The following is a 144179-nucleotide window of genomic DNA, read 5'->3' as shown; positions in this document are numbered from 1 at the left end:
TTTAAAATTATGTAACTTTTTATACGCACAATTCCTTGAATTTTGTATCAGGTTCTTTCACTGACTTAGCTTTAATCCCACTATTGGTGGGATTGTACACTGGGACAGCCACTACTACCCCAAACAGTATGGAGGACCTTCAAAAACTTAAAAATAGAACCACTTTATGAGCCAGCAATTCCACTTCTGGGAATACGTCCAAAGAAAACAAAAACACTAACTTAGAAAGATATCTGCAACCCCACCTTCATAGCAGCATCATTAACAATAGCCAAGACATGGAAACAACCTCAATGTCCACTGATAGATGAATGGATGTTTTACATATATACACTATGGAATATTATCCAGCCATAAGGGTGGGGGTCGGGGGTAATTGTCCAATTTGTGACAAAATGGATGGACCATGAAGGTGTTATACTAAGTAAAATAAGTCAGACAAAGACAAATACTGTACAATCTTCCTTATATGTGGTATCTTCAAAAAACAAATAAAAGCCCAAACTCCTAGAAAAAGAGATCAGACTTTAATAACCTAGGTGGAGGTGAATGGGGAAGGGAAATTGGAAGAAGGTGGTCAAAATGTACAAACTTCCTGTTACAAATAAGTACTAAGTGTGTCATATATTATACAACAGGATGATTTTAGCTAACATTGCTGTCCAATATATGACAGTTGTTTAGATAGTAAATCCTAAGAGTTCTCATCACAAGCAGACTTTTTTTCCTTTTTTCTTTTCTTCTTTCTTTCCTTGTTATTGATTCTGTACGAGAAGATGATTCACTGAACCTATTGTGGTAATTATTTTACAATATATGTAGATTAAACCATCATGCTGTATGCCTTAAACTTACACACTGATGTATGTCAATAATTTTTTCAATAATTTGGGGGAAAGAAACATTACAACATCAACTTTATTACACTAGATGGCAGCAAATAATTAGAAGGGCCAAATAAAAAACATTTGAGTGTCACACAAACACTAAAGCACCGGAATGAGTGGAGACATAATGGTAATATTTGAGAAAGAAAAACAAAACCTGGCTGACTCATAAACATTTTTCAAGATTCATCATTTACTTATTCCTTCATTCAAAAAACATTAACAAATTATTAAACAAATACTTATGCTATAACAAAATACTGTGGGAGGACTTCCTCTCTGCTGATTTTATAATTCTTAGAAACCAAAGAGAATTTACTTTGTTGCTCTTGCACAAAGAGCTATGTTTTTGGTGTTTGAAGACTCCCTGTGTACTACAACTTTGATACATAGTATGTTCTCAGATTTTACTTCAGTTACTTGCTAGTTTCCAATCACAACATGCCCTCTCTTATGGCTGTAGTCTTTCATATGTTGTTCTCTACATCTGGAATTATGCCCAACTCCCCACCACACATATACACACACACCCCTTTGAAATGTTTTCTCTTTTCCTAAACTTCAGTGACCATAATACACATATCAGAGTTCACTCTTCTAAGTCCCCCGGCATTCTGAGAATGTCTATAATAGTGGGGAGTTCTGTGGTATACTTGACTGTCTTCACCACTAGACTGAGCAGTGTGTCAGTTTTATACAGTCTCTCACTGTCCAGCACAAACTTCTCTCAGACTTCTGTAAAATTTTGTTGAGTGATTTAGCTGTGTTACAGGGAATCAAACTTCTATGTTAGAGGTCTGCTTATGACTTACAAATGTAGATGCCAATATCTTATAATTCAGTGTGGTAGCATATGGATGGAGAAGGCGATGGCACCCTACTCCAGTACTCTTGCCTGGAAAATCTCTGGTAGGCTGCAGTCCATGGAGTCGCAAAGAGTCGGACACAACTGAGCAACTTCACTTTCGATTTTCACTTTCATACATTGGAGAAGGAAATGGCAACCCACTCCAGTGTTCTTGCCTGGAGAATCCCAGGGACTGGGGAGCCTGGTGGGCTGCCGTCTATGGGGTCACACAGACAGCAGCATATGGATAAGACTTTGTAAAAGTGGTCTATACACCAGAATTCTCTCCAAAATAGATTCAAGGTTCATGATGATATGTTGTTATATAATCCTAATACAAGCACATGTCTGAGATATCGTGGCTTCAGTTCTAGACCAGTGCAATAAAGCAAGTATCACAATAAAATGAGTCACCTGAAATTTTTAGTTTTCCAGCACATGTGAAATTTAGTTTACACATAATGCAATATTATGAGGGCAATAGCATTATGCCTAAAAAAGCAATATGCATATCTTGGGACTTCCATGGCGGTCTAGCGGCTAAGACTCCACACTCTCAGTGGAGGGGGCCCAGGTTCAATCCCTGGTCAGGGAACTAGATCACATATGCTGCAATTAAGAGTTCGCATGTCACAACTAAGGGTTCCACATAAAGATTCCACATGCTGCAATAAAAATATCCCTCGTGTTGCAACTAAAGATCTTGCATGCCTCACCAAAGATAGAAGATCCCACAATTAATACTCGGTGCAGCCAAATATATAAGAAAATATTTAAGTAATATTCATAACTTAATTTTAAAATTATTTATTCCTAAAAATTGCTAACCATCATCTGATCCTTCAATGGGTGGTAATCTTTTTTGCTGGTGGAGGGGCTTGCCCTGATTTTTTTTTTTTAATTTATGGCTGTGCTGCGTCTTCATTGCTGTGCACGGGCTTTCTCTAGTTGCGGCGTGCGGGGCTACTCTCTAGTTACAGTGCAAGCCTTCTTGTAGCAGTGGCTTCTCTTGTTTCGAAGCACAGGCTCTAGGGCACTTGGGCTTCAGTATTTGTGGTCCGTGGGCTCAGTAGTGGCATTTTCCACTATTAGTCTCTAGAGCATAGGCTCAATATTTGTGGTGCAGGGGCTTAGTTGCTCTGCGGCATGTGGGAGCTTCTCAGACAGGGGATCGAACCTGTGTCTCTGACACTGGCAGGGGGATTCTTTACCACTGAGCCACCAGGGAAGCCCCTTGTCCTGATGTTTTGATGGCTGCTGACTGATCAGGGTGGTGATAGCTGAAAGTTTCTATGGTTGTGGCAGTTTCTTAAAATAAGACAATAATGAAGTTTGCCACATCTATTGACTCTTCCTTTCACAAATAATTTCTCCGCACCAGACAATGCTATTTGACAGCATTTTTCCCACAGTAGAACTTCTTTAAAAATTGGACAATCCTTTCAAACCCTGCCAGTGCTTTATCAACTTAAGTTATGCAATACCCTAAATCTCTTGTTGTTATTTCTACAATCTTCATAGCATTTTCACCAGGGAGTAGACTCCATCTCAAGAAGACACTTTCTTTGCTTATCCATAAAAGGCAGCTCCTCATCCTTTAAGTTTTATCATGACATTGTAGCAATGCAGTCACATGCTTAGGCTCTACCTCCAATTCAGTTCTCTTGCTATTTTCATCACATCTGTAATTAATTCCTCCTCTGAGGTCCAGGGTTCCTCCTGGACCCCTCAAAGTCATCCATAAGAGTTGGAATCAACTTTTTCCAAACTCCTATTAATGTTGATATTTTGATCTCTTCTGATGAATCACAAATGTTCTTAATGGCATCTAGAATGATGAATCTTTCCCAGAAGATTTTCCATTTATTTTGTTCAGATCCATCAGAGGAATCACTATCTATGGCAGCTATAGCCTTTAAAAAATATATTTTTAAAATAATAGGATTTGAAAGCTGAAATTACTCCTTGATCCAAGAGCTGCAGAACAGATGTTGTATTAACAGGCATGGAAACACTACTCTGTTGTACATCTCCACTGGAGTGCTTGGGTGATCAGGTGCGTTGCCAATGAGCAGCAATATTTTGAAAGAATTTTTTTTTTCTGAACAGCATGTCTAAGAAGTAGGTTTAAAATATTCAGCAAACCATGTCATAAACAGAGCTGCAGTCATGCAGGCTTTCTTGTTCTACTTATAGAGCTCAGGCAAAGTAGATTTAGCATAATTTTTAAGGGCCCTAGGATTTTGGGAATGGTAAATGAGCATTAGCTTCAATTTAAAGTTATCAACTACATAGTCCCTAACAAGAGAGTCACCCTGTCATTTGATGTTTTGAAGCCTGGCACTGACTTCTCCTCTTATGCCTTGAAAGTCCTAGCTGGCATCATCTTTCAATATAAGACTGTGTTATCTATGAACCAACGTCTTTTAGCTTCAGATTTTTCTTCTGCAGCTTCCTCACCTCTCTCAGCCTTCATGGAATTGAAAAGAGTTAGGGCCTTGCTCTGGATTAACCTTTGGCTTAAGGGAATGTTGTGGCTGTTTTGATCTTCTGTCCATACTGCTCAAACTCTCCCCATATCAGCAGTAAGACTGTTTTCCTTTCTAATTATTCATGTGTTCACTGGAGTAGCACTTTTAATTTCCTTCAAGAACCTTTTTGCAACTTGGCTAACTGGCCCAGGAGGCCTAGCTTTTGACCTATCTTGGCTGTCAACATGCCTCTCTCACTGAGCTTAATCATTTCTAGCTTTTGACTTAGCATGAGAGATGTGCAACTCTTTCTTTCATTTGAACACTTAGAGACCTTGGTAGGGTTATTAATTGGCTTACTTTCAATATTATTGTGTCTCAGAGAATAGAGATGCCTAAGGAGAGAGAGAGTGGCTAGGAAATGGTCAGTGCATAGAACAGTGCATAGAACTTAATGGATAAATACACACAATATTTATCCATTAAGTCTGCCATCTTATACAGGCATTTTGGTTTGTGGCCCTCCAAAGCAATTACAATAACATCAAAGATCACAGATTACAGATCACTGCAACAAATATAATAATAATAAAAATAAAATTTCAAATATTGTAAAGATTACCAAAATAACACAGAGACACAGAGTGGACCACTGTCGTTGGAAAAACAAAAATGCTAAGAGACTTGCTCAACACAGGGTGTCACAAACCTTCAATTTGTAAAACAAATATAATGTCTGAAAAGTGCAATACAATGAGATATGCCTGTAATAAAGAGAAATATAAAGTGGAAAAGGAGAAGCAGAGAAGGAAAAAAAAAGGGGGGAGAATAAAGAGGAGAAGTGGGGGAAGCAGATGAAGAAGAAGAGGATGAAAGACAGGGAGGAACTTCCCTTGGTGGTCCAGTGGTTAAGACTGCACTTCCAATGCAAAGCAGGCAGGTTTAATCCCTGGTCTGGGAGCTAAAATCCCGCATGCCTTGTGGCATGACCCACCCACCCCCAAAAAGGGAACACAGTGCCAGGCATTATTCTAAGCAATTTATCTCATTAAATCTTTATAACAACCCCAAGTGGAAAGTTGTAGTCACACAGTCATGTCCAACTCTTTGTGACCCCATGGACTGAAGCCCACCAGGTTCCTCTGTCCATGGGATTCTCCAAGCAAGAATACTGCAGTGGGTTGCCATGCTCTTCTCCAACAACCCCAAGGTAGGGTCTATTGCATGCGTGTGTGCATGCTCAGTCACTCATTCATGCCCAACTCCTTGTGACCCTATGGACTGCTATGATCCTCTGTCCATGGAATTTTCCTGGCAAGAATACTGGAGTGGGTTTCCATTTCCTCTTCCAGGGGATCTTCCTGACCCAGGGATTGAAACTGTGTCTCTTACATTCCCTGAATTGTCAGGGAGATTCCTTAGCACAGGCATCATTTGGAAAGGCCAGAATCTATTATTATTCCCATTTTACAAAAGAGCCTCTTACCATTTGAAAAGCATACTCAAAATGACAAACAGTATACAAGCCGATGCGGTCTACAATGATTCCATTGACCTTTAGCTTTGTCTGAAAACTACCATCAGATAGAAGTTACACATATCTACTAGTTACACAAGCAACATGAAGGTGTCCTTAACACAGCTGTATAACACCCTGGTTTGTGGAAATGGCAACCCACTCCAGTGTTCTTGCCTGGAAAATCCCATGGACAGAGGAGCTTGGTAGGCTACAGTCCATGGGGCCTCAAAGAGTTGGACACGACTGAGCGACTTCACTTTCACTTTGTCTATCATGCAGCTTTAGGAACAGAAGAATTCAATTCAAGTGAAATAGTATAGAGGCACCACTGAGTACTTCTAACATACTATATTAGAAATCTTTGTGAAAGATGGTGTGGATTAAGGAACTTGAGTACTAATGATAATTGATAATATGATGAGCAAAACAAACTTCTCTAAAATAGATTCATACATCTTGTTCTCTTATAGGCTATTTAGTTTTTTTCCTTTTCCTTTATTTTTGATTCCTACAGCAGACACTGTGATGGTGGTTTAGTCACTAAGTCATTTCTGACTCTTGTGACCCCATAGACTGTAGCCTGCCAGGCTCCTCTGTCCATGGGATTCTCCAGGCAAGAATACTGAAGTGGGGTGCCATTTCCTTCTCCAGGGGATCCACCCAACCCAGAAATCAAACCCGGATCTCCTGCATTGCATGTAGATTCTTTTACCGACTGAGATACAAGAACATTAGCCACTTGTTTACCTCTTCTCCCCTGACCTCATGTCCAGAATCTGTATCTTCCTCATTCTTTTTGGCACTTTGTCACCTATGCTGAATCCAGAAAATAACATTCAAAGGCATTAGAGACAATGAGGGACTTCCCAGGCGGCACTAATGATAAAGAACCTGCCTGCCAATACAGGAGACACAAGACATGCCGGTTCGATCCCTGGGTCCAGAAGACCCCCTGGAGAAGGTCATGGCAACCCATTCCAGTATTCTAACCTGGAGAATCCCTATGGACTGAGGAGCCTGGCGGGCTACCGTCCATGGGGCCACAAAGAGTTGGACACCACTGAAGTGACTGAGCATGCAGGCAGAGACAATGAAGTGAGGGGGAAAAAAAGCAAATAAAATTTAATAAGGTCCTGTGAAATTGCAGGAGATAAGGCATCTGAAACAAGAATAGGATGCAATAAAAAGGAACATTCAGAAGCAAGATATGTTAGTTATCTATTGCTGCATGGACTGTAGCCCACCAGGCTCCTCCATCCATGGGATTTTCCAGGCAAGAATACTGGAGTGGGTTGCCATTTCCTTCTCCAGGGGATCTTCCCTACCCAGGGATCAAACCCAGGTCTCCCGCATTGCAGGCAGACATTTTACCATCTGAGCCACCAGGGAAGCCCACATGACAAATTACCCACAAGCTAAGCAACTTACAAGAAACCTTTACTATCTTACACAATTTCTGTGGGTCTTGGAGCAAATTAGCTGCATGGTTCTAATACCAAGCGGGGCTGTGGGGCTTCTGGGCACAAAGCCTTTCTGTACCCCTCTATTTCTTTGATCATATGAAACAGCCTTCATTCAGCCTCCATGACTTCCCTGACTTCCAGTGGGCAGATTCAAGCACTTGTTAATTAAGGGAGCGGATACCAGACGAGGGAGAAACAATCAAGAGCAGCCCTGCGGGGAGGACCTGTTTCCCCATCAACAGATACACACAACAATGTCTTTGAGCTGTTTTGCAGATACTGAAACCCCTTGCAGGTGGGAGAAGTTGAAATGGTGTGCCCATAAGCATGTAGACCCCAGACCATTTGGAACAGAAGGTTGATGATGTTGACTCTCACTTACCTCACCACTAACCCATCAGAAGAATGTCCATGAGCTGATCACACCTTCTTTGAACATTTACTATAAAACTCACAATCTTCTCCAAGTTGGGACACACAGTTTTGAAGGCATTAGCCTGCTGTGGCCCCCTTTGCCTGGCAAAGTAATAAAGCTATCCTTTTCTACTTCACCCAAAACTCTGTCCCAAGATTCAATGTGGCACTGGTACACAGAGAAGCTGAGCTTTTGGCATCAGTTCTGGCTCAGAGTCTCTCATGAGATTGTAGTCTATCAGCTAGGGTTGCAGTTTTCTGAAGATTTGACTGGGGCTAGAGGATCCTCTTTCACATGATTTGTTACATAGCTGTTGGCAGGAGCCTTTAGTTTCTCAGTCCATAGAATTCTCCATAACACTATTGTGTGTTCTCACAAATGGCAACTGGCTTTCCCTAGAGCAAGTAATCCAAAAAAAGAGCAATAAGAAAGCTACACTGCCCTTTATGAACTGGCATCCAAAAGTCATACATTTTCACCTGCATCTTTTTTCTTATTCATTAGAAGCATGTCACAAAGTCCCGCACACACTCAAAGGGAGGATTCTTACACATTACTTTTAGATGGCTGCATCAAGGAATTTGTGGAAATACTTTAGCCCACCACAAAAGAAGAAAAATAACTCTAGGAAATTATAAACATGATCAAAGCATGACCATCAGAAAAAAAATTTAATATCCAAGTTAAAAGGTTAAGTTGAGAATAGTTGACAAAAAGTCAGGGATGGTTACTTTCAAAAAAAAAAAAAAAAGGAAAAAAACATAATAAAGCTTTAATCCAGATGCTCAAATTCCCAACTAAGTGGAATTTCAGGAAGAGAAAACATAAAAAAGTAAAACGGGAGATAATTAAAATTTTTCCTAGAATTGAAGGACACACATCTCTAACTTTATGAAAGGTAAGAGTGGAAAGTTATGTCCACTGCTTAGCACAAAGCATGAAAAATGACCAAACCAAAACATGATAACACTAGAAATAAAGAGAAGATTCTAAAAGCTCCCACAGTGGATTTTTTTTTTTAGTTACAAGTTTCCAAACACCACCCATGTGGTAATCAAATTTCAGTTTTTATTATTTGCATAGGACCAAAAGTCTTTGTATCTATTTAGCTCCCCAAGTGTTTTTTAAATATTAGTCAAATTTAGGGCTTCCCTGGTGGATCAGGGGTGAAGAATCCACCTGCCAATGCATGAGACATGGGTTCAATCCTTCATCATGGAGGATTCCACAGGCTTCAGAGCAACTAAACCCATGCGCCACAACAGTTGAGCTTGTGCTCTAGAGCCTGGGAAGCACCACTACTGAAGCCTGCATGCCCTAGAGTCTGTGCTCAGCAACAAGAGAAGACACTGCAGTGAGAAGCCTGCACACCACAAGAGAGTAGCCTTCCCACCCTGCTCTCTGCAACTAGAGAAAAGCCCCCACAGCAACGAAGACTCTGCAGAGCCAAAAAAATTAATAATAATAAGTAAATTATTTTTTAAAATTAGTCAAGTTTGGAAATCATTGGTTTAAAGCGTTTTGAGGAGAGTGAGATAAATATTTTCATATTGAAGTATTATTTTTCTCTAAAGTAGTTGGATATATTTTCCCATTGTTCTTCTATAAATGAATCCAGTTTTTTGTGGGTGGTAGAATTATCCTCATTTTATAGTATCATGGTGGAAAGAGGGGGAAAAAATTTTCTAAAGCACACCTACAACTAAATTTTAGTTCCATGTAAACTTTTTAGATTTACACACTAGAAATGGAAAACTCTTTTCTAACAGCATTAAAAAAGAATAAAAGGAAATGACTTAAACTAAACTACAGCAAAATAGCCTTTAGAGTAAAGAAGTTTCCTGACATTTGGAGATTTGTCAAACACTAACATGGGTTTCTAGGGATGTTATGAAATACTCACTTTGGAGAGTTTTTAGAAAATGCTTCTCATCTGTCTGAGTTTGGAGGATAAACCTGAAGAGAAGAAGACAGCCAAGAAGACTAAATAAATTTGTTTACTCAATAAGTTCTTATTGAACTACCACTAAGTGTCTGGTACTATGCTAAATGTGGGGGGTATTTTTAAGACAGCATTTTTCAAATCTATTTGATCATAGAATACACCAACGAAAATGTGCAAACAGATCTCCACCAAGAGGAATTTCTAATATATAATGCTTATTTGTATAAAAAGAAAACAAAAAAAGAGTCTTACAGATTAATTGGTACAAGAAAATAAAAAATAATATTTATTCACAAAATTAATCAAGCTTAAAACAGTTTTCATTTCATATTCTTATTATAAAATGATACACATTTATAAATTACATTTACATAAAATTACCAACTATACTCTTTCAGAACTTGCAATTCATCAATGTGATCAGTATAAGACAAATATACAAATCTGTTCTTTTCTATAAACAGTTAGAAATATGTCTTGTACTGATCACTTTGATAAATGGAGAATGGAAGTTCCAGTATTGTAAAATATCAGTTCCTCTCAATTTAACCTATAAATTCAAAGCAATTTTATTGCATATGGATGAGTAGGTGACTTTGTACAGTATGGAAAACTGACTATAAGTTCATCAAGAAGACTAAATGAATCAAAATAGACACAAATGGATGACACATTGATCATAGAAGTTAAAGTTCTCTTCTTCCAAAGTCCCACCTAAAAATGACATTACATGAATTCTTAAAAAAGATTATAAATAAAATTCCAGGGAAAAGGAGGGCAATAGGGAAAAGGAGAGTGGCAAATGATACCAGCAAATTATTGGAAGATGGAAAACAACAGAGACGATAACAGAGAAGAGGATACCACAAGTTAAGATGCCTCTCAAAGAGAAGCGTGTCAATTTACCTTACTGAATTCCTGACAGGCTCAAAATATGGATGAATCAGACACTGGTTATGGGGATGAAAGTCAGGGATGAAAACAGAGAAACTGGTCAAATATTTGTACGCAGAATAACTAGAATAGTAGGTTCTCTACGTCTGTGTCTCTACTTCTGCTTTGTAAATAGGATTCTCTATACCAATTTTTTGGATTTCACATATATGCATTAATATACAGGATTTGTTTTTTTCCCATTCTGATTCGCTTCACCCAGTATGACAGTCTCAAGTTCCATCCACACCTTTACAAATGACCCAGTTTCGCTCCTTTTCTGGCTGGTAATATTCCATTGTATACATGTACCAAATCTTTTCTATCCATTTCTCTGCTGATGGACATTTAGGTTATTTCCATGTCCTGGCTATTGTAAATTGTTCTGCAATGAACACTGGTATGTGTGTGTCATTTGAATTATGGTTTTCTCTGGGTATATGCCCAGTAGTTGGACTGTTGAGTCATATAGTAGTTCTAGTTTTAGTTTTTTAAGAAACTTCCATACTCTTTTTCATAGTGGTTGCACAAATTTATATTCCCTCCAACAGTGCAAGAGGGTTCCCTTTTCTCCACAACCTCTCCAGCATTTATTATTTGTAGATTTCAGGAGCAAGAGAAGTATGGGATGAATTGGGAGATTGGGATTGACATATATATGCTAATGATACTATGCATAAAATAGATAACTAATGAGAACCCACTGTATAGGACAGAGAACTCAATGTTTTGCAATGACCTAAATGGGAAGAAAATTCAAAATAAAAAAAGAGGGGATGTATGTATATGTATAGCTGATTCACTTTGCTGTACAGCAAAAACTAATACAACATTGTAAAACAACTATACTCAATAAAATTTTTTTTTAAAAAAAGGTTATTTCCTCACTTTAGAACAGACAAATCACTATCGTCTCAGAAGAAATTGAAATCAGAAAGTCCTATGCTTAGACAAAGCAAGTACAGTGCAGTTGTAAAAACCTCAATTCTGAGTAGTAAGGAGCCAGGATCTTTCCTTCATCGTAGGAATTCCAAGAATCAGACACATATCTCACAAGCAGAAGATTAGAGGATCCTTTTTTTTTTTTTTTAAGAAACTGACTAACTCTGGGGACAATTACTTACTAATACTAATACTAATATCTAGGAATTCTAATAGCTGAATCACCCTACTCTGAAGCCTGCCACTCAGCTTTTTTAGCATCTCATTCTAAAATATAAATTTTATATACTTATATATAAATATATGAGAGAACTCCCCTGATGGTCCAGTGGTTGGGACTTCACCTCCTGGGTGTGTGGGGTATGGGTTCAGGCCCTGGTCAGGCAGCTAAGATCCCACATGCCTTATAGCCAGGGAATCAAGGCATAGAGCAGAAGCAGTATTGTGGCAGTTTCAATAAAGACTTTAAAAATAGTCCACAACAAAAAAATTAAACATAAAGACTTCCCTGGTAGTACAGAGGTTAAGAATCTGCCTTGCAGTGCAAGGGACATGGATTCAATCCCTGGCCAGGAAACTACGGTCCCATATGCTACCGAGCAACTAAGTCTGCATGCTGCAACTACTGACCCCATGAGCCACAATTAGAGAGGCCATAGGCGCAACAAAAGAGCCTGCAGGATGCCACAAAGATCCCGAGTGCTGCAACGAAGACTCAACATAGCCAAATAAATAAATAAATAAAGTTTTAATTAAAATATAAATGGATACTCTAGGTCACTGAACATTTGAGGACACTTTTTCAGTTCAGTTCAGTTCAGTCACTCAGTCATGTCCAACTCTTTGCGACCCCATGAACCGCAGCACGCCAGGCCTCCCTGTCCATCACCAACTCCCGGAGTTCACCCAAACATGTCTATTGAGTCAGTGATGCCATCCAACCATCTCATCCTCTGTCGTCCCCTTCTCCTCCTGCACTCAATCTTTCCCAGCATCAGGGTCTTTTCAAATGAGTTAGCTCTTCGCATCAGGTGGTCAAAGTATTGGAGTTTCAGCTTCAACATCAGTCCTTTCAATGAACAGCCAGGACTGATCTCCTTTAGGATAGACTGGTTGGATCTCCTTTCAGTCCAAGGGACTCTCAAGAGGATACTTTCTAACAGGTAATAAATACTGAAATGAACAATACATAGAGGTGGGGAGTGAGTGTAAGGGGAAGGAACCCCAATTTAGATGCAAGAAAACATTCAGGCAATTTGTTGTGATCATTGATGGGTAAAGGGACAACATTGTGTGTGTGTGTGTGTGTGTGTGTATGATTTAAAAAAAAACTTTCTTATTGGAGTAAGTTGATTTACAATTTTGTGTTAATTTCATGTGTACAGCAAAGTGAATTAGTTATGCATATACATATATCCACTCTTTTTTAGATTCTTTTCCCATATACGCCATTAGAGTATTGAGTAGAGTTGCCTGTGCTATATAGTAGGTCCTTATTAGTTATCTATTTTATATATAGTAATGTGTATATGTCAATCCCAATCGTCCAATTTATCCCTTCCTCCTCCCCACTTACTCCCTGATAATCAGAAGTTTATGAACAGGGTTTTTTGGGTTTTTTTTTTTAGTAACAATCAGAGGACAAGAAATAACTCTGTGGAATTTTAAACATAATCATAAAAACTAAAAATTCAATAGAGGGATCAGATTGATACATTCCAAATGGTGCAGGAAGGCAAAGATTAAAGAGTCAGACTATAGTACAGATAATATTAAAAATATAGATAATATTAACAAAAATCAGAGACATTACTTTACCAACAAAAGTCTGTATTGTCAAAACTATATTTTTTCCAGTAGTCATGTACGGATGTGATGAGAGTTGGATGTAAAGAAAGCTGAGCACTGAAGAACTGATGCTTTTGAACTGTGGTATTGGAGAAGGCTCTTGAGAGTCCCTTGGACAGCAAGATCAATCCAGTCAATCCTAAAGGAAATCAGTCCTGAATATTCACTGGGAGGACTGATGCTGAAGCTGAAGCTCCAATAGTTTGGCCGCTTGATGCAAAGAGATGACTCATTGGAAAAGACCCTGATGTAGGGAAATATAGAAGGCAGGAGGAGAAGGGGGCAACAGAGCACAAGATGGTTGGATGGCATCATCAATTCAATGGGCAAGAGTTTAAGCAAGCTCTGGGAAAGGGTGAAGGACAGGGAAGCCTGGCATGCTGGAGTCCATGGGGTCACAAAGAGTTGGACATGACTGACTGAACAATAAGAAATATTAACAAAACCAAAACAGTAGAATGATACAGGAGGTATAAATATCTGACTGAAAAAGAATCCCAAAGGAAGAAAATTGAAAAAAGAAAATAATCAAAATAAGTTTTTCCAATGGACAAGAATTCTCAGATTAAAAGAAGCTACTGAGTACCCAGGAGTATGAATAAAGGAAGATAACCCCAGTATCATTGAACTCTAGCACAAAAAACCATAAATTATGGTACATTTAGAATAGTGAGTTTAAAGGATCTCAGGGAGAAAAAAAGATCACTTAAACAAAAATGAAACTATTAATTTAGATCACATTTTAAAATGGTGACAATTGAGTCAGGCAAGAATTGACAAAAATTCTAAAGCTAGTAGGTGAAGTAATTTGAGAACAGAATAATTATATAGTCAAAATTTTTCACATATATTGTTTATGATTATAAAAGGAAAAATAGTAAGTTTTAGTGGAGAGATTTGGAAGATACCATTTTAACCAAGCAACCAAAGTTAATATTACATGGTAGTTGCCAAGCAGGAGGGGATTGGGAAAAGGATGGAGTGGGAGGTTGGGGTTAGCAGATGTAAGCTTTTATATAGAGACTGGACAAACAACAAGGTACTTCTGTATAGCACAGAGAACTACCTTCAATATCCTATGGTAAACCATAATGGGAAAGGATATTTTTAAGTGTGTGTGTATATATATATTTATACATATATATATGCCAGAGGTGCCTCAGTGGTAAAGAATCCTCCTGCAGTGCAGGAGACTCAGGTTCAATCCCTGGGTCAGGAAGATCCCCTGGAGAAAGAAATGGCAACTCACTCCGGTATTCTTGCCTGAGAAATCCCATGGACAGAGGAACCTGGTGGGCTACAGTCCATGGGGTCACAAGAATCAGACATGACTTAGCAACTAAACCACCATCACTGTGTGTGTGTGTGTAACTGAATCACATTGTTGTACAGCAGTAATTAACACAACATTGTAAACCAACTATACTTCAATTTTAAAATGTTAATATCACAAATAATAGGGCAAATTGACAACATGTACCTCCTGATGAAATGTATTAAAAAGAACATTTATGTATTAGGTTGGTACAAAAGTAATTGTGGTTTTGCACTGTTGAAATTTGCTGTTTGATATTGGAATACATTCTTAAAAGTGGCTGTCATACATCATTTTAATGAACATTTTCCACTCTACATTTTTTTTTTGTTAATGACTTATTACTTGCTGTTTATTTTATATTTATCTGAGACTATGGAAATGATCTTAGACAAAATGCAAATTCAAGCAATTTTCTTATCTGAGTTCAAAATGGGTCATAAAACAGCAGAGACAAGTTGCAACATCATCATTGCATTTGGCCCAGTAACTGCTAACCTACATACAGTTTAGTGGTTCAAGAAGTTTTGCAAAGGAGACAAGAACCTTGAAAATGAAGAGTCTAGTTGCCAGCCATTTGAAGTTGACAATGACCAACTGAGATGATCATTGAAGCTGATTCTCTTACAACTAAATGAAAACTTGTTGAAGAACTCAATGTTGATGATTCTATGGTCATTCAGCATTTGAAGCAAATTGGAAAGGTGAAAAAGATCAATAAGTAGGTGCCTCATGAGCTGACCACAAATCAAAAAAAGTCATTTTGAAATGTCATCTCTTATTGTATGCAACAACAATGAACTATTTCACAATTGGATTGTGATGTGCAATGAAAAGCGGATTTCATACAACAACCATGATAACCAGCTCAGTGGTTGGACAGAGAAGAAGCTCCAAAGCACTTCCCAAAGGCAAACTTGCTCCAAAAAAAGATCATGGTCACTGTTTGGGGGTCTGCTGTGGTTAGTCACTGGTGGTCAGTCTAATCCAGTATAGTTTTCTGAATCTCGGTGAAACCATTACATCTGAGAAGTATGCTCAGCAAATCGATGAGATACACCGAAAACTGCAACACCTGCAGCCGGCCTTGATCAACAGAATTCTTCTCCACAACAACATCCAATTGCAAATTGCACAACCAACACTTCAAAAGTTGAATGAATTGGACCGCTAAGTTTTGCCTCTTCTGCCATATTTACCTAACCTCTTGCCAACACACTACCACTTCTTAAAGCATCTCAAAAACTGTTTGCAGGGAAAATGCTTCCACAACCAGCAGGAGCCAGAAAATGCCTTCCAAGAGTTCACTGAAACCCAAAGCATGGATTTTTATGCTACAGGAATAAATAAACTTATTTCTCATTAGCAAAAATGTGTTGATTAAAACAGTTGCTATTTTGATTAATATAGTTGTGTTTGAGCCTAGTTATAAGGATTTAAAATTCATGGTCAGAAACCACAATTATGTTTGCATCAAACTAACAGTATTCCTGCCAAAAATGTATAACCTGAATCAAAGTATGATGAAACGTCAGACAACCCCAAATTGAGGGACATTCTACAAAACAACTGACCTGTTGTTTAAAAAAATGTCATAAAATACAATGTCAGTTTCAATGTCGTAAAATAAAAAGAAATGCTAAGGAACTGTTCATTATTAAAGAGACATTAAAAACTTGGAAATCAAATGCAATGTGTAACCCTGGGTTGGATCCTGGTCACTTTTTAAAATGTTACAAAGGACATTAATAGGAATAATTGGTGAAATTTTAATAAAACCTGTAGATAAAAGTATTGTGACAAAGTGAAATTTCTAGATTTTCATAACTTCACTGCTGCTATTTAAGTGAATGTCTTTGTTTTTATGACACACACACTTCAGTATTTAATGGTAAAGGGATGTATTCTGTGAAATATACTCACACATGACTCCAAAAGAACGGAGATTAGAATGGTATCTAATTTCATGACAGCAATGTAGTTAGAAACAAATGGAGCATCCTCCTAAAATTCACAGGGAACGTGATTTCCCTCCCAGAATACTGTACGCAGCTATATCATCAGTTTTCTATTGCTGCAGAGCAAATTGCCATAATCTCAGTCACCCATTTATTATCTCATTGTTTATGTAGGTGAAAAGCCTGAGCACAGAGTAGTTGGGTTTCTTGTTCAGGGTCTTACAAAGCTGTAATGAAAGAGTCAGCTGAAGCTCTGCTGTCCCCTGAAATTTAAAAGTCCTTTTTCGATCTCATTTGAGCAATAGGCAGAAGTCAGTTCCTTGACATTATAGGACCAAAGTCCTTGTTTTGTTACCAGCTGTCAGCCTGGGACTGCTCTTAGCTCCTAATAGCTTTCCCCCATGTCATGCTATATATATGGCTCCCTCCTCTCGCAGTATAACAATTTGCTTCATCTTCAAGGCCAGTAGGAGAACATCTCTTAAAGGACTCACCTAATTAGGTAAGACTCAGTCAGGATAATCCCTCTTTTTATTCACTCAAAGTCAATTTATGAGTAAGTTATTCATGGGAATACTACCCCATCATATGTACTAGTACCATCCACACTCAACAGAAGGGTATTATGCATCAGGGGAGGGAAATCTCGAGGACCATCTTAGAATTCAGCCTGCCACATCCACCTAAACCTTCATTTGGAGTTTAAGGGTTTTCAACCCTAGCATCACAATAGAATCTCCTGGGGAAATAATTCAATCTTAGTATCAGAATTCTCATTTAGTTGGTCTGAGGCACAATCTGAAAAGATGCTGCTTTTGTTTTTTAAGGCTCTCCCATGTAATTCCAATATGCAACCAGGGATGAAAATCACTATGGTAGAATGAAAACCTTTTCAGATATCCGAGATCTCAAAGAATTTACTTCCCATTTGCCTTTTCTCAAGAAGCTCTGAAATAAGGCTGTAATCAAGGAAAGCACGGGATCCAGGAAACAAGGACTCTAAAACAGGAAATTACAGAGGGAAGTCCGCAGATGACAGACTGCAGGAGCCTAGGAAGTAACCAGTGTGAACTGGAAAAGGAGGATGAAGGACTCCAGGATGAGGTCTCAGAAAAAAACAAGTGGAGTTAGTAGATTATCCAGATTTTTTTTTTAAAGACTTTAAAAATGTGGACCATTTGTTTAAAAGCTTTACTGCATTTGTTACAGTATTACCTGTGTTTTATGTTTTGGTTTTTTGGCCTTGGGTCATGTAGGATCTTAGTTCCCCAAACAGGGATTGAACCTCCATCCTCTGCCTTGGAAGGCGAAGCCCTAACCACTGGACAACCAGGGAAGTCCCAGTCATCAGATGTTTCTGATCACTAGATGAAGAGAACTAGTATTAGGTATATGACAGAACTGATATATAATTGGAAAAAATTGTAAAAATAGGTGCAAAGAAAATTTATACATTTGATAAATGATGTAATTATTTTCTTCAAGAAAAATTATAAGCTTTTCAAGACAGAAAAGTATGTACTACTTGGCAATGCAGTTAACAATGTTAATGTGGCCAGCAATGGCAATCCACTCCAGTACTCTTGCCTGGAAAATCCCATGGACGGAGGAGCCTGGTAGGCTGCAGTCCATGGGGTCACAAAGTTGGACACGACTGAGCGACTTCACTTTCACTTTTCACTTTCATGCATTGGAGAAGGAAATGGCAACCCCCTCCAGTGTTCTTGCCTGGAGAATCCCAGGGACAGAGGAGCTTGGTGGGCTGCCGTCGATGGGGTCACACAGAGTTGGACACAACTAAAGTGACTTAGCAGCAGCAGCAATGTAAATATTGATCCTTAAGTTAAAATTATAATTACCTCGAGTGTACAAAAAGAGGGGAAGAAAGGGTGTATGTATATCTATGTAAAAGAGCTAAGTCAATAAATTGCAAAATAAAAAAAAAAGAAATTTCAAAGTAGATCTATAATACTAATCACAAGGTAGAAGGCATGGGGAACTACTGTTTTATATATAATCTTTTCAATATTACATTTTTTAAACTATGTGCATGTTTAAATTGCTAAATGTTTTTAAAAAAATAGGAGCAAAAGAAAGCTCATGAATAACAATGTAAAAGAAAATAAATTGATTTTTTTATTCAATTTTTTACTCAGTTTTTACTAAATAGATTAGCAAAAGTTAAAACTTCTTACATGAAAAAACTTATGTGAAAAATTGTTACAAAAGGTAAAGGGTAATTTGCAACTGGTAGGATTGGAGAAGACTCTTGAGAGTCCTTTGGACTGCAAGGAGATCCAACCAGTCCATTCTAAAGGAGATCAGCCCTGGGTGTTCTTTGGAAGGAATGATGCTGAAGCTGAAACTCCAGTACTTTGGCCACCTCATGCAAAGAGTTGACTCTGATGCTGGGAGGGATTGGGGGCAGGAGGAGAAGGGGATGACAGAGGAGGAGATATCTGGATGGCATCACTGACTCGATGGATGTGAGTCTTAGTGGACTCCGGGAGTTGGTGATGGACAGGGAGGCCTGGAGTGCTGTGATTCATGGGGTCGCAAAGAGTCAGACACGACTGAGCGACTGAACTGAGCTGAGGATGGTAGATTGGTATAGCAACTGGGGAAAGCAATTTAGCAGTTCAGCAAAATTGAAAACATAGGCACACTACTACCTAGAAATTTACATTCATGTATGAGCCTTAGAAGGATATCCAAAGCAGTATTTCTTATAATTTGGAAAAATTGAAAAGAATTTGAACATTTATTGACATATCACTAAAATTCATTGGTTCATTCAGCACATGCTTTATGAAGTGGCTACTATATGCCAAGCACTGTTCTTAAAACTAGAAACATAACAGTAATGGATACAGACTAAAATAGTTTACATTCTAGTAGAAGGAGGCATATAATAAACAAAAAAGTACATAATTTGTTGGATGGCAATAAGAGTTATGGAAAAAAACAAAGCTTGGAAGGGTAACAGAAGTCCCGGGAAGGAGTGTGTGTTTAACTTTTAAAAAGGTGTTCAAGGAAATAAATTTTTGAATAAAGACTTGAAAGTGATCAAGCAAGTCAAATGAATACAGGAGTTGGGAGTGTGGCAGGCCTTTAAAATAAATAAACTAGGTTGCTATATACCAAGACAGACAGACAGATCTCAAAACGATAAAGTTGAGTAAAAATGGCTATAAATGTACCAAAACACTATTGTTCAAAATAATTTTAAGATAATAATACTATTCCATGTTCCCAGATATAGGTAAGTAAAGTATAAAAATATAGAATTTTAGAATAAAACTAAGAAGAAAAAAATACCAATTTAAAAATAGCAGTTGGCAGAAAAACAAACAACCCAATCAAAAAGTGGGCAGAAAACCTAAACAGACATTTCTCCAAAGAAGACATACAGATGGCTAATAAACACACGAAAAGATGCTCAACATCACTCCATATTAGAGAAATGCAAATCAAAACTACAATGAGGTATCACATCACACCAGTAAGAATGGCCATCAACAAAAAAATCTACAAACAATAAATGCTGGAGAGAATGTGGAGAAAAGAGAATCCTCCTTGCACTGTTGGTGGGAATTCAAAATGATACAGCTACCATGGAGAACAGTATGGAAAGTGAAAGTCACTCAGTAGTGTCCAACTCTGCGAACCCATGGTCTATACAGTCCATGGAATTCTCCAGGCCAGAATACTGGAGTGGGTAGCCTTTTCCTTCTCCAGGGGATCTTCCCAACCCAGGGATCAAGCCCAGGTCTCCCACATTACAGGGGGATTCTTTAACAACTGAGCTATCAGAGAACAGTATGGAGATTCCTTTAAAAGGTAGGAATAAAACTACCATATGACCCAACAATCCCACTACTGGGCATATATCCTATGGAAACCATAATTGAAAAAGATACATGTACCCCAGTGTTTGAGGTTTCCCAGGTGGCACTAGTGGTAAATAATCCACCTGCCAATGCAACAGACATAAGAGACATGGGTTCAATCCTGGGTTAGGAAGATCCCCTGCAGGAGGCCATGGCAACCCAGTCCAGTATTCTTAAGTGGAGGATCTCATGGACAGAGGAACCTATCAGGCTACAGTCCATAGGGTCACAAAAAGTCAGACACAACTGAAGCAACTTAGCACAGATGCACTCCAGTGTTTATTACAGCATTATTTGCAATGCTGCTGAACCTAGAGCCTATTATACAGAGTGAAGTAAGTCAGAAAGAAAAAAACAAATATCATATATTAACGCATATGTAGAATTTAGAAAGATGATACTAATGAACATATCTGCAGGACAGCAATGGAGACACAGACAGAGAACAGACTTGTGGACACAGGTGGGGAAGGAGAGGTGGGATGAATTGAGAGAGCAGCACTGAAACATATATTTGTTGTTGTTCAGTAACTAAGTCATGTCCAACTCTTTGCGACTCCATAGCCTGCAGCATGCCAGGCTTCCCTGTCCATCACCAACTCCCAGAGCTTGCTCAAACTCATGTCCATCAAGTCCGTGATGCCATCCAACCATCTCATCCTCTGTCACCCTTTTGCCTCTTGCCACATCTCATACCCCTGCCTTCAATCTTTCCCAGCATCAGGGTCTTTTCTAAGGAGTCAGTTCTTCACATCAGGTGGCCAAAGTATTGGAGCTGCAGTTTTGGAATCAGTCCTTCCCATGAATATTCAGGTTGATTTCCTTCAGGATTGACTGGATTGATCTTTTTGCAGCCCAAGGGACTCTCAAGAGTCTTCTCCAGCACCACAATTTGAAAGCATCAGTTCTTTGGTACTCAGCCTTCTTTATGGTCCAACTCTCACATCTGTACATGACTATTGGAAAACCATAGCTTTGACCAAACAGATCTTTGTCAGCAATGTGTTTCATGCCTTCATGGACCACAGCCTTGTTGTGGTGAAGGAACTTGAGTAACTCAGTGAAGCTATGAGCCATGCTGTGCAGGGCCACCCAAGGCAGATGGATCATTATGGAGACTTCTGATAAAATGTGATCCACTGGACAAGGGAATGGCAAACCACACCAGCATTCTTGCCTCGAGAACCCCATGAACAGTATTGAAACATATACATTTCCATATGTAATATTAGACAGCTGGTAGAAATTTGTTGTATGACACAGAAAGCTCAAATCTGGTGCTGTGTGACAACCTAGAGGGTGGGTTGGGGTGGGAGGTGGAAGGGAGGTTCAAGAGGGAGGAAATACATGTCTACCCATGAGTGATTCATGTTGATATATGGTAGAAACCAACACAATATTGTAAAGCAATTATCTTCCAATTAAAAATAAATTTAAATTAAAAAAGAATGGCTTTCCAGTAATTATATGGCCTTTCCCATTGTTTATTTAAAATATTCTGAAATATGTAATTATTTTCCAGTTTTAAAAAATAAAATAAAAATAGTGGCTGGTTCTAGGGATGAAAGAATTAAGCTTGGATAGAGGATCAATAATACTTATCTTTATTGTAGTATTTTATTTATTAGATGTGAAACAATAAATTTCACTCAGATAAAACAGACTGTTAAATAATTGTTAATTCTGGGTAGAAGGAAAATGGGTGTTGTATAATTTTTTTTGTACTTTTCTGAATTTAAAATTTCTCAAAAAGATTAGCCAGTACATTTTTGGAGAGAATAATGAGAGCAAAATTGATCTTTCAGATAACAAAGTGAATAATAAAGCTATCATGATTCAAATACTTCCATGCTAGCATAGACAGAGAGATTAATGGAACAGAGTAAAGTTCAGAAATAGATTCAGAGGTATATAGGAATTTTTTATATGATAAATACAGCATTTCAAATAAGTGAAGAGACTAGAAAAATGACCAAGAGGTAGAATAAGTCATTTACCAAAGAACATGAACCTCAATCTTCATTCAAGTTGTGTGTATCAGCAGTTTGTTCCTTTTTATTGTTGATTCATATTACATGTCATGGGTGTACCAGTTTCTTTAACCATGCATTTATTGAAGGACATCTATGGTATTCTGATTTTTGACTATTTATTCTATACAAATTTTAAAACAAGTTTTGTGTATAAATATATCATGAAAAAAAAAAAGACTAAAAGACAAAATGCTGGGAGGTATACCAAAGTAAAAATGACCTTTTTTAATCTTTTAGGGAGACTCAATTTTTTTCCTTTACACATTTCTTTATTATCATTTTTTGTTGTTTGTTTTTGGCCATGTCACATGGCAGGCATGTGGAATTTTAGTTCTCCCACCAGGGGTTGATCCATGCACGGCCCCCTGCAGTAGAAACATGGAGTCTTAACCACTGGACTGCCAGGGAAGTCCTATTTTTATGTATTATTTTTAAAGAGTAAAAATAATATTTGAGTGAAACAGTATTTCAAAAATTACAATTGCCAACATTTAAGTGAGAACAGTAATTTTTGCCTTATTATCATATAGCACCTATGTACTATCAGGAATGATGTCGTTTAAATGGATGCTTTTACAGCAAAATTGAATCTATTCCTATAATTTGTTTTTATTGTGGCACGATATAAAAATCTTGTTTCACATGAGAATGGCACACCAAAGTGAAAAAGAAAATGAACTGCATGTCTTTCAACATTCAGTATTCCTGAGTTAGGGTGCACTGAAAATCACTTAGCTATATTAAAAGATTTGTCTTACTCAATATTTTAATGTCCCTTGTATTAGAACCTCATGATACTACCCTTCTAATACAACTGCTTTAACTAATATAAGGGATTCCCAATACAAACATTCCTGTTGTTTCTTAGGTAGAAACATTTAAACAAAGTAGTGTTCAAATAGTAGATTCTACAATCTGGTCCCATCACCTCATGGGAAATAGATGGGGAAACAGTGGAAACAGTGTCAGACTTTATTTTTTGGGGCTCCAAAATCACTGCAGATGGTGATTGCAGCCATGAAATTAAAAGACGCTTACTCCTTGGAAGTAACAGAGACATTACTTTGCCAACAAAGGTCCATCTAGTCAAGGCTATGGTTTTTCCGGTGGTCATGTATGGATGTGAGAGTTGGACTGTGAAGAACGCTGAGTGCTGAAGAACTGATGCTTTTGAACTGTGGTGTTGGAGAAGACTCATGAGAGTCCCTTGGACTGCAAGGAGATCCAACTAGTCCATCCTAAAGGAGATCAGTCCTCAGTGTTCATTGGAAGGACTGATGCTGAAGCTGAAACTCCAATACTTTGGCCACCTCATGCGAAGAGTTGACTCATTGGAAAAGACCCTGATGTTGGGAGGGATTGGGGTTAGGAGGAGAAAGGGACGACAGAGGATGAGATGGCTGGATGGCATCACTGACTCAATGGACATGAGTTTGGGTAAACTCCGGGAGATGGTGATGGACAGGGAGGCCAGGCGTGCTGCGATTCATGGGGTCGCAAAGAGTCGGACACAACTGAGCGACTGAACTGAACTGAACAATGGCACTGAAAGTATCTTTGCAGCTGCAGAATTAATTTTAATCATAGCTATTAAGTATAAGAAAATTGTTATTCTTTGTGGTCTACATGCAAAATTTGTCTTTCTAACAATGTTTAATTTTTTAATACTGTAAAACTGAGTATTTTTCCCTGAAGAGCTGTTTCTCACCATTGAACCTCATAAAAATACCTGTAAGGCATATTAGTAACTATGCTCTTTAAGCTAAAGACAAAAATTTGAAATGAATGAGAAAATACAGGTTCTTAGCAGAGAAGGCAATGGCACCCCACTCCAGTACTCTTGCCTGGAAAATCCCATGGACGGAGGAGCCTGGTGGGCTGCAGTCCATGGGGTCGCTAAAAATCAGACAAGACTCAGTGACTTCACTTTCACTTTTCACTTTCATGCATTGGAGAAAGGAATGGCAACCCACTCCAGTGTTCTTGCCTGGAGAATCCCAAGGACGGGGGAGCCTTGTGGGCTGCCATCTCTGGGGTCGCACAGAGTCGAACACTACTGAAGTGACTTAGCAGGAGCAGCAGCAGCAGAGAAAGAGAAACCATAAAAAAGAGCCAATTAGAAAACTAAAAATTGAAAAATATAATATCAGAAATTTTAAAATTTCCTAGATGGGCTCAAAAGCAGAAATGAATATAAAAGAGATAAAAGTAAGTGAACTGAAAGACAGGTCAATAGAAATTATCCTGTATGGACAAGAGAGAGAAAAAAGATCAAAACAAGGAACAGAGTCTTAGAGAGATGGAGGACAACTTCAAAATGTCTAACATTCTCATCACTGGATTCCCAGAAAAGGAGAAGCAAATTGGCAGGAAAATACATGAAGAAATAACTGCTGAAAACATCCCAAATTTAGTGAATTACATAAATTTTCAAACTCAAGATCTCAGCAAACCCAAATAGAATAAACTCAAACAAAAACAAAACAAACAAGAAAACCCTTCAGTACATCATAATCAAACCGTTGGACTCAAAAAATGTAAAATCTTGAAATAATCTAGAGAAAATTTTCTAGACAAATTACATATAAGGGGGAAACAATGGATATCTGAATGACCACAGTCATAAGGGGAAAAATGCTGTTAAATCAGAATTCTATAACCAATGAGTATATTCCTCAGGAATAAAAACAAAATAAAAATATTCTCTAGTGAAGGAAAACTAAGAGAGTGTGTCAAATGGCAGGCCTGCTGTAAAAGAAACACTAAAGTAAATTCTTCAGGCTAAAAGTAAAAATTCCAATCCCAAAGAAAGGCAATGCCAAAGAATGCTCAAACTACCAAACAATTGCATTTATTTCATACGCTAGCAGAGTAATGCTCAAAATTCTCCAACCCAGGCTTCAACAGTACGTGAACCGTGAAATTCCAGATGTTCAAGCTGGATTTAGAAAAGGCAGAGGAACCAGGGATCAAATTGCCAACATCCATTGGATCATATAAAAAGCCAAAGAGTTCCAGAAAAACATCTACTTCTGCTTTGTTGACTATGACAAAGCCTTTGACTGTGTGGACCATGACAAACTATGGAAAATTCTGAAAGAGATGGGAATACCAGACCCCCTGACCTGCCTCTTGAGAAACCTGTATGCAGGTCAGGAAGCAACAGTTAGAACTGGACATGGAACAACAGACTGGTTCCAAATTGGGAAAGGAGTATGTCAAGGCTGTATATTGTCACCCTGCTTATTTAACTTATATGCATAGTACATCATGAGAAACACTGGGCTGGATGAAGCACAAGCTGGAATCAAGATTGCTGGGAGAAATATCAATAACCTCAGATCTGCAGATGAGACCACCCTTATGGCAGAAAGTGAAGAACTAAAGAGCCTCTTGATGAAAGCGAAAAAGGAAAGTGAAAAAGTTGGCTTAAAGCTCAACATTCAGAAAACGAAGATCATGGCATCCGGTCCCATCACTTCATGGGAAATAGATGGGAAGCAGTGGCAACAGTGTCAGACGTTATTTTTTTGGGCTCCAAAATCACTGCAGATGGTGATTGCAGCCATGAAATTAAAAGATGCTTACTCCTTGGAAGGAAAGTTATGACCAACCTAGACAGCATATTAAAAAGTAGAGACATTACTTTGCAAAAAAAGGTCCGTCTCTAGTCAAAGCTATGGTTTTTCCAGTAGTTATGTATGGATGTGAGGGTTGGACGATAAAGAAAGTTGAGTGCCGAAGAACTGATGCTTTTGAACTGTGGTGTTGGAAAAGACTCTTGAGAATTCCTTGGACTGCAAGGAGATCAAACCAGTTAATCCTAAAGGAAATCAGTCCTGAATATTCTTTGGAAGGACTGATGCTGAAGCTGAAACTCCAATACTATGGCCACCTGATGTGAAGAACTGACTCATTTGAAAAGACCCTGGTGCTGGGAAAGACTGCAGGCAGGAGGAGAAGGGGACAACAGAGGACGCAATGGTTGGATGGCATCACCGACTCAATGGACATTAGTTTGAGTAAACTCTGGGAGTTGGTGATGGACAGGTAGGCCTGGCGTGCTGCAGTCCATGGGGTCAGAAAGAGTCGGATACAACTGAGTGACTGAACTGACTGAAAAGTGAATAATACCAGAAGGAAACCTGGGTTTTCAGGAACGAAAGAAGAGAAATGGAAATGGATGGGTAAGTCAAAAAGATTATTTTTTTTCCACATAGGCTCTCTAAAATATGTACAGGAATGTCTTAGAGATATTTTAGGTTCAGTTCTAAACCACCTCAATAAAGCAAATATCACGATAAAGCAAGTCAAATCAATTTTTTGGTTTCCAACTGCATATTAAAGTTCTGTTTACATGAAATATTATAGTTTATTAAATGTGCAATAGCATATCAAAAATGTACTACTGCATAGCTTAATTTTAAAATACTTTATTACTAAAATATGCTAACCATAATCTAAGCCTTCCATGAGAGCAGTAACAACAAAGATCACAGAACACAGATCACAATATAATAATACTGAAAAAATTTGAAATATCATGAGAATTACCAAAATGTGACACAGAGACATGGAGTAAGCAAATGCTATTGTAAAAATGGCACCAATATACTTGTTAACTCATGGTTATCACAAACCTTCTATTTGTAAAAAAAAAAAAGAAAGGATATATTTGCAAAGTACAATAAAATGAAACATGATAAAATACAGTATGCCTGGCTAACTATTGAAAGCAAAACTTATAAAATTATCTAAGGGGGTTTCCGCATATATAAATTTATACATATACCAATTATACCTTAAAGATCAGTGAGTGAAGCAAAGAGGGACCTCTGTGACTGCAAGGAGTCTTTCCACATTTTACTTGAAGTGATGTAATACACTCAGTGGACTGTGAAAGCTTATGTATATATATTGTAAGACAGAGCAACTATTTAAAAAAATACAAAGAGATATTTGTATCCAAAAAGGCAATATACCAACTAATTAAAATGTACTAATAAAAATATTCAAATAATCCATAAAAAGGTAGGAAAGTAGAAATAGAAAAATATATAGAACAAACAGAAAATAAACAATAAAATAGTAGGCCTAAATACAATCTTATCAACAATTATATTAATATTAAATTACAGAAATTTCAGAGATTGTCAGACTGGATTAAAAAGAGAGTCTTATGTGTTGTCTACAAGTAATTCATTTTAAATATAACAATATAGATAAATAAAAGATAGGAAATACATATATCATGCAAATGCTAACCAAAGAAGGTGGAGTGACTACATTAATATTAGAAAAAATAGATTTCAGGTCAAGGATATTACAAGGGATTAAGATAGCACATAATGATAAAGAGTCAATTCATCAAAAACACATAAGTCTAAATGTATATACAGCTAACAAGAGAGCTTTAAGATATGTAAAGCAAAAACACACAGAAGTGAAAGGAGAGATAGACAAAGCCACAATTATAGCTGGAGACATCAATGCTCTTCTCTCAGAAACTGATAGAACTACTGCAGAAATCCAGTAAGGATATAGAAGACCTAACATTATCAACTAACTTGCCATGATTGACATAGAACATTGCACCCAATAACACACATAAAATGTTCTGTTATAGGGGTACAAACTTGTGTGCAGATCAAGAAACAACAGTTAGAACCAGATACGAAATAACTGACTGGTACAAAATTGGGAAAGGAGTTTGTCAAGACTGTATATTGTCACCCTCCTCATTTAACTTAGATGCAGAGTACATCATGTGAAATGCCAGGCTGGACGAATCACAAGCAAGAATCGAGATTGCCAGGAGAAATATCAGCAACCTCATATATGCACATGACACCACCATAATGGCAGAAAGAGAAGAATTAAAGAGCCTCTTGATGAAACTGAAAGAGGAAAGCAAAAAAGCTGGCTTAAAAACATTCAAAAAAACCAAGATCATGGCATCTGGTCCCATCACTTCATGGCAAATAGATGGGGAAAAATGGAAACAGTGGCAGATTTTATTTTCTTGGGCTCTAATATCACTGTGGATGGTGCCTGCAGCCATGAAATTAAAAGATACTTACTTCTTGGATGAAAAGCTATGACAAACCTAGCAGCAGCTAGCTAAGTCACTTCAGTTGTGTCCGACTGTGCGACCCCGTAGACGGCAGCCCACCAGGCTCCTGCATCCGTGGGATTCTCCAGGCAAGAGTACTGGAGTGGGTTGCCATTGCCTTCTCCAATGCATTAAAGTGAAAAGTGAAAGTGAAGTCGCTCAGCCGTGTCCAACTCTTAGCGACCCCACGGACTGCACCCTACCAGGCTCCTGTGTCCATGGGATTCTCCAGGCAAGAGTACTGGAGTGGATTGCCACAAACCTAGACATCATATTAAAAAACAGAGCTATCACTTTGCCAATAAAGTCCATATAGTCAAAACTATGGTTTTTCCAGTAGTCATGTACAGATATGAGAATTGTAGCATAAAGAAGGTTGAGGGCTGAAGAACTGATGCTTCTGAACTGCAGTGCTGGAGAAGACTCTCAGGAATCCCTTGGACAGCAAGGAGATCAAACCCTTAATATTCATTGGAAGGACAGATGCTGAAGCTGAAGCTCCAATACTTTGGCAATCTGATGCAAAGAACTGCCTCATTGGAAAAGACCCTGATGCTGGGAAAGATTGCGGGCAGGAGGAGAAGGGGGCAATGGAGGATGAGACAGCTGGATAGTATCACCGACTCAATGGACATGAATTTGAGCAAATTCCCAGACAGTTAAAAGACAGAAGCCTGACGTGCTGCAGTCCAAGGAATTGCAAAGAGTCAGACACGACTTAGCGAGTAAGCAACAAAAGGACATTTACCAAGATACTCAAGCAAAATAAACCTTAACAAATAGAAAAGAACTGAAATCTTAAAAAGTATGTTTTCTGATCATAACCAAACTAGTAAGTGCTACATGGTAGTTCATTTTTGTTTTCCTTTGGTGTGTTTTTATTGTTTGACTTGTCAATTTTATAAATCCAGAGTATATTGCTTCATAATCAAGTTGACTCTTGTTTCCAAATGACTTCAAAGCGTAGCTGTAATTTCAGTGTTTGTTACAGAGTATGTTTCAGTGCACAATACACATTTGAGTATCAGTTATCTTTATTTTCAATGGAAAAAAACCAAAAGGCAAGTAACTATTATTAAATACCTCCAATGTGTTAGAATGGAACAACAGTGTCACCTTGGACATTCTACCTCTTTACTTTAGAAAACAGCTCTTTAATTCTAAAGTATTCCATTTTTTTTTTTGTCTTACAGTCTGAGAATCACAATTTCAATTATTCCTGTAAAACATTCTTCTTTCAGTCTCAAGACCTTAAGCAACACATTTCATCATATAGAGGCCTAACATAAACGCTGAAGAACAGTGCAGACACCTTCAGAAGCAAGATAAAGCAGACAACATATCAATGGTCACCATATAAACCAAATACAGCAATTGTGACTTCAGCAGTAAACGTTAATCCTGTACCATTGAGTAAGCATACAAGTACCAGGTATAACATTTTCTGTTGTGAACTGCTTGCGTTCTAAGTTGCTTTAGTTGTGTCCGACTCTTTGCGACACCATGGACTGCAGTCCACCAGGCTCCTCTGTCCATGTGATTCTTCAGGCAAGAATACTGGACTGGATTGCCATACCTTCCTCCAGGGGATCTCCCCAACCCAGGGATGGAACCTGAGTCTCAAGTCTTCTGCACTGGCAAGCAGGTTCTTTACCGCCAGCGCCACTGGGAAGCATGACACATGTTGTGACACGTAATTTCTTAAAGGCAGATTGAAAAGTGGAAGAACGTGAAAGTCACTCAGTCCTGTCGGACTCTTTGTGACCCCATGCACTATACAGTCCATGGAATTCTCTAGGCCAGAATACTGGAGAGGGTCGCCTTTCCGGTCTCCAGGGGATCTTCCCAACCCAGGGATCGAACCCAGGTTTTCCACATTGCAAGTAGATTCTTTACCAGCTGAGCAACAGGGAAGCCCAAGAATACTGGAGTGGGTAGCCTATCCCTTCTCCAGTGGATTTTCCTGACCAAGGAATCTAACCAATGTCTCCTGCATTGCAGGCGGATTCTTTACCAACTGAGGTATCAGGGAAGCCCAAAAGGCAGGTTATCACATAACAAAAATCATATAACGCATGTACCATCTATTAAAATAAATTTTAGAAAAAAACATGTATTTACCGCAATTTTCCCCCACTAAGGACCACCTATTAAGATCTCACTAAACTCTGGGCCTGGGAACACAGATTTGGGAAATGCTGCCTTAATGTTTCCTTTGAGTAGTAATTCAATATCATTGCTTTTTTTGGTTTGTTTAAATTCCTTTCTCTTCAGTAACACAGTGTTCTGAAAGTGCTGAAAAACACTGGTTCAAGAAAAATATTTAGAAACTTAGACCCGTGAAATATGAGATGAAAACCAGAGCTTAAGAAAAGAGAGAAAGCACAGGAAATACAGAAACACAGTCAAACGAAACTATGACCACATAAAGGAATGGTTCTTTTTTAGGATTGGTAAGGATGTGTGGTGTTTGAGCAAAACTGGTTATCGGTCAGCTTTCTGCACTGAATGACAAGCTGGACTGTAACATCTCCAGGGCGGGTCACTTTCAAGTCCTCTACTTAAAATGCAAGAGAGGGCCCGAGTTTGAGGACTTGTATTGCAGATTTCTGCTAATCACTGTTTCCACGTCTTTTTAATACAATGAAAGGCCGCTAGGGGGAGAAACACGCCTAAAACCTGACCCTTATCAGTGGTGATCTCAAAACGTAACAGATCCTATTACTCTCCAGCAAAAAGAAGCTTCTATGGCACGCAATATTAAACCACCACCCTGCATCGAATCTGGAACCCAAATGGTTTTTCTAAAGTCTCCGTGGGCACTAAGCGAAAAAAGCACGTGTTCTGAATGGTCAGAATGGAATCCTACAAGCTGATTCAGATCTGAAAAAAGGACATTGCAAAAGGTCTCCCTGAGTGAGTCAAAGTATCGCAGAGGGCTATGGCAGCGCATTCCTCTTTCGGGATGGGCTACAACTTAACCTTACGTTGGCAAAAGGACGCGAAGCAACGTTTTGTAAAGGCCTTCTTTCTAGTATCGATATCCATTTCTGGTTAGCCACTGACGGAGGCGGTTAGCCACTACGTTCCCTCCCCTCTCCCCTAGACGAGAGTCTCATTTCCTCTATGGGCGTAAAAGTGAATGGACCCGCTTGCTCCCTATACGCCTTTCTATATCTCAACCCAGCCCTACAGCTCGTAGAAACAGATAGGCGCATCCCTGCTGTTCGTACACCTATGCCTCCACAAGATGGCAAAACACCCTCGCCACTGCAAAAGACGACAGCGTTAAATACCAGCGCGGCACGAAAATGAGCCACAAAGCCACTCAAACTTCGGGCACAAAACCAACGCGCAGGCGCACTGGCACACTGTTACCCGATTTGCCCACTTCCCCCTCCTGGTCTCCGCAGTTTCACTTCCCCTCGTTTGGTCCTCTGCTTCCGGGGCACAGTAGGCTCGGCCCCTCCTCATCTCTTACCCTCCTCTACCCGAGGAGGGGGGAGTCGAGGGGGTGGGGAAGAGTTCGTTGTTTGTTTACACGATGTGAGCGGAAAAAGAGACCAATAAAGTTTATTCTGGAAACAAAAGGAAAAAAAAAACAGGGGTGACAGAGAAAGGAGACGGGGGCGGGGGCGTGTGGCGGGGGCTAGCTAGGAGAGGCAGCGAGAAGGAGAAAGCGGCAGTTCCGGTGCCGCCGCTGCGGCCGCTGAGGTCTCGGGCTGCTGCCGCCGCGGCCGCTGGGGCTGGGGCCGCCGGCGAGGCAGGGCTCGGGCCCGGCCGGGCAGCTCCGGAGCGGCGGGGGAGAGGGGCCGGGAGGCGGGGGCTGTGCCGCCCGCTCTCCTCTCCCTCGGCGCCGCCGCCGCCGCCGCCCGCGGGGCTGGGACCCGATGCGGTTAGAGCCGCGGAGCTTCGAGGAGCCCCGAGCGTGAGTAGAACGCGGACAGGCCGGGAGCGGGCGCGGTCGGGATGGGGCCGGGTGGGTGCCGGGGACTCTCGGGCGCGCCCGCCGTCTTGGGCGGGGGCTGCCCGCCCGTCGTCTCTCCCAGCTTCGGCCCGCAGGAGAGTTCGCCTGCGATCCCCGCTCTCCTCCGCCTGCCGCTGGCCTCACCCAGATGCAGAGGCGAGGGCTCGCCGCTCCCTCTGTTCTCCCTCTGGCCGCCGCCTCGCTCTTCGTTTCCTTCCTCTCCCATTTTTGGGGATGGGGCGGCTAGAGACTGAGGAAGTGCGCCCAGGGCCGCCGCCCCGGCCGCGATGGCTAGGTCCCCCGCACCCTTGCACATCCACCCGACCCGCGAGCACCGCGGCGTGAGCGATCCCGGGTGCCAAACCTTGAGCTCTTCCTGAGGGGCTGTCACGCCCGAGGACTCCGACCGCGCCAGCCCGGCGACCCTGCGTTTGCCTCATACTGGGTTTAAATCGCCCGGCTGGGGCTTGAAGGCTACATCCCCGTAGCCCATAGTTCCTCTCCCACCCTTCAACTCGAAGTTGTTTTTTTCCTTTTAACCGAGACAATCAAACGTATAAACGTATTGGATATTTCATTCATAGACCTGAGACGTTGTCTCGCGATTTGTGTCTTTAGTAAGTCTAATATGTGATGCCTGCTTTATAGCTCCGAAGTGGCTCGGAAAGGTAGGGTAGCGCCCAGAATTGGACTGTGTAAACACCAGACGTTCAGCCAGTGTGTTTTGATCGCGGCTTGAGGGGTTTATTTTAGGATGCTAAAGGAATAGTGGTGATGATGGCTAGTTACCAGGCTTAGGAATCGAAAGCTGTTTTGGATGTCAGTAATTGGGAAGCTGTTTACGTACTTATATAAAGGGTAAGGGGAGCGCAATAAGAGGGGCTTCTGTGAAAAACAGCCTTCGTATTAATGAAGTAGAGCTGTGATTTCGTTTGGTGAAGCTTCCTCATTCCAGCACTGCGCCTTTGGGCACATGCAGTACATGGGTTTGCTAGATGATGTTTTGAATCGTAGTTTGTGAGGCCTGGGAGAACCCCTGGAAAACTTGGGTAGGTAAACTTCTGTTAACTCAAGTCATCGGGTAATTACTATGGCCACATTTGAACCACTGTGGGCAATACCGGTCGCATGTTTTCCTGCTCAGAAGCTGGGTTCTCTGGGTATTTGCTTACATTGCACTGTACAAAATTTGTTTATGTACTGGATTGCGTGTTGTTAAGGAAAGACCTACAAAATACTTAAGATACCACGTTGCTAATTTAATTTGTATAAATCACAGCACGTCTTTATTAATGGATCCTAGAAGCAACTGTAGTGTAAGAATTTGTTAATACGTCTGTATTCAAGTTTTAACATTTTTTAAGACTGAATCATTGAATTCTGGTTGACAGCATAGATCTCTATCTAAACATCACATGTTCTGGAAAATTTTAATTATCAGATTAACTGTTCTGCAGTGTCATCAGCCAGAATTATCTGAAGAGGGCCCAGTGGGGGGGTGGGGGGGGTGGGTAGTGTGGGGGGTATTTTGTTTGGTTTTCTGAGTTTTCTCATGTCACCTTTTTGGATAAAATTAAATTTCATCTCTAAGTTTTTTCAAAAGTTTCTTATAGGTTTTTCCATCATTGTAAAATAGAGTGTTTTCCTATTAAAATCACGAAATAGATGATTGAAAGAAGTGATAGCACATGGTAACAGTCATAGCATCATGGGGGAAATAAAAAGAAAATGAATGAATAATTAACTTAATATTTTATCATTGATTTTATGAATATAAAGTTTGAAAGACATCCGATCAGTTTAGTTCAAGAATTAAAAATGCACCACATATAAATGCAGAACAGTGTTTTTATATGTCTAAAGCTTTTTTTTCTCAATTTTTAGTAAGTTAGATATAGCATTAAGGAGATGTCACTAATACAAATGCTGTAAACCCAAGAATTACTGCGTGAGTGTATCTTCTCATGGGCTAGATATATGTGAAAGGAGGACTGTAAAAGAGCAATCAATGGCTTTGCCTGGGAACAACCTCATCTTAAAGCAGAGTTTCCTTCCTGTCAGTATAAGAGCCTCTCCATCCCAAATAAGTATTGCCTTAAAAAAAAAAAAAAAAGGTAAATTTACAAGTAAAATACTTAAAATAGTAAGATAGGTCATACATTTCCTAAAAGAGTTCGCTTTGTTTCCTTTATTGAATTAAGATTTTTTAACATTTACTATTACCATTTAAAACTCATTTGCTCTGTTGATCTGTTTATTTGAAAAGGGCTAACTTAATCCTGTTTGATCTCTTTAGCAACAAAAATAGCATTAAAAGGATCACTTCTCTATTTTATTATTTAAATATCTTGAATTTCAAGGAAGGGGTGATTCTGTAAATGAAATGTGTTTCTTAAGCATCATAAAAGATTTTATCTCTGAAAATATTTATGATCCTTAAATTTGTGCAAGTTTAGAAGCATAAATCTTAGAAAATCAAGGTTTATATTAGTATAGTTATTGAGCTGTTTTTTTAAGTATGTTTGTCTTGAGCTACAAAACAATCCTGTAGAGAAGGCAGTATTGCTGTCTCTGAGAAATGACATTTTAATCTAAGGTCAGACAAGTATCAGGTGACAGACTCATTGACAAAATGAATGCTTTGTGACTCCTTTCGTTTTATTATGCTACCTCTAACTTGCTCCAGCCTGCTTTTTTTTTTTCAGCCTGCTTTTTTATAAAGAAACTAGAGCCCATAGATCACCTTTTCCCTTATTTGTAATAATAAATGGATGTGTTTAATTCCCCCTATAGCTTAAACAGTGGTTTTTTATCCTGGCCACATATTAGAATCATCTAGTTAGCTTTTTAAAAATATCAGTGCCAGGGTCTCCTTCCTGGAGATTCTGGTTTAATTGGTCTGAGATGGAGCCCAGACATCTGTTTAAGTTCCCCAGGTAATCCTAATAGATTGTAAAGCCCTTGCTTTCTAAGACCTGTATAATTTGTTTCTTTTCTTCTAATTTCATCTCTCCTTTTTCTTCCTACAGCTCCCTTGGCCTTTTCCTGCTTCACATGCCAGTGCTATTTGCTTTTCATGAGACATTTGCACACTCCATACCCCTTGTTTAACTGGCTGACTCCTCATTTTTCATATCAGTTCCTTTGAAAAGTCTAGTCTGGGTCAGGTGCCCTTGCTTCCTGTTCCCATAACATCTTGTGCTCCTACTGTCAGAGCATTGACTCAGTGCATTGGCAATTGCCAATTTATTTGTCTGTATCTTCCACCAAGATGTAAATTTCATGAGAACGCTAGGGGTTTTATCTTATACAGTTATGTTCTCATTGTCAAGCACAGTAGCCAGTACATAATAGAGTTATTCACTGAATAAATATATTCACAACAGACTTCTTTACAACAATAATTTACAAATGCCTATTGAGTTTTTATACTATATTTGTTCGCTAAAAATATACACCCCTAACCTGCCACACACATGTATTTTAATTGGAGACATTTGGGATGTTCTAAAGAACATATAAATTATATCAAGAGTGACACTCAAACTCCCCCCACACACACACCCCTCCACACAATTAATTAAACACAGAACTGTACTAGAAATCAGGAGATGTGAATTCAGATCCTAACTTCACCACAAGAGTGTGTCCTTGGGCAAGTCTCAATCTTTTGGGGCCTCAGTTTCCTCACCTGTAATAGGGGAATTGTACTGAATGCTCTACATGGTACTACTCAGTGCTTTAGCCTTAAAAACCTATGAGTACTAAAAATACTGACTTTGGGAAATCTGAACCTCCTGTTGGGCTGCTGTCTATGGGGTCGCACAGAGTCCGACACGACTGACGCGACTTGGCAGCAGCAGCAGCAGAACCTCCTTGGTTCAAACCCTGGCTTCTATGCTTACAGGCAGAATTACTTTGGACAGATTTCTTAATATGTATAATGAGAGTAATTACTACTCAACAGAGTTGTTATTGTTTTTGTTTTTGTTGAATTAAATGAGTGTCGATCCAGGAAAGTTGTGGCCAGGATCAGATGCCTAATACATGTTCATTTCCTTTCCCCTTTGAAAGTGTTAGATCTCATGAGTGGACTTATCTAAGATAAGAAAAAAGATAGTTTATGTAATATATCCTGTTTTCCACTTTGCTGACTGCTAACTTTACAGGTGTGACTAGGGACCAAGAACCACGTGGCTTTTAGTTTCATTTTCTTAGAACCCTATTCCACTGTCAAACACCCAGGTGTTAGTTAACCTGCCTGGGAAGTAATTAAGCCTTGAAGTTTGAACCATGACAGGAGTGTCCCTGGTAGCTCAGTCGGTAAAGAATCTCCCTGTAGTTCAGGAGACCCAGGTTTGATCCCTGGGTGGGGAAGATCCCCTGGAGAAGGAAATGATAAACCACTCCAGTATTCTTGCCTGGAAAAATCCCATGGACAGAGGAGCCTGGCGGGCTACAGTCCATGGGTCCCAAGAGTCGGACATGACTTAGTGACTAAGCCACCATGACAGGATAGCAAGTATCAAGCTATTTATATATCATAATACATAATATGGAGGAAGGGAGAATCTGAACTGATGACCTTATACCATCGCCAAAGATCAGTAAAATCAGATTTGACCATTCCAAAAAAATGGAACAGATTAAAACTAAGGATAATTTACAAAAAAGACTCAGATTTGGGTGAAGTCTCTGTTTGCCAGACCTTAAAATTCAGGGAGTTTTTTTATTTAGTAAATTTTAGTAAAAATTATTTAGTAAGTAGTAATTTTATTTAGTAATTTCCAGGAGATATAGGAAGTTTACCTCTGGTCAGGACCAGTTGCAGAAGATTGTTCTCGACATCAGATTAGCAGTTACAGGTATCAGTTAGCAAACTGAAGTTATTGATATTTTTCTCTGGGAGTGTTGTATCTTAATTTTATGTGTTTATTTTAACCTTTATTTATTTGATAACCTTTATTTGGTGACACAGTGTAACAATATTTCTGCTGAAGTTTCTTAATGCCAGTCTTATTTTTGTATAAATCAAATTGACTTGTCTGAGTTTTCCCTTAAGTTTATGTCTTTGTTTTGTTTTTAATTTTTTAATGACTTTAGCGTATCATTTATATATTTATTTTTTTTTTGTTGGCCACACCTCAGGGCATGTGGGATCTCAGTACCCCAATCAGGGATCAAACCCACACCCCCTGCAGTGGAAGCACGGAATCTTAATCACTGGACCACCGGGGAAGTCCCTTAAGCTTATGTTTAAAGTGAACTTTATTATCTTTTAAGAAAAGATACTGTAATAAAAATTAAAAATAGTGGTTAGGAGAAACTGAAGTCTTAAGGGTATAAAAAAGAAGCATGAGGCAACACACAGTGAAGTCGAAGGATTCGACTTAAAGGCTTGTGGTTTCCATCGTTCAGAAAGGTTATTCAGCCTTAGATAAACTGATAATGTTTTATAGCCACTTAAGTTATTTGTATTTAATCCTTTATTAATATGAATCAGTTGATACTGGTTAACAAATTTTTATGTGTTCTCTCTCCCTGTCCTCAACTGTACAGTTTGAGTATAATGTCAAAATACTTTAATAAAAAGTTTCTAAGTTTATAATAGAAGTGGTGGCTTAGAGCTTTTTCTTCAAGTTTAATGTTTCTTACAGTGAAACTGTTTTTAGAATGGATTATAATGCTCTGGTTTGGATGGCTGAAAGACCAAATTCCAATCCCAAACTGCTACTTTGTATTTGTCTATAGGGGAAAGGAGGCAGACCATATCACATCTTTGCCGCTCTTTAATATGCTACTTTATAGTAACTCATATAATTAATGAGATAATTTAAGTAATCCAAGTTCTATACAATTATTTAAAAGAAAATATATACATACTAATTATTTTAAATTTATACCTAGTACAGGAATAACACACTTCAGCGTTTGGTCTGACAATTAAATACTCATCTCTTCATATCATTTTGCTAGTTAGCTTGATAGTTTATCTAAATTACAGTCATTTATAAGAGGTTACGTTTTAGTGTCTTTTAGTATTAATATTAATTGGAATTGTTACAAAGGAATCACTGTGTTAGGGCCAGCATTACCATTTGAAATAAGTGTGGGATTTTTAAAAAGGTAGAAGTTAAGTATTCTCACAGACCATGCTTATCTGGTACACTTTATCTGGTACACTTCAGATTTTAAATATTTGTGTAGTGGAAACCAAGGAAGTCAGTGTTGTGATGTAAAAATAGCTGCATTAGGATAGAAACATTCTGTTCTGATCATATTCTCTTGCCATACTCACCAGGGGTTAGTAAAATTCTGTAGAGAGATGCACCTTATAAAGCATTATAGAGATTTAAAGCAATATTATAAGGATGATTTTAAGCATAAAATTTTTTTTAACAGGAGGAGACTGTGTTCATTCTTGTATCCTTAGCACCTAGCATAGTACCCAAAAGTTGCTGCTGCTAAGTTGCTTCAGTCATGTCTGACTCTGTGCGACCCCTTAGAGGGCAGCCCACCATTCTCCCCCGTCCCTGGGATTCTCCAGGCAAGAACACTGGAGTGGGTTGCCATTTCCTTCTCCAATGAATGAAAGTGAAAAGTGAAAGTGAAGTCGCTCAGTCATGTCCAACTCTTAGTGACCCCATGAACTGCAGCCTACCAGGCTCCTCTGTCCATGGGATTCTCCAGGCAAGAATACTGGAGTGGGGTGCCATTGCCTTCTCCAATGCGTGAAAGAGAAAAGTGAAAGTGAGGTCGCTCAGTCGTGTCCGACTCCTAGCGACCCCATGGACTGCAGCCTACCAGGCTCCTCCGTCCATGGGATTTTCCAGGCAAGAGTACTGGAGTGGCTTGCCATTACCCAAAAGTAGGTGATCAGTAAGTGATATTTTTGCAGTGGAATCATAATTGGGGATCAAAACACTTATCTATCAGTAGCTGTATATTTTAAACTATCTGAAAATTAATAAATTGCTGTGTGTCAGTCTTAGTTGATCATTTACTGTGTATGGATTCAAATTATAGGAGATATTTTTCTATAAGTAAACTAGTTGCATATTTCTATTGATGTTTGTAGACATGTTTAACAAAGATTGATAGGTTAGGAATAGCTGTTTCCTAGAAGAACGCTGAATCAGGAGTCTGAGAATCTAGGTTCTATCTAGCTCTTTGGCCTTAGATCTTGACCTCTTAGCACTTGTTTGATTCCTAGCATTTTAAAGCCTATTTTTTATTTCAGGGAAGAGTAAGTAAGCCATTCCCTAGAAGGAAGATGGCCTATCTCAGTTTATTATTATCTTCAGAAGAGAAAATCTCTTTTATCTACTTGTTTATAAATTTGCACGTATTTGAAGGCCCTTCTGTGAAATTCTGACAGAAAAAAACTGCCATCAGAAAAGAATGGACTGGAAAGATTTTTTGCTTTCTCTCCAAAATTGTCAGGGACTTGGGAGGATCAAACTTACAGCAGGCGTGCCCTTTTTGGTTGTTGGCACTGAGAGCAGTTAAGTTTCTGACAGACATTGAGAGTAGATCATCCGTTGCACTCCAGTTGCCAGGGTTTTGAAGGCTCGAAAACCTGTCTCAGCACCCTTAATAGCCATTGGCAATCTTCCTTACTTTAGTTAAAGACTTCTAGGAAAATATGTCCCATTATTTCCTTTGGTAACCCATCCCACTAGTTGGTTTTCAGAAAATACATTCTAATCTTAGAAACATAATTCCAGAGGCATAGTAAGGCTCTTTTTTCTAGATGTGTCCTCTGTTGTGCATAAAAATATATGAAAAGATGACAAAACTAATTGTCCTTAATCAGGAAACAGTGATGTTTCCTGATGTGTATGCTATTGATTTGTTGTTTCTATAAATGTTCAAACCACTCACGTTCAACTTTTGAATAGGTTTTAACCAGCAAACCGTTCAGGTAATGAGATATTATGTAGAATTATTTTGATTATGTACTTCCTTTTTCAGCAAGCTAAGCAGATTTCTGTTCTTCTTCTTTGACAGATCATGCTTTTCCAAGTGCTTTTCTGATGGACTTACTGCAGGTCTAGACCTGAAAGTACTGTTGCATTTTGAAACAATTGATTGCCTTTAGCCTGAAAGCAAGTGAATTGTGTGTGTGTTGGGTTTTTTCCTTAGGAGGTTAACCTCTTGACAGGTACAAAATCCTTCGAGTTTTCTGCCAAATAACCTACTATTCTGGAATATAGATTTATGGAACATGTCATCAAAAGTAAATCAGCATTAAAGGTAAAAATTATTGGGAAAAAGATTTAAATTAGGCACTATTGTAAAGTCAGTATGAAATCAAACTACATATGACAGCAAAGAAAGGAAAAATTATATTTTCACATTGTCATTTTATACTTATTGTAAAGATTAATAGTAACATCATTTTATTTTCCATATGAAGATTTCCTTAAAATCTAGTGGCTTCTTTTTTTTTTTTGCAATTGATACCTTGATAGGCAGCATCTTAAAGTATTTATGAAAGTGATATTTGTATTCTTTTTCTATATACCAATTGTAAAAGTTGGACATGACTTTATCAGTTTCTCTACTTGATAATTAACAGTGGTAGTAAAATTCAAAGCAGTTTATAGTATTAGTAATGTTATGGTTCAGAGACTAGTAGTTTGTTTTCTCTTCAGTATAAAGGACCAACTTTCAACTTCCTTAGTGATATTGTAGGACTTAAGATTTACTCAAAATCACTGTGAATAATTTTGACTGCTTCTATGCAATGAGAGCCTAAAGCCTTGTGTTGTTCACAGACACTACTTATATACAGCTAAATGATCTACTGATGTGCAGTGACTAAAGCACAGCTAAATGGGTCATGTGATGGTGTTTTGTTGAGTTTAAATATCAGATACATAAATCTGTTGAGTACATTCCTCTTGCAGATAATATTTTTCCCCAGTCACAATGGGGTCAAGTAGTCTTAACAACTGTACAGAATATTTAAAGTCAGAACAGTCTTAGAAAATCCATAAAATCTGGTCAGTGTGTGTAGGCTTGTTTAATTTTTCTTTTCCTAAATATGTGTCACAGTGGCTAAGAGCATGTGCTCTGAAACCAGACCATCAAAATTACTAGTTTTGTAATAGCAAAATTATTTACCTGTCTAGGTTAAATAGTGTCTTGTTCATTCACCAAGTTGTGTCTGACTCTTTGCAACTTCATGGACTGCAGCATGCCGGGCCTCTCTGGGTTAATATATAATTCCTTGTTTGTAGAAGAGGGATAATAACAGTACCTACATCATAATACTATAATGAAGGTTAAATGCCAAATACATGAAAGCATTTAGAACAATACTTACTATCAGCCTGCCAGGCTCCTCCATCCATGGGGTTTTCTAGGCAAGAGTTCTGGAGTGGGTTGCCATTGCCTTCTCTGAGTACATAGTAAGCACTCAGCAAATATCTGTATGCTACTTGAGAGCGCTAACCATGTCATGTTCATTGGTTCATTTTGGGGTTTTAACATTTTGTAGTGAATTGAATCCTGGCCATTTTGAGAATTTACTAATGGATCCTATCTCTGAAGAATGAATGATAAGGTTCCTATCTAACAAACATCCGGAGAAGGCAATGGCACAGCACTCCAGTACTCTTGCCTGGAAAATCCCATGGACAGAGGAGCCTGGTAGGCTGCAGTCCATGGGGTAGTCCAAGAGTTGGACATTACTGAGCGACTTCACTTTCACTTTCATGCATTGGAGAAGGAAATGGCAACCCACTCCAGTGTTCTTGCCTGGATCCCAGGGATGGGGGAGGCTGGTGGGCTGCTATCTATGGGGTTGCACAGAGTCAGACACGACTGAAGCAACTTAGCAACTGCAGCAGCTAACAAACTTCTTGACATTACTGCTTGCTTTTTGTTCTACTACAGTTTTTTAAAGTTTCATACTCAACTCTGAGAATTCGAGTTCAATTTCATACCTAAGAGAAGTTAGCATATAGAGATTTAACGTGATTGAAATGAGGGATTTGTAGACAGAAAGGAATTAAGTAAATGGACGTACATTTTTCACATCTGATCTCAGCTTCCTATGGATTAATTTTCCCTGTCCATTCGTAGAATCTCAGAATCCCCAACAGATAGCTTTTTTCTTTTTTTATTGAAGTATGACTGATTTACAATATTAAATTAGTTTCAGGTGAACAACATAGAAATTCAGTGTTTTTCTAGATTATACCCCATTTAAAGTTTTTATAAAATATTGGCTATCTTCATATGCTGAACAGTATGTCCTTACAGCCTGTTTATTTTATATTTATTAATATTTAGCTCTTGACTTCCTACCCCCATATTTCTCCTCCACTTCCTCCCTCCACACTGCAAGCCGCTAGTTCTCAGTATTTGTGAGTCTGTTTCTGTTCTATTATATTCTGGCGTTTATTTTTTAGATTCCATGTGTAAGTGATAACATAGAATATTTCTTGCTCTTTATGACTTATTTCACCAAGCATAATACTCTTGAGGTTCATCCATGTTGTTGCAGATAGCAAAATTTCATTCTTTCTATGGTTGAGTAATATTCCATTGTATGCATACATACCACATCTTCATCCGTTTTCATCTGTTGGTGGACACTTAAGTCGCTTCCATCTCTTGGCAGTTATAAATAATGTTAGTATGACCCTGATGGCTCAGCTGGTAAAGAATCCGCCTGCAGTGCAGGAGACACAGGAGATGTGGGTTCAATCCCTGAGTCGGGAAGATCTCCTGGAGGAGGAAAATGGCAACACACTCCAGTATTCTTGCCTGAAAAGTCCCATGGACAGAGGATACTGGCAGGCTACAGTCCAAAGGGTCCCAAAGAGTCAGACATGACTGAGTGACTAAGCATGCAATAGTCATGAACATTAGGGTACATGTATATTTTTGAATTATAGTTTTGTTTTCTTTGGATATTATACCCAGGAGAAAAGGAATTGCTGAATCACATAACAATTCTATTTTTAGTTTATTGAGGAACCTCCATACTGTTTTCCACAGTGGCCACACCAATTAACAGTCCCACCAACAGTGTACAAAGGTTCCCTTTATTCCACATTTGCACAAACATTTGTTATTTGTGGTGTTTTTGATGATAGCCATTCTCACAGGTGTGAGGTAATATCTCAGTTGTGGTTTTAATTTGCATTTCTTTAACGATTAACAAGCTTGAACATCTTTCTGTGTGCCTGTTGGCTGTTTGTGTGTCGTCTTTGGGAAAATGTTTGTTCAGGTCCTCTGCACACTTTTTATTTGGGTTTTTTTTTTTTTTTATTTTTTGGTGTTGGGTTATGTGAGCTCTTTATATGTTTTGGATGTTAGCCCTTGTCGGTCATATCATTTGCAGATATTTTCTCCTATTCTGTAGGTTGTCTTTTTGTTTTGTTGATGGTTTGCTTTGCTATGCAAAAGCTTTTAAGCTTAATTAGGTTTCACTTTTGCTTTTCTTATCTTTGACTTTAGGAGACAGATCTGGAAAACGCTGTTACAATTTATGTTAGAGATTGTTCTTCCTATGTGTTCTTCTAGGAGTTTTATGTTTTCCAGTCTTACAGTTAGGTCTTTAATTCATCTTAAGTTTATTTTTGCTTATGGTGTGAGAAAATGTTCTAATTTCATTCTTTTGCTGTTCATTTTTCCCAGCACCACTTATTGAAGAGACTGTCTTTTCTCTGTTCTATAGTCTTGTCTCCTTTGTTGTAGATTAATTAACCATAGGTGCATGAATTTATTTCTGGGCTCTTTATTTTCTTCCATGAACCTGTCTGTTTTTGTGCCAATACCTTGATGATTTGATAACTGTAACTTTTTAGTGTAATCTTAATAACTCCAGCTCTGTTCTTTTTTCTCAAAATGGTATTGGTTATTTGGGATCTTTTGTGGTTCAATATAAATTTTAAGATTGTTTGTTCTAGTTCTGTAGATGTCTTGGATATTTCAACAGGAATTGCATTAAACCTGTAGGTTGCTTTTGGTAATATGGACATTTTAGCAACATTAATTCTTCTAGTCCATGAACACAGGATTTTTTGTATTACTTTGTATTATCTTCAGTATCCTTCACCAGTGTTTTATAGTTTTCGGAATATAGGTCCTTCATCTCCTTGGTTAAGTATATTCCTTGATAATTTATTCTTTTTGACGTGATTTTAAATGGGGTTGTTTTCTTACTTTCTAGTAGCTCATTATTCAGTTCAGTTCAGTCGCTCAGTTGTGTCTGACTGTTTGCAACCCCATGAATTGCAGCACACCATGCCTCCCTGTCCACCACCAACTCCCGGAGTTCACTCAGACTCACGTCCATCAAGTCAGTGATGCCATCCAGCCATCTCATCCTCTGTCGTCCCCTTCTCCTCCTGCCCCCAATCCCTCCCAGCATCAGAGTCTTTTCCAATGAGTCAACTCTTCACATGAGGTGGCCAAAGTACTGGAGTTTCAGCTTTAGCATCATTCCTTTCAAAGAAATCCCAGGGCTGATCTCCTTCAGAATGGACTGGTTGGATCTCCTTGCAGTCCAAGGGACTCTCAAGAGTCTTCTCCAACACCACAGTTCAAAAGCATCAATTCTTCGGCACTCAGCCTTCTTCACAGTCCAACTCTCACATCCATACATGACCACAGAAAAAACCATAGCCTTGACTAGACGGACCTTTGTTGGCAAAGTAATGTCTCTGCTTTTGAATATGCTATCTAGGTTGGTCATAACTTTCCTTCCAAGGAGTAAGCATCTTTTAATTTCATGGCTGCAATCACCATCTGCGGTGATTTTGGAGCCCCAAAAAATAAAGTCTGACACTGTTTTCACTGTTTCCCCATCTATTTCCCATGAAGTGATGGGACCGGATGCCATGATCTTAGTTTTCTGAATGTTGAGCTTTAAGCCAACTTTTTCACTCTCCACTTTCACTTTCATCAAGAGGCTTTTTAGTTCCTCTTCACTTTCTGCCATAAGGGTGGTGTCATCTGCATATCTGAGGTTATTGCTATTTCTCCCAGCAATCTTGATTCCAGCTTGTGTTTCTTCCAGTCCAGTGTTTCTCATGATGTACTCTGCATGTAAGTTAAATAAGCAGGCTGACAATATACAGCCTTGACGTACTCCTTTCCCAATTTGGAACCAGTCTGTTGTTCCGTGTCCAGTTCTAACTGTTGCTTCCTGACCTGCACACAGATTTCTCAAGAGCCAGGTCAGGTGGTCTGGTATTCCCATCTCTTGAAGAATTTTCCACAGTTTATTGTGATGCACACAGTCAAAGGCTTTGGCATAGTCAATAAAGCAGAAATAGATATTTTTCTGGAACTCTCTTGCTTAGTGTATTAAAAAAGCAACCGACTCATATAAACTAATCTTGTATCCTGCAGCTTTACTGAATTCATGTTCTAATAATTTTTGTGTAGAAACTTTAGAGTTTTCTATATATAGTATCATATCATCTACAAATTGGAGAAGGCAATGGCAACCCACTCCAGTACTCTTGCCTGGAAAATCCCATGGGCGGAGGAGCCTGGTAGGCTGCAGTCCATGTGGTCGCTAGGAGTCAGACATGACTGAGCGACTTCACTTTCACTTTTCATTTTCATGCACTGAAGAAAGAAATGGCAGCCCATTCCAGTGTTCTTGCCTGGAGAATCCCAGGGACGGCGGAGCCTGGTGGGCTGCCGTCTATGGGGTCATACAGAGTCAGACACGACTGAAGTGACTTAGCAGCAGCAGTGGCATCTACAAATAGTGAGTTTTACTTCTTTCCTTGCCTGATTTCTGTGGCTAGGACTTCCAGTACTGTGTTAAATAGAAGTGGCAAGAGTGGGCATCCTTGTCTTGTTCCTGGTTTTAGAGGAAAAGCTCAAAGCTTTTCACCATTGAGTATGATATTAGCTGTGAGTTTATCATGCTGCTGCTGCTGTTTTGTCAGTAAGTCATGTCCAGTCCTTTGCGATCACATGGACTATAGCCTGCCAGGCAAGAATACTGGAGTGGGTTGGCATTTCCTTCTCCATGGGATCTTCCCAAACCAGGGATCAAACCCATGTCTCCTGCTGGGCAGGTGGATCCTTTACAACTGAACCACCTGGGAAGCCCTGGGTTTGTCGTAGATGGCCTTTATTATGTTGAGATATGCTCCCACTATACCAACTTTGCTGAGAGTTTTTATCGTGAAGGGATGCCAGATTTTGTCAGATGCTTTTTCTCCATCTATTGAAATGATCATGTGGTTTTATCCTTTCGTTAATGTGGGATATCACACTGATCTGCAGATATTAATTATCCTTGCATCCCTTGAATAAAACGCACTTGATCATGGTATATGATCCTTTTGATGTATTTGTAAATTCTGTTGCTAATATTTTGTCAAGGATTTTTGCATATATATTCATCAGAGATATTGACCTATAATTTTCTTTTTTTGCAGTATTATTAGTTTGATTTTGGTTTCAGGGTAATGGTGGCCTCATAGAATGAATTTGAGAGTGTTCCTCCTCTTCAGTTTTTTTGGAATAGTTTGAGAAGTATGGATATTAGCTCTTCTTTATATAATTGATAGAATTCCTCTGAAGCCACTCGTTCTGGACTTTCGTTTGCCCCCCCAGCAACTATCTTAATAGCACTGTACCATGGGGCTTCCCTGGTGTCTCAGTGGTAAAGAATTTGCCTGCCAGTGCAGGAGACGTGGGTTTGATCTCTGGGTCAGGGAGATCCCCTGGAGAAGAAAATGGCAACCCATTCCAGTGTTTTTGCCTGGGAAATTCCACGGACAGCAGAGTCTGGGGGGCTACAGTCCATGGGGTCGCAAACAGTTGGACACGACTTAACAAATAAACAACAAATTGAAGCAGTAATTGTTACATGCTACTGGGTATTTCCTTTCCCTGTCTGTCTTCATGCACTAGATGGTGATTGTGTCATATTGTCACATAGGTGTTGTGTTGCTGGCTTTTGTAGAATTCTCATGTTGTGTTTTAAAGCTTCTCCATTATACTTCCTGTGAAGTCTTAATGAATACAGATTTAACTCTTGTGACTCATTCTGTTCGTTACCTAGTTTACACTGACTGGACATTGTATAAACCTTACAAGTCATTTACATGAAAATAAGGAAAGCAGTCATGTGTTCTGAATATTTTCATCAGTTTATCTCTTAAGTCTTTGCCTTAATCACTAAGGTAACTAGTTACCTGGCATCATGGATGGAAGTTTATGTGGCATCACCTACCTGGTTTCAGTACCATGGTTGGCACCGTATATAAATGAGACAGTTAGCATTTATGTTTTTGGTAACTTAACTCTGTGTGAATTTGTTTTCTTACCTCTTTTAGCTTTTAACAGTTTTAACTAGACTGCTCTTGATGGTCATACAACGTAATTTATTTTTCTCAAGTTGATGATCCCATAGTCTGTCATATAACAGGAAAATAATAGCAGTAAAACCTGCACACTTTAAAAAACTTCATATATTATTGGAATTAATTTATATAGAGATTGCTTAAGAAAGTGTCTATCATTTTTGGCATAATTGTTCAACATTTTCCATTATTAGTTGCTCTTAAAGAATTGTTAGCATACTCCCAAGCATTTTTTATGCATGTAAAACTGTATAGAATTTTGTGTCTTTGGGGAGGGGAGGAAATGATAGGCATAAGGAAAAGTTTTTTTTTAAAAAATGGCAGTGGACTGCCCTTGTACTGACAAAGAATTAATTGACAGTCTGTGGGAGAAAGTTTCTTTTATTTTCTAAATGTACCTATTAATATATAAATTTTTTTGGTTACCTCAAACCCAGCAGCAGCAAACTTTAATATCATGAATCTGGGAAAGGGGAATGTTACGGACTTTATGCATGTTACTCCCTTAATCTTCACAGTAGCACTTCAGTACACATCCTCTCTTCATTTCACAGGTTAGGAAACTGAAGTTCCACATCTAATCAGTACAGTGGAGTTGCATCACGTTCAATTTACAAGAATTCAGTTATACATATTAATACTAAGCCAAAACTAAAAGCATGATGAAAGCAATCATTTAAATATTGCAGTCACATTCCACTACTGAGCTTTTGCTTAAAGTAGACGTGAAATTAAAGATGTGAATTTGCTGTTACCTCAAACTGGTTTCAGTGCGTAGGTATGGACTCACTGTGTTGAGTGTGATTCTGTTATTGAGACATGTGTGATGTTCATGCAGTATGGCCTCTGATACCAGTTCTCTAGTGCAGAACTAAAGAAACAGCAACATGTTCCAGTGTTGAAAGAGAAACTGTTGTTTTAGACTTGCTGAGCAATTGTGTTGATTTCTAAGGTGGCCTATAGACATGACCACAATAAATTTTCATCTCTCTGGTACATGCATGGACATGTGGAAATCCACAGCATTTTAAATACTAGATATATTTTATATATTTTGTATATAATTTTGTGTTCTAAATTGATGTATGTATTAATATATTATTATCTTTACACAAAACATATTTTTGTACAAGGTGGTATACAAAAAACATACGTTGTAATTTATGGGGGATTTAAGAGACTTTTTTTCAGGAAAGTGTTGACTCTAAATCCACAGACTATGTATGTGATGTTTGCTGCTATACACCCAGGAACTAGCATGTTACCAAGCACAAGGTTTATTGAATAAATGGGGAAAAAATGTTTAATCATTCAGCAACTTATGTTTTTTTAAATAAAAATATACATATGGTGATCACATTTTCTCAGCCCAGATTTTGAAGGCACTTTTGAAAAATCTGCTTTATCCCCCAGATGGATTAGTCTTAAATCATATTAGAACAATAAGAAAATAGAATATTAGAAATTACAACTGTCTCACAACATCTGGTCCTAATATGACCACTAGACTTACTGTTATTTATGTTTCTTTCCTTTCTCCCATCTGTTCTTTTACATGCATATGAATTTGCTGAAGGAAGTATAACCATACTAGACAGAATTTCTTTAATGAAAACCTAAATGGGTTTTTGCTTTTTCACCTAGAAAAATGGAAAGACCAGAGGATAGAAAATATAAATAAGGTGACAAATCTATGTGTTATTCTTACCTCCTTATGTAATATTTATTCCCTTTGGTTTGTGAAGGGAAGAAGAACTTGAATTCCCTTCTTGAATTCCCATCTGGTTTGTGAAGGGAAGAAGAACTTCCCCTCAGTCCCTTGAAAGAGCTGAGCTGCCAGATATTATTCTCTTTTAGCTGGTCCAGAAGACATGTCTCCTGGGCCATGAAGACATGATCTCTTTCTTACATTGGCAGGGGAGGAAAGGCTTGATACAGTGAAATAGGACATTTGCTTGTAATGCTAGATCAGAACCAGAATATCTAACCTGCCTGCTAACTGCATGACACTGAATAAGCCACTAACGTTTCATAAGCCTGAAAAGTTGATGCTGTGTGGCTAGTGACTAAAGAGATATTTTCAGGATGATACTATGTTCCAGACGGAGAAGGAAATGGCAACCCACTCCAGTGTTCTTGCCTGGAGAATCCCATGGACGGAGGGGCCTGGCGGGCTGCGGCTAAGCAACTAACACACACACATACACACACACACACACACACTATGTTCCAGAAGTGAGCTTATGCAAACAAACGTTAAGGATGTAGAAGTAGCTCAGTCGTGTCCGACTCTTTGCAATCCCATAGGCTGTTGCCTACCAGGCTCCTCCATCCAAGTAGGTTTCCATTTCCTTCTCCAGGGGATCTTCCTGACCCAGGGATCAAACCCAGGACTCCTGCATTGCAGGCAGACATTTTACCATCTGAGCCACCAGGGAAGCCCCAAGGATGTAGAACTCAAATGAAATAGCAACTGTAAATAAAATAGGAGGGAAAATAAGTCAACAATATATTAAGTCTATTTTATGATTACCAAATAGAAATTATTCTAAAAATGAAGAGGTGTCTTAATAAGAAATTTTATAATTCATAGATCAATAAATCCAATAAGGGAAGTAAAGATCATATCAATAAATATGGAAAAGAAAGTAATAATTTCCTTTTGTTTCTTTAAAAACCAGGAACAAAGAGAAGTTTTAACAAAATATATCAAACTGAAAGCTGAAATAATGGTTAATGGTGAAACACTAGGGAAGTAAACATTTTTTAAAATTTGGAAACCCATTATCACTATATTATTATATAACATTGTTCTGGAAGTTCTGACCAATACAGTGAGACTTGAAATAGAAACAAGAGGAGTAAATACTAAAAAAGAAGCCACACGGTCCCATTTTCAGTATGATGTAGTTGCATTCGTAGGAAAACTAGTTGAGAAATTACTAGACTTAATAAGAAAAGAATATAGAGTAACTAGATTTAAGACAAATAGTTTAAAATTAGTGGTTCTTCTTTATGGTAGCAATAATTGTTTAGAAAATAATATAAAAGAAATAATTTTTAACAATATACCGAAGAGAGTTAAATTATGTTCATAAGAAATATATGAACTCATGTGAAGAAACCTAAAAACTAGTGAAATATAGACACAGTATGGGCACAATGAGGAGAGTGTCATTGCATCTGTTATAAGTACCAGTTTGTCTCAAGCACACCTATGAATTTAACATAATCCTAATTCTTCAAAATGTCAGAAATTTGAACAAGAGACTAAAACAGGTAAAATAAATTCTAAGTGAAAAATGAAGAAAAATGTCAGAGAGCTAATCCTATTGCCCTATCAGATATGAAAATATACTATAAAATGCTAATAGTAAATCAAGGACTTGGATACTGGTATAAGCATTGATAGTAAAGTTGGTAAAGGAAATAAAGATCCCAGAAACATTCTGAATGTAAAAAGGGAGTTCAGAAATCAATAGAAAAAGGAAGACATTCAGTAATTGTTTATGAGAGCATTAAATAGTTAGAAAAACAAAATGAATTTGATCTTTTATCTCATCTTCTATAACAATAAATTCTGGATTAATTGAAGGGTTAAGTGAAATAAATATTTTTATGCTAAGATCTTAATGACCCAGATAACCACGATGGTGTGATCACTCACCTAGAGCCAGACATCCTGGAGTGTGAAGTCAAGTGGGCTTTAGGAAGCATCACTACAAACAAAGCTAGTGGAGGTGATGGAATTCCAGCTGAGCTATTTCAGATCCTAAAAGATAATGCTATGAAAATGCTGCAGTTGGTATGCCAGCAAATTTGGAAAACTCAGCAGTGGCCATAGGACTGGAAAAGGTCAGTTTTCATTCCAAACCCAAAGAAAGGCAATGCCAAAGAATGTTCAAACTACCACAGAAATGCACTTATCTCACACACTAGCGGAGTATTGCTCAAAATTCTCCAAGCCAGGCTTCAACAGTATGTGCACCGTGAACTTCCAGATGTTCAAGCTGGTTTTAGAAAAGGCAGAGGAACCAGAGATCAAATTGCCAACATCCATTGGATCATTGATAAAACAAGAAAGTTCCAGAAAAACATCTGCTTCTGTTTTATTGACCATGCCAAAGCTATGTGGATCACCACAAACTGTGGAAAATTCTGAAAGAGGTGGGACTACCAGACCACCTGACCTGCCTCCTGAGAAATCTGTATATAGGTCAAGAGGCAACAGTTAGAACTGGACATGGACAATGGACTGGTTCATAAGTGGGAAAGGAGTACATTAGGGCTGTATGTATATGTCACCCTCCTTATTTAACTTCTATGAAAAGTACATCATGCGAAATGGTAAGGCTGGATGAATCACAAGCTGGATTCAAGATTGCCAGGAAAATATCAATAACCTCAGATATGCAGATGATGCCACCATTCTGGCAGAAAATGAAGAGGAACTAAAGAGCCTTTTGATGAAGAAAATGAAAAAGCTGGCGTAAAATTCAGCATTCAAAAAACTGAGATCATGGCATCTGGTCCCATCACTTCATGGCAAATAGATGGGGAAACAATGGAAACAGTGACAAACTTTTATTTTCTTGGGCCTCAAAATCACTGCCAATGGTGATTGCAGCCATGAAATTAAAAGACACTTGCTCCTTGGAAGAAAAGCTGTGACAAACCTAGACAGCATATTAAAAAGTAGAGACATTACTTTGCTGACAGAGGTCTGTATAGTCAAAGTTATGGCTTTTCCAGTAGTCATGTATGGATGTGAGAGTAGGATCATAAAGAAGGCTTAATGTTGAAGAATTGATGCTTTTGAACTGTAGTGTTGGAGAAGATGCGAGAGTCCCTTGGATTGCAAGGAGATCAAACCAGTTTCAGTCCTGAATATTCACTGGAAGGACTGATGCTGAAACTGAAGCTCGAATACTTGGACCATCTGGTGCAAAGAGTCAACTCATTGGAAAAAGACCCTGATGCTGGGAAAGATGGAAGGCAGCAGGAGAAGGGGACAACAGAGGATGAGATGGCTAGATAGTAGCACCAATTCAATGGACATGAGTTTGAGCCAAGTTCCAGGAGATGGTGGACAGGGAAGCCTGGCAGAGTCGGACACCACTGAGTGACTGAACAACAATAACAAATCTCATTTAAGAAAGATATTTATCTGGATGGGGAAGTAACTTCCAAACATACAAGAATGAGAGACTCTCAAAGAGAAAGTTTATTACATTTGATTCTCATGTAAAACATTGGCATTTGTTCTGTCTTTATCTCCCACCCCCACCCCCACTCCTATTCCACTTCCCAATACAAACAAACAAACTAAAAGATGTACAAACTAGGATTAGAAATTTGCAAAAATGTAACATACAGATGTTTAAACTTTAAGATATTCATACAAATACTTTCAAAAACACCAAGATCTGTATAAATGAGCAAAGAACTTGAGAAAACAGGTTTGTTTACTAAAGAGAAAATAAAAACATATGGGAAAATTTTTTTCCCAGAATGATAAAGAAGTGAAACTGTAAGATACAGTGATATATTTTTACTTTTTGAATTAGCAAGAAGTTTCTTGTTGCTGGTGAAGATGCTGGGAAATGTGCTTGCTCATGTATTTCTGTTGGCAGCCTAAATTGATTCAACCCTTTCTGAAAGGAAATCAGCGATTTTTTTTTTTTTCCATTAAAATTAACATACCTTTTGATCCCTTAATTCCATTTGGGGCATTATGACAATAATGTCAATTTTAAAACAGTTGAAGTATTCAAGTAAGCCGTGCTATATCTTCCATAGAAATAGGCAGTGAGAAGAAGACTGTTGTTCATGAAGAATTTACAGTAATTTGAAGGAATGTTTTCAAGTGGGGAAAAAGGCAAGATACACAATTATTAGGCTATTTGAGCACAACTATATAAGCCATGAAGTAAACTACAAAATATGCATATTAAGAAATCTGTAAGAGACTGCATTGAAAAATGGTAATAATGGTTGTCTCGGTGTATTTTTTACTGTTGTGTTTTCCTCCTTGATTCATGTACCACTATATTTTGCATAGATACAGAGCACAGTCCCATGGTCTTAATAGACATCTGTCAGTATTTAAGTGAATGAATATCTCTAATATGCATGGGTTACTTTTACTTTGACAGAAATATGAACACAATCCACATCTAAGTTAAAGACAACGTGTAAAGTGTTTTAGAAAGGAACTTGGTTCTATTTTGTGTGATCCTTTTCTGTTAATAACATCACTACTGCCCAAATTAGGAATTTCTATTCATTTTGGACTCATCGATAATCTCTGACCTGTTAAATCCAACTGATCACCAAAATCTTGAATTTTTTTTTTAGAAATGCCTCTTGGATTCATCTCCATGTGTTCTCATAGTCACTGCCTTAGTTTAGTCCTTTCCTTTACCACTGAAGTATCCCAACAAGTCTCTCTACTTTACTACTCCTCTTTTACCGTTACTGCCGCCAGAATTGTCAGACATGTAAATAATCAGCAGAATTTTGTGTATGTGGTATAATAGGTTGTATGGGGGAAAAGCAGGGGAGATTAACACTGTCAAATACACCATAAAATACAAAATTGATCTGCTTAAAACTTATTCCTTGTGACTTACATTGTTGCTTCTCAGACTTTAGGTGTATTAGGATCACCAGGGGGAACTTGTTAAAATATGAATTACCCAAGCCTAGAAATTCTGGTTAGATGGTTCTTTGGGCCTGGGAACATGCATTTTAACAAGGCTTCCTGCTCTTGAGCCTCATCCATGTGATCCCAAGACTAGATATTGAGGAACACTGATCTTAAAGGGCTCTCTTATACATTTACTATAATTCTCACAATTTGGCACCAGCACACTTTCTGTACATTTTCTACGCTATCCCTTAAGAACACTTTGCAGTCTAGCCATCTAGAACTGCCTCAGGGTCACCTAGGCCCTTCTGGACTCCTGTGCTTGTGCTCATACTGTTTCTGCTGCTCAGAGCCTCTTTTGCTATGGCTGCTCCTACTCAGTAACTTGTTAACCTGGCACACTGTCTTCAGCTTCTCTATGAAGTACTCCTGTTCTCAACTCTCCTAGGCAGAGTAGAGCTCTCCCTCCTTTATAGCCTCTACTTAGGGCTTTCATGCATTGGAGAAGGAAATGGCAACCCACTCCAGTATTCTTGCCTGGAAAATCCTGGGGACTGGGGAGCCTGGTGGACTGCTGTCTGTGAGGTCACACAGAGTCAGACATGACTGAAGCAACTTAGCAGCAGCAGCAGCAGCAGCAGCAGCAGGTAATGCAGTGGTAAAGAATCCACCTGCCAGTGAATGAGGCGCAAGAGACATGAGTTCAGTCCCTGGGTTGGGAATATCCCCTGGAGTAAGATATGCACCCCACTCCAGTATTTTTGCCTGGGAATCTCATGGACAGAGGAGCCTAGGGGGCTACAGTCCAAAGAGTCAGACACAGCTGAGCACAGCACAGCCTCTACTTACTGTAACACATACATGCTAAGTTATGCTTGCTTATTTATGTGTGTCTTCCTCAGTAGACTGTGAGCCTCTTGAGGTCAGAGATGTCATTTTACTTGTACCTTTAGCATAAGCCTGGCACATAATTGCTTAATAAATGTTTGTCATATCAATAACAGCTCAATAAAGAAGGCAGGGAAGGAGTGGTTAGTCCCATTTTTCAGTGAGGAAGATGAAGTCTTAAAAAATTAAGTATTTGCTTCTAATTACCCAGCTTGTAAGTACCATAGACTTGAGATTTGCCCCTAAGATACCTGGCTGCTTTTCTGGTTTTAGTCTACAGGAAAGGTAGACAGATTATCACTGTAAAACTACACACACACACAGAGCCTTTTAAGCATTTTTTCCTGTTTATGTATTTGTCATGTTTGGGGGAGGGGTGTTTTAATAATCTTTTTTATCGTATTCACAATTTATAAATAATACATTATTTATTACAATATACAATATACAATATAACAATAATACAATATTCCTCTAGGGCAAGAACAGATTACTGGATATTAAGCTGTTATTGCTTGGTGTTATCCTCTGCTTTGTATCCCTTTCAGAAACCATAATATAGTACCTAGTGGGGTATCCACAAATACTTGTGTAATTAAATTCAGCCAACATTTAATGTACTTCCATTTATTCTGCAGTAATTAAGACAAAAATTGTGTTGTGTTTTTTTCAAGTTCAGTTTCCAGAGTTTGGTTGTGTTCAGTGTTGGTACTTCAGTCTTGATGTGTTGATGGAAATCAATGACCAGCTGCAAAGTTCAGATCCAGTGTGCCATAGAATACATCTAGCTATGGCTTAAACCAAATGTTAGCAATGAAATATTTAGTAGCAACTGTTCTTTTAAAAGAAACATTTTAGATAATTAGAGTCATCTTGTAATATCCTTGCACCCAGCTGTCAGCTTTTTACTTTTTCTGCCAATATTTCTGGAATTAAAATCAAGAAAATGGAAATTAGGGTACCACACTTTGAAGTACACTAAATACTTGACAAACTGTTACATCTTATAAAGATTTCCAAGTAGAGTTCTTCAGTCAGTGTCTCAAAAGATTTTGTAAAAAGCAAATATCTAAATTAACCTCCAATATTAAGCTGAAACACATTAGTAAATATTAGCATTTGAGAAATTGAACAGTTCCCTCTCTTAATAGTCACTGGACATGGAAATTATTAAATTTGAGCATTTAATTTAAAAAATTTCCTGTTACTGTTAATTTTGTTACCATGTTTAATCAGCATCTCACTATCCTTTTGTTCTCCCTTTCTTTAGCTTTTGTTGTTACTTTCTGCTTTTAATACAGTCAAATGTCCATTTTCTGTCCATATTCAACTTATAATAATATTCCTCATATCCCACTGTTATACAGTGATAATAGTACCTTATCTTTCCTTTAAATTCTTGTCCCCCCTTCCCTAACACAGTATATATGCAGCTACTTAGTACATTGTCAAGTAATGGGTAACTTTTACATTCTATTCTATGACCATACTTAAAACTTCTTATGTTTTGACTCTAGGTAGATTGTAATACCTGATATTAATAGTATTTACATTAATTTGCATGCATGCTAAGTTGCTTCAGTCGTGTCTGACTCTGCAACCCTATGGACTGTAGCCCACTGAGCTTCTCTATCCATGGGATTCGCCAGGCAAGAATACTGGAATGGGTTGCCATTCTCTTCTCAGAGGATTTTCCTGACTCAGGAATCAAACCCCAGTTTCTTTGTATCTCCTGTATTGGCAGGAAGATTCTCTACCACTTGTACCACCTGGTATGATTATATAAAAATGTTTCACTCCACAACCAAATAATAGATTTCTTTTTACCTTCAACATCATGAACCACACAAAGAATATCTTTAGTACTTAGATCACATGGTTACTCTTTTTATACACGCCACAAGTTGCTCAAAATTGTGCTGTTTTCTGTCTTATTTTGAGCCTGATTTTATTATTGTTTTTTCCTCCCTAAAGTTTTTTCCTCCCTTTTATTTCCTATTGTGAAAATAAGCATGTATATTCTTCAATATGCCATTAATACTTTGTGACGCCTCATTTCTTTTATCTGCTGTTTAAAAGCTGTGAGATTCTTTTTTCTGAATACTTTTTACTTTGGCCACATAGATTTCATTCTAGTTTGGGCTTATTACTATCTATGATTGGTGTAAAACTTTTCCTGGGATTGCTTTTTCTTTATATAAATAAGATTATGTGATTCAGCCTCTAAGTCAGTTCTATCATCTCTAGCATGTATCTTCCTCTTTTTTGGCTTTCATTTTTGGTTGGCTTGAGTAATAACTCATGTGCCTTAGGACTGGGTCATGGGAGGTAAAATCCATGGAAATACTTTATATTTTCTTTACATATGATCATTTGCTGGGTATAAAATTCCTGGTCAGAACATTTTCCAACAGATTTTAATTGCTGCCTAGTTTTCACTCCCTCTTTGCCTCCACTCCACAAACCTTAGTAAAATAGTAATAGAAAGCTGTTCCTTGATATATTAAATAGTAGCTGTCCCAAGCCAGAAGCTTCACACAGGCTTAATTACAAAGGATTCACATTCTATTCATGTTATGAATAACAAAAGGAACAGTCAGCTATTTTCTCACTTTTTTTGTATTGGTATACAATACTGGTACAGTTAAATGAGGGAAAGGAAACAAGTATGATAAAAGAGGATGTAAATTATTATTTGCAAATTTTACTTTCTGTATTTATTTCTGTCTGTCCTAACCACCCACTCGTATCCTGCTCTCCAAAGTGTAGCCATTGTTAGTAACATATGATTAATTTTAAGGGGGAAATGGGAGGGAATACAGAAATACATATTTATATAAAAAATATATTTTTAAGCCAGACTTTTAGTCTTATTAGTATAGAATTATAATCAATATTTTCTTGTTCAAATATCTTCTGTGTCTGTCATTGTATTCCCTTTTAAATTTTTAATTTTCATCATCAAAATAAATGTATCCTCTAGTAATGACAGTGTGAGGAGGTTGGGTGATTCCCCTTTGTGGAAAACAAGTATAAGAATGCTGAAGAAACTATATTAATATCACCCAATATATTTTAAAGCAAAGAATAATACTAGAGATAAATTATAAAGGAATGAACATAGCAGGGAAATGTGAAATTCTAAATACACGTGCACTTACAACAGAGACACAAAATACATGAAGTAACACTGCCAGAATTGAAAGTAGAAATAGGCAGTTAAATATTTAGAGTTGCAATTTTCTGTATTCTTCTTTCAACAACTGGTAGAATAAGTAGACAGAAAAGCAGGATATAGAAGACTTGAATAAGGCAGTCAACCAATTTAACCTGACATCTACAGAATACAATACCCAACAGCACATTCAAAGTGCGTATGAAACATTCATCAGGATGAGCCATATAATGGCCCACAAACATAAAGTTTGGTAATAAATATAAAAAGATTGAAATTATGCAATGTGTTGAAATTACATAGTGGCGATTTAATTTAAAGGAATTAAATTAAAAGTCAGTACAGAAAGAAGGACAATTCCCAATATGTGGAAATTGAATCACATATTTCTGAGTAATCTGTGGGTGAAAGAAGAATTCACAGGGGAAATTGGAGAATATTTTTAACTGAAGTAGGAAAATATTTTTAGCTGCATGAAAATAAAAATACAGTATATAAAATTTTTGGTATATAGCTAAAGCAGTGCTAAGAAATTTATAGTTTTAAATGCTTAATACTAGAAAAGAAGAAAGGTCTAAAGTCAGTTATCTAAGCTGCTTCTTTAAAGAGCTAAAAAAGAAATAGTTAAGATCAAAGTAAACAGAAGAAAGGCAATAATAAAGATCAGAGAGGAACTCAAGTAAATAGAAAACAGGAAAACAATGAGATGAAAATCTCATTCTTTAAAAGGGTCAGTAAAATTGATAAACCTTTAACTAGAATAATCAATAAAAATAAATTAACAATATTAGGAGTGAAGGAATAGATATCATTACAGATCTATAGCTACTTAAAAAGATAATGAAAGAATGTTATGAACAACATTTATACCAATCAGTTTGACAGCTTGGGTAAAATGGGCAAGTTCCCTGAAAAATACAAATGACTAAAACTGACTCAAGAAGAAATAGAAAATCTAAATACACTTATATAGAATAAGGAAATTCAGTTAGTAATTAAAAACCTTCCAACAACAACCATATTCAGGCCCCAATGCCATAACTGGTAATTCTGACAAACACTGAAGAAAGAAAAATTATAATTCCTACCCAGATTTTCAGAAAATACAGATGTAAGGAGAACATCACAACTCATTTTATGAGGCCAGTATTACCCAGATATCAAAGTCAAACAAAGACATCATAAGAAAACTAGCAGTGAACATTCCTCACAAATATAGACACAGAAATCTATAACAAAATATTAGCATATTAAATCTAACAGTATATTGATATGAAAAAGAAACTGTATCATGGCTATGTGGGATTTATCCCAACAATGAAAGACTGTTTAACTTCTAGAAATCAATTCCGTGTAATACACAGTGCTAATAAAATAAAATTGAAAAATTGTATGATTATCTCAATGGATGCAAAAAAAATATTTGACGAAAATTCAACACAAATGCATAAAAAGGTCAGCAGGCTGGGAATTGCAGGCAACTTTTCCATTCTGATAAAGAATATCTATGAAAACACAACCAAAATCATACCTCATAGTAAATGCATATGATTATGTCTTTTCTGGTACAGTTTTTGTTCTTGTTGCTGTTTTAATTAAATAATTAACTTATTTAAAAATTTTGCTTAGTTAAGGTTGCATCTGAGTCTGTCTTCCCAGAGGTGTCAAATCATCTTTGTAATAATAACTTTCACCCATAGGGTAATTAGTTTGATTACTTTTGTGAGATACCTTCCTGTGCATACTAAGTCACTTTAGTCATGTCCAACTCTTTGCAACACCATGGTCTGTGTCTGCCAGGCTCCTCTGTCCATGGGATTCTCTAAGCAAGAGTACTGGAGTGGGTTGCCATGCCCTCCTCCAGGAGATCTTCCCAACCTAGAGATCAAACCTGCATCTCCTATGTCTCCTGCATTGTCAGATGGGTTCTTTACCAGTAGTCCCACCTGGGAAATGTTCCTAGAGCCTTCAGTTTTTCAGATTTAATCTTGACCACCCCCTAGGTCTGTTTCACAGCTGTTGTCTTATGACTTTTTGCTCTTATCCTGGAAATTCCCTTCATCTGCTTCCTGTGTTGGAGCCTTGATTTCCCATGTCCCATACCTTCATGGCGGAGAAGGCAATGGCACCCCACTCCAGTACTCTTGCCTGGAAAATCCCATGGATGGAGGAGCCTGGAAGGCTGCAGTCCATGGGGTCGCTGGGAGTCGGACACGACTGAGCGACTTCCCTTTCACTTTCCACTTTCATGCATTGGAGAAGGAAATGGCAACCCACTCCAGTGTTTTTGCCTGGAGAATCCCAGGGATGGGGAAGCCTGGTGGGCTGCCGTCTATGGGGTCACACAGAGTCAGACACGACTGAAGTGACTTAGCAATAGCAATACCTTCATGGTGTACTCTCATTTATAAGAGCATATTCTCTAGTGGTTTCTTAAAAAAGGATAGTTCAGTTCAGTTCAGTTGCTCACTTGTGTCCGACTCTTTGTGACCCCATGGACTGCAGCACACCAGGCTACCCTGTCTATCAGCAACTCCCAGAGCTCGCTCAAACTCATGTCCATTGAGTTGGTGATGCCATCCAACCATCTCACCCTCTGTTGTCCTCTTCTCCAGCCTTCAATCTTTCCTGGCATCAGTGTCTTTTCCAGTGAGTCAGTTCTTCACATCAGGTGGCCAAAGTATTGGAGTTTCAGCTTCAGCATCAGTCCTTCCGATGAATATTCAGGACTGATTTCCTTTAGGATTGACTGGTTGGATCTCCTCTCAAGGGTCTCTTAAGAGTCTTCTCCAACACTACAGTTCAAAAGCATCAATTCTTTGGTGCTCAGCTTTCTTCATGTTCCAACTCTCACACCCATATTGATTACTGGAAAAACCATAGCTTTGGATGTTTCTTTGTCGGTAAAGTGATGTTTGTGCTTTTTAATATGCTGTCTAGTTTTGTCATAGCTTTTCTTTCAAGGAGCAAGGGTCTTTTAATTTCATGGCTGCAGTCACCATCTGCAGTGATCTTAGAGCCCAAGAAAATAAAGTCTGTCATTTTCCATTGTATCCCCATCTATTTGCCACGAAGTAATGGGACCAGATGTCATGATCTTTGTTTTTTGAATGTTGAAAAGGGATAACTTAGGGGTAAATTTTTTGAAATTTTACATACCTAAATATGTCATAATCTATTTCTGCAATTATGTGATATTTTAGATGCGTGTACAACTCTGTAGATTGAAAATCATTTTACTCAGAATTTTTTAAATATTGCTGATCTATTGTCTTTTGGCATACTGTTTTGCTATTGTGTGATCAGGTGTCATTCTGGCTCCTGATCATTGATTTGGCTTGAGGGTGGTTGTTTTTGTCTTTAGAAATTATTATTGTGTTCCGTTCAGGCCTGGTGTTATGAAATTTTACAGCGCTGTCTCTTGGTATGGGTTTCTTCCTTTATTATGTGGTGTACTCAGTAGGTCCTTGCTTTCTGCAGACTTACATCCTTCAGTTCTTGGAAATTTTCTTGCATTTTTATATTTTATCTTCATGTTCATTGTTGTTTCTGAAATTCCTTCAAGTCAGATATTAGACTTCCTGAATTGCTTTTGCTAGTTTTTTACCTTTCCCCCTATTACTCATCTTTCTTTGTATTCTGCTTTCCGGAAAATTGCCTTGACTTTAAATGCCTATTGAATTTTCTTTTCAGCTCGTATTCTCTCTTACTGATTCCTCTTCTTGTTAAATGATGCAATATTTTCTCTTTCATGAGGATATTTTAATTAGTTTCTTCAACATTTTCTTCTGTCCCATCATTCTCAGTGTTTCTCAATACTCCTGTTTTATCTTGATCTCTGTCTTTAATATTTGGAGACTTTCCTCAAATATATGAAGATCCTTGGCTGTCATTCATATTTAAAAAGCATTAAAAGCTGATAAAAAGTTCTGAGTTTGAGGCAGGGCTCTTGTTTGTTGGTGGACTGTGCTTTAGGAAATACTTAAATGTCATGATCTTTCTCTAGGTTAGTCAGTTTAGGATCCTTTTTTTGGAGAAAAATCTACCATCTCTTATGTGGGACTACTTATGTTTTAGAGTTTTACTGAAGAAAAGAACTTTGAATCTCATTTATTTTTTCTTTTTTTTTTTTTAATTAAAAATTTTTCCCAGTGCACCAGCCCCAAGCATCCAGTATCGTGCATTGAACCTGGACTGGCATCTCGTTTCATACATGATATTTTACATGTTTCAATGCCATTCTCCCAAATCTTCCACCCTCTCCCTCTCCCACAGAGTCCATAAGACTGTTCTATACATCAGTGTCTCTTTTGCTGTCTCGTATACAGGGTTATTGTTACCATCTTTCTAAATTCCATATATATGTGTTAATATACTGTATTGGTGTTTTTCCTTCTGGCTTACTTCACTCTGTATAATAGGCTCCAGTTTCATCCACCTCATTAGAACTGATTCAAATGTATTCTTTTTAATGGCTGAGTAATACTCCATTGTGTATATGTACCACAGCTTTCTTATCCATTCATCTGCTGATGGACATCTAGGTTGCTTCCATGTCCTGGCTATTATAAACAGTGCTGCGATGAACATTGGGGTACACGTGTCTCTTTCCCTTCTGGTTTCCTCAGTGTGTGTGCCCAGCAGTGGGATTGCTGGATCATAAGGCAGTTCTATTTCCAGTTTTTTAAGGAATCTCCACACTGTTCTCCATAGTGGCTGTACTAGTTTGCATTCCCACCAACAGTGTAAGAGGGTTCCCTTTTCTCCACACCCTCTCCAGCATTTATTATTTGTAGACTTTTGGATCGCAGCCATTCTGACTGGTGTGAAATGGTACCTCATAGTGGTTTTGATTTGCATTTCTCTGATAATGAGTGATGTTGAGCATCTTTTCATGTGTTTGTTAGCCATCTGTATGTCTTCTTTGGAGAAATGTCTATTTAGTTCTTTGGCCCATTTTTTGATTGGGTCATTTATTTTTCTGGAGTTGAGCTGTAGGAGTTGCTTGTATATTTTTGAGATTAGTTGTTTGTCGGTTGCTTCATTTGCTATTATTTTCTCCCATTCTGAAGGCTGTCTTTTCACCTTGCTAATAGTTTCCTTTGATGTGCAGAAGCTTTTAAGTTTAATTAGGTCCCATTTGTTTATTTTTGCTTTTATTTCCAATATTCTGGGAGGTGGGTCATAGAGGATCCTGCTGTGATGTATGTCAGAGAGTGTTTTGCCTATGTTCTCCTCTAGGAGTTTTATAGTTTCTGGTCTTACGTTGAGATCTTTAATCCATTTTGAGTTTATTTTTGTATATGGTGTTAGAAAGTGTTCTAGTTTCATTCTTTTACAAGTGGTTGACCAGATTTCCCAGCACCACTTGTTAAAGAGATTGTCTTTAATCCATTGTATATTCTTGCCTCCTCTGTCAAAGATAAGGTGTCCATATGTGCATGGATTTATCTCTGGGCTTTTTATTTTGTTCCATTGATCTATATTTCTGTCTTTGTGCCAGTACCATACTGTCTTGATAACTGTGGCTTTGTAGTAGAGCCTGAAGTCAGGTAGGTTGATTCCTCCAGTTCCATTTTTCTTTCTCAAGATCGCTTTGGCTATTCGAGGTTTTTTGTATTTCCATACAAATTGTGAAATTATTTGTTCTAGCTCTGTGAAGAATACTGTTGGTAGCTTGATAGGGATTGCATTGAATCTATAAATTGCTTTGAGTAGTATACTCATTTTTACTATATTGATTCTTCTGATCCATGAACATGGTATATTTCTCCATCTATTAGTGTCCTCTTGGATTTCTTTCACCAGTGTTTTATAGTTTTCTATATATAGGTCTTTAGTTTCTTTAGGTAGATATATTCCTAAGTATTTTATTCTTTTCATTGCAATGGTGAATGGAATTATTTCCTTAATTTCTCTTTCTGTTTTCTCATTATTAGTGTATAGGAATGCAAGGGATTTCTGTGTGTTGATTTTATATCCTGCAACTTTACTATAATCATTGATTAGTTCTGGTAATTTTCTGGTGGAGTCTTTAGGGTTTTCTATGTAGAGGATCATGTCATCTGCAAATAGTAAGAGTTTTACTTCTTCTTTTCCAATTTGGATTCCTTTTATTTCTTTTTCTGCTCTGATTGCTGTGGCCAAAACTTCCAAAACTATGTTGAATAGTAATGGTGAAAGTGGGCACCCTTGTCTTGTTCCTGACTTTAGAGGAAATGCTTTCAATTTTTCACCATTGAGGATAATGTTTGCTGTGGGTTTGTCATATATAGCTTTTATTATGTTGAGGTATGTTCCTTCTATTCCTGCTTTCTGGAGAGTTTTTATCATAAATGGGTGTTGAATTTTGTCAAAGGCTTTCTCTGCATCTATTGAGATAATCATATGGTTTTTATTTTTCAATTTGTTAATGTGGTGTATTACATTGATTGATTTGCGGATATTGAAGAATCCTTGCATCCCTGGGATAAAGCCCACTTGGTCATGGTGTATGATCTTTTTAATGTGTTGTTGGATTCTGATTGCTAGAATTTTGTTTAGGATTTTTGCATCTATGTTCATCAATGATATTGGCCTGTAGTTTTCTTTTTTTGTGGGATCTTTGTCAGGTTTTGGTATTAGGGTGATGGTGGCCTCATAGAATGAGTTTGGAAGTTTACCTTCCTCTGCAATTTTCTGGAAGAGTTTGAGCAGGATAGGTGTTAGCTCTTCTCTAAATTTTTGGTAGAATTCAGCTGTGAAGCCGTCTGGACCTGGGCTTTTGTTTGCTGGAAGATTTTTGATTACAGTTTCAATTTCCGTGCTTGTGATGGGCCTGTTAAGGTTTTCTATTTCTTCCTGGTCGAGTTTTGGAAAGTTGTACTTTCCTAAGAATTTGTCCATTTCTTCCTCGTTGTCCATTTTATTGGCATATAATTGTTGATAGTAGTCTCTTATGATCCTTTGTATTTCTGTGTTGTCTGTTGTGATCTCTCCATTTTCGTTTCTAATTTTATTGATTTGATTTTTCTCCCTTTGTTTCTTGATGAGTCTGGCTAATGGTTTGTCAATTTTATTTATCCTTTCAAAGAACCAGCTTTTGGCTTTGTTGATTTTTCTAGGGGAGGAGCCAAGATGGCGGAGGAGTAGGACGGGGAGAACACTTTCTCCCCCACAAATTCATCAAAAGAGCATTTAAACGTCGAGTAAATTCCACAAAACAACTTCTTGGGCAGAATATGGGAAACAGTAATTATAAAAGAAAGATAAATAGGACTAACAAAGTTAACATTTTTTGCTTATAAAAAGACAATAGGAAGATGAATAGACATACCACAGAATGGAGAAAATATTCTTAATATTTATTGCCTTTGCTCAGTCATGTCCAACTCTTTGCGACCCCATGGACTATAGCCTACCAGGCTCCTGTGTCCATGGGATTTTCCAGGCAATAGTACTGGAGTGGATTGCCATTTGCTTCTCCACTTAATATTTATAAGTGACATAAAAAACTTATTTTCAGCATATATAAAGAATCTGAAATCAACATTTTAAAAAATCAGCTACCTAATATAAAAATGAAGAAAAGATGCAAAACATTTCATGGAAGTTATACAAATAGCCAGTAACACATGGAAAGATTTTAAACATCATTTGTCATTGGTAAATGTGAATTAAAATCATTGTATGTTTATTTGTAGAAATATCATTATCCACTAGATATCAGCTACCCACTAGAATAGCTAAGATTAAAAACTGATACTACTAAATATTTACGGGTATGTAGAGCAGCTGGAACTCTCTTTTATTGCTGGTGGGAATGCAAAGTGATCAACTACTTTGGAGAACTAGTAGGCCATTTCTTATAAGGTTAAACATAACATTTACCTCCTGTGTCAGGAGTTCACTAAGACCGGGTTCAGTGGTTTTTGCTTAGAGGACTCACAGGACTCAACATGTAGTCATACGCGTTGCTGTAATTTATTATAGCAAAGGATGCAGAGCTCAGTCAGCAAATGAAAAAGGTACATGGGGAGAAATTCAAGGGAGAGCAGGTAAAGCTTACAAGGGACCTCTCTCAGTGGGGTCATGCAAGGTACATTAATTTCCCCAGTGAAGAGTTGTGACAACACTGAAGTGTATCCAACCAGGAAAGCTTGTTAGAGATTCAGTGCACAGGTATAGCCTTAGAGGTTCATCCTGCTGCCCAGCACATACCCAAATTCCAGACGGAAAGCAGGTTATTAGATGCAAACCATATTGTTTCCATAAACAGCTCAGACACAGTGAGCCACTCTTAACCAGTTAGGGGTTGAGAATAATCCTCTCAGTATCTAAGATCCACTTTCCCAGATGCTAACTACGGGCCAACTTTGTAAGCAGGCTTTTTTAGGGATAAACAGTCTTGTAGAACCCAGCATTTCACTTTTAAGTATTTACCAAGAGAAATAAAAGTATATGTCCACTAAAACAAAAACAATAAAAACCGATGTAAAAATGTTCATAGCCAAAATTGGAAAAAGCTCGTATATTTAACAACTAGAGAATGAACAAACTAGTTGTAGTATATTTTGGAGTACTACTTGGTGACTTAAAAGAAGTGTCTAGTGATACATTAACAGCGTGTCTAAATCTCAGAAATAATATGTTAAGTGAAAGAAGCCAAATACAAAAGAGTATATACTATGTGATTCAATTTATATGAAGAACCAGAAATACTAATCTGTAATTAGATTAGTAATTAATTGATTAAAAATCAAAATGTGGTTGGGACAGAGAGAGAAGTTAATTGGAAAAGAGCATGAGGGGATTTTCTGGGGTTATAGAAATAGTCAATATCTTGTGTGGTGTTTACATAGATATAAAATGTTAAAAATCATCAAACTTAACATTTAAGATATAAGCAGTTCCTTGTACGTTAGTTATAATTCAGTTTAGGCTTCCCTGGTGGCTCAGTGGTAAGGAATCTCCCTGCCAATGCAGGAGAATAGAGTTTGACCCCTGAGTCAGGAAGATCCCCTGGAAAAGGAAACCGGATCCCCTGGAGATGGCAACCCACTACAGTATTCTTGCCTGGAGAACATCATGGACAGAGGAGCCTGGTGAGCTGCAGTCCATGGTGTCAAGAAAGAGTTAGTCACGACTTAGTGGCTAAACAACAATATAATTCAATTTTAAATGTAATTACTGGGGAACACTGAACAATAGTTAAATGGAGATACATACTTGTATAGGAAGATTATTTTGTAAAAATGTCAGTACTGTCTAAGCATAAATTGAGTATTGATAATCAAAATATGACCAATTTTTGCTTTGAACTTTTTTTTGAACTTAACAAAATGATTCTCAAATTCATTTGGAATTGAAAGCCAAGTTTAATGAGACTGTGTGGAACTAGAAAGAAGGCATTGTGTTGAATTTAAGGAATAATTGAAATGGCAATAAATAGACACAGAAGAAAGATCCTGGACTTTATTTACAAATGCAAAGAAAACGAAAGAGAGAAGATTGATCCAGTAAGGTTAGAGTTTGAAGGGTGGTTAGAGAGTGGGAGAGTTAGAGGCAGAGCATTGTTGTAATGATTTGTGAGACTTTGAGTTTGAGCTATATCTGTAGATACTAGGGATTCATCATATTATTGTAACAGTAATTGCATGATTAGATGTGTTTTAGGTAGCTCGTGACACTGGGTAATGAATTGGGGAGGGGAGAAATCAAATAGTGTATGCTTTCAGGGCTTTTTGCCTTAGTTCCTGCTGCCCACTTAACCTGCTGTGCCCACTGTACCTGTCAGACATTCTTTTCATTTCATCTTAGAAAAAGCACTTGCTTATGAATGCTCATTGAAATTATAAATAAGTCATTGTTCCATGTGAAAATGCTTTAGGACCTAATAGTGATAGAAAAAAAAAATCCCACAGACAGAGGAGCCTGGCTGGCTACAGTCCATGGGGTCTCAAAGAGTCAGAGCGACTGAGTACACACAGTGACAGAGAAGATGGCCAGAAAAACACAAAAGATGGGTTTAAGGACAGTTTAGTGGGTGGAAGTGGCATCATGCAAGAAACATCTCCAAAGTTTCTAACCTTGGAGATTGATAGACTGGTAATGTCATGAAAAGTCCCCACATTTGCATAGTAAGCTGAGCAAGAGTTACCAATGAAAGAAGCAAATAAAGAGACCAGAATAATATCACAGAAAGATTATTTCGACTTTTTATTGGGGAAATTTGGGGAGAAAACTTTAAATCGTTTATAATATTAATAGCTTCTTAACTTTGAAATTTTTATCTTCTAATTTTGAAGGTATTTAAAAATAAAATGTAACGCATGAACCTGGGAACTTTTTGACAATTACCATTGTAGAAATAGCCACTTTTAGAGTGTTTTCATACTGTCTTGTAGTAACTTTGGAATTGATAGTGAGATCTGTTACAGAGTTTCTCCAGATAGATAGGTCAAATAGTGAGAGAGGTAGAGGATGTATGAGTGAGCGCCTGAGTGTATGTGTCTTTTTTGTCCTGGGAAATGACATCCTGACAGGACAGAAGAACAAAAGAACAGTATTGAAAATAGCTAGAGTAAAGGTTGTTTTTTTCTGTCACCACACAGCAGATATGGAGAATAGCAGAAGCAGACAGATGGACAGTTATGCTAGTTTTGGAGTGTTCTCGTAGAGAAAAGAAACTTTCTGTTCCTTTTATTCAGAAATTGAATTTCTAGGCTAACTTACTAGTTTCAGTAATAAGTTTCATATTCTGACCAAAGAAACATTATTTTTTTTACCCTGGGGATAATGACTCATGCTCTTCTCAGAATTTTGCTTTTGTGGAAACTGAAGTGCAGTCATAAATATAGCACTGTTATTTGGATCTTAGTGCTAATGATACTGTTGTGAGTAGACCAGTGATGGGTAAGAACACTAGTGTTGTAAGGTCAGTTGTAAGAAAGGAACCACAGACAGGCTTTAATTAGCTGATTCCTAGAGATATAAAAGTATTTAGATTTTTTGGTAAAAACTGATAAGATAGTTACTGTGATTTTGTTGATTGTGCTATACAAATAGAACACATAAGTACTTCATTGTTTTGAGGACTTCGTGACAGACAAGTAAATTTCTGACTTCCAATAGTGACAGTGGAGAGATTTTAAAGAATTTTTTTTCTGTGCATTTTTTCATATACCACTCAAAATTCGTATGAGACTATCAAGTTATAATCATATAGACCATAAAGTAACTCTCCAATAATAGAGATTCTTAGTGTTGCTGGAGATGACTCTTGAGAATCCCCTGGACAGCAAGGAGATCAAACCAGTCAGTCCTAAAGGAAATTAGTCCTGAATATTCAATGGAATGACTGATGCTGAATCTGATGCTCTAATACTTTGGCTACCTGATGCAAAGAGCCGACTCATTGGAAAAGACCCTGATGCTGGAAAAAATTGAGGGCACAAGAAGGGAGCAACAGAGGATCAGATGGTTGGATGGCATCACTGATTCATTGGACATGAGTTTGAGCACACTACGGGAGATACTGAAAGACAGGGAAGTCTGGGTAGATGCAGTCCATGGGGTCACAAAGAGTTGGACATGACTTAGCAATTGCCAAATTCAGACTTAAAATGAAGAAAGTAGGGAAAACCACTAGACCATTCAGGTATGACCTAAATCAAATCCCTTACAATTATACAATGGAAGTGAGAAATAGATTCAAGGGATTAGATCTGAGTGCCTGATGAACAGAGTGCCTGATGAACTGTGGACGGAGGTTCGTGACATTGTTCAGGTGACAGGGATCAAGACCATCCTCAAGAAAAAGAAATGCAAAGAAGCAAAATAGCTGTCTGAGGAGGCCTTGCAAAAAGCTGTGAAAAGAAGAGACGCGAAAAGCAAAGGAGAAAAGGAAAGATATACCCATTTGAATGCAGAGTTCCAAAGAATATCAAGGAGAGTTAAGAAAGCCTTCCTTAGTGATCAATGTAAAGAAATAGAGGGAAACAATAGAATGGGAAAGACTAGAGATCTCCTCAAGAAAATTAGATACCAAGGGAACATTTCATGCAAAGATGGACTCAATAAAGGACAGAAATGGTATGGACCTAACAGAAGCAGAAGATACTAAGAAGAGGTGGCAAGAATACACAGAAGAACTATACAAAAAAGATCTTCATGACCCAGATAACCATGATGGTGTGATCACTGACCTAGAGCCAGACATCGTGGAATGTGAAGTCAAGTGGGCCTTAGGAAGCATCACTATGAACAAAGCTAGTGGAGGCTATGGAATCCCAGTTGAGCTATTTCAAATCCTGAAAGATGATGATATGAAAGTGCTGCCCTCAATATGCCAGCAAATTTGGGGAACTCTGCAGTGGCAACAGGACTGGAAAAGGTCAGTTTTCATTCCAATCCCGAAGAAAGGCAATGCCAAAGAATGCTGAAACTACTGCACAATTGCACTCATCTCACATGCTGGTAAAGTAATGCTCAAGATTCTCCAAGCCAGGCTTCAATAATATGTGAACTGTGAACTTCCAGATAGATGTTCAAGCTGGTTTTAGAAAAGGCAGAGGAACCAGAGATCAAATTGCCAACATCCACTGGATCATCAAAAAAGCAAGAGAGTTCCAGAAAAACATCTATTTCTGCTTATTGACTATGCCAAAGCCTTTGACTATGTGGATCACAATAAACTGTGGAAAATTCTGAAAGAGATGGGAATACCAGACCACCTGACCTGCCTCTTGAGAAATCTGTATGCAGGTCAGGAAGCAACAGTTAGAACTGGACATGGAACAACAGACTGGTTCCAAATAGGAAAAGGAGTTCGTCAAGGCTGTATATTGTCACCCTGTTTATTTAACTTATATGCAGAGTACATCATGAGAAACGCTGGACTGGAAGAAACACAAGCTGGAATCAAGACTGCCGGGAGAAATATCAATAACCTCAGATATGCAGATGACACCACCCTTATGGCAGAAAGTGAAGAGGAACTAAAGAGCCTCTTGATGAAAGTGAAAGAGGAGAGTGAAAAAGTTGGCTTACTTCCCATTTATTTGCTGCTATAGTCCTTCCGTGATATGAGCAGGTATATGCATGGGATAAAACAATACTGGGCCCTTGTAAATGGAGGTAAAGTTGCCATTTCATCTCTTCTCCATGGTCTAGACATTGCTTCCCTGTCTAAATGTCCTGTGTAAGTAGAAGTGAATTTCTTCATGGAGTTACTACTGCTGAATTGATATAAGACTGTTGCTGTTGTTTTATATAGCACTAAGGGTCGTACCTCTGCATTGGTCATCTTACGTGGGGCAGAAGATTTCATGTGTGATGAGATGGAGTGCTCCTTACACGATGCCCTTTGTATGGTGAAGAGAGTTTTGGAGTCAAAGTCTGTGGTCCCAGGTCGGGGTGCTGTATAGGCAGCCCTTTGTATTTACCTTGAGAACTACGCGACCAGCGTGGGCTCCCGGGAACAACTTGCTATTGTGGAGTTTGCAAGATCTCTTCTTGTTATTCCTAATACTCTGGCAGTTAATGCTGCCCAAGACTCCACAGATCTGGTTGCAAAATTAAGAGCTTTTCATAATGAGGCTCAGATTAACCCAGAACGAAAAAATCTAAAATGGATTGGTCTTGACTTGGTCAATGGTAAACTCTGTGACAACAAACAAGCAGGGGTGTTTGAACCAACCATAGTTAAGTGCTTGAAATTTGCAACTGAACCTGCAATTACCATTCTTCGAATTGATGATCTTATTAAATTAACACCCAGAAAGCAAAGATGATAAGCATGGAGGTTATGAAGATGCTGTTCACTCTGGAGCCCTTGATGACTGATCTGTTTTATTTATAACAACATTAGATGCAGCTTGCTTGTATCTCAAATATTACACATTAAAGTGCAACAGGTGCCGGAAAAAAAAAATTGGCTTAAAGTTCAACATTCAGAAAATTAAGATCATGGCATCTGGTCCCATCACTTCATGGCAAATAGATTCGGAAACAGTGACAGAATTTATTTTGGGGGTGGGGGGCTCCAAAATCACTGCAGATGGTGACTGCAGCCATGAAATTAAAAGATACTTGCTCCTTGGAAGAAAAGTTATGACCAACCTAGACAAGATATTAAAAAGCAGAGACATTACTTTGCCAACAAAGGTCCGTCTAGTCAGGGCTATGGTTTTTTCCAGTAATCATGCATGGATGTGAGAGTGGACTATAAAGAAAGCTCAGTGTAGAACAATTGATGCTTTTGAACTGTGGTTTTGGAGAAGACTCTTGAGAGTCCCTTGGACTCCAAGGAGATCCAACAAGTCCATCCTGAAGGAAATCAGTCCTGAATATTCATCGGAAAGACTGATGTTGGAGCTGAAACTTGAATACTTTGGCCACCTGATGCGAAGAACTGACTTAATTTGAAAAGACCCTGATGTTGGGAAAGATTGAAGGTAGGAGAAGGGGACGACAGAGGATGAGATGGTTGGATGGCATCACTGATTCAGTGGACATGAGTTTGAGTAAACTCCGGGAGTCGGTGATGGACAGGAAAGCCTGGTGTACTGCAGTCCATGGGGTTGCAAAGAGTCGGGCATGACTGAGCGACTGAATTGAACTAAACTGAACTAGCAACTGAACAACAACAAGATGAAGTTAAAGTTTATGTTCCAGTTTAACCTTAATCTTGCAGTTTAAGAAATAGAGGTTTAAATATGCTATTTATGTTCTATAATAGATGCTGTTGTGCTGAATTTTCACCACATCAGGATTCTCCATCAAGGTATCCATTCTTCTAATAATTGTTATTGGGCACATACACATAAGTCTCTGTTGATATCTCCTATAGTGGCTCTCTTTAACCTAGGAACTTTCCCTTATCTCTCCACAGTAAACTTTGCAATCATTCCTTTTCTTGAGATAATAGTACTCCCTAGTGAAGTTTTAGAATTTTAGCTAAGTTCCCTTTTTCAAACTTTCTTTTATCTCCCTCTGTGCATTTATTTTAATTTCAGCAAAATTAACTAATGAATCATAATGTGCGAAGCAGTTGTTTGATAATAATTTAATGACTTATGTTAAATAGTCAGTTTTAAAGATTTTGTCAGTTGAAACAGATTTTAAAAGTGCTTTAAATTTTGAATTATATGGTAATTTATTGTTTTAACTTTATGTGTCAGGCAGTTGACTGGTGACATACTAAGCAGCAATGAATAAAATGGAAATATTCTTCTTACTGATCCCTTATGTTGCCGTTTATACACAGTCACACCCACTTCAGTTTGTCATTCTCATTGCTCTCATTTTAAAGTACAGTAACTATGATTTCCCAGGTACTTGAAACATTGTACTGTATCAAGTATAAATGAATAGTAAATGTTTGAAAGAGCAAAGTGAAACACATCTACTAATATGATCCATCATTAAATGGACTCTAAGATATCTTACCTATATGGTGTTGGCTGAAAAATCGAGTTTTTAAAAAACAAATCTGTGCTTACATGACTCCACATTGTTGCTGCTGTCATTCGTAGGACTACTTGTCTTTACATCTTGACTAGGGGATGCTTGTGCTGAAATTAAGCTGCCTTCTCTCTGATTGCACACTGGAAGATCTGTATTCCTTTGCTTGCCAGACAGCTCTCCTGCATTACTCCAAATCTTTTTTTAGTGAAGTAGCCTTTATACTAGAGAGCAAATACTTCAGTATCTGATAAATTACTACTAACTTGGTTAATAATTGCTTGCAGGGGAGTTTCTCTGCATTACTAGTGTAATACTAAAGTATTCTGTTATTGCCAGAAAATGGACCAGATGGCAAGCAGTTACACCAAAGGGTCTTTAACATTGAAAAAGGACACTTTTAAAATCAAGTTTCTACTGTATTTCATGTCTTCCATCCAGTGTTGTAGCATTCCTCTTGAACTGTATTGTTATCTGTAGATAGATTTGGGTAGTATTCACTAAACAAATAATACCTATCTTACTTTTTTTAGAGTTTAGTTTGAAGAAAATGGAACATATTTGCAAGTAGCTCTCTCTGGATTTATTTGATTAAGTTTGGTAAAATGAGAGACTTTTTGTTTTGGCCAATAAATTTGGCATGTGGAATAAGCAGATTAAAAATAGACATTATATGATCATCTTAAGTGAAATTTAATGAAATAGAAGTCAGTGCCCTTTGCATTCTATGCTCTGTATCTATTTGTAAGAATGCCAGTAATATATCAATAAGTATGGTATAAAAGTAAGAATGCTTGAAGAGATTGTAGTAGTGGCCTCCAAGAAAGGTAATCAGTTCAAGGACAAAGGGTGGGATGTGATATTGGGACAAAAGGATAATAGCTAGCATAGATAAATAGCTAGACAAAAATGGCAGGGACCTGTGTATTGATATGACAACCAAGATTATGCAGTACATCTTCAGTCAGATTTTCCCAGTGTAATCTAAATCAAATCTAAATTTAAAACTAAAATATGTTTTCATGACACTGTATTGTACTGATGCTTAATTTTGTAATACAAACATTGGGGAGTATGCCTTGAGATGAATGAAGCTAAAGGTAAGGTCTTCCTAGTATTTTTAGTAAAAGTTCATTAAATTATACCTATTTCCACAGAATATATGCTAAAATTAGAATGACAGCCGAAGACTAGTTCTGGTCCCTGTGTAAGATTGATACACATATGCAAGAAGTACTCCATAGTTTTATGTTAATGTTTTTATTTGATTGACTTACCAGCAGGCCCTTTTCCGGCCATAAAGGAAATTGGCAGAGTCCATTTGTACTTTCTCCTTAGCCTGTGAGTACTAGTAGAATCGCCACCATGATCGTTGCAGTGCATGCTAGACCTTGTCATTTGATATTGAAAATAGTCCTTGCAACAGCCAGTTATAGCAATGATATATAAATATATGCTTTGTTCGTCATTTGTGCATGGTAGTATATGAGAACAGACACAGATACCATAGCTGAAGTTTTATGACACTTGATAAAACTCAGGAGATTGAGAAATCCATTGGAAACTGTAGACCATGATAAAGCTTTATGATTGGCCACTCATTCTCTCTTGTAGATAAGTTTGGGCTTGTGACAGATAGTATAAATCTGTAAAATTTGAATAAATTTTGAGTTGACCAAAAATGAAAATAATGCTGTGCAGAGATTTTCAATGAGATATATCTGGAAGCATTTAGGTGAATATATTGTATGCTAATATCCCCAGTCAAAATTGCTAGCTCCATCTTTATTGGATCAAACTAGAGTGAGAATTTACTATTTGGGGATTTAGGTTTCTCTCTCTCTCTCTCTTTCTCTGTGGACACAAAGAGCTTCCCTGGTGGCTCAGACAATAAAGAATCTGCCTGCTGTTCATTCTTGATAAAGAGAAGAAAAGACAAAGAGGAACAGTGTGAAGCAGATGTTTTCCAGAAGTTCATCCATCCTCACCCGTAGTAGCAGGAGAACTTGAAAGACTGTTGAGATATTTAAAGCTATGGAAAGTCTTGTGAAGGCATTATGCTAAACCAGAGAGAAACAAAAATGAAAGAGGAAAAACCAGTTGATAAACTTTAAAAAGAGAAGTTCTCATTCCTGATGACTTATGGAAACATCTTGCCTTCAGCTTATTACAGGTCTTTAAAAAGAATCAAGTCAACACTAGAAGACACATTGCTAGTGTTACCTTTTACTAGATGTTTTAATTTGATTAAGATGTTTACTCAGGACATCCTTAAACTCTTTACTGAATTTCTCTGGATGGGCCCTGGATGATGTACTCTTGTCTCTTCAAAAGACTATATCCGAGTCCTGGATAGGTGTTAGCTTCATTAGAATAATAAAGAGTGAAGTTATTTTTGGTAAAGCACCCAGGCTTTTGAGAGGAAAATGGCCCTTTTATACTTTTCGAAGTGAACCCATCAATCAGGAAAGGAATGGTATGTAGTTAGCATCATCATCCAAATAACGCCAAGTAATAAACAGATTGTCTTCCTTAAATATATGGGACGTGAATCTCATTTGAAAAGGGAAATTAGAGTCTGTGGCCATACCACCCTGAATGTGTCCGATCTCAGCTGAAAAGGGAAATTAAAAAGTACTGTGAGCCCCATTTTTTGGTTATCATCAGTAGTAAGTTTGGTTATAAACTTTGACTTGGTGTAAAAGATTAAACTTTTAGGACCTTTTCTCTTCATCTTTCATGGGCTAAAATTTTTGCTTCATAGAAAATTGCAGTAACATTTCTAGAACCCCTCCATATTTTGCATTTTCTTATAGTGGGTCATGCTTCCTTACTGGGCTGGTCTCTTCACTGATCTCATATTGGTTGAATTTTCATGGAGGCATTCGTGCATGATTAGGCTTCTATTTTCACTGTTGTGTTGGAGTATACTCTAAACCCTTAAATGGAGATATAGCTGTCAAACTTAAGTATCATAGAGCTGTTTCTCTCTTTATATAAAAGATACTACTTTTTAACCATTTTTCAAGGAAAGTATCTTTTTTTCTCATTAAAAAAAAAATCACCCTGTATATTATACCAAATTTCCTTTAAATATTGCTTCTGTGAACTAAATAGGATCTTAATAAATGTTCATGAGCTGTATTGTTGGGTTTTAACCCAAAAGATCACCATCATCCCTGCTTATTTCCAGTCAATTCAGATATGATTAAAAGGCATTTATTTTAGCATGAAGAGAAATTTGATAGTATAGTCTATTTCATTCCTCTTCAAAAAGCCAAAAATATTTGTTATCATGAGTTGCATTTTTATTTCTATTATTCATTGCAATTTTCCCCTTTTCTTTAAATAAGAAAACCAATATAATTTCATGTATAAACTTAAAGAAGTAGATTTTACAAATAATGTATAGTATAATTCTAAAATAACAGTTTTTTCTATCTCCATCTGCTTTTTTAGAATAATCTCTTGTGTTTTGTCGTTGTTGGAATGTGTCAGATGACCATTTGATGCTTATGCTCTGCTGAGAGTGTACAGACTGAGTTAAACAGATACAGGCTTCATCCTTTAGGGGTTTCATGTTTGAATAAGAATACAGAGACAAATATAAAGATGAGGACAGAGACATCTGTTCAGATACCAAATATATCAATAAAATTATTCTGCATCAAAAAATATTTTTAAAAATATCTATCATCTTCTTACACTAGACCTGCAACAATAAAGTTCTGTCCCTTTCTGGATATGGCATTGATAGCACTGATCTTATAGATAAAAGAGAGGGAAACTTTATTGAATTTTTATGTTCCAAGCACTATGCTAAGGATTTTTTAACATGTATTATCTTATTATTTAATTATTACAACATCACTATGAGGTAGTAACCTCTTTTTTTTTTTTTCACTTGGTGCTAATAAGGAACTGCCCACAATTTCCTGAGGAAGTCTTAGTAATTGCAGAGTTCTCCATAAGGTCAGTAATGCTGAGGGTGTTGGAGTAGTGATCTGAACCAAAGCAAAACCTTCAGTTTAGACCATTTCTGCTCTGCTGTTAGAACAGCATATATGTTCTCTTTGCTACTAAATACTGAATAATAGCATAATTGAAAAAATGTGGAGGTTTCTAAAATGTTTCTGGTCCCTCCGTTACTCATTTGCTACAGGTGTTAAGATGTTAAGGCTCCAGTCACAGTTAGATTCTCTTTATGGAACGGTTAGCTTTGCTCTTCCCTTTGGGCAGGAGGAGGTACCCCTAATGCTGTCCACCTGTTTTACCAGTGCTTGCTGTTAGTCACAAGGTAGCCTGGTTAATAAAGAGGAATCAAAGAATTAGAATTTACTGTTTTCTACAACTAGAAAAACAAGGCAAACTATTAATGTATTTTTTATTTGAAGTATTAGTCATTCTTGTAGTTCTACATTTCAGAATCGTAATTTAACCACATACGGCTATCTTCATCTGAAAAGTAAGTGGGATTTATAGAGTTACCTGATTTGCAGTTTACTTCTGACTGCCTGCTGCTTGTTTTATGTGAAGCTATGATAATCTGTTTTGACTTCATCACAAAGATAAGAAAAATATTTCCTGGAAAGCTACGTCACTATGGAATCATTTGTCCTATTAAACTGTGTGTTACTATGAAACATCTCTTATTGTATTTTCCACATTGTTTAAGTATGTTTACTTCATAATCTTGTCCTTCTGATTTTCACCTCTGTTAGTTAATATTTAGTTCCTTTTAAGCTTAAATTTTAAGCAATTTTAATTTATCCTGTCACACTAAAATTTGAATTTTTGTAAGTTCAGATTAGGGAAATTAGTACTATATTTTGAGATTTGTTATGTTTTCTTCATTTACCTGTATAAAATTTGAAAATTCATAATTCAGTAATCTGAGATCAAATTCTTAGATTTCAAGATTTATTAATCTGTATTTCACCTTATTAATGCCTTTTATGCCTCTCACACTGGATTCTTTTAACCACTTTAAAGTTCTTGTTCATTTTTATTGATAATCAAAAGTCTATATCAGTATAGATATTCTTGACCTAGATGATGTCATTATTTTAAAAATCCATTAGCAAAACCCTTCCTAAACCTGTTTGTGGACCTTATGTTAGGGAATGATTATCTTATATAATGGACTTCCCTGGTAGCTCAATCGGTAAGGAATTTGCCTGCAGTGTGGGAGACCTAGGTTCGATCCCAGGAAGACCTGGGATCTTCCCCTGGATTGGGAAGATCCCCTGGAGAAGGAAACAGATACCCACTCCAGTATTCTGGCCTGAAGAATTCTCTGGTAGCCCAGACAGTGAAAAATATGCCTGCAGTGTAGGAGACCTGGGTTCAATCCCTGGGTTGGGAAGATACCCTGAAGAAGGGCATGGCAACCCATTCCAATATTCTGTCCTGGAAAATCCCCATGGACAGAGGAGCCTGGCAGGCTGCAGTCCATGGGGTCACAGAGTCGGACACGACTGAGCGACTAAGCACATCTTATATAATGCATTAAACCTCTGAAATGTAGTGTTAAAACACCTTTTTTATAGCACTACACATTTAATAGTGAAAATGAATTGCATTCTCTTCTAAAGGAATTTAAATTTTCTATATCCTGGTCATGAGAACTTGATTTTCCAACCTGATTTTCTCTTAATCACTAAAAGAATGTTAGATCTGTTTTCTCATGATCTGCATATAAAGGTCAATGAAGGATAGCCCTTTGAAAGAAATGGATTATGTGCATCCTTCCAGAGCTAGTGTATATTACACCTGTGCCTTTGGACTCACTTCAACAACAGTTCAGTGACTCTTAGAGGAAGAGAATTTTAGAGGCCCTAACTGGGACTCAGAATAATTGTACTAAAAGACACTTGCTTCCCATGCCTGCATAACCTCTGCAGTGAAATGTTTAAAATTATTCTTCTTATCCCTCAAATCCAATTGGTCTCTCAGTGCTTTTGATTTTCCTTTACAAGGTATCTTCATCTGTCTCTTTTTTGCTTTTTACTAATTGCTACCACTTTTTTGTTCAGGCCCTTGTTACATTTTCCTTGGGATAATTTCAACATATTAGTTTTCCTGCTTACTCATTTATGCTCTAGGATTATAGTGGCCCAAATAAAAACCCTATCCTGGAAAAGTTCACAGTCTTATCAGGAAGTCTAACGTGGATGTAGATAATTTTAATAATAACATATTAAGGTACAATTACAGAAATACATGTAAGAAGCTGACTAACATTAAGAAAGGAAGTAGTTAACTCTGGAAGTAAATATTAAAGAGAGTAATCAGACCATGGAATTATTGAGATTTTGGTCATGTTTCTGTAGCAAGTGTAGAGGCAAGTTTTTGTTCTCTTGTTCTAAATAAAGATTCGTTTGTAATTTTTTTAAAACAGAAGAGCATAAAATTTCCAGTTTATGAGCAAATAGATGCAGCTGAGATGCAACTTTGGCAACTGAGTTAGCCACAAAACTAATGTTTCTCTATTGACTTATCTGAGAATGGGGTGAAAAATATCTTGTCAGTATATGTCTAAGTAGATACACATTTGTTAATGTGTTAGTTAAATCAGATAACATGTTAAATCTATCAGTTATAAAAAATGTAAAACCTTTGGTCACTCAGCATTTATGCAGCTTCTGTATTTGTGGGACATGTATATATATCTATAAAATACAAGGTGCCTGTTGTAGCAAATTGTGGCTGTGTGGGCTTCTCAGGTGGCTCGGTGGTAAAGAATCCACCTGCCAAATTAGAGCCACAGGAGATGTGGGTTCAATCCCTGGGTTGAAAAGATTCCCTGAAGAAGGAAATGGCAACCCACTCCAGTATTGTTGCCTGGGAAATCCCATGGGCAGAGGAGCCTGGCAGGCCACAATCCAGGGGCTTACAAAGAATCAGACACAACTGAGCGACCAAGCACACGTAAGGTGATTAAGCTACAGTAGAGTCAGTATAGATATCCCCTAAATTTTCAAGTGTATACTTCAAGATAGCTTTCTTTTTTTTTTAACTTTTTATTCTGTATTGGGGTATAGACGGTTAACAGTGTTGTGATAGTTTCAGGTGAACAGCAGAGGGACTCAGCCAACATATACATGTATCCATTCTCCCCCAAACCCTTCTCCTATCCAGGCTGACCACAGCATTGAATAGAGTTCCATATACAGTGGATCCTTGTTGGTTATCCATTTAAAGTATAACAGTGTGTACATGTCCATTCCAAAGTCCCTAACTGTCTCTTCCCACTGACAAGCAGAATTTTGTTCTTGAAGTCTGTCTCTTTCAGTTTTGTAAGTTCGTTTGTATCATTTCTTTTTCAATTCCACGTATAAGAGATGTCACACAATATTTCTCCTTCTCTGACTTAACTTCACTCAGTATGACATTCTCTCGGTCTGTCCATCTTGCTGCGAATGGCATTATTTCATTCTTTTTTTTATTTTTTTTTTTTTATTTTTAAACTTTACATAATTGTATTAGTTTTGCCAAATATCAAAATGAATCCACCACAGGTATACATGTGTTCCCCATCCTGAACCCTCCTCCCTCCTCCCTCCCCATACCATCCCTCTGGGTCGTCCCAGTGCACTAGCCCCAAGCATCCAGTATCGTGCATCAAACCTGGACTGGCAACTCGTTTCATACATGATATTTTACATGTTTCAATGTCATTCTCCCAATATTTCATTCTTTTTAATGTCTGAGTGATATTCCATTGTACATATGTACCACATCTTCTTTATCCATTTCTCTGTCGATGGACATTTAGGTTGCTTCCATGCCTTGGCTATTGACTGGTGTTAACAGTGCTGCAATGAACATTGGGGTGCATGTATCCTTTTATATCATGCTTTTCTCTGGATATATGCCCAGGAGTGGGATTGCAGGGTCATATGGTAGCTCTCTCTCTAGTTTCTTAAGGAACCTCTATACTGTTGTACAAAATGACTCTACCAACAAAAATAGCTTCCTTATTTTTAGTGATTTTCTGATGCAGATGTAACATTGATATTTTAGAAATAAATAATTTTTAAACATACTTCTGAAATTAAAATTTAAAATATATAAGATATGCTTTATATATATTTTAAGTTAGAAAGTCTCTGCTATCTTAGCCAGTGTATATAGACTTATAATCCACAGTTAACAGTTATCTGTACTCTGCCTTACAATATTGACTGTAGAGGATTGTACTAGATGTTAGTTGCTGCATTTCGAGGTGAATATTATCAAAGAATACATCCAGTGATGGCAAAGAAGACAACAAGCTATCTCACTTGAATTATGGTTAAAGGAATTGGGGTTAAAAGAACTAGGGAAAATTTTTAGTCTTTGTCAATATGTGAAGAGATAGAAGGCAGACTATTGGAATAAAGAAGTGTAAGAATAACAACCTTTAGGAATAACTTTAGAGGTGCTTCACAAAAACTTCTATATCAGATAGGTGAGCACCCAACACTGAAAATTGCTACTGAACTTTAATTAGGTGACTTATAAGGTACTTTAGTGTTTTAAGATTTTAACTTGACTGGCTTAACATTTGGAGAAAGAAATGGCAACCCGCTCCAGTACTCTTGCCTGGAGAATCCCATGGAGGGAAGAGCCTGGTAGGCTACAGTCCACGGGGTCGCAAAGAATCGGACATAACATTAATCTCTTTGTTTTCAAAATATTTAGATTGAAAGTGTGGGATTGAGGTTGCAAAGGCAGAGTTGGGATGACTTACTAGCCAGTGTATATTTAGAAAATTCTCTAGTTGATATCAAGTAATTCTGACATGTTTTCAGAGGTAGCAGACTTTTTCTGTAAAAGGCCAGATAGTAAATATTTTAGATTTTGCAGGCCACATGGTCTCTGTAGCACCTGCTCAACTCTACTGTTTTTGTGTAAAAGCATCATTGATGGTACATAAACATGGTTTCTTGGCTGTGTTTCAGTTGAACTTTATTTAAAAAAAGCAGGTGGTTAGCTGGGTTTAGCCTGTGGGCCATAGTTGGACAACTCTTGCCTTAATTGATAAAATCTGGAAATACCATTCTAATATAAATGGAGAAAGGCTTTCAGTTAAGGAGTTAAAAACCAAATTGTCAAAATGTCATTGTCTTTTTGGCTGGAAGAGTGCACGTCTGGTGTTCCAAATACTGAATTGCCCATTGAATTAAGAAACGTTTTGCTATAAAAGTCAAGGGACAATGGAGAGTCTGAGACTGTTTTCTGTTGTTCATTTCTGCTGCATATTTTGTCCTTAAAGGTGTGTTTTTACACTTTGGTTTACTGTTTATTTGATTATATCATTTATTTGAAAACAAAACTTTTAAGAAACCTGAATTTAAAAATCATGAAAAAATGTCATGGTATTCTTTTGTTCAAAATACTTAGAGACTCCCTTTTACTTAGAGTATACTACATAGAATTCAAACCCCTTCACTTGGAGTCTGTCCTCTTTTCTTGTGCCCCTGTGTGTCTCTCAGTCTCTTCATTATCACATATCCTGCCTATCCCCATGCATTTCATACTCAAGTAGTAAAAAAAAGTCAAACTTGTATTGCTGGTAAAGGCTGCATTGTTTTCATGGTCTTTGCACATACACTTTTATACCTGTCTAAAACTCCCTTTTCACCTATCTGCCCCAGGTCCAAGCCACTTCTCTGCAAAATCCCTATTAATCTGTAATGCTGTACATAAACTTCCCTGGTGCCTTCCCTAGCCTCCTCAGGCAGTTGGAGATTTCTTGTGACTTTTCCAAAGTTCCTCTTCTGCCATATAACAATTTTCCATTGTTAAAGTTGTTCCTGGGTCTTGTTTTTCCCCAACAAACTCAACAACCAAAGAGAAAGCACGTATTTACCATTGTTTTCATACTATTTAACGTAGAACCTGGCACAAACAAGTATTTCTCCAAAAAGGGTGATTAAGCCAGGGATTCCTTACACCTAAGCTGTAAATAGCCATACTAATTAAATAGGGATACACGGGGTCTGGGGAACAAGCCACAGTTGCAAAAATCCCAGCATCTGAGCCACTCGATACTGTTCGAAATTCGTCTTTGAGTCTTGCAGTTCCGGTTCTGCCTTCAGACTTCAGCACTTGACTCTGGTACTGCTTTGTGAAGCTGAAACTCCTTGTTTACTTGCCCCCCTCTGTAAAAGAACCCAGTCCTCTTATTCCTATCACTAACTGATGCCATTCTTGAATAATTCGTAAAAACTTGAAAAGATACTATGGGTATACTTGACAGGTTTGTTAATTATATTTAACATTTTTTGAGTGCTTACAGTGTGCCAGTCTCTTTGCTTACGTGGTATTCATATATTACCTCATCGATACCATGGTCTGATGAAGTGTATGCTATTATCCCAACTTAACAAATTGGGGCAGGGGGCCAGGGTGGTGGTGGTGGTGGTGATACAAGGTTTGGTGAGATGAATTGAACTGCTTAAGGCCATACAACTATTAACTAAGGCAGACAGAATCTGAATCCAGTGTAACTTCATAGCCTGTTCTTTTATTCACCATTATTCACCACCAGTGAATATTCCTGCCATAACTGTATGGTTATAATGTGTACTTTGAAATCATGTAGACCTGGATTCAAAATATTTAATATTTACTGGTGGCAAATAACTTTACTTCTCTGACCCTCAGTTTTCTCATATGTAAAATGTTTATTACTTATCCCAAAAGGGTATTGCATGCATAAGTGTAAGATATCTACTAAATAGTGAGTGTTAGCTCCATTTGTCTCTTCTACACTTCTTGTGAAGTAGTAGAGTACTGGGGTACGAGGACAAATAAGAAAGTTAGCTTCCTCTCCCTCCTGTAGAGTACTACCAGTGTGGACCAGTGCCTGCTTTCCAGGATCTCCCAGTATTTTATGGCTATGATCACATTTATTCTCTTAATGAGAAGGGTGTGTCTCAAGTATTTCATAGTTGTTAATTGCCCATAAATATACTAAAGTAGAATAAGGATTAGAATCAGTGATCTCTTGGGTACTAGACTTCTCTTTCGCTAATTCTTAGGAAACATATGGGACTTTGGGAGTTGTTATTTATTATATAAAATAGTTGCCCTCATGATTCCATAACATAGACCTGTTAGTGCCATTCAACAAAGAAAACTGTAAACACAGCTGCTGCTTTGGTATGGTTTGTGGTTTGGTTTTGTTTTTATTTGAACTTTTTTCTGCAGGCAGATCATCACTTAAAAGTAATCATTTGGCATTTCTCCTTGCATTCTTCAAATTTTTTTGTGTGTTTTTTAAAAGCATAGCCTAACTCATTTCTATAATTATGCTCTCAGATTGATCCATCTGTTTTTTTTACTAGCCAATGAATTTTCTTTTAAAAGTATAGAGAATAGGATAATTATATTTTAAATCCTATAACCTCAGTGAGTCTCTTATAAATTTGAAGAAGATGTTTTCAAGTATTAGAAAAAAATTATACATTCCTTATTGTCTTTCAACTGATCTCTGTATTTCCAGAGGTAGGGAGGGGGCTTGAAATTCCTGCCAATTTATTCCTCATCTCCTCCTTCATGTGTTAAAACTCTGAAGCATACCATAAACACTTGTTTGCAACTGAGAATGGGTACTGCAAAAACATCTAATCAAAATAGATCCTATTGCTCTCTCTAGGTTTCATAGGCTGTGTGGAGAAAGAGGAATTGTAGGGGGCAAATGGAGATGTAGTAAGACAGTTAGGCCTTTGCAGTGGTCCAGATAAGAAATAGTAGTGGACTGACCCAAGACATTAAGAAATTCAAGGTACAGAATTAACACAATTTGTTGATGAATTAGATACTGGCTTGTACGCAATAAAGGAGTCAAAGACAGTTTCTGGATTAAGTATATCCTGCTCTTCACCTCTTTCTCACTGTGTGTGTTCCACTCCTGCTTATCCTTAAAGAATTTAGTTTAAATGTTACCTTCTATGGAAAACTGCCTCATTCCAACTTCCATTAACTTAGGTGACCACTGTATGTGCTTTTATAAGCACCTGGTACTTCTTCATGAGAGGTTTTTTTTTTTTTCCTCCCTGTTTTATACGTGTCAGTTTTGTACCCCACACCAGCATGCACATAACCTTCACACTCTCGATGTTGTCTTGTGAGGGCAGAGGCCATGCCTGTCTTATTCATCATCATATTCCCGGTACCTAACATGGTCCTGGGGACAGCACCAATACATTGTTGGTGAATAGGGTCATTTATAGCTATTGTCTATAGTGCCTGATAGAGTAATTGAATACAGTTAAGTTGTCTGGGGTTTTTTGAATCATTTCTCTGGCTTAACTTTTATTTCTTTTTTATTTTCTTAATATCTCTGACCTTATTTTTTTTCTTATAATTTTATAGTTTAGCTTACTGAATAACAAAATATAAACCACAGTAAAGAATATGCCTGCAATGCGGGAGACCCAAGTTTGATCCCTGAGTTGCAAAGATGCTCTGGAGAAGGGAATGGCAACCCACTCCAGTATTCTTGCCTAGAGCATCCCATGGACAGAGGAGCCTGGCAGGCTCCAGTTTATGGGGTTGCAAAAAGTTGGACACGACTGAGCAACTAACACTACTACTTTTTGGTAAAAGGGATGGATCATTGCAAATTAACCATCCTATCTCAAAGAAAATGCATTGATGACACTTTTATTATACTGAATATATAACTAAATTATACTTAAAGACAGAATCATCAAAGGTATCACTTAGACAATAATCAATACAAAAAAAGGAAATTACAAAGATTTTTCTTTCTTAAGAAAGAAAAAAATACTAAACTGTGTAAATTCTAGTTACCACAGAGTAGAGGTAGTAGTGTAAAAGGAAAAGGATTTGACTTCTCTAGCCTTTTCTTTACTCATCTTTAAAATAAAAACAGTGGTGGTGGTTTAGTTGCTAAGTCATGTCTGACTCTTGCAACCCCTTGGACTGTAGCCTGCCCGGCTCCTCTGTCCATGGGATTTTCCAGGCAAGAGTGCTGGAGTGGGTTGCCACTTCATTATTCTTGCCTAAAAGCCTTTACTTTACTCATCTTTAAGAACAGTGGAACCATGGTCTAAAAGGTCCTTTCCAGGCCAAATTCTGTTGTTCCATAAAATAGAAAGGAATGATACATAATGGGAATTTTGGTTTCAATTGCAGCTTACTATTTATTCTCTCCATAGCTCCAGCTCTGTCTTGATAAGATCTGACCTTAAAAATCCATTCAAATAAGAATTTTTTATTGAATGAATTTATTAAATGTGATTAAATGCAAGTAATTGTTTTTTCTAATTTCTGGTTTGGAATCAATTCTTTTAGCCTGTGCTTAGTTGCTCAGTTGCGTCTGACTCTTTGCAACCCCATGGACTGTAGCCCACCAGGCTCTTCTGTCTATGGGAATTCTCCAGGCAAGAACACTGGAGTGGGTTTCCATGTCCTCCTCCAGGGCATCTTCCCAAACCAGGGATCGAACTCAGGTCTTTTCTGCATTGCAGGCAGATTCTTTACTGTCTGGGCTACCAGGAAAGCCATCTTTTAGCCTAATTAGGAACAATAATATAAGATGAACTATAATTACTTACTCTAATCATTTCAAACTACAGAAAATGAAATTTTACATTTAGTAATGCCATATGTGTATTCTTTGATGGTTCCTCCTTTAACATACTTTTTCTTTCTTTGATTTAGATTTCTGCTTTGGGACAGTTACACCTCTAATTCCTTAAAGTACTTTTATATGTAAAACTTGTAAAGGATCAGAACAATGCCTCCAAGACCATCATCAGGTGAACTGTGGGGCATCCACTTGATGCCCCCAAGAATCCTAGTAGAATGTTTACTACCAAATGGGATGATAGTGACTTTAGAATGCCTCCGTGAGGCTACGTTAATAACGATAAAGCATGAACTATTTAAAGAAGCAAGAAAATACCCTCTCCATCAACTTCTTCAAGATGAATCTTCTTACATTTTCGTAAGTGTTACCCAAGAAGCAGAAAGGGAAGAATTTTTTGATGAAACAAGACGACTTTGTGACCTTCGGCTTTTTCAACCCTTTTTAAAAGTAATTGAACCAGTAGGCAACCGTGAAGAAAAGATCCTCAATCGAGAAATTGGTATGATAAAATTTTGAAATGGCATTGTCATCCTGTTCTAAATGCAAATAACTATGAAGCTTAACTGTTTTCTCATTAATAAAATATTTTGTCTGAACTGGTTAAATAGATTTCAATCATTACAATTCTAAAGTATTTTTTGACTGTTAGGCTAAGGGACTATTTTTAACACCTTGGTATTATTCTGTAAAGTTGTCTTTAAGAAGTATCATATGAGGGAATGAGGGATGATTTATATTTGTTGTATCCCAGTTTTGTTTTCTAAAAAATAATTGATAATGAATAATGTTTGCTACTTTTGCTCCAAATTACTGAGCCTATCATATTTTATATATTAAACATATTTGAGATTTTGTCAATTCTTACTATATGTATTCATCAAAAATTTTATTAACACAGAAAATTCTTTATTGTGATCATCCATATCTACCAAATTCCTTGTTTATAACAAGCATGGTCTTACTGTGTGTTTAACAGAATGTTATATCCTTTAAGGTTTTGCTATCGGCATGCCAGTGTGTGAATTCGATATGGTTAAAGATCCAGAAGTACAGGACTTCCGAAGAAATATTCTCAATGTTTGTAAAGAAGCTGTGGATCTTAGGGATCTTAATTCACCTCATAGTAGAGCAATGTATGTTTATCCTCCAAATGTAGAATCTTCACCAGAACTGCCAAAGCACATATATAATAAATTGGATAAAGGTAAGAAAATTACTTATCTACCATAAATGGCCACTGTAATGAAAACTTCTATCTGTACCTATATCATTATACAGTCTTTTTGCCCTAGCTAGATGATAAGCTTCTTGAAGTCAGGGACTGCTTGTACTGACAAGATATAATTGACTGCCAAGTACACAACTTGTATGCAATAAGTATTGATTGGGTGAATGAATATGTGCATGTGGTGCTGATCCCTTGGTGAATTGTCTTAGAATAAAACTGAAAAGAAAACGTTGAATTTCAAATTCACTGTTAACAGAATTACAGCTAATTATATTTTTACAAATAAAAACAACTATAAATAGAAATATTTTATGAAATTATGGTGAAAGTTAACACATTCTTACTATATACAAAGAAAAAGTAAATGTTAGATGCAGTGTTTAACTCTGATCATAATGAGTGATAATAATGACTTGACTACTGACAGTATATCAGTTGCTAGAATTAAGTGAACATGAGAGTATTTAAACTGCATTGTTTTAGAAATGAAAATATCATGTATCAGATAAATATTTGTGCTTTTCAAGGTAACAAAGTGAAGTTTTTAATGGAAAGTTATAGAACAGGTTTACTTATTAAACATAGTATTCTGTCAGTAGAATAAATTAAGGCATCTTATTATTATTTCAGCCATATTATTCTAAGTAGTTTAATGATTATATAACATAAGATCTTCATTTAAAATTCATTTCTACATTAGCATAGTTTTAATCTTTTCATTTTCATCTTCTTTTTCTTGATCCCCTAGCTTTACACTTCATTAATCTTAAAGGAAAAAAATAGAAAATTTATTTTCTTCCCCTTCGCTCCCCCATCTTTTCTCATTCTGATTCAACATCTCTCTTTAAGTCTCCATGGTTCTTCCCCATAGTTACGAGGCACACTTGTACTTAAAGTACTGTTGAACCTTTGATGCCATCATGAATCACTCTTCAGAGGGGTTGTATGTATGAAGTATGTCATGCAGTTTAGAATGGAAATTAGTTTGGTCTCAGATACTTGCAACACACAGTAGTCACGGTTTTGTGTGCTTGCCTTAAAACATGAGGCTGGGGCAATGGTTTGTCAGCCCTATCAGATTTGAAGATTTGCTCTGTCTACCTGACATTTACCTGTATTTAATTATGGTTGATTATAAGTCATTTCCGGAGAAGGCAATGGCACCCCACTCCAGTACTCTTGCCTGGAAAATCCCACGGACGGAGGACCCTGGTGGGCCGCGGTCCTTGGGGTCGCTAAGAGTCGGACACGACTGAGCCACTTCACTTTCACTTTTCACTTTCATGCATTGGAGAAGGAAATGGCAACCCACTCCAGTGTTCTTGCCTGGAGAATTCCAGGGACAGGGGAGCCTGGTGGGCTGCCGTCTATGGGGTCGCACAGAGTCGGACACGACTGAAGCGACTTAGCAGCAGCATAAGTCATTTCTCTTTGTGGTTAAAGTAATGGTACTGCATACTTTTTGAAACTTGTCTCTTGAAAAATGAAATATATGTGGTGATTTCATTTAATGTTATTTTTCTATTTTAGGGCAAATAATAGTGGTGATTTGGGTAATAGTTTCTCCAAATAATGACAAACAGAAGTATACTCTGAAAATCAACCATGACTGTGTGCCAGAACAAGTAATTGCTGAAGCAATCAGGAAAAAAACTCGAAGTATGTTGCTATCATCTGAACAACTAAAACTCTGTGTTTTAGAATATCAGGGCAAGTATATTTTAAAAGTGTGTGGATGTGATGAATACTTCCTAGAAAAATATCCTCTGAGTCAGTATAAGGTGAGTAACAAGTTTTAAAGATATTAATTTTAAATTTAAAAGGTAATAACATTGGGAACTGGTACCTGTATTTAGGATGCAGTTTTTGAAAATTTAATTTTTTTTGGCCACACTACTTGGCTTCCAGAATCTTAGTTCCTTGACCAGGAATTGAGCTCTGGTTTTGGCAGTGAAAACGTCTAATTACTAGACTGCCAGGGAATTCCCAAAACTAAATAATTAGTATTAGTAAATAGCATTAATAAGTTTATTTTTTTACACTATATTTAGTTTGAGAGACTGATGAATTTGAGAGGACCAGTGCTATTCTTTTAGATTTTATATGATTAATATTTGGGGACCTGACTACATGTATATGGGTAAGCTGAGTAACAGTTTACAGTTGTAACAATAGTTATGTCATTATTCAGATACAAACATTTGATGACGATTTAATTGTGCCATGAGGTAAGATATAATAATGTTTCAGGTGTTTTACAAAAAATGCATTATGTGCTTTTTCTGGATACCCCCAGTTCTATAGTGGAAATACTTTTATAGCCAATAGAAATTTTAAATAACATGAAACTTGCCCAAAAGGCTTTTCATGTGCCATACTTTTCAAAAAAGGGCTTGTTGTATTTGAATACGCAGTGTTAGCAATAAAGTAAATGTTCTTTGTCAAAAAAAAAAATTGGCAGTTATATTAACACCCAAATTGACTCTACGGACGTGAGTCTGAATGAACTCTGGGAGTTGGTGATGGACAGGGAGGCCTGGCGTGCTGCAATTCATGGGGTTGCAAAGAGTCGGACACGACTGAGTGACTGAACTGAACTGAACTGAACTGAATGATTTTTATCCCTTTCCAAACAGTGGCACTAGAAGGAATTAAACATTTCAAAATCCATGATCTACAGTTAATTAAGATGCACTGTTAATACTTCTCTACTCTATTTTTCTATTCATTAAATAAGTACCTATAAGAAGCAACCATATTTGTACCAAGCATATGTCAAGTACTGATTTACAGTACCTAGTAAGACATGGTTTTGGCTTTTAGTTTGCTTACATTCTACTAGGGCTTATGGGTAAGAAGGTAGATTTTTGTAATATGTGTACAGTAGTGCTATGTGTATATGTGCTTAGTCGCTCAGTTGTGTCCAACTCTGTGTGACCCCATGGACTGTAACGCCCCCAGGCTCCTCTGTCCATGGAATTTCCCAGGCAGGAATACTGGAGCGAGTTTTCATTTCCTTCTCCAGGGGATCTTCCAAACCTGGGGATCGAACCTGTGTCTCCTGCATTGGCAGGCCAATTCTTCACCTATTGAGTGATTAGGGGTATACAGTAGCATTTATATTAAAAATCTGTATCCTGATTATCATTTTAAAGTTCAAACCAATGCATTTTAATATTTTTTAAAACATTTCATAATTATTAGTCTCCTTTCTTTGTGTGTGTGTGTGTGTGTGTGTGTGTGTGATTTTTTTTTAAGAAATGTTTCTCAAGAAATGTTGGGACAAAAGAACAAGTGGGCAGCAGCTCTTGGATTTTACATCAGTATGACTTAATACATTGAATGACACAGACTTTCTAAATATGTTGCTTTTTCCTTTAACAAGTACAGTGTTTTCATAATGAGTATGTCCTGATCCTTATTTTTAATTCTTTCTTCTTTCTTTTTTTTTTTCCAGTTGAAGGTAGAACTATAGTCTCAAAAGCTGACCTTGGTTTTTCTTTTCTTTTATACAATTTATATGCCAGGAGGTGCTTGGCTTATCTGCGCTGTAACCTAACTCCCAAATGTTAGTGTTTTAAATGTTATAAATATAGCAACTGCTAAAAAAAAAAATCTATAATGTTTGATTTGTTTAATCACCTTTGCAGATTAGTATGTAAATTATCTCATAATACTCTTTGCATTTGGCTTTTAAAATGAAACCTTACAAGAAATGGCTTCTCCCCTCCCACCTTAATCTCTTACAGTATATAAGAAGCTGTATAATGCTTGGGAGGATGCCCAATTTGATGCTGATGGCTAAAGAAAGCCTCTATTCTCAACTGCCAATGGACTGTTTTACAATGCCATCATATTCCAGACGCATCTCCACAGCTACGCCATATATGAATGGAGAAACATCTACAAAATCCCTTTGGGTTATAAATAGTGCACTCAGAATAAAAATTCTTTGTGCAACCTATGTGAATGTAAATATTCGAGACATTGACAAGGTAAGGTCAAGTGTTGCTGTTTATAATTGATATGAATTATTTTATATAAATCTTTTTTATTGAACTATATCATAATCTGTTGACCTGCAGTACGTTTTCAGTTGGCTAGAAAACATCTACCTTAGTTTGTAGTCCTTTTCTGCAATTCTAATAATTCTAATATCTGTAATTCTAAGCTCTTAAAACCAAACTTTTATAGAATTCATTTGGCAGGAAAACCTGACCTAGTCTGAAGCAAGGTTTTTTATAATCTTTATCCCACTTAGTGTAAATATCCGTATGTTTTGTTGTAAAAATATTAATAATTTCTCTATGAAGTGCTGCTCTAACTGCTAAGAGTACTAAGTAATATTTAGTATATGTACCAGTTTATCGTTCTGAAATTTGTAAAACTGAATTACATAACTGGCCTAAAAAGGGATTGTGGGCCTGCGTTGAAGACAGCAACATATTGGTGAAAAATGTACATCATTTATTAATTTACTATATATGGGAAGAAAAAGAGATCAGAAAAGCTACATCTGAACAAAAACTTTTAGTTGATTCTCTCATTCATATCAGTTAAGTTGTTTTGATAATGTTTAATATTGGTCTTAGACTGTCTAGTATGTGTATGCGTATATGTATGTGTATACACATAACTTTTTTTCCCCTTAGATTTATGTTCGAACAGGTATCTACCATGGAGGAGAACCCTTATGTGATAATGTGAACACTCAAAGAGTACCTTGTTCCAATCCCAGGTAAGGAAGTATATGAATTTATATTTTCAAAAGTCATATTAGTGTTTAACAGTATAATAAATAGAAGTAGCGTATTTTACATTATTAGTTTTATGCAAGTCATATATAATTCCAAGACATTTAATATAGAACATAAGGACATTCCATCAAATAAGTATCTTCATTCGGGATCACTTTATTTATATTCTCTAAAATGTTAACTGGAACAGTTTTTCTGATTCTCTCTTTCGTTGTGTCGAGGAGAAAACAGAATGTGGTTATAGTTTTGTGCTGATGATTCCTTACAGTAGGTCTAAAAACCTTGCATTTTATTCCTTTTTAAACTCCATTTCCATTAAGAGGTGAGAGTTGGCAAATAACTTCAGAGCTATACTACTCTGAGGCAGTTTCCTTTACAACACTCCCAAGAATACATGTTTATCACATTCAAGTAAAGAATTTTGGGGAACAAACCAATTTCTTAGTGGGAGGAGGAGTTATTGGAAATGTTTAAAAATGATTACCGCCTAGATAAAATGAAGAAATAAAAACGGTAGTATAATTCAGCAACTTTCCATCTTGCCATTTCTTTGCCTTTGTTTATAGAATCATTGGGGAATAAAAGTTTATTCCTGAATATAGTAGTATTTTAAGATAACTCAAATTGGCTTTAAATGTTAAAGTAGACTTTTTAGACTAGCAGTAGAGCTAACTAATGGATCTTTCAGAAGTAAGTTTCATAATGAGTTCAGACTGAGTTCTAGAAAAGTCAGGGAAAAGTTCTGGTCTTGTCATTGCTAGAGGTGCCACCCTCCTAGACCATAGGTAGAGTTCAGAGAGATGGTAGCCTTCTCTACCAGGAAGAAGGAATATAATTGCCATCCTGCCTGAACCATTGTAGGTCAGAAAGCAGGTTAGAAGTTACGCTGTGGCAATAAACAAATTCAGAATCTTTTAAAATTTTTGTTAGACCAACAAAAGTTTGTTTCCCATTCGTACAGCATATCTGTCACAGGTTAAGTGGGTGCTTTTGCAAGGAGCATAAAAACAGTATTTGAGGAAATAATAGCCAGAAATTTCTAAATTTTGGTGAAAACTATAAAACCAACAACCTAAGGGGTTCAATAAGCCCAAGGAAAGACCCCAAAATATTGTTAGATAGATTTATCTTAATTCTTTCAAGTAACAAAAATAAACAGACTTTAGAAAAGTAAAAGGTAAATTTATTTAATGATATAAGATCAAAATGTCAAAATTTAATATATTAAAGTAGCTATTTAGAAAGGATTTCTGTTTTATTATCTTTTCTTTAAGAATATCTATAAGGTAAAATCCCTATGGAAGTAGTATAAAGACTTAAGTAAATTGTGGAGCTTTTCTGTACTTAAAAATCAGAGATAAAAATATATGAAGTTATTAGAAAGATAGAATCTTAAAAATTCTTACTGAGATTAAATGATTTTTCCAAATTTGTGCTTTCTATATGCTAAATAAATTAGATACTTTATGATTTCCATATAAATGTTACCAGTTATCTCCCAAAATCAGAATAAATTTGGAATATATGTATATATAAAACGATTGCTTAAAACTAAAGAACTTAATTGGGTGGTGCGTGTTTGTGTGGACTTTAGAAGAAGAAAAGAATATGCTTTAGTTGGTTAGCACAGTACTGAACAACTATAATACATAATAAGACAGCTCTCTTAAAAAGTGTGCAGAAAATTTTTCATTAATTATGAGCAATTCAGAAGGTTTCAGTGTCGTAAAAAGCACTAGGTATGTTTGAGATACACCATCTAATTTTTCTTGAATTACTATGAACTTAACAAAGCTTACAGTATTTCTTTTCCCTGCATTTGTTGTTTGCTTTCCCTTTAGATTTCCTTCTAGCTCAGTTTCCCCATTTTAAATGTAAGTCTTCTCTGTGTAAATGGACACTTGAGCTTTTAATATGGACTAATTACTGTTCTAATTTCTTTATGTTATCTCATTTAATTTTTACAACAGCTGTATGAGAGTTGGTGCTGTTATTAGTCCCACTTCACAGATGAGAAAACAGACAAAGCAAGGGTTACACATTTAGTAAAATAGTAGAAACAAGATTTTACTCCAGTGTGACTTCTGAATTCATATTTTTAGCCATTACTGTTTTTTAATTAAAAAAAAAAAGAACTACTTATTGTATTTGGTTCTTTATAAGTATGTATACCAAATATAGACATAATTTCACATGTAACAACCAATAAGTTAGTTTCCTTTTTCTATTTCCATTTTCTATAAGTGAATTTGTTTTTCATTTTTACCAAAGTATAGCACAAATGCATAAAATTATACAAATCATGATTGTATAGTTCAGTGAATTATCACAACATGAATACCTATATAACCACTATGCTGGTCAAGAATTAGAACATTTACCCGCATTCCAAAAACTCCTCCTCAACTCCTTCCCAATCCATTAATCTTCTCTCCTCCCCAGAGGTAACTGTTGTAATGCTGTTAGTTTTGGTTGTTTCTAAATTTTATATAAATGGACTCAAGGAGTTGATATTCTTTTGTTCCTGGCTTCTTACAGTCAATATTATGTTATATTGTAAATAACTAGTGTTCATTTCCATTGATATACAGTATGCCATTATATGACCATACTACCATTTATCTATTTACTGTTAGACATTTGGATTTTTTTTGAAGTTTGGAGATACTATATATAATTCTGTTAGCATTCTGTTCAGGATTGCATACATTTGTGTGGTTTTATACCTAGAAATGGGGCCAAGTTATGGATCAGTTTTAGTAGATTATGGTTTCCAAATTGGTTGTACAAATTACACCTCCCCTAGCATGTATGAGATTTCCTGTTAATGCACATCCTTACCACCCCTTAGTATCATCAGTCTTTATCGTTTTAGCCATTCTCTTTTATAGTGTTATCTTTTTATTTTTGCATTTTCTGGATGACAGATGATACTGACTACTCTTTCATGTCTATTAGCCATTTAGATTTGATCTTGTAAAGTTTCTGTTCCAGTCAGTCTCTGAGCTGGTTTTCCTTTGATTTATCTTTCTTTTAGTGATTTATAGGAATCATTTATATAGTCTGGATAAAGTCTTTTTTGGTAAATTCTTTTTTTCTTTAAAATTGTTCTTAGGTGGAATGAATGGCTGAATTACGATATATACATTCCTGATCTTCCTCGTGCTGCTCGACTTTGCCTTTCCATTTGTTCTGTTAAAGGCCGAAAGGGTGCTAAAGAGGTAAAGTATCAGAAAGAATGGTAATATTCACTCCTAAAAACCCCTGAATATACTGCTGATTGAATTTTTCAAGAAATGGATATTTTTTCCCTTACCTAAAAATTAATAAATCAAACATTTAAAAATAATATATTGATTTAAAGAATAACTTAGTAGAGCTTCCAGAATTTATTTTATGATGAATATGTCCTCAGTTCATACTGATAAAACTTTTAATGTGCACAGTGACTACACGTAAATATGTCTTGCTTGCTTTGATTCATATTTCCCATTTATAATTTTAAAAATATGTGTACTTTCAAATGGGGAAAATGAAACTACACTTGGAAAAAAATTAATGTGACTTGTTATAGATACAATTTAAAAGGCAGTTGTTGAATTCTCCTTTCTGGCAAAGAAAAGTATTTTGAAATGTGTTTTATAATTTAATCTACAGAATAGTGAACATTTTTCTGTTTCTTAAGGAACACTGTCCATTGGCCTGGGGAAATATAAACTTGTTTGATTACACAGATACTCTAGTATCTGGAAAAATGGCTTTGAATCTTTGGCCAGTACCTCATGGACTAGAAGATTTGCTGAACCCTATTGGTGTTACTGGATCAAATCCAAATAAAGTAAGCTTTTTATTATCATAAATTAGATTTTTTTTCTTTTTTATGTGTGTGATAGTCAAGTATAATATGTATAATAACTTTTGTTCCATTTCTTAGGAAACTCCATGTTTAGAGTTGGAGTTTGACTGGTTCAGCAGTGTGGTAAAGTTTCCAGATATGTCAGTGATTGAAGAGCATGCCAATTGGTCTGTATCCCGTGAAGCAGGATTTAGTTATTCCCATGCAGGACTGGTAAGGCAAATCACAGAGTTTTCCTTAAGTATCAGTCATAATCAGTGCATTTGCATACCTACTTTTACTCTTTGAACGGAAAAGGTTTCATGTGTTGTAGTTACACTGGCATCAGTATTACAGGCTCTAGAACAGTATTGCAATAGAATACAATCCTGTATGCTAATATTTTTTCTGCAGTCTGCTTCTTAGTTTAGCCTGCCTCATTTAACAAATATTTTATTTAATATTGACTACACATATATATTTACTATACAGTAGGTTGTTGTTCAGTCACCCAACCATGTCTGATTCTTTATGACTGCATAGACTGCAGCATGCCAGGTCTCCCTGTCCCTCACCTTCTCCTGAAGCTTGCCCAAGTTCAAGTCCCTTGCATCGATGATGCTATCCAGCCATCCTATCCTCTGATGCCCTCTTCTCCTTCTGCCCTCAATCTTTCCCATCATCAGGGATTTTTCCAATTAGTCGTATCTTCACATCAGGTGACCAAAATGCTAGGGCTTTATCTTCAGCATCAGTCCTTCCAATGAGTTTTCAGGGTTGATTTCCTTAAGATTGACTGGTTTGATCACATTACCGTCCAAGGGACTCTCAGGATCTTTTCCAGCACAACAGTTTGAAGGCATAATTCTTTGGTGCTCTGCCTTCTTTACGGTCCAGCTCTCACAACCGTACATGACCACTAGGAAGACTATAGCCTTGACTAGACAGAACTTTGTCAGCAGAGTGATGTCTCCACTTTTCAACACACTGTCTTAAGTTTGTCATAACTTTTCTTCCAAGGAGCAAGCATCTTAGTTTCATGGCTGCAGTCACCATCTGCAGTGATTTTGGAGCCCCCAAAAATAATGTCTGTCACTGTTTGCATTGTTGCCCCATCTATTTGCCATGAAGTGATGGGACCAGATGCCATCATCTTAGTTTTCTGAATGTTGAGCTTTAAGCCCACTTTTTCACTCTCCTCTTTCACTTTTATCAAGAGGCTCTTTAGTTCTTCTTCACTTTCTGCCATAAGGGTGGTGTCATCTGCATATCTGAGGTTATTGATATTTCTCCCAGCAATCTTGATTCCAGCTTGTGCTTCATCCAGCCCAGTGTTTCTCATGATGTACTCTGCATATAAGTTAAATAAACAGGGTGACAATATACAGCCTTGACGTACTCCTTTCCCTATTTGGAACCAGTCTGTTGTTCCATGTCCAGTTCTAACTGTTGCTTCCTGACCTGCATACAGATTTCTCAAGAGGCAGGTCAGGTGGTCTGGTATTCCCATCTCTTGAAGAATTTTCCACAGTTTGTTGTGATCCACACAGTCAGCGGCTTTGGCATGGTCAATAAAGCAGAAGTAGATGTTTTTCTGGAACTCTGTTGCTTTTTCGATGATCCAACAGATGTTGGCAATTTGATCTCTGGTTCCTCTGCCTTTTCTAAATCCAGCTTGAACATCTGGAAGTTCACAGTTCATGTACTGTTGAAGCCTGGCTTGGAGAATCTTGAGCATTACTTTACTAGCATGTGAGATGAGTGCAATTGTTTGGTAGTTTGAGCATTCTTTGGCATTGCCTTTCTTTGGGGTTGGAATGAAAACTGACCTTTTCCAGTCTTGTGGCCACTGCTGAGTTTTCCAAATTTGCTGGCAAATTGAGTGCAGCACTTTCACAGCATCATCTTTCAGAATTTGAAAAAGCTCAACTGGAATTCCATCACCTCCACTAGCTTTGTTTGTAGTGATGCTTCCTAAGGCCCACTTACTTCACATTCCAGGATGTCTGGCTCTAGGTGAGTGATCACACCATCATGATTATGTGGGTTGTGAAGATCTTTTATGTATAGTTCTTCTGTGTATTCTTGCCACCTCTTCTTAGTATTCCTTCTGCTTCTTTTAGGTCCCTACCATTTCTGTCCTTTATTGTGCCCATCTTTGCATGACATGTTCTCTTGGTATCTCTAATTTTCTTGAAGAGATCTCTAATCTTTCCTATTCTGTTGTTTTCCTCTATTTCTTTGCACTGATCACTGAGGAAAGCTTTCTTATCTCTCCTTACTATTCTTTGGAACTCTGCATTCAAATGGGTGTATCTTTCCTTTTTTCCTTTGCCTTTTGCTTCTCTTCTTTTCACAGCTATTTGTAAGGCCATCCCATTCACTAGTTTTATTGACCGCAGTGCTTCATAAGGTCCACTTGACTTCACACTCCAGAATGTCTGGCTGTGGGTGACAGATCACACCATTGTAGTTATCTGGTTCATTAAGATCTTTCTTGTACATTTTTTCCATGTATTGTTTCCATTTCTACTTGATCTTGACACAGTAGGTACCAGGTAATAAACTTGTGACCTAAAGAGACCTCTACTGTTTATACAGTGTGCTGGTTAAAATAGGCCTGAGACTGGTAAAAGCAGAAATATAAGATTACAAATTATGCTGAGTGCCATAAAGGAAATAATAGTGTGTCAAGAATAACGAACTGTTTGGGGAGAAAGGATAGTGTACCTTGGGCGCAGGAGAGACCTCTCTGGGATAGTAACTTTGAACTTGAAACCAAGGTGTATGTGTGTTGTTAACTGGGCCTAGAAGCAGAGGAAATAGCATATCACAATAGTCTATACCGGACTTCCCTGGTTGCTCAGTAGTAAAGCACTCAAATGCCAGTGCAGGAGATGCAAGTTCGATCTCTGGGTTGGGAAGATCCCTGGAGAAGGAGATGGCAATTCACTCCAGTTTTCTTGCCTAGGAAATCCCATGGATAAAGGAGCCTGGTGGGCTATAGTCCATGGGGCTGCAAAGGAGTTGGACATGGCTTAGCAGCTAAACAACAATAATAACAACATAGTCTCTGCTAGAAAACAGTATATATAAAATGGAGTTTAAATATTGATCTGTTTGTCTGATCTTGGCTGTAGTTTTAGAACCAGAATGTAACTGGGTTCAAGGATCATAAACTCTCCCTTATTTTTCAAGGCAAAAGTGTCAGTACTGAGAGAATATTTTTGTTCTTTGCTGTCTCTTTTCCCAGGTTCCTAATTTGTCACCTTTTTCTTTGGCCTAAAGATTATAGATAGACCATTCAATGAATGTGGGTCCTGAAACATGCCTGCCCCCAGTAATAGTGCACCCAGAGGCAGTCTGGAATCCTACACTTAGAAACTTTATTAGTTTAACTTTATTATTAATAGTTGTGTTCTCAGTAAGGAGTTTATCAAATTTTTGTAAATGGAATAATAATAATAGTGATAGTAATCTTCCTGGCTGTGTACTTTCAAAGCTATGTACAAAATGTTTTGTTAAGTAGAAATTAATTTAAAATCATTTCTGAATTCTGTCATTTACTAAAAGTACAATTAGCTTTTTTGATATTAAAAAAGGGATTCTCTTGCTTGAAAAATGTAACCACTACTTTGTACGTTTAATTCCTTGAATATATTTAACATGTATTAAGTGCTTAATATATACTAAATGCCATTCCAATTACTTTTCACATATTACCTCATTTAATCTTAAAAGTAGTCTCAATGAGGGTAGGTGCTATTTTAACTCTTATTTTACCAGAAAAGAAAAGGTTTAAGGAGTTTAAGTTATCCAGTATCACTGTTAAATAAGTATTAAGTCTTTTACTCTTAACCATTCTAACTTAGATAAACAGGATAATAAGCTTGATTCCTTAATTTTGAAATTAAGCATTTCTATAAAATGTCCATAACTCTATCCCATTAGTTATACCTAAAAATTAACTGAATTACAGAATTAGGTCACATACTTGAAAGCTCATTTATTTCCTATTTTATTCATATGTTAGTCAGTGAACTCAGTTTGCCACAGCCCATTTTAGCTTTTGAGTTTCCTTTTTTAGCAGTTCTAAGTTTTTTAAGGATTGATATTTTATGACATTTTCTTCCTAGAGAATTTTTTTTTTATTTCAAAGAAAAACTCTTTATTTTTGTAATAGAATAAAACTGATTCTATCTTTCAATTACCATTGTATCTATTGAAAACTTTCATAAATCTAAGATACAACAATGGGATTCTTAGTTTTCTTGTATCTTAAGACATTTTACTATTTAATCATTATTCATTAATTAATTCCAACTATGCTAAAATAATATGGAAATATAGAAGAATATAGAATAGAATAACTAGAAGGATGATACAATAGTGAGGTGAATCATCACTTTTACATCATCCTTCAGTCTTATTGCAATGCTCAATGTTTTCCATCATCTTTCCAGATGTATAAAGAAGTCTGCAAGCACCATCTTTGTAGTTTTTTGTTTTGTTAGTTTTTAGGCTTTCGTTGAACACTGTTAATAATTTAGAATTTTTCCCTTTCCACTCACAGTGACAAAGAGAAGAAAACTTGACAGAGAAAAATATTTCACAAGTATTAAATCAGAGTGTGAATGCAAAGAAATGGATAATAGTGCTTTAAAGCAAAGTTTCTCAGCCTTAACACTGATGACATTTGGGGTCAAAAATTGCTTTGCTATAGGGACTGTCCTGTTCATTACAGGATGTTTAGTAGCATCCCTGGCCTCTACACACTAGATGTCAGTAATATCACCACCACAGCTTGTAACAATCATAAATGTTATGTGTCCCAACACTATCAATGGTTCCTGGGAGGTAGATGGGACAAAATCACCCCAGTTGAGAACCACTACTCCAGACTTAAATAATGATGTTAAAATTGATCATATTCAGTGAAACATCAGATGACACTATCCTAGATGAATTTTCTCAAACTCAAGAGACAGTGAGTGAACAGTGTATCTCCAAGGACAAAAAATGACTAACACAAGTTAGTCATTCTGCAGGAATGACTTTATCACACGATATGTCTTAGTAAGAACCTGGACCACAAAAAAAATTTTAAAAATAAAAAAAACCTGGACACCACATCTTTTCCAGTATGCTTTTTAACTTTTATGATGTTGTGCACCAAAATTTACTTTGTAAGTAGCTAAATGCTACAGACAGTTGTGTATAAAAATAACTGGAAGGAAAAAAGTAATGTAGAAAAGTTTTAACTCCTTGGATTGATTATTCTGACTGATATCTATAAGTATAAAAAATAGAAATGTTTTGCACTTAAAAAGCAAAGAAGGTGGTTATCCTCTCTTCAACAAAATTATGAGTCATCAAAGTTTTCAAAAGTATTGTATTTTGAAAATGCAAGTATGAGAAGAAAAACCAAAAGTAATGATAGGCTAGAACTTAGGAGATATGTATTTGAAATCTGGAATCAGTATTCACAAGATGGATATGTTTCAGGCTCACACAGGACAGTTGATTAGCAAGTTTGTTGCATTGAACATATGTTGCCCATTTTGGATTATAAATTTGGTTTTACTATGTTTAAATTCTTATTAAGATGTCTATTAAATTGTGTTTACCATATTTTATTCTTCTCTAAATTATTTTATATTAAAAACAAAAGTAAAAGAACTAAGAGTCCATTGGAACCCAAATGATTAATGTTAATGACTTCTTTTTCTGATGAGTTGAAGGTTAAGTATTTATTCTTTTACCTAGACTATTACAGTAGCTTCCTACCTGGTCTCCCACTTGTCCCAGAGCAGCCAGAATAATAAAATTATAAAAGATAAATCAAGTATTAATAACAGTATTTATCCTATAAATAACTTTCACTAAAAGTAAAATCCAAACCTTTTACCCTGACCTGCAAATTTTACATGCTGTGACTATGACCTCCTTTCAGTCCTCTCCCTCATCTACTGGACTTCAGATGCACTGATCTTCACCAAACTCTTTCTGTCCATGGGGCACTTTGACTCTTTCCTTCTTCTGCGGTAATCTTTCCCTGGTCTTAGTGTGGATGGTTCTTTCTTGGCATTTGGATAACAAATTAATATGTTCTTAGAGGCCATTTCTGAACACTCAGTCTAAAGTAACCACCCCATGCTTCTCTGTCACATCACTCACAGCATCTGTCTATGTTGACTCTCCAATAGCTTTATTTGTTCATTTAATTTTCCACTATAATAGAGTCTCTGTTAATACAGGGTGTTTTACTATTTTCTGAGCCAGGCAGTAAGAATAGGACCAAATTACACAATCCATGTAGTAAACATTTGTTGAGCGAATATGTGTCAGTAATACTTTGTTATGCTGTTGGATAAATTAACAATATTTAAATATATAAAAACCAGGGGCTCCCCTGGTGGCTCAAATGATAAAAGAATCTGCCTGCAGTGCAGGAGACAAGACCTGGGTTTAATCCCTGAGTCAGGAAGGTTCCCTGGAGAAACAAATGGCTACCTACTCCAGTATTCTTGCCTGGGGAATTCTGTGGACAGATGAGCCTGGAAGGCTACAGTCCACAGGATCCAAAGAGTCAGACACAACTGAGTGACTGACACTTTGACTTCTTAAATAAAAACCAAGTAGCATGGATGTCTGCTTTCATCTTTAGCCATTAGGAATAAGTATAATCCATCCTAAATGGCATGTGTTTTTCATCATATATTAATGTGTTCATAGTTATTCATTATGTGGCTTATATATTTGTGTTTAAAGGGAATAAATACATTACTTGGAATCTTGGAATTACACCAAAAGTTATGGTATTTTCATTTTAGTTTCCAAAATTCAGCGTGCAGTATTTTAAAGTGGGTTGTTGTGTGTGTTTGTTTGTTTTTCCTGTTTTCCCCTTATTTTTACTTTTGAAATTGGAAAGCCTTGTGGTGATTATAAGGATATATTTAGGCAAGGGTTATGAAAGAATTTAAACTAGTTCTCCCCTATCCCTGAAAATAAAGTCTTATAATGAGAATAAACTTTTTCAACAGTTAATAATCAATGTAAAGTTTATTGAAAGTTAATCCTTTTTTGCAGATCACTCATAAATCGAGGGAGAGGGTTAGGAAATATGACAAAGAAAATTATATAAGATATTACTTTATTTTACAGAGTAACAGACTAGCTAGAGACAATGAATTAAGAGAAAATGATAAAGAACAGCTCCGAGCAATTTGTACACGAGATCCTCTATCTGAAATCACTGAGCAAGAGAAAGATTTTCTGTGGAGCCACAGGTAAGTGTTAAGATAGAGTCTCTGTTTCTTCTATTTCACAAGAAAGAACTGACTTTGGCTTGATCTTGCCATGTTTCTGCCATTACCTATTAGAGTAAATAAAGCATAATTAATACTTTTTTATTATAAGCTTTATCCTTTTTTAAATTATAGATGTAGATCAGTATTTCTAGAAAATCATGGTGTATTGGTACTAAACTTACAGATTAAAGGCTTTTTTAAAATTCTAAATCCGTAACATGACCTTTTCTTAGATTTGGTTTTTTGGTTTTGTTTTCAAATAAAATTTAAGATCCACCCCCCCAAAAAGTACCTGTAGTTTTAGACCCATTTAATTCTGATTTAGTTGGCCTAGATATTTTCCATTTTTAAGAGTTCCTTCCATTTTTCATATTTTCTTATGCTTCCTGAAAGTAACAATGTAATGCCCTATTTTTACGTTTGAAGAAATTACCCTACAGCTTGGTAAGTGTACACTGGTTTATTTAAATAAAGTTGCAGTGCATTTCTGCAGAAAGTTCATTTAAATGTAAGTTTTGTCCACTGACCACAGTAGAAGTGGGAACTCTTCCCATGGTTCATGATTAATAATAGAAACTATGTAAAGAATGTTGTAAATTTATAATTTTTCCTAAGTAGTTGTCCTCCATTTGGATTTTCCTTTTGTCTTCCATGCCATTTATAACTGTCTCTAAATATATATAGGTGCAGCTATAGTGTTAAACAAAGATTTGTTTTGATTTTAAGAAAGGCTAGTCATGGTAAGAAATTTTAAAAATGTTTGGAACTTCTTAGAGATCGCATAGTTGAAAATTTAGACATTTAGGTCTTTTGGATAACATGTAAGAATGTTTTTTATTTTGTCTTTTCCACATAGACACTATTGTGTAACTATCCCCGAAATTCTACCCAAATTGCTTCTGTCTGTTAAATGGAACTCTAGAGATGAAGTAGCTCAGGTAAATGCATGTTTGAAATTACTGAATAACTGTTGCACAAATTTGGTATGTCGTTCAAATTGTTTTCTCTCAGAAAATCTGTATAAGTGTAAGAGATGAAATAGACTGTGTTTTAAATTAATTAATATTGATAATACAGATGGTCCTCAACTTACCATAGTTCAACTTAAGATTTTTTGACTTTACAGTAGTGAGAAAGTGATATGCATTCAGTGGAAACTATTTCAAATTTTGTATTTTGATCTTTCCTCAGGTTAGCAATATGTGGTAAAATAGTCTCTCCTGATACTGGGCAGCAGTAGTGAGCCACAGCTTCAGGCAGCCAGGTGATCCTGAGGGTAAACAACCAGTATCCTTATGACTAGTCGGTACCCATACAGCCGTAATAAAATAGGCTTTGTGTTAGATGGTTTTGCCCAACTGTGGGTTAATATAAGTGTTCTGAGAATGTTTAAGGTAGTCTGAGTTAAGCTATGATGTTCAGTAGATTATGTGCTAAATGCATTGAGCTATTTTCAACATATGATAAGCTTATCAAGACATGAGCCCATTGTAAGTCAAGGAAGATCTGTGTAGTAAAGAAAAATACCGTTTACGTAACTTTCACTGAAAAAATTAATTAGAATTAAACATTTTAAGCACTGAATTCATCAGGGGGGCTTTTATCTAATTTTATAGTGAGAAATTAAGACAATGTCTTAGAGGGTTCATTCACAACTATTTTTGCTTTTTAAATATAATTTATTATCTCATACACAGATGTACTGCTTGGTAAAAGATTGGCCTCCAATCAAGCCTGAACAGGCTATGGAGCTTCTGGACTGCAATTACCCAGATCCTATGGTTCGAGGTTTTGCTGTTCGGTGCTTAGAAAAATATTTAACAGATGACAAACTTTCTCAGTACCTAATTCAGCTAGTACAGGTAAAATAATGTAAAATAGAAAAATAATGTTTTATTTTAAATCCATGCAATTTGCAAAAAATGCTGTATTAGCTGGTTTTATACTTTTGTAAAAATCAGTTTTATCATCAAGAGTATCTATTTTCTTCCTAAAAATTTTTTTCTTTAAATTCAGCAATGAAGAAACTTACACTGATTGATGTAGCTTTGTTTTTATGTATGTTTTTACTGACATAGGTACTAAAATATGAACAGTATTTGGATAACCTGCTTGTGAGATTTTTACTCAAAAAAGCGTTAACTAATCAAAGGATCGGTCACTTTTTCTTTTGGCATTTAAAGTAAGTCAAATTATTTTTCCATTTAATTCTTTATATAAATATCACTTATTCTAATGTATAATGTATACATGTATTAATGTATACTTCTGTATTACTTATCTACTATTGTTTTTGTTTATCCAGAAGAGTTTTCTATACTGAAAGTATATTGTACCATGAACTTTCTCAGCTTTTTCTCTTTAACATTAAATAAGCAGTAAAATTAAAACTAAATTTTATACAGGAATGAGAGCTGAAATATTTTTAAAGACTTTGATTCTACTTTAAGAAAAGTAAAGTTTGCCATGTCTAGATTAATGTTGCAATTGATTTCACTGTATGTGTGGGTTAAGATATTCCTTAACCACCCCCCCCAAAAAAATCTTCCCTTGGAATTCAGAACAATAATGATGAAACCTTACTAGAAAATAAGATAATTAAGAACAAAAATATTTTACAGAATTGATATATCTAATACACAAAGTTAGAGGTCATAAACCATGCACGTTTTTATAAATTCAGAAACAGGTTTATAATTAACATGTTTTTTTTTTTTTAATATTAAATCAAAAATTGAATCTGGAAGCTAGGTTTAAAATAATTTAAATTCAGGCATAGTACAGAAAAGGGACATATATGTCAAGAAGAGTCAAATAGTGTTCACTGAGCTCTTCATTCCCTCCCTGTTCGTTTTATTATTTTTCTGCCTGATTTCCTTTTTTCATGTTTATATATTCTGTGCTAAGACTAGTAAATGAAAGGTAGTTGAAATAAACCTAAAATTCTAGATTTTTTAAAATTTATATTTTCAGGAACTACCTGAAACTCTTTAATTGTTTTGCTCCTAAATGATAGGCTTTATAATTAGTTAATATGATTATATAACATTTTTTGAATTTAGAAAATGGGTTTTCTTATTTTCCTACAGAAGGTTTTGTGTATACTCATTTACAGTTCTCTCTCCCTCCCTCTCTGCCTCTTTCCCTCCCTCCCTTCCTCTCTTGCTCTCTCGTTCGCTTGCACTGGTCTTCTAGATCTGAGATGCACAATAAAACAGTTAGTCAGAGGTTTGGCCTGCTTTTGGAGTCCTATTGCCGTGCATGTGGGATGTATCTGAAGCACCTTAATAGGCAAGTTGAGGCTATGGAAAAGCTCATTAACTTGACTGACATTCTCAAACAAGAGAAGAAGGATGAAACACAAAAGGTATGTGACTCTTTAGTGTGTTTTTGAGACTCCTTCATTGCAGTAGAGCAGGGTTATTTGAGAGCCCATTATATATGCCTTAGAATTAGGCAGTTTAAGATTTTGATCCAAGCAATATAATGTTAGACACATTAGTCTCTTGAGATTTGTTTTTCCTCATCTATAAAATGGGACTAATACACTCCTCATAGGGTTGATGTGAGAATTAAACCAGATATACAAAGTACCTATCATAGTCCCTAGAACATGGAAGGTGCCCAGTAAATATTAGTTCCTTCCTCTTTACATTCCTTTCTCTTTTATATAGCCCTTTTTAATATTCTTTTCCATTATGGTTTATCACAACATACTGAATATAGTTCCCCATGCAATACATTAGGACCTTGTTGTTTAGCCCTAAGTGTTGAAATTGATTTTTCCTTACTCTGTGTCATTTCTTTTCCATTAGTAATGACCCTGAAAATGAGCAAAAAGAAATTTAGTTTCTGTATTTCTAAGTTTAAAGTGGACTCAGTCACACAGTGAATAGTTCACACATTCAAGTCATCTGCAGTTACATAAAGGTTTCTCATAACTTTTCCTCCTCCTTATCTATTTTTCAGTCTAACACAACCTACAGTAAAAAGTGAGATTATTCCTCACTTCTAGTGAATGAAAAAAAGAACATTCCAGTTTATTAGGCAGTCCCCAAAGGACAATGTAAATTAGTAGTAGTGAATAAATTTTTTCAACATCATCACCAATATTGCTTGAAAAGAAACAACTTTAAAAGAAAGTTCGTGTATTAATCTAAATATCAGTATGTAACTGAGTTGATTTTATTGCAATTGTAGTATGTAAGTTCAAATATAGGTTATTAGAAAATAATTGTACTGATTCTACTGCTGGAATTGTGAGTGAGAGGAAATTAGACTACTTTGAAATAATAAAATTTATTATATTGTAACGAAGGTAAGAAAAAAGAAATTAGATATTAAATTTGTAATTTTAAGTATTCTTCTAAACTGAAGTTTTCATATTGATTGGTTGGCTGTGATAAAGTAGACTAAAAAAGTGATTTTAAAAGGATGTTTCTTTCCAGCTATGTACTAGAACTTAGTAGCATGAGACTTTTCCCAGCAATCCCCTAGACCTTCTTTACTGAACAAAGAATGTGGTGTTTTCTGAAAAGCTTAAAAGTCAGACTATTAAGCTAAGCTAACATGATGTCTCCATAGTTTTTCCTCTAGAAGAAAGATCTGCAGACTTTTTCTTAAAAAATCAGATAGTAAATATTTTAGACTTGGCAGGCCACACAGTCTGTTTTAACTACTCAACTCTGCTATTCTAGTGTAAAAGCAACTATCAAAACGAATAGATGTGACTGTGTTCCAATGCAGTGTGACTTAGAAAAACCAGCGGCTGACTTACAACCATAGTTGACCGTGCTTTGATCTAGAGCCAAAACATAGCCTCTGTCAGGATACAGGACCTTCTTACAGGAAGGTACACAGTACTGTAACTCTCACCTCTCTGCCTGAGTTGTGCTGCTCTGTGTTATAGAGTGTTATAGAGACCCTTCTAGTTAGAATGCAGCCAGTCCAGGATATGGATTCAAAAATTACACACTGATGAGGTTCCAATGCGTAAAAGATACTAGCAGTTAGTTTTACCTTTTATCAAGTCAATTTCTAACCATGATTATGCTTATCTATCAGGTACAGATGAAGTTTTTAGTTGAGCAAATGCGGCGACCAGATTTCATGGATGCTCTCCAGGGCTTTCTGTCTCCTCTAAACCCTGCTCATCAGCTGGGAAATCTCAGGTAAGGAACTTTATTGGCAGTTTTATTGATATATTTAAACACATACTTTCTCTGAAGAAAATCTTGAAAAAAGTCAAAATGTCCATAATAATTGTATTCAATAATATATGCATCTCTTTCCTTTTCCTACCCTGTAAAACAAGAGTAATAATATTTTCTTAAGTTCGGAACTGCATTTATTCAGAATGAGTTTTTACTGCTTTAACAATAGAATTTAAAACTTTCTATGGCCAGAATTTGTGATATCATTGGATAAGAAACAGAATGTAATATCTGTAAAACTAATGATTATATACCTATATTTGTGGAAAATACATATTCTATGTAGAAGAAGTTTTTAAGCTTTTTGTTATGTATTTTTTCTTTATATGCCCTTAGAAATTATTTCATACGTAAAACTGAGGAGAAAGTTTAAAATTGCTATAACAGTTCAAAAAGCTATATAGTGTATGTATTTTGAAATAAATTGAGACTGTAAAGAATAACAAAGCTAAGGTTCCAAGTAAAATTTTCAACTCTGTTAAAGGCTTGAAGAGTGTCGAATTATGTCTTCTGCAAAAAGGCCACTGTGGTTGAATTGGGAGAACCCAGACATCATGTCAGAATTACTCTTTCAGAACAATGAGATCATCTTTAAAAATGGGGATGGTAAGAGTATTAATGGACTTATGATACATGAACTTAGCTATATTTTTATACACAGGATATTTATGAACCATGAAGATTATTGAAAGCCATTTAAGGAATATGCATGTGGTAAAATATGTGATATTAAGCAGATGTCATAACCTTTAGAATATGTATTTATAATTCTTGAAATGAAAAGATGTATTCGGTTTAGAATCAGAAGGCCTGAAAATCATTTTGCTTAAATGTATATCCATTCACTCCATAAATATTTGACATGCTAGGCCCTGAGGTTGTAAGAATACACAAAACGGAATCCATGCCTTCTTAGAGTTTATAGTCTAGCAGGGAAAAAAGAGACGTTGAACAAATAACTACAGAAACAAAACTACAACCTGGTAGATATAGTCTGCTAAGGAGTCATAAAAGAAGGTCCTAATTCATTTGGAGAATAGGCTGTGGGGGAATATATTTTTATATCCTGTATTCTATATACATTTGAAATGTATCATGGATAGGTTTCCATTAGGAAATGACCTTTCAGCTCTGAATTCTGTTAATTCAAATATTTTAATATAAACATATTCAAATTTAAGGATTCAGAAAAATAAGTAACTTATATATTTTAATTTTTTTGTGAAATACGTGCCCACTTATCCTACATTGTTATACAGATGTGTTTATGTAGATACTTTAGAAATGGGTTAAAAACTCAGATTATTGCTTCTACAGATTATTTTGAAGAGCAAATATAATTCTACATATTTTCTGTTTAAAAACATTGTGATGATGTGATACTCAAATTTGTGCTTGTGGCATTAAGTGGTGCTGTACATATTATTTGAATTTCAGATTTACGGCAAGATATGCTAACCCTTCAGATTATTCGCATTATGGAAAATATCTGGCAAAATCAAGGTCTTGATCTTCGGTAGGTAACCAGTAAGGCGACATGTATGTTGTAAGTTATCCTGAAAAGGTAAACCATTAGTAAATATTAATTGTAAGCTATATATTAATTAGAAAGAATATAGTCATATATCTATAAATAAATGTATAGAGTAATAACTAACACTAGTGGAGTACACTGAGGTACTTTCCATTTGTCCTCTTCTTCCTTGGCTCAGAATGGCTAATGAGATTCAGCTAAGTTAGAAGAACTGTCTCTCATAAGCTGGTAAAGACTGCAGTTGCCTCCATACTGTCACTAACAGTCTTCCCTTGGTATCTGCTGTGGATTGGTTCCCGGATGCCTGCTGATTCCAGAGTCCATAGATGCTCAAGTCCCTATATAAAATAGCATAGTATTTGCATAAAAGCTATGCACATCCTCCTGTATACTTTGTCAGTTCTAGATTACTTACAATACCTAGTATCATTAAAGGCTGTGTAAATAGTTGCCTGTGTGTAGCAAATTCAAGTTCTGCTTTTTGGAACTTTCTGGATTTTCTCCCAAATATTTTCCATCTGCAGTTCGCTGAAGCCAAGTATCCAGAACCCACAGTTGTGGAGGGCCACCTGTATTTAGGAACAGGGCATAGGAGACACGAGACACAAAAGGCCCCAGTTTTCATTCAGAAGTTAAGAATTTAAAAGAAAGTTTCTTTCTTGATATTAATTTCCTAATTCTAAAACTTTATAAACTCTTTAATCTTGAGTCAAATTGCAAATTAGTGACTGTGCAAAAAAGCATCTGAATTTAAGCGAGCTATATTATTGAAAAGTAGATGGATCTTTGGAAAGTTATTATGTCTTTTAACTTAAGTAAATTTAAAGTTTAATTTTTTAATAATAAGCCTTATAGGATTATGTAACCCTTTAGAAAATCCTTATTGGATTATGTAACCCATTATGTAACTATGAGCATGTTCAATAATAATAATAAAATTAAAATAAGGAAAAATGGTCAGGAGTACCACCTTAAGAAATTCCTGTATTTACCGGAACAGATAGAAGGAAAGATCACAGAAGAAAAATGATCAAAAGGGTAGGAAGACCAGAGTAAGTAATTCACAGATCCCAGACGAGGGGAGAGAATTACAAACAATTTACAGTATCAGTTGCTTCAGGAGTTTAAGAACATAAGGACTATGAAAAAGCCTTTGGATTTGATGATTCATGGTTAGTTTTAAAAAGAGTCAGTAAAATGGTAGGCACAGAAATTAGGCTACAAGGAATTAAGTGAGAAAGTGAAAATAAGTTAAACTCTTTTAGGAATTTAAGAAGTAAAGGAAAGATGGAAAGTAGCCTATGAGAACAACAGAACAAGAAAAAACATACTTTAGTACTTATGTGACAGCATATTAGATACTTTTTTCATTGTCTCTGTAAATCCTCACATCTCTGTGCTTGAGACTACATGTCCTTTTTTATATTCTATGTGGTGAATGGGAAGTATCCCTAAAGCACTTCTGCTTCACATCAAAGTATGCTTACATCAAGGAAAAAGCATTGGTTGGTTATTTGAGCTGTGAGCTAAACTAACTGCTTTTATCCTGGAACATCATTTTGACTTAAAGAACAACTAATAGACAGAATGTGGTTATTCAGACATGGATGTTTGGCAGACATTTTCTTGAACATGAACAATGTCTTGAGTGTGAACAATATGAGACTCTTCAGAGAAAACAACTGACAGCATTTGTTGTCAAGGATCAAATTTGAGCTTTCAAGCAAAAATTAGAATTTTGAGGACCTTGTATCTACTGCTGTGAGCTTCCCCCAAATTAAAGATTTTTCTGATGAGATCAGTGACAATGTTAGCAACTGTGATTTTTTTTTTCAGTTGATATAATAAAAAAAAGTACCATAATTTGAAAGATCTCCATATCTGAGTGAACTAATATCTTCCAAATGACCAATGTAGGATATTATTAAGTCATGTATGGGTAAAAGTTCCATTCAGAGGCAAGATGAACAAATGGGTGGGTCTTCATGTTACAGAGTATGAAAAGTTTACTGGTACGGTTTCACTTTCCATACTGCAACTTGAGAAACTATCACTTATCAAGTTTTAAAACAGTGTAAAAGAAAAATTATCTGAAAAGACTACTACGATACTCCTTTTTCCAACTACATACCTGTGTGAAGCCAGATTTTCTTCATATGCTTCAGTTAAAACTTTGCATAAGATTGAATACAAACGCATACATGAGAAGCCACCTCAGTGCTATCAAGCCAGACATTAAAGAAATTTGAAAAAATGAGAAACAGTATCACTCTTCTAAGGGTTTTTTGTTTTGGTTTTTAAGGTTTTTCTTTTGTAAAAGTATTTTTATGTAAAGAAATATAAATACTTTAGATGAATTAACAAATATTGAAATTTTTAAATTTTAATTTCTAGTGTCAGTAGATATAACCCACATAAATAAAAGCTCTTTTGTATCCTTGATGATTTTTAAGAGTTCAAAGGAGTCCTGAAACCAAAAACTTAAGAACTGATACCTTAAGGTATCATTTATATGTCCATTAAACATCTTTAAGTTCACCCATATTTTTAAAGTCATAAATGTTTATAAACTTTGAGTTGCCACAGTGATCTTCATGCTTTTCTTAAGTACAGTTAAATGCTTTCACAGTTGAAGGTTACAATAAATGATGGCAGATAATTTGAGGATTTTTCTAGGAATGTTTGTCATTCTGTAATAAAAGAAAATTAAAACTAGATTAAAGGAGTAAGGGTCCCACTTGATAAATTTGCACATAGAATATTCCTTTATTAGCCCATTAAAATACTTGCTATTTTGGGGAGCACCCTTCTATTTGCTAGATGGAATGCCACTTGATTCATGAATCTCCTAATGAAGCCAATTAGATCTTCACATTAAAAAAAAAAAAAAGATACTTGCTGTTTTAAAATCTCATCAACTAATTGCAAATATCTTGATCCTTTTTCAGAATGTTACCTTATGGATGTCTGTCAATCGGTGACTGTGTGGGACTTATCGAGGTGGTGAGAAATTCTCACACTATAATGCAGATTCAGTGTAAAGGAGGCCTGAAAGGTGCACTGCAGTTTAACAGCCACACACTCCATCAGTGGCTCAAAGACAAGAACAAGGGGGAAATGTGAGTTTATTATCCTTTTCTTCTATGTTAATCTAAGTTTTCAATAGATAAATTTTTTAATGGTGGTGTATATTTCGAGTTAGACCAGAAGAAAAAATTGTATCTACTTTGGAAAAAGATGTGTTCAGCCTTTGAAATGTTTGAGGTTACTGCATTTAAATGATTAGAATTGTTTATAATTTGGTGAAATCCAAGAATGTAAAATCTGTTTTTCTTAATGCTTATTCTTTTTTTAGAAGTTAATGTTAAATTAACATTAAATTAATAAAAATGAAAATGAAAAATTTTACTCCCAATTCATTGTTAAAATGATTCAAAAATTTTATTTTAATGACACACTAAGTATTTTTTCACTATAAGAATTATGCTTTGGTCAGAGAATATTTAGAAGTTTTCTTAGAAACCGTTGATAACTTCAGAATCCTAAAGTTCATCAGATTTTTTAACATAATTACTTCCTTCCCCTAATGTCAGTGATTGTTTTCGTTGTTTTAATACAGACTTCACTAGAGACTCTGCCCATGTTTTCCCAGTTTGGACTGGATCATTCTGTACTTCCATACTAATGCATGCTTATTTCCTTGTAGATATGATGCGGCCATCGATTTGTTTACACGATCATGTGCTGGATATTGTGTTGCCACCTTCATTTTGGGAATTGGAGATCGTCACAATAGTAATATCATGGTTAAAGATGATGGACAAGTAATAGCTTCCTCTTTTTAAATATGTTGACATTCTTAAATTTACTAATTTGGAACATTGTCTTTCCGCATTTGTCAAACTAACATAATTTCTCATTTTTGGAAGCTGTTTCATATAGATTTTGGACACTTTTTGGATCACAAGAAGAAAAAATTTGGTTATAAACGAGAGCGCGTGCCGTTTGTTTTGACACAAGATTTCTTAATAGTGATTAGTAAAGGAGCCCAAGAATGCACAAAGACAAGAGAATTTGAGAGGTAAGCTGAAGAAATCAAAAGCACATGCTAAAGAATTCTTGCTAATATGCAATTGATATTTTTCAAGCAATTTACAATAATATATGTTATGTTAACATTGTAGCATAAACTGAATATTTCATGTGTTTATTGTGTAATGCTGTGAAAGAAATGGAAAGAAAAACCAGTTTAACTTATTGAATTAGTTAAGGCCTAAAAAGAAAGTGATCTTTAAACTTCTTCGGACAGTAAAAGTTTTTCTTTACTGCTGTTTAAAAATTGGAGTCCACCTTCTCTGTATTAGCGAATCATGTATAGTGTGCTACATACAATACTTTTTTAGTCATACAGTGTGAGGAATTCAGTCAGCCATGAATATCATGTTTGTTCATAATTTTTCTTACCACCTTATGGAGTATCATTAGTCTATCTGAAAACCTTAATGTACTTTTAAAAACCTTTTATAAAATTATCTTTTATGTATAGCTCAGTCCTGGTCCTAACCTAACCCTAAAAGCTTTAGTATAGACCAGTTCATGCATTTAATAAATCCTATTCTATTCCTAATGTGCCAGGCATTATTTTGGGGGTTGGTGACAGCAATAAACAAACTCCTTATGGACTCATAGAGTTCACATTCTAGTGTCAGGTCAGGGAGTAGAAAGTGTTGGTAAGAGGAATAGGGAGAAGAATGCTGTATGTTATAGTTTTGTCTAAGAAGGCCTCAATAACTATGTGACACTTGAGCAGAGACCTGAAGGTATTAACAGGATTTACTCCATACTGACCAAACTGTTCTTATTACTTGTAGGTTTCAGGAGATGTGTTACAAGGCTTATCTAGCTATTCGGCAGCATGCCAATCTCTTCATAAATCTTTTCTCAATGATGCTTGGCTCTGGAATGCCAGAACTGCAATCTTTTGATGATATTGCATACATTCGAAAGACCCTAGCTTTAGATAAAACTGAGCAAGAGGCTTTGGAGTATTTCATGAAACAAATGAATGATGCACACCATGGTGGCTGGACAACAAAAATGGATTGGATCTTCCACACAATTAAGCAGCATGCTTTGAACTGAAATGATAACTAAAAGCTCAGTATCTGGATTCTACACTGCACTGTTAATAACTGTCAACAGGCAAAGACTGATTGCATAGGAATTGCACAATCCATGAACAGCATTAGAATTTACAGCAAGAACAGAAATAAAATACTATATAATTTAAATAATGTAAACGCAAACAGGGTTTGATAGCACTAAACTAGTTCATTTCAAAATTAAGCTTTAGAATAATGCGCAATTTCATGTTATGCCTTAAGTCCAAAAAGGTAAACTTTAAAGATTGTTTGTATCTTTTTTTAAAAAACAAAACAAAACAAAAAAACCCAAAATATATAGAAATGATGGAGAAGGAAAAAGGATGATGTTCTCTTTTTGTCTTGCAAATGTTTTCTGTTTCGAAATGTGGACACAACAAAATCTATTATTGCATTAGGTCCAAGTAAACTGGAGTTTGATGTTAAATTACTTTAAGATTGGAAAATAATGAAAATTTCTTATTTTTCCATTGCTGTTCAATTTATAGTTTGAAGTGGGTTTTTGACTCCTTGTTTGATGAAGAAAAATGCTTGGGGTGTAAGGGACTCTTGAGATTTCAACAGAGACTTTTCTTTTTTAATAAATCAAACCTTTTGATGATTTGGGGTCTTATCTGCAAAGTTTGGGAAGCAGTCACAAATGAGACCTGTTACAAAGTGGTATTTTGAGTTTTGTTTTTTTTTTTCCTAGACAGTATTTACAAGAATCTGATTCTTATTTCCCAGGGAAATTCTGGGCTCCCTCAAAGTAAAATAATCATCGTAGAGAAAGAATGAGCAGGAATAATTTTTGCTCCAGAATTGTACAGTATTCACCTTAGATTGACTTTTTTTTTCTCCTTTTGCAATGAATTGAATACATTTTTCATGCATGTTTTCCAGAAAATAGAAGTGAGTATTAATGTTATTAAAAAGATTATTTTTTTTATTAAAGGCTATTTATATTATAGAAACTATCATTAATATATATTCTTTATTTACATGATCTGTCCCATAGTCATGCATTGTTTTGCACCCCAAATTTTTATTGTTTGTAGCAGCATGGTCAGCTTTTTTCTTGATCTGTGGGTAAGGTTCAGGCACTATCTCATACCAATGACTAGTATATAACTACTTAAAGAAAACAGATTTAAAAGTTCTCTTTCCTTTTATTGTCTTCTGTTTTCACTTGAATCGCCCATCTTCCATCCTCTTTTATAGTTGAGAATGCCTCAGTCATATGAAATTAGTTGCCAAATTAACACAATTTAGACTATCTTCCTAATTGCTTCACCCCTCTACCCAAGTAGGCTCATGAATAATACTTTATCATAAGGGGAATAGAAATCATGAACTTTTTACCTTTTAAGGCTATTTACTCAGTCTCTCCCTAGTAAAATTAGGACCTTAAACCATTTTAAGATCATGTCCCATTTCTAATCAGGGCTCACTTTCCAACTTTATTAAATAGCATTTGAGCACAAGATACATTCTTAAACATTTTGAAAAACATTAACCCAGAATGTAGGGGCTCAGGCTAGTCATCACTCTACAATCTGATAATTTACTGAGTATTTGAAATGAATGATTAATGCCCTAGGAAATAGCTTTAGCAAATGTCCAGGTGCCACACCAGAAAAAGTGCAATAATTTACTGACAGTTTTCTAGACTAGGCTTATTATTGGAGTACAACATTATGAAGAGTGCATATTGTATACAGCATCACTTAAGAATATCCACTTATGAAATCAGATCTATAGTAGAAGTCTTGGATAGTAAACAGGGACTCTAATACAGATACTCTTAATATTTGGCTATTTTAGAACCCTTAAAGGGCATAATTATTGGAGACTTAGGTACCTCACTAAAGTGTGTACATAATATTGCCAATAAGAAAGATTAATTTGAAAATTAGGGAAACTTCTCTAAACTGTCTTGGAATAGTTAAGGAGAGTTTAAACTCTGTTTTAAGCAGGAGACCAGATAGATTCTTTTGCAGATATCGGAAATTTCAAACTTATTAAAACTTTGTGATTAATGTTTTTTGTCTTTTAGATTTATTCAGTTAATACATACTAACATCCCAGTATTTTCTGTATTAGGGATTAATTACAGGAACGCTCAGTAAAATAATACAATTCTGAAAGAAGTTTTGATGGTGGAAACTGAGATTTTAACAGAGAACCAACTGTGTTTTACTGAGTGCCAAAAAAGCTTTGAGCTTCCTTGTACAAAGTTTATATAATTTTTGCATTTTTCACATCAATCCAGATAGTCCCTTCCCCTAGGACCTCTCTGCCACTAAAAGACAAGCCACATAGCTTATTTTATCCCAAATTTTAAGAGTTATTACAACCAAGTTAATTCCATTGGATGAAATGTAGACAGGTTCTATAAAGACTATAGATTAAGTGAACTAGCTAAAAACAAAGTGTATTTCAAACATATCCAAGCAGAGTTTATGCAAACAACATTAAAAATAAGGAAAAAGGGGACAGGTAGTACTCAGAAGGCAAGGAACCAAAAATTGAATTAAATTATTACATGGGATGACTAGGATATGTTTCAAGTCAGTGATAATATAGCTACTTCCAGGTACTTCAGTATCAGAGATCAGTTCCTATTGGCCAATTTCTATGACCAACCGTCCTTGTCATTGAATGTGGTATAACTGACTATTGACTTGACAGGTTCATTTGGCCAATTGAGCAATATTTCCTTTAATGACTATTTTGGAGAAAAGAAAAATAGGTTTAAAGAAAATAAAACTTAATTTAAACACATTTCTCGCAAGAAATAATCAACTATTTGAAAATCATGCTTTAACTTTTTATCATATTTTCAGCTATATAAAATCATTTATTTTGAAGACTTTCAGAATGCTGTTAATTTGAAATCTGTTAATCATGTTGTAGAATTTGGTTTTTTTAAAAAGATGTTTCTAATTGGATTTTTTAAAAAAGAATGGAATTTGGTCACTATTTTATGATAGAACCTAAGCTTTTTGTGGTTCTTAGTGTCCTCTGTAAAACTTAGTGTCGAAGTAATCAACTTTTGAGGTTTTCCCTTCTAATCTGCTTTATATTACAAGCCCTTTAGGAAATGGGAACCCGGTGAATATATAATGAATTGTAAAATATTTTAATGTGTAACTTTTTCAACTGTGAAACTATGACTATTGGTTTTTTGAAGAAAACAGCTGCTGATAAAGTATTTTGTGTAAAGTGTAGTTCTTATTAATCAGGAAAATAATCAATTACTTGATTAGAATGTATATATCCTCTTGGATTTTATTTTAAATGGATTGGTGATTTTCACGTAGGTAAAACACAGTCCATCTGTATTCTTTTTCCATCAAAAATCTAGTGATTTGGCATTTATTTTAAAAAATGTATGAGCAGCCTATGTATTTTAAAGGCACCATGGAAATGTCACAGTACATAAACTTGGATTCGTTTCTTAGTGATTTGTAAATCCATTTAATTCATACCCTGATCAGTAGTCCGTGTTTGCCACATTTTGAAGAAATATAATTTCCAGCATTATTTTAAATATAGCAAGTTAACTTTTTCTCAATGTTATAAATTCCTTTTGTTTCTGTTATCTGCACAAACTGCAGACCTGGGCTGGACCCACACATTCAGAATCCATCTTAAAAATTGATTTTGATGTCCAAGGCATCACTAAAATATTTCAGTTTAAAGACCATATGTGGTGTTAATGGATTGTGGTGCTTCTACTATTTAAAAACAACTTTCATACTTCAGATATTTTTGAGAAGAGGGGAATGTGAAGGGAGGGGGCAGAACAGGGAGGAGTTGCTTGAATGAGTTACATTCTTCATATCCGTCCTGCTCGGATCGGGCACTAAGAAGGCTGAAAGCTGTGAGAGTATGTTGTGCACACCATGAGGGAATTAATTCTTCATCAAGGATGGGATTGTGAAGGCTGAACTATACAAATCAGCACTGACAAAATCTTCAGATAATAATTCTTGGTGATAGAGAATAATACAGCTGGGCTGTTTTTTAAAATATAAAGACAAACCATTTTTATTTTTTAATTATCACATTAAAAATTGTAAATGTATCTTATGTACCATGGCCTGGGAAGCCTTTTTTCTTTTCTCTTAAGAGTTATTTTCACTTTCTGAAAAGAATATAGGGTTCAGCTCAAGATAACTATGGTCCTGATAAAATTGGATGGGTAACTCTACCTCAGAAGGTTAATAAGAAAAAAAAAATACATGAGTCACAATTCAATACTTTTGGCTCTGATATTACAGAAATTTGGAGAGCACTGTATTTTAGATTTATAAAGTCAGAGTTGATTTATAAAGTCACAGTTGGCATGTCCTGTTTTTAATGGCATTGGATACATTTAGAAAAAAATGGGTTAAAATTTAATCATTGCTCCAGCCATTTGGAAAAGGCAGTAGTGCTAGGAGGTTCATGGTACTAGGTTCCTGAATTTAGCATTTGAAATTAGTTTTGTTTTTTTTTATTGTTAGTGAAATTGATATGTGTATATTTGCAGACATTTATATTTGTATACACAGTACTTGCTAACCCTAGTCAAGAGACATCATTTATAAAAGGTGTAAACATCAAGGTTCTAAAATTCAGAAGAGTTTAGAATCAATTAGGAGTTTCCCAAGTTGGGGTGTTAGTTTTTACAAGCTTATTTCATTCAAGTGCTTCACTTGAGTAAGGGTTTGCACTTTTTGTCAAAGCAACGCCATTCCTTTTGCTTGGTTTTAATTATGTTCGTATTTCAGCCATGCTAGTTAGCATAAAGAGATAGTTATGAGCCATAAGAAAATCTTATGACTTAACTTTTACACAACTACGCTTAAGAGTTTTAGCAACAAAGAAAAAAGATCAGTCCACTGTACATATTAGCATAGATGGGTAGCTGGTTTTTACTACCAACAGTTGACTCCAATCCTCCTGTTGGTAAGAATGGGAAGGATAATGCGTTTTGTAAGCATTAAGTTTATGAATCTATCTAAAATATTATTTAATCTCTCACTATAATAATTCTGTGGTTATGCTAAGAGCCGTGTATATTTCTGGTGATTCTTTTGTTAATCCTTCTAGGATAGCAAAGATGCAGAACCTTCACTGTTCTATTATTTTCTCAGAATATCTTTAATAAGACTAACCTCTTTAATTCTAGTGCAGATTTCCAAATGTGGTCACTAGCCATTGATTTCATAGGAAAAAAACTCATCAGATTTATATTCCTATTGGAGAGCTTGGCCTTCATGATTTCTAGAAATGATTCTGGCTGTGGAACCAAAGTTTCAAATGCAGTTAATGTTTTCAGTGCGGTTCAGTCCTAAGACTTTATTTCGGTTGAATAAAATCTAAAAGAATGTATCCTTTTAGAACATTACACTTCAACATCTTGGGAATGTGACACTACCATAGACTACTGACACCTCCAGTGTTGACTTTGGAAGCTTCAAAAAGGAGCTCCCATCACCCTCTTTGGCCCCATTTATTGTCACAAATCTATTTCTCTATATTTGTCTTTCATTGAGTTAGAGTCCTGTAGTATACCACATTAGTTAGGCGGAAAATGTTTTAAATGTTCTTTTAATGATGGCCCAAAAAAGTATTTGACACAGCAAGTGCATGTGTTACTGTACTGAGAATACAGAATAATAACAGTGTCACTAAATTTAAGACCTCGTCCCAGTCATGCTCTTCCTGGCAAGAAGTTTGGCCTGTGACTGCACTTATTGTTTGTGCTCATCAGAAACTGTCAATGTCTGCTTTAACTTTGCAGTCTGTAACATCACGCTGTTTATTAAAAAAAAAAAATTACTTTAACTTGTGTCCAAATAATCCTTAGTGTACTATATGTTGAACAAAAAAACTGTGATAATTACACTTGCCATTTAATACTTAATAGCAAACCATCTTTTTAATACTTAACAGCAAACCACTGTTGGTAATAATCAAAATTTAGCTGAATTTTTCTTATCAACAATGACTAAGTTTAGTTGATTGAAAACCTGAAACTATTATGCCTTAAAAGCCAATTTTTCTGTCGCAGTAACATGATGAATATTGGAGAAATATCAGTTTAAATATTAACTTCCTTTAAACATGAAGAATTATATGCTTGTATTTTAAGCAGAGATTACATGTGTACACATACACATATGAATGTATCTGTATGTGTGGACAGATTTTTTCCCAAGTCAGTTGATGACCAGAACCTAAAAGTGAAGTTCGTCTAGAAGCAAACTGGTTTTGCACTCAGCTATCATAAACCTTGCAAAAGGTAAGTCTGGGCTTTTCTTGGACCAGTAATGCACATGGGCATTGATATTTAGTGCTTCCAAGCAATTCACAGCGAATAACTGCTAAAATTTTCATAGGCCAAATGGTTTGAGTTAACGTTGTAAGTTGACTTTGTTCTTCAAGCATAATGTCTCTATTTCCTTAGATGAGCCAAGTAGCTACTATATAAATGGAAAACTATAGTATTTGAAACACTTCAGGTTTCACACTTTCATACGCTTTAGGTTTCCGATTGTTATTAATATGTTAGGAGAAAAATCCAAAGAGCTGCATATTGTTAGGTGGGTGTCAGACTTACTAAGAAATGGAATAGATATGTGACCTTAATTTAAGAAATCTAGAAAATCTCAATTTGTGGAATGACTTAAAAAGTGTATGCATACATATATTTTATTACACGGAAGTCTTTGGCATACAAAATAATCTACTACAGCCTTCTAAAGAGCATGTTCCGAACTCTAGATACATATCATACTTAGCCAAGAAAAAGTGGGGAGGAATCGGCTCCTGCATCTCCTTACCCCAGCCCCTGTTCCAGCTGTCCAACAAAAGGTACCAAGACTGGTTGAATTATTTTATTTTTAATAAGAACTGTACATACTTAAGGTTTACAATATGGTAATTTGATATACATAATGAAATGATTACTATAGTCAAGCTAATGTATCGTTCACGTAGTTACCTTTGTGTGTGTGTGTGTGTGTGTGTGTGTGTGTGATGAGAGCACCTAGACTCTTAGCAAACTTCTGGTACTCAATGCAGTATTATTAACTATAGTCATTATGTTGTACATTAGATCATGAGATTTATTCATCTTATAATGAAGTTTGTACACTTTAACCAGTGTCTCCCCTATTTCCCCCACCCTGCCCCTGGTAACCAGCATTCTGCTCTCCGCTTTTTATGCGTTTGACTCTTTTAGATTCCACATATAAATGAAATGAAGTTTTTTCCTTTCTGTGTCTGGATTATTCTTAGCACAATGCCCTCCAGGTTCATCCATGTTGTTGTAAATGGATCTCTTTTTCAGGATGAAAAATATTCCGTTGTATGTATGTTTACACACACACACACACATATATATATCACGATTTATTCATCTGTCGATGGACACTTAGGTTGTTCCATATCTTGGCTGTTGTGCACAGTGCTGCAGTGAACATGAGAGTACAGATATTTCTTGAAGGTACTGATTTCATTTCCTTTGGGTATATACCCAGAAGAGGAGTAAGGTTAACTAAAAATTCAAACTTAGCAAAAGTTTTGTTATCTATCTACGAGGTACCAGAAACCAACCTAGGTGTTTTGCATACTTTGCCTTTTTTCTTCCCTAAAAATAACGTCATGAAAGAAAAGACCCATCCCCATCTTACGGACAAGAAGAGTGGCTCAGTTCAACTGACTTGCCCAAGGACACGTATCTGAAGAGCTGTAATTATGGCCTACAAATTTTAAAAAATCGTACTCTGAGACACATGTTCTCTCCACTATTCCACACTAGGAGGAGGAGAAAATACCCAAATTGTTCACTGCTGGTCAAGTCAATATTGCTCTGTTATTCAGTTTGTTTAATAATGTGTGACTTGCAGTTATTGCTAAAAGGCATTAAACTGGCTTAGAATCAGAGTTTTGATTACATCTATGTATCAGAGTTGCTTCAAAAGTCATCCTTTTTATTGTCCATGATGTAAGTTTTTTAGTAAAATTGTAATGATACTTTGAGGAACAATGGTTTTCAAAATGAAGTCTGTTTTCAACTCATATTCAGCTTAATCTGAAAAGCACTTGTTGGGAGAGTCTTGTGATACTATTTCATAACCATGGTTGATTCATTAATTAAAGTACGGACAATTGTTGACTATCCATGTGGGACTTTTCTATGATGCGGATTATCTGAGATGAATGTTAAATTCTATCCGGTACAGCTTCTCCCTAACTTGATAACATTTCTAGCCACCTCTCCCACTCCCTCCAGAGTGTACACAAAGAGCAAAATGAACTTATGGGAAGCATAATTAACTAGAAAGAAATGTTTCTAAAAGAAAAATCACATGCTACATAGCAAGGTTAAGTACAGATAACACTAAGCTTAGTGAATTTCCCAGGCAGCAGCTTTCCTCTTTTTTCATGGACGATGAGGTAAAATGGTAGGTCCATGTTTTCTGAAATTACCAGATTATTATCTTCCTATAGTGTATGAACTGCTCTTCACTAAGACTTTTTTGACAAGTGTTTTAATGTTCACTGCATTGCATGGAACTAGACTGCCTGTTCAGTGCTCAGCAGGTTAGAAACTTGCATCACTTATTTTGACAGTGACAGGTTCTAGCAGGGGCTGATACTAGATGAAGCACAATGACCGTGAGCTCCTTTTACCCTGTGGAAACAAAAGGTGCTTCCCTGGCTCATGTGGAGAGATTTGGAATAAAAAAGATGGTGAATTTATATTTATTTATAGAATAGAATATACAATGAGACTTTTTAACATTTTTCTTTCCCACATGAATTAACCATGCTTTGTTTCTACACAGTTAGTTTGCGAGTAGGCATAATCAGGCCCTCAAGTGTAGACCCTGCAGGTATCTGGAGGCCAGGACTAATTTGGCCACCATCTTAAGGTTTCTCTGCTCCTTCCTTTGCTCCTCCCAACACGCCACAGTTTGAATTGATGCTGGGCCATATGAAGAACTTTGCCACTTACCTCACCTCTGAATGCAGTGCTGTGTTTTTCACACAAGAAGGACAGGTACTGTGTTAATCTCACCATGCCACCTATCAGGACACCACCCAGCAGGGTCAGCGAAGGCCAGAATAAACAGTGGAAGATCACCATCTGGTCGTACTTTTTTATGAGAATGACATCTTCGGATTGGCTGTCTGGACTGTAGAAGCATGAAAACGGGGTCCCATTTTTGTGATCGAAGAATTCCTTTATGTCCAGAGCACCACTGAGCAAATCATTTCTATGCTGGTGGCACTTAGGTGTGTAGAAGCACTAGGAATACGGAAGAGGAAGAAAAATGAGGGCGCTGGCTCTGAAATCAAACGCTTTAAAGTTTTAATTCTGAAATCACTTCACAGCTGAAGCTATTAAGAGTTTTAATCTCTGAAGGTGATAAGACCTATTACATAGCTCATGGGGAAGGGGTGCCAGGAGGGCAAATAGTGAACTGGCCATTTCTGAGCACTAAACAAAGATGTGGGAATAAAGATACTGAGGTGTATTACCATATCCACTAAGCACTCAAGACACTCTGCCGTCGGCCTGCAAAAACATTTGAGACCTTAAAGGTTATGGCATCCAAAACAGAAATCACCAGATTGAAACCAGTGCTTAAGTAAACACAAAGAAGTGCAAAATGTCAACTAATTTAAGTCAACTTTTTATAGGTAGGTGAAAATGTACTTTTTAAATCATATGAACCTGTTGCTGCTGCTGCTGCTGCTAAGTCGCTTCAGTGGTGTCCGACTCTGCGACCCCATGGACTGTGGCCTACCAGGCTCCGCCATCCATGGGATTTTCCAGGCAAGAGTACTGGAGTGGGGTGCCATTGCCTTCTCCCATGAACCTGTTGAGTATCCTTTAAAGGATAATCTTTAAATTTCTTTGATAAGAATGATTGTTTGATTTAAGGTGGGCTGTAAGTTCATTTTAACATTTTCGATACGATGAGGAATGGGATCTCCCAACAAGAAGTTAAGACTACTTACAAATAATTTTGTTCACTGTCTCAAGTCTTTAAATTTCAGACACCAACGTGAACTCTCTTTTCTATATACCCCATTTTTCCTCCAAGAATGCTTTTAGCTTCATTTATCCTGATTGGGTCACTATTGATACGTTCAGTGGAAGAAAACAGCTTTATCTAGAGATGGCCCCTTGCTAGGGACAGTCTGCCATGGAAAGATTGCTATAATTAGAACACTTTCACACATGAAGTTTACACTACCTTGGAATTTATCTGGACAGCCTCTTCATTATAATGTAGGAGCACTTTCTGACCTGAATGGGTGAGCTTCACAAATAGCTGGAGACACGGGTACTTGCCTGACCTCGGCAGTCCATCCCACAGGTAAATGCACAGTCCGTCCAGTCATCCATGGTGTGCACATGAATGATAGTGCAGTTCGATTCTTCTCTCTGAGTGCTTCCATTTGGAAAAGTAAATAAATGGTTTTCATCCCTAGAAAATTTAGTCCTGTATTTCTAATGTATTTCAAAGCAACGTAGGACCCGTCACAGAAGGCATTTAGTGATTCAGGAGCACAGAGAACTTGGCAACGGGATAAACGGCAGCAAGGTACCAAGTTCCATCTCAGTTATGACCCTTCTGGCATAGTTCTCACTATAGATCAATGATTTTCGAATTTCAGAATCACCTGAATGGGTTTGTTAAAATGAGGAATTTGTTAAAACATGGGTTCTATGACTTCCAGGGATTTGGATTCAGTTGGTCTGAGTTGAGGCCCAGAAATCTGTGAATTTAACAGTATTTAAGGTGTTTGGGGAAACATACTTTTTAGCAATATTAGCCTAAATACTATAACCACAAAAATTCACACTCAGAAATCTTACCATCTCTTCCTGCCTCATCAACTCAAGATCTGCCCACTGGCTTGTCCTGGTAAAAATGTGCCTTTGGAAGGAGTCCAGCCACAGGGCTCTTAGGCAACTTGGCCATTCCATTTACTCTCTCTAAGAGGCAAGTGCAAATCCTATGAGGAATCCCATTAGAAAACTTGCCTTATTTTAACGTTAGTAAATTCCTTAAGGTCAAGAACTATATCCTCTGCATCTTTATGTTCCTCAAAGCAGAAAGCACAATGCCTCTCACATAGTAGAGGCTCAATAAGTGTTGTGCTAAACTAAATTTTACTTGGCTTCCCTGGTGGCTCAGTGGTAAAGAATCTGCCTTCCAATGCAGGAAACACAGGTTCTATCCCTGATCCAGGAAGATTACACATGCCTCAGAGCAACTAAGCCCCTGCACCAGAACTACTGAGCTTGTGCTCTAGAGCCCGGGAGCCGCAAATACTGAGCCCACGTGCCACAATTACTGAAGCCTGGGTGCCCCAGAGCCGGTGCCCCACAAGAGAAGTCACAGCAATGAAAAGCCCGCACACCACAGCTAAAGAGTAGCCCCACTTGCTGCAACTAAAGAAAAGTCCACACAGCAACAAAGACCCAGCATAGCCCCAAATAAATAAATAACAATTATTTTTAAAAATATTACTTGGAAAACATTCCTTGAGGATTTGCACACACACCACACACATAGAATGTCATAGATAGAGTGAGAAGGGGTAGACAAATGTCCTGCCCCTGAAGACTGTGGTGGTATTAACCTTGGGTATTTTCCTTGGCTCTTCTGAGCCTGAGATTTCTCATTCATAAAGTGAAAATCAAAGTAATAAAATAATGCTTCCTTCATGGACTTGCTGTAAGTTTATATAGGGATAAAATATATGTTTGATATATAGTATATATTTAATGGTAACTTATTACATGTGTTTAATAAGGAAACTACTTAAAAGAAAACTAATATTGATTGAGCAACTACAATATGCCAGGTAGATATTACCAAACTCAAAAACTCAGACTCAAAAAATTTTTGTTATGTTCATGCAGAAACTCATGCTCATCTCCTTCCTTAGGATGTTAGTGTATTAAAGAATGTATTACCTGCAGGGATATCGAATATGTGGACCCCCTACTGAAAGACTTTGGAGACTGGAGGAGCAGCAAAGGAATATCTTTCACTTTCTCACCACCCCTTCCTCCACACCCAGCTGCCTCCCAGCACTAAGAGAAGAACAGGGATTCTGGAGAAAGCAAAGCCAGTCTCCCCTCTCCTCTACCACTGTGCCTACACCTAGGATAAATGTTCTGTCTCCTCTCTCTGTTCTCACCTGAGCAAGAAGGGCTTCAGGATGGTTACTCCAAGCACGAAGAACATTAGGACCGAGAAACCCATCATTGCAAACCCTAGCAGCATGGCCCGGTCCTCTCCAGCACTGGATGGTAGCTTCCTGTGCACGTCTGGTGGGTCTCCATCATTGTGGTCTGTGTTTCTCCTCGTCCCTGAGGTAGAAAAGGCTGGCCTTCATGGGAACAGGGAAGGAGATATTTCAATAAATTGGGACCCCAGTTCTCATAAACAATTGGGAACAGTAGTGATTATTTTGCATGATAGAGAAATGTTGAATCACTGCATTGCACACCTGGAACTAGTATAGTGTTGTAGGCCAATTATACTTCAGTTTTTAAAATTAAATAAACAGTATTTGTTTTTAAAAGCCTGAGTTTAAATTCTAACACTTCCGGAAGAAAGCATAATAGAAATCCTTTATGACCTTGGTGTAGGCAAATATTTCTTAGATACAACACACAAGCACAATCTGACACACAGGCACAAAGAGAGCCAATTAGTAAACCGGACTTCATGAAAATTTCTGCTCCTCAAAAAAACACTGTTTAAAGAATGAAAAACAAGACTAGACTGGAAGAAAATATTGGCAAATCATTTATCTGATAAAGGTCTTGAATCCAGAACACATTAAAGAACTCTCAAATTCAATAATGCCACACAACACGATTAACAGTTTCAACAGCCACTTCAGAGAAGGTGTATACATAGCAAATAAGCACATAAGATCTCGTTAGAAACTTGTACATTAAAACTACGCCAACATACCACATCATCCCCACTAGAATGGGTTAAACCAAATCAACAGACTGTATCAAGTATTGGAGATGATATAAGGAACTAGAACTCTCCTGCACTGCTGATGGGAATATAAAACGGTATAAGCACTTTGGAAAACAGCTGGTATGTCCTAAAAAAGTTAAATATATAGGGGACCATATGACCTAGGTGTTCCATTTCTAGGTATGTATTTACCAAGCAGAATGTAAGCACACGATCATACAAAGATGTGTACACAGATGTTCTTGGCACCCCAACTGTAAGGATCCCAAAACTGAAAACAACCCAAATATATGATATACTTTTATCAATAAGTATAAATTCTTACATTTGTATAAAGGAATACTATGCAACAACAGAATCGATAAACAGTACTCATCAGATCAGATCAGATCAGTCACTCAGTCGTGTCCGACTCTTTGCGACCCCATGAATCACAGTACTCATGCTGCTGCTGCTGCTAAGTCACTTCAGTGTGTCCGATTCTGTGCGACCCCATAGACGGCAGCCCACCAGACCCCGCTGTCCCTGGGATTCTCCAGGCAAGAACACTGGAGTGGGTTGCCATTTCTTCCTCCAATGCATGAAAGTGAAAAGTGAAAGTGAAGTCGCTCAGTTGTGTCCGACTCTTAGCGACCCCATGGACTGCAGCCTACCAGGCTCCTCCGTCCATGGGATTTTCCAGGCAAGAGTAGTGGGGTGGGGTGCCATTGCCTTCTCCCCACAGTAATCATAATGGACCTCAAAATAATTACGCTGAACAAATGAAAAAATGCTGAACAAATGAAAGAGGCCACAGTGTATAATTCCATTCCAACAAAATTCTAGAAGATGCAAACTTACCTTTAGTGACAGAAAGTAGATTAAGCAGTTACCTGGGGGGTGGAGGATGCTATGGGCTTCCCCCGTGGCTCAGTGGTAAAGAATCCGCCTACAATGCAGGAGCCACAGGAGACGCGGGTTCGATCCCTGGGTTGGGAAGATGCCCTGGAGGAGGAAATGGCAACCCACTCCAGTATTCTTGCCTGGAGAATCGCATGGACAGAGGAGCCTGGTGGGCTACAGTCCATACGTCCCAAAGAGTCAGACACAACTGAAACGACTTAGCATGCAAGCAGCATAGGGGACACGCTAAGGGGCACAAGGAAACTTTCATGGTTGTAGGTGACGGGTATGTTTCTCATCTTGACTGGGTGATGGCTACACATATATGTCAAAACTCACCAAGTGGTATACTTTAAATATGTGCCATTCATCATATTTCAAACATAAAGCTTTTTTCTTTTTTCTTGACAAATGTTGGAAGAAAAAAAGTGGGACACTTACCAACCCATGGTGAAGGGATGATCCCCTCTGCCGTTCACCTGAGGGGTGTGGGCAGACTTGATGCAACACAGTGAGATCTTACATTCAGAGCTCAGTCCATCTAAATAAGCTAAAATGACACGTTATAATTTTTTTTTTTTAATGTAACAAATAAGACTAAGGAATGTTGCCTGGGTAAAGTCTTTAGAGATCTGTTTAATCAATGACTAGGAAAGAATCACCTGTAAGTAGCTTTCATGTAAACTTACTTCTCTCTCAGGGATATTGTATACTCCCCCAGAAAATATTTTTTACATTCCTTTATGAATTCCATATGGGAAGAATGACTCCGCAGGCTCCCATTTGGAATTAACAGCATCCTGAAGGAGGATCTGACTTGCTCTTTCATGTCCAGCTGCCGGGAAGACAGCACATCCAGGGCTTTCTGGCCAGGGGCCCAGTCTGCTCAGAACAGCAAGGGTCTCGCTGTGGCTTCTCCCCTCGCCCACCTCTTCTCTGTCTTCACACAGCTCCACAAACAAGGCCCTCCATCTCTTCCCTTTCTCTGCTCTGTACTAGCAAAGGAGGTGATAAATTCTTTCACAAGGGGGCTGTCCAGTGAACCAAGCCCAACACAAAGGTCACCAACTGGTGGCCCATGGACAGCAGCCAGCCCACAGATGTGTTTTGTTTGGCTTTTCCTGTGTGTTTTTGTAATTGTGGGATTAGCTGCTAACACTTTAAAAATCATGAAATTTCTCACACAAATGCAGATTTCTACTTTTGGAAAAAATCACAAAGGCCACATCATGGCCTATGAACAGCTGGCTGAGTTGAGCAAAGACTGCCCCTGGGGACAGGGGTGTCTTCTCCAATCCGCCAGTCCACCACTGCCTATGGTCACTGTCACTGTTCCCTGCTCAGCAGGCATTTCTGTCCCAGAGGTATTTTCATTTTAAGAAGCTTAAAGAAATCTTAAGCCAAACAAATGCAGCCATAATGGTAAAAATGCAGGCTCCATCAAGCTGTGTAAAAAGCTTACTAAAATTTTGAAGTGAAGCAAAAACCCTGTAGAGGGAATTGCTAGTTGTTGTCTTCTGAAAGCGTGTTTTATACCTTATCATCCACCCTTCCTCCTTTTTCTCCCTAATTCCCTTTCTCCTGGCAATATCTTCAGACAAGAGAGTGAGATTGGAGGGGATTCCCTGGTGGTCCAGTGGTTAGGACCGTGTGCTTTCACTGCCGAGGGAGCAGGTTCAATCCGTGGTTGGGGGACTGCGTTCCTGTAAGCCTCATGGCTCAGCCGAAGAAAGAGAGTGTGAGTGAGAGGGATGTGGGGCAATCCAGTTTGTTCTGGGGGACTGCTCTGGGAGGCACTACCCTCAGGAGATGATGACAACTCTGTCGTTACACTGCTTTGGGAATCAGAGTCCTGGTTTGGGATTTTTAGTCTCCTTTGATATTTTACTCACCCTCTATCTATCATCCCACCTTCAGAGAATGGGCAGTGGAGGAAAATTTAATGACATCTGAGCCAGCATATTTTATAGTTTCTCAACAAATATGATAGTTTGATTAAGAGTTTTAGCCCTAAAGGAAGGTTTGGCTCTTTTCCAGGTTCCCATTAGTAAAGAACCCGCCTGCCACTGCAGGAGACACAGAGACAACGGTTGGAATCCCTCGGTTGGGAAGATCCCCTGGAGAAGAAAATGGCAACCCACTCCAGTATTCTTGCCTAGAGAATTCCAGGGACAGAGGGGCCTGGCAGGCCACAGTCCATGGGGTCACAAAGGGTCAGATACAACTTAGTGATTAAACCACCAGGTTACCAATACCCAACACCCAGCATTTCCCTCGTGTTCTGAAACTGGGCTTTAGTTGCTCTATATTGTAAAATCTCCAGAGGCTTATTGTCAGATATCTGTGGAATCCAGGCATGAAGAGGCTTATTATGAAGCCTCTCTGGCCATTTCTGACCTATTGATTTAACATAGCCAATTATACCTGTGATGTACAAAACTGGCATAACCTGGGAATAAGACCTAGTAGTATAATAGACTATTCTTGCTAATATTTCTGTCCACTTTGTTTAAAGGCTTTATGAAAAGCTGAAAACCTCAAAGACACCTTGTGAAGAAATTATTTCATATATGGAGGGAAAGATAATAAACAATAATTGCTAAAAATGAATACACAGCTATATTTTACTGTCTCCTGTAAAGGCAGGCAGATTCTTTACCACTCTGCCACCTAGGAAGCCCATTTGGGTGTATGTGTGTATATATATATAACTGAATCACTTTGCTATATACCTGAAACACTGTAAATCAATTATACTTCAATAAAAAAAATTAGTGGATACATTTAACAGTGATTTAGATACATCTGAAAAGATAATTAGTAAACAGTTTGATCTGCAAAATAGCTAAAGTATATAATACAGAGATTTCTTTACTGGAAAATGCTGAAGAAAGGTTAAGAAGCATGGAAGACAGACAGAAAGGGTCTAGCATAAAGTCTAGTCAGAATTCCAGAAAAAAAAAAGAGAAAAAAGGCCAAGTAATATTTTAAAAAGACAATAATATTAAAGAAATTATGAAGGTCCAGTCCACAGATTCCAGAAGCCAAGTGGGATAAAATAAAATGAAACCCACACCTACATACATCACAGAGATTTTGCACAGAGACAAGAGAAATTCTTAAAAGCAGCCAGAGAAAAAGATTAACTTCAAAGGAATGACAATTAAGCTGAGCGCTTACTTCTCTATAAGAACAGAAGCCAGGAATATTGCCTTTATGCTGATAAAAAACAGAACTCTATACCCAGCAAATAGCTCACAAGAGTTAAGTAAGAAATAAAGGCATTTCAGACATACACAAAGCTGAGTTTGCCATCAACAGACCCCCACTAAAGAAAAAGGTGAAGCAGTTACTTCAGGCAGAGAGAAAACAATCCAATCTAAGAGCCGAGAGTTAGTCAAAAATAAAGAGCAATTACAGGGTAAACAGGTAAGTAAAGATACTAACCTCACAAAATAATAACAATAAAATTTCCATATTTAAATTTTTTAATTAAAATAACGATAAAGGTGATGACAATGACTTTTCACTTACTGGGTTATTCCCTTTGTCTATATTGTTTAAATAGAAGGAGAGCAGCAACTTCCTGGTGGTCCTGTGCTTAAGACTGCACTCCCAGTGTAGGGGGTACAGGTTGGATCTCTCACTGGGGAACTAGGATCCTTCAGGAAGCATGGCAAAGCCAACAAATTAATTAATTTAAAAAATAAATAGAATGAGATCATACTGGATATAATGGGTTCTTTTTTAAGCTTGTCTTTTTCACTTAACATAATAACCACTTTCCCATGTTGGCAGCAATTCTTTGTAACCCTTCTGCTGGGTACATAATATTTCATCAGTTGGATACACCATAATTTCCTTAACCATTCCCCTATTGTTGGATATTAAACTGTTTCCAGTTTCCCCAGGCCATAAATTAAATTTATGGTATTTAAATTTGTGATTTAAATATGTAATTAAATTTGTGGTATTTACAAGTACCTTTCATCCAAGGACCTCAAAGTGCTTAAGAGTGATTTAATTTTGCTCTCCAGCCAATAAGATGAGTGAATAGCATTTTCATTCCTTTTTGCCAGCAATAATCTTCACTTCTAAGGTGTGTACCTGGAGGGATTTTATTCACAGTCATGGCAGTACCCACCCCTTCCTGTTGCTCCTCTGCTTTCAGAACTGACTTTCCCACCTTCCTAAACTACCACATTTGCTATGGGTGTTTTCTGGCTTAGCCTGAGGCAAATTCAAAGAGCTTGAGCATGTTCATCTGGTTGTGATCCCTGAGGAAGCCAGCAGCCTCTCCCTCCAACACTGTTACTTGGGTAGACTTTTCCTTAGAAGGATGCCGAGGTTCATCAAGGCTTGATAGTTCTGCTGACACTCATCTCACATGTGTATGTAATTTTAAGCACTGGGTATGTTAAATTAACATTTCCTTATAATTTGTGTTGCAGAGATGTGGGTGATTATTTTTACACTTCTATTTTTTTTTAATTACAAATCTATATAACAACTTCTTTTGAAACAGCAAAGGAGGTTGAGGAAAGTCAATATGGTCTGTGAAGTTCACCATGAGGCAAGATGGGTGATCCAATTGTGCATATCAGAAGTGGAAATGGGACACTGTATTGCCTTGGGGAGAACACAACTGCTCTTACTGCTAGTTGACTGTGTTATGAATGGGGCATTAGAACTTGTTCCCTTGCATGTTAGTCATTTGATCTTCTGCCTTACAATGATTCACTTTAATTGTCTTCTCTCAAAAGCATTAGTTCATTTGTAAGGGAGAAGTGTTTTTGCCTCGGTCTCTTTCTTCTGTTTGTTCCTTCCTCCTCCAGCCCTGACCTCCATCCAAACCCCTCTCTCACTTTCCTGCATTCTCTCTCTCAAAGGTGCATGAGCGTAGTTACAGAAGATGGGAGTGAGCGATGTGATGACCATTATGATCTTTATACTGTTTCCACTTTCTCAGCTCCCAGCTCCACTCAAGCTGCTAACAAACCACCCAGGTTTCCAGATACAGTGGGCAAACATAGCTATGAAATGTACCCTCCCAGGAGTAAGCTGGCAAGCCTTAATATCTCAGTCCTCAACACCCTCAGGCATTGCTCCTCTCTCCAGGTGGGTGCCCACTTCTCAGTGCCCTACTGCTCCACTCCTGGGGGCAGGCAGATGTACAGCACCTCTGCTTTGCATTCCCGTGGGGAGGAAAGAGGTCCTCAAGATAACTGGTCTCACTTCCCCCTTAGATAGTAGAGGCGGGTGGTTAATAACAGCAGCTGAAATGTAAAATGGTACAGTACAGAAAGTAGCACTGGCTTTTATACTAAGGCATGCAGAGACCACCACTACCTCCATCAGCAGACAAGGGGATGGGGCAGAGAGAGGTGAAGTAACTTGCCCACAGTCAGACAGTCATTTAAGCGAGCTGGATTTGAACCCTGGCTGTGACGCCAAGATCCAAGCAGTTTTCACCAATGAAACCAATGCTGATAGTAACTTCATTCAACTGACAGACATTCGTTGAGCACCAACTGTGTGCTGGGCAGAGTTCTACTGCTGCAGAGCCAGGGAGGTTAGAGTCCTAGCCTCCAAGAACTTGCCGTCTAGAGGAGGAAGCCGAGGAAGGATGCACCCTGTGATAGCAGCGCTGCTGGGGAGGCCTCCAGGCTCCCTCGGCAGGCATGACAAGTGGACACCCTCTGAGGATAAAGGCCAGACTCAACCCCGGAGCTCCTTGAGGCCGCTCTTCTTCTAACCAGTTGTTCAGTGAGATGCCCATAAAGGCTGAGAGATTCTGGGGGTGACTTACCTCCCCTGGCGTCTCTGGTCACCCTGGAGTGTAATTTGAACAGGGATGCTGAACGGCTGCATGAGACCAGGGGCCTAGGCAAAATGGACTCCTTTCACCAGATTCATAGCCTCTGAGGGCGCCAGAAGGGTGAAGTTTAAACATCAGCGGAAGTGGGGTCCCAGGGGAGGTCCTCAGGCGCATCTGCGCCTCCAGAGCTACCACCTGGGGGTGTGCCGTACCCGCTCCCCTGGCGAGTGGGGAGGTTAGGACAGGCATGTCCAGGCGGCTCTGCAGACTCCTGGCAAGGCAGAGCGGTCTGTCCAAAAGGCTCAGGATCGACCCTCCATGGCTTCTGCGGCCAGACTTCCTCCCCAAGCTCACCCAGAGCCTGCCTCCGCCTTAACACCTGGGCTTGGCTTCAGCTGTCACGCATCGCCATAGAGACCGAAACGCTTGTGGAAAGTTCTGAGGCCCAAGGGACCCTATGTAATTGGTGAAGGGCATATCAGTTCAAGGTTTATAAAAAGAGGAAATGTTTTGCCCTGTCCACATTTCCTTTTTTCCTTTCAAGTTTTTCCATTAGAATATACATTGAAAGTGTTAGTTGCTCAGTCGTGTCAGACTCTTTGCGACTGTACTGTCCATGGGATTCTCCAGGCAAGAATACTGGAGCGGGTTGCCATTTCCTTCTCCAGGGGATCTTCTCTACCCAGGGATCAAACCCGGGTCTCCTGCGTTGCAGGCAGATTCTTTTACCGTCTGAGCTTGTGTATGTGTGTGTGTGTAGAATATACATTAATAGATAGCTAATGGGAAATTGCTATATAACACAGGGGAGCTCAATCCAGTGTTCTGTGACAACCTAGAGGGGTAAGATGATGGGTGGTGGGAGGGAGGTTCAAGAGGGAGGGGACATGTGTATATTCACGGCTGATCCATGCTGCTGTACAGCAGAAACCAATACAACATTGTAAAGCAATTATCCTCCAAAATTAAAATAAATTTTTAAAAATTTCTGTTAGAGTGCAAGCTTAGAGGATGGATTTTTCTTGTTAACTGCATTTTCTGATTAAGAGAATTCATTTCTAGACCATATGTGATTTAACAAATTTTTAAGACTCCAAGGGTCATAAAATAACTCACCCTTAAAACTACATTAAAGTTCAAAACAAACAAGCAAAACTGTATCAAACCTCTTTCCCAGCTGGAACCATGAAGGGTGCCAGAAGAGGAGAAAAAGAAGGTTCTTGCTGTGCCAAAAACCCTTAAGAAAAAGTGAAAGAATTTTGCAGAATTTAAGATCAGGTGCCTGAGGAAGAAGCTTGCCCAAAAGAAGCTTCAAAAGGCAAGGAGGAAATTTATCTATGAAAAAGCCAAGCAATATCACAAGGAATACAGGCAGATGTACAGAACGGAAATTCAAATGACTATGGTGGCACAAAAAGTCATCAATCTATGTACTGTGGAACCCAAACTGGCATTTGTCATCAGGATCAGAGGTATCAGTGGTGTGAGCACAAAGGTTTGAAAAGTGTTGCAGCTTCTTCACCTCTCACAGATCTTCAATGGCACCTTTGTGAAGCTCACCAAGACTTCAGTTAACATGCTGGAAACTGTGGAACCATACATTGTTTGGGGGTACCCAAATCTAAAGTCCGTAAATGAACTGATCTGCAAGCGTGGCTATGGCAAAATCAACAAGAAGCGAATTGCCCTGATGGATAACATGTTGATTGCTCGATCTCTTGGTAAATATGGCATCTTCTGCATGGAGGATCTGATTCATGAGATCTGTACTGTTGGAAACTGTTTCAAAGAAGGAAACAACTTCCTGTGGCCCTTCAAACTGTCTTCTCCACAAGGTGGAATGAAGAAAAAGACCACCCATTTTGTAGAAAGCGGAAATGCTGACAACAGGGAAGACCAGATCAACAGGCTTATTACAAGGATGAACTAAGGTATCTACCGTGATTATTTTTGTAATTTGCTCAGTTAATAAACACTGTGCTCAGTCATTCGGTTGTGTCCTCTGCCTCTCTGCAACCCCATGGACTATAGGCCACCAGGCTCCTCTGTCCATGGGATTTTCCAGGAAAGAATACTGGAGTGGGTTGCCATCTCCTCCTCCAGGGAATCTTCCTGACCCAGGTATTGAACACACATCTTCCAGATTTCCTGCTTTGTAGGCAGATTCTTTACTGCTGAGCCACCAGGGAAGCCCCTAATAAACATTGACTGCTTTCAAGTTGGAAAAAAAACCCACTGTATATTCTATCTTTGTTTGATAACTAAAAGACATGTGGGGGATCTTTCAATACCACCAAATCATGAACATAAATTACTATTACATTGCAGCTCACCAAAATGATGATGACAGAATGCCAAGTAGACTACTTTTGCTGAATTTTTTTAAGTAAAGGTAATATTATCTTGAGGCTTTCCTTGTAGCTCATTTGGTAAAGAATCTGCCTGCAATGCAGGAGACCTGGGTTCGATTCCTGGGTCAGGAAGATCTCCTAGAGAAGGAAATGGCAACCCACTCCAGTATTCTTGCCTGGAGAATTCCATGCACAGAGGAGCCTGGTAGGCCACGGTCCATGGGGTTGCAAGAGTCGGACATGACTAAGCAACTAAACCACCACCAATATTATATTAACATTTTCCAAAACGTTGGTGTTGGCAAGAAGGTAAGCATAATCTCATCTATAAACATCATGTATATATAGCCATATTAACTACTACCTGCAACTGTATTAATACCACTTAATGTAAAATATATATACTTCTGATTTGTATTAATTTTCTACTAGAGTTATGGACTACTTCCTTTGTAAATTATTTGTTTTTAATAAACTGATACAATTTGGAATAAAAACTGGTAGCAACTAGATTTTTTTCCCCATCTACCTCCTGCTTGTCACACCCTTATAAATATACAAGAACTTTCTTTTTCAGATTAGATGTGCTAATAAATTTCCCTGCAATTTAGTATGTAACTCTCTTTGAAGAAGTGAGTGAAAAAAAAAAAAAGAAGTGAGTGATTTACTGCTATTTTTATGCATTTGGATCAACTTCAGAAATATGGTAGTTTTTGAGCCTTTGAGACCTCCTATTTGAATTTGCACCTGCCTGGGGCTTCCCATTTTATGATTCTAGTTCCACCCAAGTGAAAATACTCATGTAGAATCTTTTAATAAAATCATCTTAAGAGGGTGTGAACAAAGAAAGTGAGTTAATTTAAATTACTTTCAGTTCCAATTCAAAAGTTCTGATAGATCCAGGCAGATTTATTTTGGGTCCTGGACAAGTCTGGGCCTGGTATGTCTTAGAAATAGCTGGCACAACTGGCCATCTGAGACTGACCTCAGACCTAGCCTGTGCTCAGTTTTTTTCTTCCTTTTTACATAGGGTCATGATGGTAAGTGGCTTCTCTGGTGGCTCAGAGGGTAAAGCATTTGCCTGCAATGTGGGAGACCCGGGTTCAATCCCTGGGTTGGGAAGTTCCCCTGGAGAAGGAAATGGCAACCCACTCCAGTATTCTTGCCTGGAGAATCCCATGGACAGAGCAGCCTGATAGGCTACAGTCCATGGGGTCGCAAAGAGTCAGATATGACTGAGCGGCTTCACTTCTTCTTCATGATGGTAAGTGGAAAGGAGTAACCTAACCTGTTACCCTTTGATTTTCTTCCTGGTGCCCCTTTACTTGGAAACAATTGGCCTCTCTGTCCACCAGTACCCTCCCACCCTTACAGCAAGTGCCCGTTAACACACTCCACCCAAGAAGAAACTGCAGTGGTTGGTATGACTTGCCATCCCAATGCATCCATTCAGGAACACACAAGCTAAGCCACAAGAAGTGCAGTGGTGAGAGAGGCCAGGTGCATGGACCCTCACTGGACACAGAATCTCTAGTCCCCACTCCTGGTCCCTGAGACCCTCCCTGAGTCCCTGGTCCCCACCCTTGGTCTCTGAGATCCTTCCTGAGTCCCTAGGATTCATGTATCCCAAATAGATGGGGAAACAATGGAAACAATGACAGACTTTATTTTGGGGGGCTCCAAAATCACTGCAGATGGTGACTGCGCCATGAAATTAAAAGATGCTTGCTCCTTGGAAGAAAAATTATGACCAACCTGGACAGCTTATTAAAAAGCAGAGACATTACTTTGCCAGCAAAGGTCCATCTAGTCAAAGCTATGGTTTTTCCAGTAGTCATGTATGGATGTGAGAGTTGGTCTATAAAGAAAGCTAAGCACCAAAGAATTGATGCTTTTGAACTGTGGTGTTGGAGAAGACTCTTGAGAGTCCCTGGACTGCAAGGAGATCCAACCAGTCCATCCTAAAGGAAATCAGTCCTGAATATTCATTGGAAAGACTGATGCTGAAGCTGAAACTCCAATACTTTGGCCACCTGATGCAAAGAACTGACTCACTGGAAAAGACCCTGGTGCTGGAAAAGATAGAAGGTGGGAGGAGAAGGGGATGAAAGAGGATGAGACTGTTGGATGGCATCACCAACTCAATGGACATGAGTTTGAGTAAACTCCAGGAGTTGGTGATGGACAGAGAGGCCTCGCGTGCTGCAGTCCATGGGGTCACAAAGAGTCAGACATGACTGAGTGACTGAACTGACTGAGTCCCTGGTCCCACTCTTGGTCCCGGAGACCCTCCCTGAGTCCCTAGATCACTCTTTCAGAGTAGCTGGGGATCACTTCCTACTCCACAAAAGCCATGAGTCAACCATCAAGCCCACCATTTGGGCCCCCTCCCTCTCTGGACTGGAGGCTTTTCCCCCAGTTTTGTAACTTCAAGCAACCTTTTATACATTCCCTACCCTGGTTTTCTTTAGTAAAAAATAAATAAAATTCCATGTGAGTGGTATGAGTAAGATGAAACTTAATTAGTGCCCACAAACTGCAGTGAAATCCGAAGATGAAAGGGGATGTTATTGCAAAATGCTGGCATCATGGATTCCTGGCTCCACACTCATTTTCTTTTTCCTTGAACAGATGCTTTACTCAAGGGGAAAAAAAGAACCATCTCTCCCTTTCACTAGGCTGGAGAAACCACTTCCTCATTCATTTTCATATTCTCTCAATTGCACACTACCTACTGTACAGTTAAGAATTCTTTGGTAGCTGAAATTCTCCATGTTTATGAGAACTATATTTGTCTTCAAATTTAGAGATGTACAAATCCCAAAACCTAAAAAGTATACAACAACTTATGTTCTTTGTGAGGTTCCGTGTATTTGTCAGAGATTAAATAAACCCCAAACTGAATAATTATCCTGGTATGAGTAGTTTTTGCTGGTGCAAGCAGCAATTTAAACTGCCAAAACTAAGGTAATAAACTGATCTTATATTCTCTTTGTAGGAAAAACAAACAATAAGGGAGTATGATCTATGCTACACATTTACAGAGTCTCAGACTGGATCTTTCTTGTCCTTCATCATAATGACTAACTCCAGACATCTTTGCTAATCAAATGGACACGGACCCTATGATCTAGGCTTGTGTCAGAGAAATCAGTGTCACCTCTCTACAGATGTTCTTCCTGCTCAGATGAGTGAGAATACTAATGACTAACACTCACTGAGTAGTTACTTTGAGCCAGGAACAGTTCTAAGACTTTACAGGCACTAATTCATTTCTTGGGCATTTTTAAGAGCAGAGAGCTACAGGGAGTTACACAACCTCACAAGAGCCACAGAACTGGGCCAACCTGGCATAGAAAAAGCTCATTGTATAATTGAAGTGGAAACTAACAAACAATAGCTGAAATTGTTAGAGGGTTCAAGAGCCCTTGATTTATGGTCTTGTTTGAAATCCACTGTGACCAAGTCTTCACCAGGTGGCACTGGGGACAGACATGTTTGATAATAATGTAGTTCAAGGTCACTGATCACTATGTGAGTGGTACTTGATTTCAAGGGTGACCTAAGGTTCCCAGGCCCCGTCTTTATAGATTCTGATCAAATCATTGAGGTGTAGGACCCAGGAACCTGCATTTTGAAAAGCTCCTCACGTGATCCTAATACAGGTGGTCCTACAATTCACGCACGAGAAAACCCTGGGTCATGGGTTATGGGTTTAATAGGTCTTGGAGGCCTGGTCTTGGGATCCTAAACACCGCTTCTGGTCCAGATCACAAGACCTCCCTGAAACTCAGCTAACTCCTCTGTGCAATGCAGGGGTTGGAGCAGATATTTAAAGAATTTTCCACGTTTCAGTTCAGTTCAGTCGCTCAGTCGTGTCCGACTCTTTGCGACCCCATGAACCGCAGCACGCCAGGCCTCCCTGTCCATCACCAACTCCTGGAGCCTACCCAAACTCACATCCATTGAGTCAGTGATGCCATCCAACCATCTCATCCTCTGTCATCCCCTTCTCCTCCTGCCCTCAATCTTTCCCAGCATCAGGGTCTTTTCAAATGAGTCAGCTCTTTGCATCAGGTGGCCAAAGTATTGGAGTTTCAGCTTCAACATCAGTCCTTCCAAAGGACACCCAGGACTGATCTCCTTTAGGATGGACTGGTTGGATCTCCTTGTAGTCCAAGAGACTCTCAAGGGTCTTCTCCAACACCACAGTTCAAAAGCATTAATTCTTCGGCGCTCAGCTTTCTTTATAGTCCAACTCTCACATCCATACGTGACTACTGGAAAAACCATAGCCTTGACTAGACGGACCTTTGTTGGCAAAGTAATGTCTCTGCTTTTTAATAAGCTGTCCAGGTTGGTTATAACTTTCCTTCTAAGGAGCAAGCATCTTTTAATTTCATGGCTGCAATCACCATCTGCAGTGATTTTGGAGCTCAAAAAAATAAACTTTGTCACTGTTTCCACTGTTTCCCCATCTGTTTGCCATGAACTGATGGGACCATGATGCCATGATCTTAGTTTTCTGAATGTTGAGCTTTAAGCCAAATTTTTCACTTTCCTCTTTCATGTTCATCAGGAGGCTCTTTAGTTCTTCTTCACTTTCTGCCATAAGGGTGGTATCATCTGCATATCTGGGTTATTGATATTTCTCCTGGCAATCTTGATTCCAGCTTGTGCTTCATCCAGCTCAGCGTTTCTCATGATGTGGTCTGCATATAAGTTAAATAAGCAGGGTGACAATATACAGCCTTGAAGTACTCCTTTCCCTATTTGGAACCAGTCTGTTGTTTCATGTCCAGTTCTAACTGTTGCTTCCTGACCTGCATACAGATTTCTCAAGAGGCAGGTCAGGTGATCTGGTATTCCCATCTCTTTCCACCTTTAAGATCCAATAAAAATATGAAGCTTCTCTGGTGGCTCAACCAAGTAAAGAATCCACCTGCGATGCAGGAGACTGCTTGCAATATAGGAGACCCAAGTTCAATCCCTGGGTCAGGAAGATCCCCTGGAATAGGAAATGGCAACCCACTCAAATATTCTTGCCTGGAAAATCAAATGGGCAGACGAGCCTGGTGGGGTATAGTCCATGAGGTCGTAAGAGTTGGACACAATTTAGCCACCACAACAAAGTACATGCAACCATAAGTTAGTTTGCAAGGACAACTCATTTCCCCTCCTGGAATTACAGTAATGTGAGAACAACCTCACTTCAGCTGCTGAGTGAGAGCTAGAAAGAAAACCCAACCATCTGCCCTCACCCCACTTCTCTTCAGTTCAGTTCAGTTGCTCAGTCGTGTCTGATTCTCTGCGACCCCATTGACTGCAGCACTCCAGTCTTCCCTGTCCATCACCAATTCCTGGAGCTTGCTCAGACTCATGTCCATCGAGTCAGTGATGCTATCCAACCATTTCTCTTAGA

At 37.3% G+C, this 144179-nt stretch overlaps 3 protein-coding genes and 1 non-coding gene across 4 annotated transcripts; 3 read left to right on the top strand and 1 right to left on the bottom strand.

Annotated features, from left to right (window-relative positions):
• The first annotated feature begins 32418 nt into the window (after positions 1–32418).
• PIK3CA (phosphatidylinositol-4,5-bisphosphate 3-kinase catalytic subunit alpha) lies at positions 32419–120776 on the top strand. Its single transcript, XM_027540417.1, has 21 exons — positions 32419–32506; positions 87735–88162; positions 88658–88867; positions 90422–90672; positions 92641–92886; positions 93544–93629; positions 96764–96869; positions 97334–97486; positions 97583–97717; positions 104648–104772; positions 105650–105731; positions 106491–106655; positions 106872–106975; positions 107989–108160; positions 109858–109964; positions 110491–110612; positions 111444–111522; positions 114489–114659; positions 115247–115364; positions 115470–115621; positions 116412–120776. Exons 2-21 carry the CDS (start codon positions 87811–87813, stop codon positions 116680–116682), a joined length of 3207 nt encoding a protein of 1068 aa, XP_027396218.1. The 5' UTR covers positions 32419–32506; positions 87735–87810; the 3' UTR covers positions 116683–120776.
• On the top strand, positions 71639–71768 carry LOC113899615. Its single transcript, XR_003512945.1, has one exon. It is a non-coding gene; the product is annotated as a small nucleolar RNA SNORA20 (small nucleolar RNA).
• Positions 120777–122550: 1774 nt separating the features above from the next.
• Positions 122551–132706, bottom strand: KCNMB3 (potassium calcium-activated channel subfamily M regulatory beta subunit 3). Its single transcript, XM_027540479.1, is given in 5 exon segments — positions 122551–125991; positions 126947–127047; positions 127050–127144; positions 128907–129098; positions 131030–132706. Coding segments are annotated over 5 exon segments (795 nt in total). The 5' UTR covers positions 131038–132706; the 3' UTR covers positions 122551–125592.
• Positions 132707–137368: 4662 nt separating this feature from the next.
• LOC113892098 (60S ribosomal protein L7-like) lies at positions 137369–138407 on the top strand. The gene has a single exon (XM_027540491.1). It carries the CDS (start codon positions 137983–137985, stop codon positions 138334–138336), a length of 354 nt encoding a protein of 117 aa, XP_027396292.1. The 5' UTR covers positions 137369–137982; the 3' UTR covers positions 138337–138407.
• Positions 138408–144179: the final 5772 nt, after the last annotated feature.

Source organism: Bos indicus x Bos taurus, chromosome 1, assembly GCF_003369695.1.
Source record: "Bos indicus x Bos taurus breed Angus x Brahman F1 hybrid chromosome 1, Bos_hybrid_MaternalHap_v2.0, whole genome shotgun sequence".
In the NCBI taxonomy this organism is placed as follows: Eukaryota; Metazoa; Chordata; class Mammalia; order Artiodactyla; family Bovidae; genus Bos; species Bos indicus x Bos taurus.
This window is presented reverse-complemented; position numbering and strand designations above follow the sequence as displayed.

What these genes read in the sequence shown, in the direction of transcription:
- PIK3CA (XM_027540417.1), top strand. Translation starts at nt 87,811, where the DNA reads ATGCCTCCAAGACCATCATCAGGTGAACTGTGGGGCATCCACTTGATG. An exon ending in ATATTCGAGACATTGACAAG is followed by an intron (nt 92,887 to 93,543) that starts GTAAGGTCAAGT and finishes TTTTCCCCTTAG; the next exon opens with ATTTATGTTCGAACAGGTAT. An exon ending in CATCTTTAAAAATGGGGATG is followed by an intron (nt 110,613 to 111,443) that starts GTAAGAGTATTA and finishes TTTGAATTTCAG; the next exon opens with ATTTACGGCAAGATATGCTA.
- LOC113892098 (XM_027540491.1), top strand. Translation starts at nt 137,983, where the DNA reads ATGCTGGAAACTGTGGAACCATACATTGTTTGGGGGTACCCAAATCTA.